Raw genomic sequence first — 138,345 nt, forward strand, 5'->3', positions numbered from 1 at the left:
TTAATTGTTTCTTCCTGATTCTGCCAGCTTCCTTCTAGGTTAGCTCTTTGGAGTCCTACTATGTTTCTCTGAATTATTCATATTGATAATTTTTTCAAGTACAATATTATTCTGTTAGTTCCTATATCACAGTTTATTCAGCCATTTCCCAAACACTTCCCAAACTGTGAGGGTACCCACTTTCCTTCCTGCTTTGCCACTAAAAAGTGTTTTATAAATATTTTAGCAACCTTTTTCTCTCTCTTCCTTGGGTTCATGTCTCATAATTGATGTTGTTTGTCTTTTCTTCTCTAAGAAGACATCATCAGGATGATATCTTGACTTGCATGTGAATTGGATTTAAGTGAGGAAGGGCTGTGCAAAGTCACCAGCCTCACTCTTCCAGAATCATAGGAGTTCAATAGCAAGTCATAGGTCAGTTGTCCTGATGATGGCCCCCAGCATCAATGGGAGACCTTGATCTTATTATTATTATTATTATTATTTGGTTTTGGCAAGGCAATGGGGTTAAGTGACTTGCCCAAGGTCACACAGCTAGGTAAGTATTATGTGTCTGAGGCCAAGTTTGAACTCAGGTCCTCCTGACTCTGGGGCTGGTGCTCTATCCACTGCACCACCTAGCTGCCCTGATCTTGGTCTTTTTCAGGCTAAGTTCTTTCCCAGGTCTTAGCTTGTTTGAGGCAACACCCAATCAGTGATTAATGCCTAGGTAAGATTTGAGGCAAAAGATGATCTAGTTTGATTTCACAAAAGGGTACAATCAATCTAGTGACTTTTGCCAGGAGACTATGATGCCCTTCCAGGATTTGACATTATATTCCCTTAATGTTACTTTTGCTTTCTTAATTTTGAGTTATGTTCTGTGTTCCTTAAGTAGAAGTTTTTCCCAAACTCTCTGGAAATTCATAACCAAAGGCCCCCAAAAGAACCTTCAGTTTGTCCTGAGATCTGCATGTGAACACCTTTCCACAACAACTATTCAATTCAATAGACATTTATTAAGCACCTACTACAGGGCTAAGGACTGAAGATACAAAAAAGAGGCAAAAAGACTTCTGCCCTGCCCAGTTTATAAGCTAATTGAGGTAATATCTTGCAAACAAATATCTGTAAAGCATGATACATACAGAATAATTGTGAATTAATTAAAAGTGAGAAGGCATTGTATTTAAGAAGGGTTAGGTAAAGCTTCTTGTAGGAGGTGGCATTAGTTGGAATTTAGAGGAAACCATAGAGGTCAGTAGTTGGAGGGGAGGAGCCAGAACATTTACTGAGTGGGGGCCTCCGCTGTTGTATGAAAGGGGAGGAACAGTCACTTCCCTATTCATTCATACTGTACCTTTCTCACTGTAATTTAAATTCACACTAAACATCTTTGGCTGTCCTATCTTCCTATTGACTCCAAAGGAAAGAACATTCAAAGGTTCATCCACATTCCCACATCTTTTTCAGAAGAGCTGTTCTGTGGCAAAACTTCTTCATCTTATACTTCTTTTTTTTTTTAAATAAAACACAAACCTAAGTGCAAGATTTTTACTTGTCATATCAGTTTTAGTATTTTTTACACCACCAGAATTTCTCCCAGTATCTCTACCCTTTCCTAGAGAGCCAAGCCATATAGCGACCCCCCAAAAAAATTAAAGGAAAAGAAAAAAAGAGGCAAAAAAATCAGTGAAATCAATCAATGCATCAAAAAAATCTGAAAACATATGTAACTTATTATACCAAGTCATCTTCCACCTCTGGAAAGGAGTGAGGATAGTGGTATCATTATTTCTTTTTTAAATCTGAATAGTATTTTATTTTCTTCCAATTGCATGTTAATATAGTTTTTGCATTCGTTTTTGTAAAATTTTGCGTTACAGGTTTTTTTTTTGCTTCCTTCCTCCCTAAGTCAGCAAGTAATCTGATAAAGGTTGTACATGTACAGTCATGATAAACACATTTCCATATTAGTCATGTTGTGAAAGAAGAATCAGAACAAAAGGGAAAAATCATAATAAAGAAAAAATGGAAAAAAGGATACTTTGATCTGTATTCAGATTCCATTGTTCTTTCACTGAATATGGATGACATTTATCACAAGTCTTTTAGAATTGCCTTTGTTCATCATATTACTAAGAAGATCATGGTTGACCATCATACATAGCTCTTCTTTAGGCCTATACTTGCAACTTTGCACCATTAGCTTTTTTTTGTGGTTGTTCTTTCCATTTATATTATTGAAGTCTTTGTATATATCGTTATCAAATTTAATCTTCTAGATTCATTCCAGCATTGTCGAATGTCAAAATTTTTTTCTGGATCTTAGCTGACTTCCATTATAGTAACTTTCATAATAACTCACCACTCTTACAGTTTCCATTCCATCCCCCCTTCTCTTCTCCCATAACTCTCCCTACCCTCATTAGTAACCTTCTCTAATAGCCGAGGGGAAGAAACTGGAGTGGGTATCATGGTGCAGTTTCAGAACTGCAGTGGCTGAAGCCCTCTACCCTCTGACGTCCCTTGAAATCTTTTCAGTGTGATGGGCTTCAGATTTTATCCTAAAAGCAGTTTGATGGAATGGTGGAGAAGAGAGAGGAAAGAAAAGGACAGTAATGGGGAGCAAGGAAGATCAGAGAGGTCTGAAGACAAATGATGCAGTCTTTATAATTTGCTGAGGACCAACCCTGCATTTGTAATAGGTCATCAAGAAAGACTAGGGTAAGACCTTTTGAAGTTAATATTCGGAAGTGATGGTCATGGGCTCCCAGAAGACTTTCCTGAGTCTTCTCTCCTAACCAACCCCCATTAGATATTGGATGCTAGGCTCAGTAGAACATGCTATAAGCCAAAGTGGACTCACTTAGGATCCAAGCTCAAAGATTGCTTTTTGGTGAGTGATTTGGTCTGGGTGGCTCACTTATGGTCCTCCTTCAGGGACAAAATCAAAGTTGGAGCTGGCTCACTTATTTGGTCCTGAGGCCTATCAGACTTCTTTCTTATCCTTTGCTTTGATCTATTCTACCTTTCCTTCCTTCCTCCTTTAGTGCTTCCTTTGGAGAAACAGTTCCATGAAGCAGCCAGACGGAACAATGTTGGGAGGATGAAAGAACTGATTGAAATGGGCATCAATATCAGAGCCAAAAACAATGTAAGTCATTTTTTCCCTCTAGGACCCTTTAATTTATATCTGATTTCTACTGGAGGCAAGCTCCTTAAATCGATTTCAAGGGATCTATGAACCAAGATGGGGGGGGGATTACATCTTTATTTTCACTACTTTCTAACTAAAATTTAACATTTTCTTCAATGATGAATGTTGGTAGCCAAACCTTCTTCTGATAAAAGTCTAAGGGCTTCAGCAAATTGCCAAAGGAGTTGATGATTGTTTGCATGATTAAGAACTTTTGTTTTAGGTCAAAGTAACTTTATACATTTAATTTATTATGTACTTTTTGTAAAAAGTAATTTGTGTGTAATATTTTGCAATTTTTTGCATGTTATATTTTTCAGTTCCATTTTGTATATGAATAAGTTCTTTTTTGATCATTAAATTCAGAGTAAAAAATTAAATGACTTTATATTGACATTTTAAGAGCAGATATCTATGGTTAGAAACATAGCAAGTTATAAATTGTTAACTCTTTGAGGTCAGGGAATATTTTTGCCTTTCCTTATTTTCCCAGTCTTTAGCACAGTACCTGGAACCTGATATCTACCATGTAACAAATGTTCATCACCTTGATTTATATCATCTCCTAAGTTTCCTCTTTTGGCTAGTTCTGGCCATTGGATGTATCTGTGAGTGATGTTAGCTCTGCATCCCTAGGGTAGCATCATAGGATTGTAGCTTTAGAGTAGAGGTGACCTTAAAGTCCATCAAACCAATATTCTACTTATATAGGCGAAGAATCTGAGGTTTAAGGAAGTAAAGTGACTTTCCTAGGGTCACATAGCTAGTAGGCAGCTGAGGCAGTATTTAAACATTTTCATTCCAAATCCAACCCTAACTTCTGTGTCCTAAAGTAGCAGTGGGTTTAATTAACATAGAGGCAGTCTGACAGACTGGAATGGAATAGAGGTATAAGAATGGACTGGATCTTGGCCAGCTCTTGGAACCCAGCCTACTGGATCATTTGAATTATCAATTGGTCAAATCAAGGTCATGAGACCAAATCAGGTAGGCAAGCTCAAGTCAGATCATAGACTATAAGGAAAGTCTGGGGAAACTGGTGAGAGATAGATTTGGAAGATAGCCAATGCATCGGGTGCCATAAACACCATTGACCAGGGTAAGAAAGATGATAAAGAATTTAGGCAAATAGTCAAAAATACAGGAGAACACAGATTCTAGAAGTAAGAGCAATCAGAGTTAAAAGGGGGATGTGGAATGAGGAGGTGGTAGAAGGGACCTTGAATTAATAGCGCAGACCAATGGTCAGTGACTGAGAAATACTTAATACACACTTAGGGCAGAAGTAGAAAGCCCAGGGCAAAATGTTATCTTCCTTGCCTCTTTGCAAAAGATGGAGCTCTATGAGTGTGGAATATTACATATGTTGTTAGACAGAAAAGAGATTTGATTTTGTTGAACTGTCCATTTTCTACTTTAAAAAAATTTTTTTTTGTTAAAATGTTTGGTTCAGTAGAGAGTAGAGTGAGGGAAATATTGAAATAAAATATTTCAATAAAAGATTTTTAAAAGAGCAAAAACAAGATTTAAAAAACCCAAAGGAATAGAGGCAACCATCTGCCTTGGGCATCTGCTTAGGTTAAGAACCTACCTGGTATACCTGGTATACCTGGTCTGGAATGGGAAGGTTTCAGAAGCATGTAAATGGAAGAATCTGTTGAAATGGGGATGTGGGGAAGAGAAGAGGGCAGTTGCTGAAAGGTAGCTCCCAACATAGCCATATTCCAGATTGCCCTGGAATGTGTGCCTGGCTAAGCATCTTACAAATATCCTCTCATTTGATCCTAAAGACAATTTGGGAGGTATGTGCTATTATTCTCCCCAGTTTATAGTTAAGGAAACCGAAACAGGCAAAGATTAAATGACTTGGCCTGGGATCACTTACATGTTTGAAAATGGATTTGGACTCAGGTTTCCTGACTCTATCCATTGCACCATCTATGGGCCTCAGGGGGAGGTGAGCATAATTATACTGTACCCTACCTCAACTTTAGGAGCTATGCCACCTAGGTCACAGTTCTGTGGTGATGGGCTAAAAGACTAATTGTACATTGTTCTATCTCTCCTACCTTTTCAGTTCCTGGGTCAGTAGGAGCTGGCCAAAAGAGACTGAGGACACACAACCATACCAGTGCTTCTCATTTATTATTTCCTCCTCACCTTTCTGATCTTAGGGTCATTGTTTTTCTCTTGCCCACTCCTTTCTGCCTCTTTTGCATTTTATATTTTTGAAATACTTTTATATCCATTTAAATTTGAAATTCAATTTGAAAAGATTAGCCTTCTCCCCCCCGCTCCCCCAGCCAAGTGAATAATCAGAAGCAAGAAGGGAAGCAGGGAATTAGGAAACCAGAATATGTCAAGAGTCTACTGGGAAGAGGAAATAAAAGAGAGAAAATGAGATGTGATTTTCTTTTTTGTGGTTTCTGGATAACAGCTAGGAAAGGGTAGCTCGGGTTTGGGGTTAATGGTTTCTCTGTGTTCTTGGAACAGGTGGGCAGGATGGCACTGCATTGGGCTTCTGGGGCTGGACACGAGCAAGCTGTGAAACTACTCCTGGAGTACAAGGTGTCTGTGGATGACAAGGACATGGTAGGCAGGGGATGAGGGCTCATGGTCTCAACTCTGCTTTTCTGAGCAGAAAAAAAAAAGATCTCTTTGTGTCTTAATATGTAAACTTGGGGTTTTCATTCTAAATTTGATCCATCAACCTGCAGCATTTAATTTACACTTTCCAAATGAAAAGAACACCATCAAACTTTAAAAAGTGATACAGGCACATAGAAACAATCTCATGAGTATTTCTAGACACAAACAAAGAGAGACCCAGGCAGGTATGTGGACAAAAGCAGCATTAGAGGGTCTGGGATGTTTCACCTAGAAAAGAAATTTTAGTAGGCATATGATGATTGTCTTGAAGTATTTGAAGGCCTGCCATGGAGGTAGATTTCTCTTCATTGGAGGTCTTTGAGCAAAAACTAGATGACCATTTGTGAGATTATTTTCTAGAGATTTGTTATTCAGTTATTGGTTGGACTAGATAGCTTAAGATCTCTCCTAGGATTCTGTAACAGACAAGTACATGAAAGGGTCAGTTATAAAGGATCCATGAATGTTAGAGCTACAATGTAGCATCTCAGAACCTAGCATCTATGAAATGGGTCTTTTTTAAAAAAAATAACATTTTGATAACTTATTTCAATATTATCAGTTCCCTTTGCAAATTGCTGTATTTAAAAACATTAATCTGAAAAGGTATTCATAGATTTTACCAGATTCTTTAAGGGGGATACCAGAAGAGTAAAGAGTCCCTAAATTAATCTTACAAATGAGAAAATGGAAACTCATGTTTAAAAATAGTTAAGCAACATATTCAAAGTCACACAAAAGAGCAGGGATTAGAACTCTGATCTGATGACACTTTAATGGTTCTTTCCATTACATTATGATATGATTTAGTGGAAAGACCAATGAGAGAATTTGCATTTGAATTCTGTCTTTTCTTTTTACTACTGGAGTGATACAGGAAAAATTACTTCCTGGCTCTGGACCTCAGTTTGCTCATCTATAAAATGAGGGGATTGAACTAAATAATATCTAATGTCCCTTCCAGCTCTAAATCCTATGACTATAAGAATATTTGCACATTTTGTTCAGTTGTATCCTGTGGTAGGGGAAGTTAACATATTATTTTTTTGATATTGAGAGGGAAAGAACTAGGACCAGCAGGTTATAAAGAGAAAGATTTTGACTCAAAATATATATGGAACTTTAAATGAGTAATCTCAAAATTCAATGGGTTTCCCATCAATGGAAGTGTTCATAGAACATAGAAGGCACATGTATGATATCTGTAGGTTATACAAAGCTGCAAGGGCAAGGATAGAACCAAAGATAGATCCTCTTCAATAGTTTGTAAGACACAGGATTTTGGTTTTTACAAAAATTTCTAGATCTCATAAAACTGGAAGGAATTCCTAATATGATAGATGATAGAATATTTTGTAAACTTTAAGCAGAATATTCATTCAAGTTGTGATTAATTCATAGTTAATTTTCATAATCTTCTTAACAGGTTGACATAACAAACTAGAACTATTTAGATGAAATGTAAAAGACATGTAAAGTTTAGGTTAAAAATGATTATGTAAGTATGAGATGGAGGCATGGATTGCTTGACAATTATGTGATTTTTGAGATTTTAAGATGAGCATGGTATGAGAGGACTATTTAAAAAATTTTTTTAAGCTGTTGCAATCTTGGATCTCCATAGTTACCTGGAGTATTATCTTCAACTCTGGAATCACACTATTGACCAACTAGTAGTGTTCATTCACAGGAGAGGTGTGTCTGGAAAATTTGTCCAACAAGAAGTGTTTAGTCTGGAGGTAGGGGTGTGTGTGTGTGTGTGTGTGTGTGTGTGTGTGTGTGTGTGTGTGTGTTGTGGTCTCTAAAGTGGAGGCTAGTAGCATGATCCCAGGTGTTCATGACCCATCTCTCCCCACAGGCAAAATGTGTGATCAGAAAACTGGAATATAGGTTACATCCAGAAGTGTGCTGGAGCTAGTTCTGATTGTTAAATTTTCAGTGGGAACATTGACAACCTCAGAAATGAGCAAATGCTTCAAAGTAGGGCTTGGTTTAGTCAGTCTAGATAAATTGTATTCTATTTGTTAATTTATTTTTGGAAAACTGGTTGTTAAACATTTACCAGTTCAACCCTGGGTGCATCCAATTTTTTCTAACATAGCTAGCTCAGCCACCACCCAAGTTCCCGCCTTCATCACTTCTTTCTTGGACTTGTATTAGCCTCCTAATTGTTCTTCTTGTCTCAAACCTGTCTCTGCTGAAATTTGTTCTCCACTAAGTTGCCAAAGTGATTTTCTTGAAGCTTAAGGTCTAAACTTGATATTTCCTGGTCAATCTCCTCACAACTTAATCAATAAGCCCTAAGAATTTCTTGTTGATTGCCTGGTCAAACATCATTTATTTATTTATTTATTTATTTTTAATTTAAGTGACTTGCCCAAGGACACACAGCTAAGCAATTATTAAGTGTCTGAGGCCGGATTTGGACTCAGGTACTTCTGACTCCAGGGCTGGTTCTCTATTCATTGTGCCACCTAGCCACCCCTCAAATATTATTTCATATTTATTTCATCCTTTTTTGTATAAGTTTTATAGTGTGTATATTTAGTACAGTAATATATGCACATAATTTCCAAATATGTATATAAATTTATACATACTCAAATTTCATGCTAATAGGGTACACCATCCAAAAAACTTGGAGAACCCTGATCTAGAGATTAAGCAATAGGAATAGCGTATTTAGTTACATGGAGTCAAATTTTGCATTAATATAAAGGGTTTTCATTGGAATAGGCTTTCCTGAGAAAGTGTTGAAACTGAGGATTGGATAACCATTTATGAGATAGGCTGTACTAAGGCAGTAAGTTAATAAAAATTTATTTAGACCTATATTAAGCATCATTCCTGGAAGAGAGGATGCCTACATTAGATAGGAGATTGAACCATATCATTTCAAGATTCCCTCCTGGTCCTAAAAGACTTAGACTCTACATGTCACAACTACAAATTTCTGTGATACTTTGGCTCATGGACATGCATAGGTTTATGCAGACAAGGAGGCATGAATGCATACTGATACTGAAGCACATGTACATGCAGAGATGTTTGGGTACGTGATGTGAGGACATAAATAAATAAACATGCCTCTATGGAGCAGGAAGAAACACAGTTACAGGAAGAATGAAATAAAAACCACGATCTCATCCTTCTCTCCCTCTAGTTTGGGATGAATGCACTGCTTCTCTCTGCCTGGTTCGGACACTTAAGGATCCTACAGCTGCTAGTCAATTCAGGGGCCAAGATCAACTGTGAGGACAAGGTGAGGCCACTGCCTAAATCTGGGGGCAGATGAGACTGGACTCCAGAGCCACCCCCCCCCCCCCCCCCGCCCAGGTAGGAGCATGTGCTAGGAGGGAACTCTAGGTTAGACTTAGGAATGCAGTTAAGCAAGGTGATAAAGCAGGATCTCCACCTCTCACCTCCAAAGCTGGTTCCCTAACTAGCTTCTAGATTTCAGGCTCCAAGACTTAGGCAGGGCTATACTGGGATCCTGGGATCCAACGGGAAAAAGTGTTGGTGAGTTCATTCTTTATGTATATATGGGGCAGGGGAGGAGATGAGAGGAGATTCAAACCTAAGGGACTTCTCTTCCTCCTCCCCTCTTTCTTCTTTCCTTTCTCTTTATTCTCCCCTTCTACTTTTCTCCTTTTTCTTTCTATTCTTTTCCTCTCCTCCCCCTCTTCTGTCCCCCTTTGATAGTTGGGAACTTGCACACCCAAACCACTGATACTTCTGTTTCCTCTTTGATACCAATAGGCATGGCCAGGATATTAATCCCTTCTTTTCCCTTCGGACCTCCTTTCCTAAGACCCATCATATTCATCTGCTAATCATTCGTCTTTGCCCTTTCTTCTCTGTTGCTGCCTGACCTGCTGTGATAAGCTACTAAGAAAAGCAAGGGGACAGGGATGTTTTTAAACAAGAGTTTGAGTCTATTCAGCATTACCCGTACCATAGCTGTATATATCCAGTAAATCTCTTGTGGGTTAGCCTTGAATCTATAGAAGCAGACTAAGGTCCCCTCAACTCTGTCTTTCAGGAAAAATTTTAAAAGTATTTAAAAAGATTACTAAGAGAGTTAATTTTAAAGTGTGAAGGAAGGTAACCAAGATCTCAATCTGTATTATAAAGTGATAGTAAGTAAAACTAAGAAATAAAATGATGGCTAAGTAGAATAGATTAAGTACATGATACACAGTAATAAATGACCATGGCAACCTAGTGTTTGATAAACCTAAAGTCCCCAGCTTCAGAACACATTATCTGACACAAAAACTGCTGAGAAAACTAGAAAACTATATGGTAGAAACTATATATAGACCAACATCTTATACCACATAATATAGACAGAAAGGGTGATAAGTAAATTAGTAGATTAAGGAATAGTTTACCTGTCAGATCTTTGGAGAAGGCAAGAATTTTATTTTCAAACTTGGAGTAGAAAGCATTATGAGATATAAAATAAATAATTTTGATTATATTAAATTAAAATTTTTTGCATAAAGCAGAAATATGGCCTCTGATACTTGATACTTTCTAACTGTGTGACCTTGGGCAAGTCACTTAGCCACATTGCCCCACAAAAAAAAGAAGCAAAGCACAAAGCTGGGAAACAATTTTAACAGCCAGAATTTCTAATAAAGGTCTCGTTTCTCAAATATGTAGAGAAATGAGTCAAATTTATAAGAATACAAGTCTTTTCCAAGTGTTAAATGGTCAAATGATATGAACAGGGAGTTTTTAGATGAAGAAATTAAAGCTATCCATAGACATATAAAAATGCTCCAAATCACTATTGATTAGAGAAATGCAAATTAAAAGGACTCTGAGATACTACTGTATACTTATCAGACTGGCTAATATGAAAGAAAAAAGACAGTAATAACTATCGGAAGGGATGTGACAAAATAGGGACACTAATAAGAATAGAGTTGTGAACTTATCCAACCATTCTGGAGAGCAATTTGTAACTATGCCCAAAGGGCAATCAAACTATGCATAAACTTTGATTCAGCAATTCTACTATTAAATCTGTATTCCAAAGAGATTTTAAGAAAAAGGAAAAGAATCTACATGAACAAAAATAGTTCCAGCAACTTTTTGTGTGGTGGCAAAGAACTGGAAATTGAGGGGATGCCCACAGTTAGGGAATGGCTGAACAGGTTATGGTATATAAATGTAATGGGATACTTATTGTATTGCATTGCATTGCATCATCAGAAATGATGAGCAGGTGGGTTTCATAAAAACCTGGAAAGGAATGACCTACACAAACAGATGCAAAGTGAAGTAGCAGAATCAGGATCAAAGCAGAATCAATCAATGAAAACCCTTTATATTAATGCAAAATTTGACTCCATATATTAAATACATTGATCCTATTGCTTAATCTCTAGAGCAGGGTTCTCCAAGCTTTTTGGATGGTGTGCCCTATTACATTGTACATTGTACAATGATCAGCTATGAATGACAGCTATTTTCAGCAATATAATGATCCAAGACAATTTCAAAGTACTATTGATGTAAAATGCTATCCACATCCAGAGAAAGAATTGAAGGAGTCTGAATGCAGATGGAACAATACAATTTTTACTTTTTTTTTTTTTTTTATTGAGGTAACTGGGGTTAAGTTGACTTGCCTAGGGTCACACAGTATCAAGTGTCTAAGGCTGGATTTGAACTCAGGTCCTCCTAACTTCAGGGCTGTGCTCTATCCACTGTACCTTGCTGCCCCTATTTTCATTTTCTTGTTTTTATTCTTTTGGCTTTCTTCTTTCACAGTATGACATATGGAAATATGTTTTACATGATTGCATATGTAAATAACCTATATCAAATTGCTTGTTTAGGGAGGGAAGAAAAAATTTGGAACTCAAAGATTTAAAAGAATGAATGTTTAAAATTGCCTTTATATGTAATTAAAAAATAAAATACTATTAAAAATAAAGTATTTAAAAATTATCTTTATCTGAAACCTTTGGGTTGATCTGAAAAATAAATTTTATCAGTCTTTCTTTAGCTATGACTTTCAAAGCAATAACTTGTACTGGAATCTTTGTACATTCTAGAGGAAGGACTCCAAAAGTTATTAGATTAAGTATCAAACTAAGAGAAAGAAGAATTCTGGTTACTTCATTCAATAGAAATACCTCTTGAAATTTTTGACCAATTGGAAAGGAGCACTTTTTTTTTAGTTTTTGCAAGGCAATGGGGTTAAGTGACTTGCCCAAGGGCACACACCTAGGTAATTATTAAGTGTCTGAGGCCGGATTTGAACTCAGGTACTCCTGACTTCAGGGCCAGTGTTCTATCCACTGTGCCACCTAGCCACCCCAGGAAAGGAGAACTCTTAAAGAGAGAGATTGAATGGTTTTAGAAAAATGATTGTTCAAGAGTATACCTGATTAAGTTGTTCTGTTTGATAAAGCAAAATGGTACCTGAATTTTTCCCTTGGCTCTCTCTAAGTACTAAGTACTCAGTGAGGAATTTTGTCTATTGTTTGTAACTCCAGACCAACTTGAGTTAGAGAGAAGTTTTCATAGCAATGGGGTAGCTCTACCCATCTCTGTTCCTAAGAAAAACATTTAGAAAATTTAGGAAAATCTATATGAATAAAATTGCTTCTAGCAGACTCATGCTACAGAGTACAAAATTTTCTAGCCATCTTTTATAACATCACTTTTGTGGGAAAATGTGTTTTGGGCTTCCAACAGCCTCATTACTTCTGGGATCCAACCCAGCTATAAACCAAGGACTGAGTTACCAAGTTCAGAGACATTAGGAAGTGAGGGGCATAGTTAGAGAAGAAATCATCAATCTATTTACCTTAGAAGAGCATGTGAGAAATCAAGGCAATGAATGGTGACATGGACATGGGAATGAAAGGATTGAATAGGGATTGAAAAAAACATTTTATTTCTTTTGCAGAATGGTCTGAACATACTTCACTGTGCAGCTCAAAGGGGCCATGTCCATATCTTAGAGTTTATAATGGAAGATTTAGAAGATGTGGCCCTTGATCAACTTGATAAGGTAAAAGTTATTATGAGTTTATGGATAACACCTTTCACTTTAGGAAAATGGCTTGGGCCAGGGGCACCATCTTCTTGGAATGGAGGTCTCCAACTCCTTTTCATCCATTGAGTAAACATTTGTTGAAAAGAAGGGAGAAAGGTATTTATTAAATGTTTACTATGATTTGATGAGAGCACAGAGTACATGAAGGGGACCAAAGATTTATCTAGTCACAGTAGAAGGATATTTGGCAATGATATGTGATGAGAATTTCCAGACTTGATGTCTGAAAATATCTATATCATCTATATCTAATCTCTATCTCTATCTCTATATCTATATCAGGTACTGTATGCTAAGCAATTTACAAATATTATCTCATTTGAGCCTCACAGCAATCTTGGGAGGTAGTTATAGTTATTCGTATCTATTATTGTAGTAAGTGTCTTAGATGTTAATGTTATTATTATGATGCAATAGCTGGGTAGTGCAATGGATAGGACACCTGTCCTATCACCTGTCCTGGTCAGGAAGACTTGAATTTAATTGTGACCTCAGATACTTGCTATATGACCCTGGGTAAGTCATTAACCTCTGCTTCAGTTTCTGCATCTGTAAAATGAGATGGAGAAGGAAAGGGAAAACCATTCCAATATTCTTGCCAAGAAAACTCCAAATGGGGTTATAATGAATCAGACATGATTTAATAATTAAAAACAACAATTGAATGATTTGACTGGAGCACAGAGTACGTGAAGGGGACCAATGTAAGGCAGGAGAGATGTTTTGGACTGGGATCACAGGAACGACAATCACAGGTCATTCAACAATTAACCAAAGATTTACCTAGTCACAGTAGAAGGATATTTGGCAATGATATGTGATGAGTATTTCCAGTGTTGATTCTAGTAAGCAAAGCTCCCTTGTCTGATTTGCCTTTTGTGGCCTATTAGCTAAGTGTATGATTGCCCAGGGAGCTCCTCATTGCTGTTTTGTACCAAGGAAATCTGAGTCAATCAAGTCTCAGGATGATTTCTTTTTTTTATTATAATAAATGTTTTATTTGTCTTCCAATTACATACAATGATAGTTTCTACCAATCACTTTTTTGCAAGGTTTTTGAATTTTATAATTTTTCTCCCTTTCTCCTCCTCCCAATAGAAGGCAATCTGATATATGCTTTATATTTGCATGATAAACATAGATTGAAATTGAACTTGTTATGAGAGAAGAATTAGATTAAAAAGGAAGAAAGAAAACATTAAAGATAGCAAAATTATATATTACATAAGACAACTTTAAAAAATTGAAGATAATAAACTTTGGTCATAGTTTAAACTCCATGGTTTCTTTTCTGGATACAGATGTTGTTCTCCATCACAGATCCCCTAAAATTGTCCCTGATTGTTGCACTGAGGAATGAGCAAGTCCATCAAGGTTGATCATCACCCAATGTTGTTGTTAGGGCATACAATGTTCTTCTGGTTCTGCTCATCTCACTCAGCATCAATTCAAGGATTATTTCAATACAATTTAAGTAGAAATTAGCCTAACTCAAATAAGGTGATGAATTGGGATGAAATCAGCTCAAACATTGTCAATCAATAAGCATTTATTAAGTGCCTACTATGGACCAGGCATTTTGTTAAGACTAAAGATAAAGGAAAAAGACAGGAGCTCAAAGAAAAATAAAAACAAAAATATAAAAAACTCCATTAAAAAATCTGAAAAGGGGGTCTGAGGCAATCCAGAGAAGTGTGACATGGTGAGAAATAAGATGACTATCCTTGATGCCCTCCATAAATGGAGAATTAAGGAGAACTCTCAACAGTCCAATCTCTACTGCACCCAATCAGCGGGAAGGAGGGGCAGGGATATGGTATACTGATGAGGAGGGCTGATGTGATCTTGCTGGATGATGACCTACTTTATGGAGATCACATTGAAATCCAGGTAAGCTGGGTGGGATCATGGAGAGTCTTGAAAGTCAGTCTGGGAATTTTTAGTTTAGTTTAGTTTTTTCTTTTTGGAAAATAAGGAAGCCATCAGTTCTTTCTTCTGCAGAATGAAGGGACCAGACTATCTGAGCTCTGAGGGCCTTTCCAACTCTGACATTCCATGATTCCAAGGCATCATATCAAATTGATGCCCTGAAAAGATTAACTCAGAAAGTGGTCCTTGGAAAGATGAAAAACAGAAACTAGTCAAATAAGTTGTTGTAATAGCCCTCTTTTGTGAGAAGGGGGCTCATTTTCTCCAAAGTCATGAGGAAAGGATGGTGATGGTGATAATGGTCCCGATTTAGATAGGTTTGCAAAGTACGTTCCATATGTTATTGTATTTGGATCACTGGGAAGGAGGAGGAGGAGAGAGTGCAGATGGTAGATTTCCCCTTTTGTGTGAGGCCTGGGGAGGGGCTGTATCTACCAGCTGCTGCTTTCTTTTCATTGGAGAACCATAGAGAGGAGGCTGTGGCATAAACAGGGCATTGGCAACCAGCTTGGAGAGCTAGCAACTTCAAAAATCTCCCAACACTGCCAACATCTATCTTCTCATTGGGAATCTATGGGTAAGGCCAGGGAATTAGTCAACACATACTTAATCAAAGAAACAATCTCTTCCAGAACAACTGCTGCTGCTGACCACAAGATCCCTTTGTGGGGCTGAATCAGTATCTGCCTATTCTTCCTCCATTTCTTTATAACATTGGGATGTGTGTTTGCTTGAGAAACTGTGGGCTAGCTGACTCTAGAATTCTAGGAAGGGTGTCCTTGCCATGACTCAGGCTAAGTGGGGCTTTGGCTCACTTCTCTCCCCTTGCACCTCCTGTCTCTCCCTTTAATTTTCTTTTTGGACATTTCTTGTGTCATGCTAAACCATAGAGATTAAGTTTCCCATTCTCTAGGCCATGTGACTCCAAATTGCCTAATTCTTTCCAAAGCAGTCCAGTTGGCTTTATTTCTTACCAGGGTTGGGAATAGGACTTACTGTATAATAAGAGACAGCCTAAACTATCTGGAACATAGCTGAGAAGTCAGCCAAAGACCTCTAGGAAAGTGACATGGAGGCCATGGAGTGGTAGCATCAAAGTTCATACATCTCATGCTCAAGGAAGCTCCTTTAGAGACTATTTACTCCAATTTTGGACACAGTTTTGAACAAGTTTAATGACCTGGCTGCTCAGTTCCTGGTAGATCAGAAAGAAGAAAAAAGCTATGGGAGTAGATGCCTCAGAAGACATGAGAAAGAGCCCTGAATATGGAGCCCAAGAATCTGGAGCTGATAAGGTCATAGAATCTAGAACTGGGCAGTGAAGTGTACAGTGGATATGATACTGGGTTTGGAGTTAGGAAGACTCATCTTCCTGAGTTCAAATTGGGACTCAGACACTTACTTAGCTGTGTGCCCCTGGGCAAGTCATTTAACCCTGTTTGCCTCAGTTTCTTCCTCTGGAAAATAAACCAGAGATGGAAATGGCAAACCACACCAGTATCTTTACTGAAAAAATCCTAAATAGGGTCATGAAGAGTCAGACAAGACTGAAATGATTGAACAATGAGATTTAGATCTGGAAGGAACATTGTCTAATCTAACCACTTCATTTTACAAATAAAGAAACTAAGGCTGGGGTAGATAGGTAGTTCAGTGGATAAAGCACCAGCCCTGGAGTCAGGAGTACCTGAGTTCAAATCTGGTCTGAGACACTTAATAATTACCTAGCTGTGTGGCTTTGGGCAAGCCACTTAACCTCATTTGCCTTACAAAAACCTAAAAAAAAAAAAGAAACTAAGGCCCACAAAGGAACAGCATAAGTTACTTGACCAAGGTCACACAGGTAAAAATCTCCAGGGATAAGATTTGAAACAAATCTTTTAATTTTAGAACTATTTTTTTCCTTCACTGACAGTATACTGCCTCATATTTGGGCTCAATATTTAGTGTTTGTGTAACCCTAGACAAATCACTTAACTTCTCTGTCCTTCAGTTTCCTCAACTATAAAAATGAAGGGGTTGAAATTTGATAATGTTTATGTTCCCTTTTCCCTTGTAAAGCTAGAATCCTATGAGAAGTGACAGTTTACTATGTGACAACAAAGGGCTACCAGAGGGATTGGATCTTTAAGCAGGCTGGAAGATAGTCTCATACACCTCAGCATACCACTGAGACTCACCAAGTTCCAGCACCCAATACCCCTCTGGGTATTGTGACCTTTCCCTAGGAACTCAAATAGCATTTTTAAAAATTAGATTTTACTTTTTTCAACAAGCAAAAATCTATTTTCTCTCCTTCCCTCTACATTGAGGGAAAAAAACCAAACCACTATATTATGCACAATTTCTTACTTCATTCATGTTCAAATAATATGCATGGCATTTTATTTTTCCACTCTAATATACTTATCTAGTAATATTGTTATATTATAGTTATATGTCATATCTTAATTATATTATAGCATATATCTCAAAGAAGTTTTTTAGAAAGGGAAAATAATGTATTTGTACAAAAATATTTGTAGCAGCTCTTTTTGTGGTGACTAAGAATTAGAATTGAGAGGATATCCATCAGTTGAGGAAAAGCTGAATAAATTGTGGTATATGGTTATGAGAGAATGGTGCTTATCCCCTTTTTGATCTAAAATTTGTGGAGACAGACACATGGCTTTTCCAAATTTTCTGTATCCCAAAGCCTAGTCCTTAATAAATGTTAATTGGGTTAAACTTAATTATGATAACTGGAGAAGGAAATGGCAACCCACTTCAGCATTTTTGCCAAGAAAACCCCATGGACATGCTATATATGTTCCATAGGGTCAGAGAGATTTATATACTGAGCAACAAATTGTGATAACCAATATTTGTAATAATGAACCTGAGTCATCAAGAGGAAGTTTAAATCATGTTTAAAATTCTGTTTAAGAAGGTAGGGAAGTCTATACAATATGTTTTAGAGAGAATTTTGTCCCCAAATTTCTCTTTTAGAAAGTTTCATTATTAATCCTCCATTATACCTTACTCAAATACTTTATTGCGTAGCAGGGATGCTCCTGGATTCTTGAAACCTATCTCAACAAAGAGTAAACTCTAGCAGGTTCTACCAAGTTGGATAGGGTTTAAATGTTGTTTGTTCAGTCATTTTCAGTTGTGTCTGATTCTTTGTGACCCATTTGGGGATTTCCTTGGCAAAAAATACTGGAGTGGTTTGCCATTCTCCAATTCATTTTACAGATGAGAAAATTGAGGCAAATAGGATGAAGTGACTTGTCTGGGGTCACACAGCTAGTAAGTGTCTGAGGCTGAATTTGAACTCAGATTTTCCTGCTGTCAGACCTGGCATTTTATCCACTGTGCTATCTAGCTACCTTTGGGTTTAACTATGGATTGGCAAATGTACACATATGTGTCTGTTATCTGAGGATCAGTCTAGCTAAGTTTGAGGAAGTTTGTCATTAGGAAGGTAATAATGATTTGTTTTTGTTTTTGGCCACAGAAACAGAATACAGATCTACTTAGATATAACCGTATATGAGGTGTTACAATAAGTTTGTTACTGGGTATTGGGGTGATGGTGCCTACATTGATTAAAATCATGAATTCCTGATGCAATGAAACTGATATTTATAGAAGTGAATCTAAAAATTCGTTAGTGTGCAGCAGCTGAATGCTGAATGAATGAGGTACTTTGGTACTAAGAAGTTGTTAATGCCAGTCCTTTAGTGCATCAGAGGAGTTGGTGGTCCTGCTTCATGAGACTCAAGACCTTTGAGATTGCTGCTGGGGCCTCTTTGCAGGATTTACCCCAAGGAAATATGAGGTGGGATAGGCAGAGTGATGGAGGCTGGGAGGAAGGTACCAACTGCTTTGTTGGATTGCACTGAAAATAATTCTATTTTTCTTCCTGAATCAAAGCTTGATCGGACAGCTTTCCATTTGGCGGCTGAGCATGGGCAGCTTGATGCTCTGGACTTTTTGATTGGCTCCGGCTGTAACCATGGCATCAAAGATAAGGTATGGAGGGGTCTAGGATGGCAGAGGAAGGAGTTGACAAGACCCTTTCACAGAATCCTCAAGGTCAAAGCTATTTTCATCATAAAAAATTTTAATTTTTAATATATTAAATATTGACCAATATAACTTATACAGACAAAAGCTCTTTGAGGGGGTCCTCAATGATTCTGAGAGTGTAAGCAGTGGATGCTCTCGAATTAATCAGTCAATAAGCATTTATCATACTGGGCATGTGCTGGTACTAGAATGACAACACTGCTTTCAAGGAGCTTGCATTCTCTTGGAGATGTTTATATGTACATCATCATCATTATCTTCATAGGTGTGCATACATATATTGCAGATACAATATAGATACAAGATGAGTTTTGCAGAGAAAGCATTAGCAGTTGGAGGGGGTACATCAGAAAAATTTTCATTAGGAAACAGACAAGCAGGACAGCTTTGAAAGTTTCATGTTGAATTTATTATATATTTTAAGGAAAAGGAAACTATACATGACAAACATTAATAACTTCATGTACAATTTCCCCCCATACACATTGTACTTTGTTTATAGAGATGCTTATTGCATTTGATATTTAAATTCAGAAAAAATTTTTTAAGAAAACTCCCATATAAATGATTGCCTTTGGGTTAGAATCTGGGGATTCTAAGGGACAGAGTTGAGAAAGGTGAATATTCCAGGCATAAGGAACAGTTAGTCCCTGCTGTAAGATGGGGTATCATATATATGTAACAGTACCAAGGCCAGTTTGATAGATGATGATATAGAAACCCATGGACTATATCCTTACCTAGGTAACTTACTGTCTCTGCTTTGAAAGATTTGAGGTGGAGGTGAGATCAGGAACTCCTCAGGTAGGGAAAGTTATGGGAACTCATTCTACAGTCTATGGCTGGCAAGTCCTAGTCAAAGTAAAAGTGTGTTTGTTTGATATCGGATCCCTCAAGATTCTTCAGAATCTAGAGAGCATGACTATGGAAAAACTGATCATGAAGCAAATTATTTCTATAAACACTCTATATAATTAGTTTATTTAAACCATTTGGCAAAAATGACATATTGCTTGAAATTTTTGAATAATATTGCTGTAAGTATTAATTAGTTTTTGAAGGGCTTGCTAGGTGACCCTGTGGATAAAAGGACTGAGTTTAGAATCAAGACTCATCTTCATGAGTTCAAAACTGACTTCAGACACTCACTAGCTGTGTGACCCTGGGCAAGTCACTTAATCCTGTTTACCTCAGTTTCCTCATCTGTAAAATAAACTGGAGAATAAAATGACAAACCACTCCAGTATCTTTGTAGCATTCATTTTTTGGTGAAAATTTCTCCCTCCCTCCTTTCCCTCCTTTCTCCCCTCCCAAAGACAGAGAACAATCTGATATAGGTTATACATGCATAATCACATTACACATATTTCCCTATTAGTCATGTTGTAAAAGAAGAACAAAGTTGAAAAAACACAAGAAAGAAAAAATAAAAAACAAATTTTTAAAAAGTTAAAATAATATGCTTGGATCTAATGTTCAGACTCCTTCGTTTTTCTCTGGATGTGGATGGCATAATCTAACATAAATGTTTTAAAATTATCTTTGCCCACTGTATTGCTGAGAAGAGCTAAGTTCATTCTAGTTGATTATTGCACAATGTTGGGGTTACTCAGTAATATTGCAGGATGATCAGCTGTGAATGAATGACTTGCCTTTTCTTAGCAATATTATGACCCAGGAGAACTCTGAAGGATTTATGATAATGAGAATCTGAAGGACTAATGATAAAGAATGTTCATCCCAAAGACAGAGCTGATGGTAGCTGAATATGAAGCATAATTTTTTAACCTTTTTTTGGGGGGGTGTTTACTTTTACATTATGGCTATTGTGATAATGTTTTTCAAGACTATACATCTTTTATATATTAAATAACTTAATTTCTCAATGAGGGGGAGAGGGCTAGGAGGAAGGGAGAGAATTTGGAACTCAAGGTTTTTTTTTTTTTGCAAGGCAAATGGGGTTAAGTGGCTTGCCCAAGGCCACACAGCTAGGTTAAGTGTCTGAGACTGGATTTGAACCCAGGGCTGGTGCTTTATCCACTGCCACATAGCCGCCCCAGAACTCAAGCTTTTAAAACTGAGTGTTGAAAGTTGTTTTTGCATTGTAACTGGGGAAAAATAAAATAAAATACAACCCCCCCCCAAACAAACCAACAACCCAATCTTTCTGCTGCTGTGTACAATTCTCACTTCTCTCAGCATCAGTTCAGAAAAACATTCAGGCTTTTCTGAAATCCTCCTGTTCATCATTTTTTTTTTTAGAAAGATTTTATTTATTTTGAATTTTACAATTTTTCTCCTAATCTTGCTTCCCCTCCCCCACAGAAGGCAGTCTGTTAGTCTTTACATTGTTTCCATGGTATTCATTGATCTAAGTTGAATGTGATGAGAGAAATCATATCCTTAAGGGAGGAATATAAAGTATGAGAGATAGCAAAATTACATAATAAGACAACTTTTTTTTTTAAATTAAAGGTAATAGTCTTTGGTTTTTGTTCAAACTCCATAATTCTTTCTCTGGATACAGATGACATTCTCTGTTGCACATACCTCAAAATTGTGTTATCTGAAGATCAGTTGACATTTGTCATTTGGGGAATGGCTTTTTTTTTTGGAAAATTTGACTCAGTTCTCTGTATGTTTTAGAAATGAGTCTTTTGTCAGAAATACTAGTTGTAAAAATTGTTTCCCAATTTACGACATTTCTTTTGATCTTGGTTACAGTGGTATTGCTGTGCAAAGCTTTTTAATTTAATGTAATCAAAATTATCTAGTTCATTTTTAATGATGGTCTCCATCTTTTCCTTGGTCATAAACTGTTTCCCTTTCCATAGATCTGACAAGTAAACTAGTCCTTAATCTTTTAATTTGGTTATAGTATTGTTTTTTATGTCTAAATCCTGTAACCATTTGGATCTTATCTTGGTATAGGGTGTGAGGTATTGGTCTAATCTAAGTTTCTTCCATACTGACTTCCAATTTTCCCAACAGTTTTTATTGAAGAGCTGGACTCTTTGGGTTTATCAAACAGCAGATTACAATAATCATTTCCTGCTATTGCACTTAGTCTATTCCGCTGATCCACCACTCTATTTCATAGCCAACAGCAGACAGTTTTGATGACTGATGCTTTATAATATTAGATCTGGTAAGGCTAAGCCACCTTCTTTTGCACTTTCATTGAATCTCTGGAAATTCTTGACTTTTTATTTCTCCATATGAATTTACTTACAATTTTTTTTCTAACTCATTAAAATAATTTTCTGGAATTTTGATTGGTAGGACACTAAACAAGTAGTTTAATTTTGGTAGAATTGTCATTTTAATTATATTTGCTTGGCCTATCCATGCTGCTCATCATTTCTTATAGAGTAATAGCATTCCACACTCAGTATCTTTGCCAGGTCACAAAGAGTCAGATGTGATTGAAAACAATTGAACAACAACAGTAATAATGTTTGAGGTGCTTATTCAACATTGGGATACAATAGAGTAGAATGTAATGGAGAAGGTGCTGGGCTTGGGTTCAAATACTGTCTCTGACACTTGCTGCATGAACTTTTCTAACTGAGGCATAGAAAAGTTCATGCAGCAAGTGTCAGAGACAGTATTTGAACCCAAGCCCAGCGCAGCAGTAACATGAATTAATGAATAGGAAATAAAGATCTAATGGTAAGTTCATTCAGATCACCTGATATGATTATAGAAATAATGGAGATGATCACATTTTCATCATTTGAGTAGAAATGTTCAGTCACCAATTTTAGAGCTGGCAAGAACATATAGTTTCATTAAGTCTAATCAGCTTATTTTTCGGATGAGGAAACTGAGTCCCAGAAAAGTGAAATCCCATTCAAGCACATACAGCTCATGGATGAAATAGGACTAAAATCCCATCTACTGGAGCTGTTATTCAGTCATTCTCAGTCATGTCCAACTGTTCATGATCCCATTTAGTATTTTCTTGGTAGATATACTAGTGGTTTATCATTTCCTTCTCTAGCTCATTTTACAGTTGAAGAAATCAAGGGTTAAAGTAACTTAGCCAGAGTCACACAGCTAGGAAGTGTCTGAAGTCAGATTTGAACTCAGGAAGATGAATTTTCCTAACTCCATATTTTATCCACTGTACCACTTAGCTGACCTATCTCCCACAGTACTTCTTCTTAAATTCTTTTAATGAAATCTTTTGCCTTTGCATCATCTTTTCCCATCTATTTCTCCTTCTCCAACCCAGAGAGCCATCCCTTATTTCAAAGAATAAAATAAGGTGGTTCAGCAAAACTGATGAGCTCATCAACCAAAGCTGAACTTATATGTAGTCTTTCAATTCATGATTCCCCATTTCTGAAAAGATAGGAAAAGTATATCCTTCTATCTCTTCTCTGGGGACACACCTGGACCATTATATTACACAGTATTTCATTCATTTTGCTTTTGTTTTGATTGTTCTTTCCATGTACCTTGTTGGAGTCATTGTGTATATTGCTTTCTGCCAATGCTTTTCATATCTGGGGGAACCTTTTTGATGCATAGGAGTCCTGCCTAAAGGTAAGGGTGCTGAAGTTATGGGCCTTCAGATAAGAGAGGGGCCACACCCCTTCAGTCCATCAGTGAACATCTATTTTCATTTGTTTTAGCTTTATTTAAAAGAAAAGTTATTTTCATGTCCAAATTCTCTCCCCAATCAATAAGAAGGCAAACTATATCAATTTTACAAGTAAATTCATGGAAAACATATTTCCAGAGTAGTTATATTGCAACAAAAAAGTAATAAAAATGAAGTGAAAAATATATGCTCCAATTTTCACTGAGAGTTTATTAGTTCTTTCTTTGGAGGTGGACAGCATTTTTCATCATGATTCTTTTGGAATTGTCATGGATAATTGTTTCGACAAGAATAGCTTAGCCTTTCACAGTTGATCATTGTTCTATACTGCTATTATTGGGTATAATTCTCCTGCTTCTGCTCACTTCACTTTGAATCAGTTCATAAAGTCTTCTAAAAGTCTTTTATGAAACCATCTTGCTCATCATTGCTTAGAACACATTTGTGTTCTATCACAATCAAATTCAACTGGTTCAGCCATTCCTCAATGGATGGGCATCTCCTTAATTCTCAATTCCTTACCACCACAAAAAGAAATACTGTAAATAATTTTTTACATATAGGTCCTTTTCATTTTTCTTAGATCTCTTTAGGATATAGATCAAGTACCAAAGACCAAGAACCAAAACTCTGCATACCCATTATCATTGGGTCAAAGGGTATGCACAATTTTATTGTCCTTTGAGTTCAGTTCCAAATTGTTCACCAGGATAGTTGGACCAGTTCAGAACTCTACCCACAGCGCATTAGTTTCCTTACTTTTCCCCTCCAACATTTGTTATTTTCCTTTTTTTCTTTTCTTTTCTGTTTTTTTTTTTTGCAAGGCAGTAGTGACTTGCCCCAAGGTCACACAATTAAGTAAGTATTAAGTGTCTGAGGCTGGATTTGAATTCAGGTCCTCCTGACTCCAGGGTGGGTTGCTCTATTCACTACACCACTTAGCTGCCCCATTTTCCTTTTCTATCAAGTTTTGAGGTAGTACCTCAGAGTTGTTTTAATTTGAATTTTTCTTTGCTTTAGAGTATTTTTATATGACTATTGATAGCTTTGATTGCTTTTTCAAACTGCTTGTTTATATCCTTTATTCATTTATCAATTCAGGAATGGCTCTTATTAAATTTGGCTCAGTTTCTTATATATTTGAGAAATGAAACCTTTATCAGAGAAACTTGCTTTGCATTTTCCCTCCCCCATTTCCTGCTTTCCATCTAATTTTGACTGCATTGTTTTAGTTTGTGCAAAACTCTTTTCATTTAATGTAATTGAAATTATCCCCTGCCGCCCCCCCATCAGTGAGCTTATGAGGTATCTGTTGTACAGTCATTGTGCTAAGAATATGATGACAGAAATGAAACCCTCCCTGACCTTATAGGTAGCTGGGTGGTATGATAGCTAGAGGACTGGCCTGAAGTCAGGGGAGACCTGAGTTCAAATGTGACCAATCTGTTTTCCTCTGTTCCTCAATTGTAAAATGGGAATAGTAATAGTATCTATTTCCCAGAGCTGTTGTGAGACCCAGATGAGTTAATATTTGTAAGGCATTTTTGGAATCTTGTAAATGCTGGTTGTTATTTATTGTCCATCAGACCAAAGGTAACTGAGTAATCTGTGCTTGGAATACCATATTCTGATGGAGAGGATGACGTGGACTTATATTAGGAAATTCACATAGCTTCAGCCTTCAAAGCACAGTACATTGGTATTTATATACCAGAAGCAAAGGAACAAACAAAGATTGTCTCTCAACCTGGGACGTGTGACATCCCACAATCTTTGTCTTTTTTGTGTCTCTTTGAACATGAAGAATCCATTTTGGAGACACTTCCCACAGCCCTGGGACCAGCCACCCCCTGGGGCATGTGGTGTGTGTGTGTGTGTGTGTGTGTGTGTGTGTGTGTGTGTGTGTGTTCCATATAGAAGGTGAGCTCTGGAGCCAAGTGGTAAATGAAGCTGTCTGCTATGTTTGTAAGTATTTTTAGCCCCTGGATTATTCTCATGCACATTTTCAGACAGGATTATTTACATCAGCTTGTCTAAATACGGGTGACTTGGGCCACTTCCGTCTCAGAGGGAGGGATGGCGTCCTTCGGTTTGATTGGAGCTTAATTTAGAAGTAGTTGACTGAAGCCCACATGAGACAGCCCAGGTTATACCTTTCCCAGGGAGAAGAACCCTTCAGAACCAAGGGTTATTTATGGGATGGGAACTTCAGGCTGTGTGTGCCAGAGCTGGCTGTTCCCAATGTCCTGTCTCATCAGCAACACCTACTGGCGAGAGGCTCTAACTGACCAATCAATTGAGAAGCATTTATTAAAGCTACCCATCAGATGCTGAGTTAGGCAGTGGAAATACAGAGGTGAAAAACTATCATCCTGAGCTTCAAGGGGCTTAAGTCTATGGGGGAAATAACATGTACCCATTTCTAGGCACTTTAGGACCCTTCTCTTTCAACATAGAAGATCTCCTGGTCCCATCTCTTTGAGCTAGCATCTTAAACATGACTGAAAATAAATCAACAACATTTATGCTTTAAATGTTTTTTGTGGGTATCATGGACCCCCTTCAGCAGTTGAGCAAAGCTGTTGTCCCAGAATTTTTTTTTTAGCATAAATATTGTTGTTGATTCATTTTCAGTTGTGTTTGACTCTTCATGACCTCATTTGAGGTTTTCTTGGGCAGAGATACTGGAGTGAGTCGTCATTTCCTTCTGTGGCTTATTTTACAGATGAGGAAACTGAGGCAAATAAGATTAAATGATTTGCCCAGGATCATGCAGATACTAAGAGTCTGAGGCCAGATTTGAAATCAAGATAAGATTAGAAGTCAACCAATTTCATTGAAATGCCGTTATCAATTTAAATAACTGGGCAAAATATCAACTGCTCATGGATAGGTTGAGCTAATGTAATAAAAATGACAATTCTACCAAAATTAAACTACTTGTTTAGTGCCCTACCAATAAAAATTCCAAAAAAATTACTTTAATGAGTTAGAAAAAATGTAAGTAAATTCATATGGAGAAATAAAAAGTCAAGAATTTCCAGAGATTCAATGAAAGTGCAAAAGAAGGTGGCTTAGCCTTACCTGATCTAAAATTATATTATAAAGCATCAGTCATCAAAACTGTCTGGTACTGGCTAAGAAATAGAGTGGTGGATCAGTGGAATAGACTAGGTACAATAGCAGGAAATGATTATAGTAATCTGCTGTTTGATAAACCCAAAGAGTCCACCTATTGTGATAAAAACTCTCTCTTCAATAAAAAACTATTGGGAAAATTGGAAGTTAGTATGGAAGAAACTTGGATTAGACCAACACCTCACACCCTATTCAAAGATAAGATTAGACATAAAAAGCAATAGTATAAGCAAACTAGAAGATCAAGGAGTAGTTTATCTGTCAGATCTATGGAAAGGGAAGCAGTTTATGACCAAGGAAGAGGTGGAGAACATCATTAAAAACAAACTAGATAATTGTGATTACATTAAATTAAAAAGCTTTTGCACAGACAAAACCACTGTAACTAAGATCAAAAGAAATGTAGTAAATTGGGAAACAATTTTTACAGCTAGTATTTCTGACAAAAGACTCATTTCTAAAATATACAGAGAACTGAATCAGATTTTCAAAAAAAACCCCAAGCCATTCCCCAATTGACAAATGGTCAAAAGATATGCAAAGGCAATTTACAGATGAGGAAATAAAAGTCATCCATAGTCATATGAAAAATTGCTCTAAATCACTAATTATTAGAGAAATGCAAATTAAAGCATCTTTGAGGTACTACCTCACACCTTTCAGACTGGTCAATATGACCAGAAAGGACAATGATCAAAGTTGGAAGGGATGTGGGAAATCTGGGACACTAATACATTGTTGGTGGAATTGTGAACTCATCTAACCTTTCTGGAGAGCAATTTGGAATTATGCCCAAAGGGCAACAAAAATGTGCATGCCCTTTGATTCAGCAATACCACTATTGGGTCTATAAAAAAATATTCATAGCAGCCTTGTTTGTGGTGGAAAAGAACTGGAAATTAAGTGAATGTCCTATAATTGGGGAATGGCTTAACAAACTGCGGCATATGTATGTCATGGAACACTATTGTTCTATTAGAAACCAGGAGGGATGGGATTTCAGGGAAGCCTGGAGGGATTTGCATGAACTGATGCTGAGTGAGACGAGCAGAACCAGAAGAACATTGTATACCCTAACAGCAACATGGGAGTGATGATCAACCTTGATGGACTTGCTCATTCCATCAGTGCAACAATCAGGGACAATTTTGGGCTACCTGAAATGGAGAATACCATCTGTATCCAGAGAAAGAACTGTGGAGTTTGAACAAAGACCAAATTCAATAAAAAAAAACCCATTATATTATTATGTAATTTTACTCTCTCTTATACACTATTTTTCTTCCTTAAGGATATGATTTCTCTCTTATCACATTCAACTTAGATCAGTGTATATCATGGACACAATGTGAAGACTGCCTTCTATAGGGGGAAATTAGGGGTAAAAATGTCAAAATAAATAGATAAAATCTTTCTTTTATTTAAAAAAAAAGAAATGAAGTTATCAAAATATTTTTTTTTAAAATAAGTTCACAGACCCTTGGTTAAAAGCCTCTGTTGTAGAAGATATTCCTACATTGGGTCTGACTGATCCAATAGTTGGCCTAACTGATATCTAAAGTTCCTTCCATGTTTAAGATTCTAGGATTCCATGGAATCTTCTAATTAATTTTTCTCCCATTACTGATGTTTTTACATCATATTGTTTTGTGTCATAGTTATCTATGTTGTTCTGTTATTGTCCTGATAGATTGTAAGTTGCCTGTGGCAAGGGTCTAAACTTTATATCTCTCCTAGAACCTATAAGTCCTATGAAGTTGCTTCCTCTAAGGGAAAAAAAATAGATTGAAAAATTCTTTGAGTTTTTTTTTAATCTTTATTGAATGTTATGGAAAGATAAGAGTGTGGCTTCATAGAGGGCTGATCTGAGAGCCAGGTTCAAATCCTCTGATACATGATTGCTCCATGTTCCTGGGCTAGTCATGTAGTCTTAGTCCCCCAAGTGATTTTCTAAGAGCATGACCATGCTGCATAGGTGGAGTAAGTTATCAGATACAAAGTGTGTATGTATGCATGCACACTCACACACATGTATGTGTCACATACTTTACACACAAATACACACTATGGTTCATATATCTGTACCAACACAAACACACAGATATAATACAAACTACATAATCACATACATACCTATGCCCATATATAAACATGCATGTTGGTCTACACACAACTTCTCACCAGGTCCACATCTCTGTGTGTGATCCTACAGGTACACACACAAGACAAGTATATTATGTATATGCCTTCATATGTTTACACATAAACACACATGCAGGCTAACACACATATTTTATCATTTCATCCCTGAATGGACCTGGGTCTCTCTCTGCCCTGGACCCTCTCTGGGTCTCTCTGTTCTGGGCTCTCCTGGCTCTCTCTGCCCTAAGCCCTCCTGGGTCTCTCTGGGTTTCTTTCCTCATCAGAGCCTACAGAGACATGGAGAGCTAGCGCAATTAAAATATTCTGGGAATCCTGAGACTTGGGTTCTAGTCTTGCTGCTGGGAGGGTCATTTAGGTTTTCTGGGCCTCAGCTTCCTCCTCTGCAACAAGAGGAAGAGTCCTTAGGAGCCCATGGGAGGTGGTCCTGATGCCAAGTCTTTGAAGTCATTGAACTATTAATAAAAGGAGGCTTACTTTGCAAGGAAAGGCAACAAGGATTAGACCTCTGTGAACGTGGCAACCCTCATCATATGGAAATAGATCAGGTTATCAGTGGTGACTTGTGTGGTCATCAGAGGTCCACCTCTGTGTGGGTAGGGCTTTATATGTCTTTAAGATATGAGGAAATGGACTCAGGCAAATGTGAGTCAATCAGGTCCTATATCTCCAATTGTTGCTTATTTGTTTTCAGTTGTGTTTGATTCTCTGTGACCCTTTTGGATTTTTCTTGGCAAGGATACTGGAGTGGTTTGCCATTTCCTTCTCCAGTTCATTTCACACATGAAGAAATTGAGACCAACAGGAGTGACTTGCCCAGGGTCATACAACTAGTAAGTATCTGAGGTCAGATTTGAACTCAGGAAGAGGAGTCTGTCCTGGATGCTCTATCCACTGTGCCAACTAGCTGCCCTCATGTTTCCAGGTAGAGAAAACTAATCCCTACTGGAGGGGTGTGCTGAACCCATGATGTGGGGAGGTGTTGGTAGATATTAGACTTGTCACAGGGCCCCTAATGATCCCAACTATTTACAACAACACTTTGTGTACTAGAAAAGAATTGAAAATGAAATGGAGACTCATCCACTGAGGTCTGGCTACACAATATGATAGAATCTTACTGTGCTGAAAAAAAAATGAGCATGACAACACAAAGAAGAGGGAAGATTTCTAGGAATGGATGTCAAGTGAAGCAAGCTGAACCAGTAAAGGAGTATACAGAACTTCAACCATAAATAGAAAAAACAAAATAATGGAAACCTACATCATTACAATGAGCAAAGTTGTCTCAAAGAAGAGGTAGAAGGTTCCTCCCTGCCCATTTCTTGCTGAGCTGGGGAGGACTTGCTTCATAAGGCATCTGATAATGGTGACTGGTTTTGCTGAATCTTTTTTTTTTCCTTCTTCGTAACATGGAAGTGGCTCCCTGGGAGCTAAGTGGGATGGGGGTAGGTTGGGAAATGTAGGTGACATGCAAAATACTATTACAATCAAATTTATTTATAAAAATATCAGCCCAAACTTGTATAACTTTATAATTTACAAAGCACAGCAGCTCTCTTGAGAAGGTGGTGGTTCATTTGTCCTTAGGTGATAGTACAAATTTTGAGCACTGTGAATAGAACTCCAGGCTTGAGTTCAAATGTGGCCTGAGTCGCTTACTAGCTATGTGACCCTGGGCAAGTCATCTACCTTGTTTGCCTCAATTTCCTCATTTGAAAATGAGCTGGAGAAAGAAATGGAAAGCTATTCTGGTATCTTTGCCAAGAAAAACCCCAAATGGTGTAGTAGTCATCACAACTGAAAACAAAACATAAACAACAAAAGTATGGATATTAGCCTTGTTTTACTGAGAGCCCTTAGGCATAAGGAGATAAAGGACATGCAGTTAGTAAATGATGGATCCAACAACTGAACTCAGATCCCTGGATCCTGAGTCCAAGGGTCTTATTACTGCTCTGTGTTACCTCCTTCCAAAATGAGTAGGTGGAACCACAGGTGGATTTTAAGTCCCCAGGATTTAGGATTTTTGATTCTTTGGTTAGGGTACAGGACTACTTACCTCCCCATTCCCGAGCTGAACCAGTATCTCTTTGCAGGAGGGAAACACAGCCCTTCATTTGGCAGCAAAGAATGGTCACTCTTCGGTGCTCCAGAGGATCATAGAGATTGGACCGGACTTAGAGGAGAAGAATGTGGTAAGTCAGGACACTTGCCGTGACTTATTTATTCATATACATTTATTTATTTATTTAAGGTTAAGAGTGCTGCGAGTCTTGCAGGCTCCCCCTTGCCCTGTGGTCTGAGGTCTTGGTTTCCTAAGAAGGTTCTGGGCTTCCCCTCTCGGTTTTCATTAGATAGCCAAAGCATTCCCTTCCGTCTTAGTCTTGCTCTCTGTGGTCACTGACTTATTTAGGTTTATTTATCCCTTACAAACCTCCTAGTGTTATATGTGAATACTAATGTTTCTTTTAAGACAGGCAGTTTTGCTGCAGTAATTATAATGATTATGATAATAATAATAATAATAATAATAATAATAAAAAACCAAAAACATTTATGTAGTGCCTATTATGTGCTAAGAACTTAGTAATTATCTCCTTTGATCCTTACAACACTGGGACTAGATGCTGTGATTATCTCCACTTTACAGAGAAGGAAACTGAGGCAAACAGAGATTACATGACTTGTTCAGGGTCACATGGTTACTAAGTATCTGTGACCTGATTTGAACTTGTCTTTCATCTTGACTCCAGGCTTGGCACTCAACCCACTGAACCAATTTACCTGCCTCCTGAGGTAGGAGTCCATATCCCTGACCTTCCTTCTCTTCTCTCTACTTCAACACTTAATTGTGGTATTTGTAGTGCCTAGCACTACCTGGCACATTGTAAACATCTAAAAAATGTTTGATTAATTTGTTGTTCAGTTATTTTTGGTCATGTCTGACTGTGATCCCTTTTGAGTTTTTTTGGGGCAGAATGGTTTGCCTTTTCCTTCTCCAGCTCATTTGACAGGTGAGGAAACTGAGGCACAGAGGGCTAAAGTGACTTGCCCAGGGTCATATAGCTAATAGGTATCTGAGGTCAGATTTGAACCAGGAAAATGAGTCGCCCTCCCTCCAGGCTTGTCACTCTATCCATTGGTACCCTCTTTCTGTATTTGTTTAGTGTTTGAGTAACACTTTTGTTTTAAAGACAACCCTTGAGATATGGGGAATATTCTCCATGGAGAGAAAGAAACATATTTTCTAGATCTATCTTGCCCCACTCCAAGTGGATGGAGTCTTGAAATTGTTTATATATGCATCAATGCAATAAAAAATTGTTGAGTACCTACTGAGGTATAACAATGTGGGTTATGTATGTAATACATAGCATATATGTATGTATATATGCAATAAGGCTCACAGATTTAGAGCTGGAAGGGTCTTATTGGTCAAACTGGCTTCAAAAAATGAAGCACAAAGTAGTTAGACTACCTTAGAATCATGGAATCATCTAAAGTGGGATGTGGGGAGGACACTGAAGTCAGGTAAAACAATTTTTGCTCTTAAGGACATTATAGTCTAGTTAGGCAAATTATTCATGTGCTTATGAAAAGTTAAATAGCAGTACCAATGCAAGGGATGTTAGAAGACATGACTGGTTCAATCAATTAACAAACATTAATTGAGCACTTACTTGTGTCACTGGGGAAATATCAAAATTAGTCTTTGCCTTGGAGAGCTTACATTCTTTTTTTTTAAATTTTTAAAATTATTTCAATTTCTAATTAATTTTTTTTAAGGCAATGGGGTTGAGTTTACTTGCCCAAAATCACACAGCTAGGCAATTATTAAGTATCTAAGAACCAATTTGAAGTCAGGTCCTCTTGACCCCAGGGTTGGTATTCTATCCAGTGTGCCACCTAGCTGCCTCAATCTTGCATTCTAATAGGAAAATAAGTGTCAGAGGACCTTGAGATCTTTGTGTCTGGAATGCCTTCTGGATGAAGTGGGACTTGAGCTGGCCCATAAAGGCCAAGTAGGTTTTGGATAAGCAAAGAGCAGAGAAGGCATCCAGGATTGGGAAAGGTCATGAACAAAAGTACAGAGATAAAACTGACTATAGCATGGGCACAGGACAGTGAACAGATTAACCGAATCAGAGTGAAGCATGGTAAGTGATGAGTATTCTAATTAGGGATAAGGACTAAGACCTGTGATTTCATTACTATTGGAAACTCCTGTCAATGAAGACTGTCACCTCTGCAACTTAGTCTTAGAAAGTTTTTCAGAGCCCCAAAGGGCTAAATGACTGGTCTAGGGTCATACAGCCAGGGTATATCAGAGTCTGGAATTGAACTTGGGTCTTTTTGGCTTCATGGCTGGATTTCTCTTCTTGGTGACATGCTGCTACTGTCTCTCTCCTGTGTTTCAGGAAGGCTTGACTGCCCTGCATATGGCGACGGAGGGTGGCCACTTGGACTGTGTTCGGCTCCTGATTCAGGCTGGCAGTGAGATCAATGCCCAGACTCAGGTGACCCAACCTGCCCTGTTTTCAGCCTTTTTGGCTGTTGAACTCTATGCATTGTTGACTTTGCCTGATCCTCCTTCATTCTTTGTTCCATGACCATATAACAAATAGTTAAGGTTATCAAAATGAATGAATAAAGAGATGGATGCTTGATGTGAAAAACTGGATAATACAAGATTGCAGATTTTTTACTTGGAATGGACCTACTTGATCATCTGGTCCAACCCCCCCCCCATCTTTCATAAGAGGAAACTGAGGCCCAAAGGGTTAATGATTTGGAGGAGAGTGGGGAGGAAGAGAAGTTCAAGCCTAAGCACCTGAACTGTTTTTAGAGCTTTTGGCTTTGGGGGTGAGTGGGTTTATAACCTAAGTTGGGGCTGCCAAAATATCTCCAGAAGTCTAGCCAGAGGGGCTAATTCTCTCTTGGTCAGGGACATAACTATCTCTCAAGGGAGGAAGAAGATGACTTTGGGAGCAATAGATCCTAGTGCTAAAATGACTAGATTTATTTCTGCTGAGTATAGTGGTTCTGAAGATTAGTGTTCAATTTTGCTCCTTAAATAGCTGTGTGACACTGAACCCTTCTCTTAACCTGTCTCAGTTTCCTAATCTAGCTGAGCTAGATAGCCATGGTATAATGGAAAGAAGATGGGTTCGCAAGTTCAGAGGATCTTGTTTCCAACCGTAAGACCTAGTAGGGTTGGATGACTTAAGAGTTCAGTCCTCTTTATTTTACAGATAAGGAAGCTGAGAAAGAAATTCAGTGACTTGCCCAGGTCATACAGCTAATAAGTATCTGAGACTGAATTTGAATAATAGGTCTTTGTAACCCAAGGTCCCCATTCTGTCCTCCTCTGATGTTACTACTGGACAAGTTCCTTAAAACACCTTTGAAGTTTAGTTTCATCATTTGTAAAATAAGAATTATATCCATGATTTGATAACCCTGGGATCTTTAGGGGTACTTTTAGCCATAAAACCTGTGTATTTCAGGATGCAGGACAGTATCACATCCCCTGGTGGTCCATACCTGGGTCTCAGTGCTTGATGTGACAATTATAAGACACAAGGTAGGAAGGGAAATGAGGACTTGGAGACTGGGACCAGAGGGTATGATTCTGCCTGAGTCCTATGGGGCAGGAGACTTAAGGGTAAATTGGCCAGTTCACAAGCATCCCAGTGTTTCTTTGGCAGGAAGAGAGTTCAAGTGAAAGATGAAGCCAAGACTCTGGAAATTAGTCACTTAAAGACTTTCCAAACATAAACACTAATCTATTTTCTCAATGAAGGCAAAGCAGGAGATGATCTAAGGCAATGATTTAGAGATAGTTCAACATTCAATGCTGCTGAGACAGAGACAGACCAAAAGGATACAGTGAACTTGAAACTGTAAATAATATTAATTTCATACTTTTTTATAATGCCTACTATAGCCAGGCACTGTGCTAAGTAAGCTCTTTAAAAATATTATTTCACCTAAAAAAAATATTACTTCAGGGGTGGCTAGGTGGCGTGGTGGATAAAGCACCAGCTCTGGAGTCAGGAGTACCTGGGTTCAAATCTGGTCTTGGACATTTAACAATTACCTAGCTGTGTGGCCTTGGGCAAGCCACTTAACCCCATTTGCCTTGCAAAAAAAAATAACCTAAAAAAAAAATATATATATATATATATATTGTTGATCCTCTCAACAACCCTGGGAAATAGGTCCTATTATCCCCAGGAAACTGAAGCAAACAGGTTAAGTGCCTTGCCCACAGTCACACAGCTAGTAAGTATCTGAGGCTAGATCTGAACTTGTCTTCCTGATTCCAGCCCTTTAATCATTAAATCACCTAAAGAACCTCAGTGAATCTTATCTCAGCGATCTGTAGTCAATGAAGGCAAAGTATTGCTATTCCTGTTTTATAGTCAAGAAAACTGATATTAACTCAGTTGCTTAGGGCCCACAACTAGTTAGTGGCAAAGTAGAGAATATTTATATATATATTTTTAGGCATAGGATTGACTTTTTCTTTTGTTTGACTCTCCTATATCCCATCTTTCCAAAGCACATAACATACACATACATACATACATACATACACACACACATACACAGACATGCACACTTCTTGTGACCAGTGTACATGAATCTTTGAGAATGCTGGGAGGCAGGCTGTGGCCATGAAATAGAATGGAATAGGGGCGGCTAGGTGGTGCAGTGGATAGAGCACCGATCCTGGAGTCAGAAGTACCTGGGTTCAAATCTGACCTCAGACACTTAATAACTACCTAGCTGTGTAGCCTTGGGTAAGCCACTTAACCCCATTTTGCCTTGAAAAAACCTAAAAAAAATAAGAAATAGAATGGAATGGAATCCAGTTTGTCTCATCAGTATTATAATACAAATGGAAAATGCAAAAATATAATGGAATTAATACTTGATTTGGGGTAAGAGGAGCTGGGTTCAAATTCATACATTCAACATTATTAAATACTTACTGGGAAAAGAGTCACAGATTAGAGAAGATGTAGTCTTCACTCTTCTGTAGCTTTCAGTCGGCCAATGGGCATCTTCAAAGTGCTTACTGTATAATAAGCACTGTGCTAAAAGCTGGGGAGTCATAGAAGAGTTAATAAAAACAGCCCTAGTTGTGAAGATTTTTTTGTTGTTGTTGTTTTTGTAAGGCAGTGGGGTTAAGTGACTTGTCTAAGGTCACACAGCTAGGCAATTAGTGTCTGAGCCTGGATTTGAACTCAGGTCCTCCTCATTCCAGGGCCAGTGCTCTATCCACTGTGCCAGCTAGCTGCCCCAGAAGTATATTCTAATGGATAACATGCAAATAACTATAGGTAAACAAGACATATCAGTCCACATGGGATGTGGTCAGAGAGGGAAGGCGCTAATAGCTGAAGAGAGGGAGGGGAAGGCTTCCTGCAGGAAAAGATATAACTTTCCCATGTAGCTACAAATGCTACTTTTTAAATATGAATTCAGGAATCATGCCACATTTCTGTTACTTCCATTAGAAACAAATGAATTGCCTTCACTATGCTGCCCTTCATGGCTTTGAGGACATTGCTCAAGCACTCATTGATGCCAGGATCAACATAGATGCTGCAAATCATGTAAGTGGTTGGTTTTTTAAAAATTAAAAAAATCTTGTATGCATTGAATTGGCATTGGAAATGTTGAGTGGAAAACTGGCTTTCATTGCATGCATGAAATCTCATGGTGAAACTTGGATGCCATTTTCCATAGGGTTTTTGTGCCTTAGAGACTCCATTTTGTAAGAGGAAAAAAATTATTTATTAAAGTGTCTTAAAATTAGCAAAGCTTTAGATATATTCTAGTAACAGAACTAAAGGGATGATGCTCATTTTATAGTGGAAGAAATAGGTTAAGTGGATTGCCTAAGGTACACATAGCCAATAAGCATCAGAGTTGAGATTTGAACCGAGGTCTTCATGTACATGTGTCTGTGTGAATAATATATATACATGGGTGTATATGCATAAATGCACTCGTGTGTATATATTAAAAAGTATGTGTGTGTATATATAAATGTATAAACTATATATGTGTGATTGCAGGTATATGTATTTATAATTGCATATATGTATATATGTATATAAATGTGTGTGATTTTATTGTGTGGGGAGCTTCTGTTGAGAAACACCTCTACCAATGCAGAGTTAAAATATATACTCTTGGAGAGCCATAGTGGGACACTGAGTCAGTTGTGTTAGAGGCCGGCTTGAACCTAGGACTTCCTGACGCCAAGACCAGCTCCACATACAGGCTGCTGAGCTGCTTCTCATAATATATTCACACATATATGTATATATACATATACATATATACATATATATATAATAGTGTTAACTCAAGAACCATGTCCTATTTCATCTTTGTATCTTCAGCTAGGATAGCAAACCAGTCCAGTATCTTTGCCAAGAAAACCTGGATGGAGTCACAAGACTTTGGACACATATTGAACAACAATCTTCAACACCCTGCACTTAGTAAACACTTGATGAATTATATTGACTTGAGGGAAAACTAAATGTAGTGAAAAGGGGGCTGCATCAGGAGTCTGATGACCTGGATTCCATTTTTTTGGATAAGCCCGCCAATAGTGCTTCATCAATAAACAAGAGGGTTGACCAAGACTTCATAGGGTCCCTTTGGCTTTGAAGTTCTGATTGGTTGACAGCATCACTAATTGAAAGATTGTAAAGAGTTTTTTAAGGGGAAAAGGAAATCTTGTCTGTGGAGTTATACTAATGGAAAATGAGCTAGAACAGGGGAGATAAGTTAAACCAACAAAAGAATCAGAATAAGCATTTATTTATTAATATTATAATTTATATTTATGAAGTATCAGAGTAAGAATTTATTGAATAAGTACCTTCTTTGTGGTAGGCCCTGCAATACAAAGACAGAAATGAAGCAATCCCTGCCTGCAAGGAGCTTACATTCTATTGGGGGAATCAACATGTGTAAGAATATACAAAAATAGTTTTCATAAATCCAATATCATTGGAGAAAGGTAAGGCACTAGTACCTAGGGATGAGGAAAGGACACAGAGGAGGTGTCTGAGGGACTTTAAGGATGCTCAAATACTTCTTGATTACCTGAAAGATAAAATACAGCAAAGGAAAATGGAATCCTTTCCAGAGATCTTCCAAAAGAGACCTTGATGCAGATAGTTTAGGTATCATGGCAGGGTAACAAAATGAGACTAGGTGAGAGCTCTTCTAGCTTGACTATTTTATGAACTTTGGGAGATCAGAAAAAGATGAATTGTGGTAGTAGCATTAGTAGTAGTAGTAGTAGTGGTGGTGGTTGTTGTATAAGGGTCTATTTGGTCTTAAAGGACATACTATAAAAATTAAGTATATGTTACCTTATATTGTTATGAGGCTTTGTGGGACAGGTAGGATTTGAATGAAGTCTTGACTACCTTGAATTGGGGAGGGGAGGAGATGGTATTGTAGGCAGGGAATAATGTCTAGGGTGAAATATATATGGTATATTCTAGGTATAAGGGAACTAGCCTTTCTAAAGTAGAATGTAAACTGGGAGAACAGTAGATGAGAGCAGAAGGCTTTGGGATATGGGATTAATTCTGGAAGTGTGGGGCTACAACCTCTCCAAGTCATAGTCCTTTCATTTGTATAATGAAGTGATTGAACTAGGTGCTTTTACAATTTTTTTTTTCAATTTTAGAGGCTATAAATCTATGATTTTAATTCCCTAATTCCCAGCTGTTCATTATGGAAGTAGGAAGATATTAATTGTGGGGCACACCTGTAAACCCTACTAGGGTGGGTTGAAGCCAGTGGATGGTATGAAGGTAGGGAGTTCTTAGCTTCAATAGTGCTAATGCAATTAATGAGATGTCCATTAAGTCCCTGAGAGGAGTGGGCCATCAGACTCTTTTAGAAGGAGCTAAACATGCTATGCTGTGAGATTGGGCCCTTGAATCTGTACCATACCTCAATAAACAAACAACTCAAACTCAAAACCTTAAGTAGGGAAGTGAGAGAGGAGACACATTTATGAAGGCATACTATGCACTAATCATTCTACTAAGTACTTTGTGTCTCACAACCTTAGGAGACAAGTGCTGCTATTATTTCCATTTCACAGGTGAGGAAACTGAGGCAGGCACAGGGCACTTGCCGAGGTCTATACAGCTATGAAATGTCTAAGTTGGATTTGAACTTGGAATTTCCTGGTTCCAAGTGCCCTATTTACTGGGCTGCCTAGTGGCTTATTTCATAGTACTTTGCCTTTGCTCTGAAATCAGTGTTTCTTCAACTGTATTCACATTGGTTTTTTTCCCCAGTAGAATATAAGCTGTTTCATTTTTGCCTTTCATCTGTAGCATCTAACATAGGGCTTGGCCATAGTAGGAGCTTTAACAAATGCAAACTTAAGTTGAATTTTGTCTACATTTGTGATAGATTTTCTTAGGATTGTTAGCCTGAAGTGAGGAAGGCAGCCTCAGACTTAGGCTTAGGGCTTCATATTTCAGCGTTGCTACTGTCTTTGGCCACTTGGGCCACAAGCCCAATGCAAAAGCTGGTTCTGACTTGTGAGCTTCTTGGGCTCACCGATGTGATTTCTTCACAGCAAAATGCATCTCCCATCCACATTGCAGTGCTGAACAACTTCCCTTCCATAGTCAGACTCCTCATTGAGGCAGGAATCGACCTTGATGTCACCGACAATGTAAGTTTTTCTCTCCTTTGCAGATGATAAGCGACCAATGATCATTTTGCTATTTGGAATTTGGCAATTACCTGACGGCATAGCTTTGCATTTGGAGTAATTTTCTTTTCCTTATTTTGTTTCCATTAATAAAAATCTATTTTCTCTCCCTTTGACATCCCTCTTCCCCCACCCCCATATGAGAAATCTCAGTCAAAATGAAATTTCAAGTAATTGTTGGAGAAAAAAGGTCCAACTTACTATTAAAATGTTTGCTCAGCTATAAATATGGTTGTTTTCTGACTCTTATTGCTATCTACATGACCTACATTATACATGCAATGTCTGAAAGTGGGACAGTTTGTTCCATTTGGGCTGATTGTTTGCTTTATCTTATGGCAGATGCCTGAAGTCCTTGTTCTGTCAGTGGAAAGCCAAAAACCACATTTTGATTCCAGGGACTTAAATATTGCAATGAGAGAATGTGTTAAAGCCAAAAATGCTGGTTATATAGGGGCTCCTAATAAGACCATTCACAACTTTGTCTAGTTATCTTTTTTTTTTTTTGCTCAATTCGAAAAAAGCTAGCCTACAGATACAGTATTTAACAAAAACTTCAATGCCTAATCAGAGTACCAATGGTCATTGCAAAGCTTGGCTTCCTTAGTTCAGGGTCATCTCACTGCTCCACTCTTTACTCCCAAGTTTTAATAGCTTTTGTTCTGAAATTCATGTATCTTTTATCATGTTATTTTCTCAAACAGAGGCAACAGACTCCCCTCCACATTGCTGCTGAGAATGCGAGACAAGATATAGCAGAAATGATCCTCCTCGCAGGAGTGAACTTAAATTTGACAGATAAGGTGGACTCTCCAATCACAATCTTGTTATTAATGCACTGATCCTTTACCTGCTGCCAGAAGCCAGGTCTCATGGTAGATACACCATAAGCTACATTCCCCTGGCAAGGGATCATTTAGGCTATCTGAGGCTGGATTTTAACTCCCATCCTCCTGACTTCAGGGTTGGCACTTTACCCACTGCACTATCTAGCTAGCTGCAAGTCATTTTAGATCCCTGATTCTATTTTCCCACTACAAAAAAAGTGATTAAAAACTTGTACTGTGATAATTATCAAAAAAATGCTCTTTTTTAAGGAAAAGGCTTTAAGTGGTATAACAATTCTCATGAATATTCTTATTAAAAACATCTAATTTTGTACCTAAAGAAATCTTTCATTTCCTATTCTCTAGTACAGAAAGTAAATGTTGTCCTTTCAATGAAAGGGGTTTATAAGGGAAACTAAAAATTTTCTCACATTTTCATTTTATATATAAAAATAAATGTAGTAATGCAATTTGTTCTTCAATTCTAGCAAGGAAAAACATCATTGGATGTCGCTGCTCGTGGCAACCATATCAGTTTGGTAGATATGATCATAAAAGCAGATCGATTTTACAAATGGGAACAGGTAGGAAAGTTCCCCACTGTTGGTGTGTAGAAAACAGGAATCATGTTTTGAGATGGAACCTGGTCAGTCAGCCAATACTGCCTCTGAAGAGATGTATGTATAGGTCAGGGATGGGAAAAAGAAACAGAAAATTGGAATGATCACCTACTACCCACTCCTCCCATTTTAACAAACTTCCTTAAATAAATGAAATGTGCTTATGGAACAGATGGCATTGAGGCTGGACAGGGACATGAGTGTCTTATTTCCTATCCTGTCTTCAAGGCAAATTAGATCCATCAAAGTGCTTCTAATACTAGGTACTAGGTTTGAAAATCAGGGCAACTGAGGCAGAAGAGTAGGAATTGGCATTTTAGACAATCAGTTGACAAGATCCAGATAGAATTTAGAATGCAGGGTCAGAAATAAGGACTAAAGATATTATCCTTATTTACAGATGATAAAGAACTTTAAAGGATAAAAAAAAGATTTGCCTAAATTGTCTGATATCAGAGAATGGTAAAAACACAACCTGTGATGACCATCTTGAAAATGAGCCAATTTCTATCTCATGAAGCATCTTTTGGGGTATGAGTCAGTCCCGGGGTTTGGCTAACTAACCCAGGACTTTCATGAAGGAGTAAATGAGACCAAGTTAGAGAAATGGTAAAGGATATGTGTGAGGGGATAGTAATACTTCTGATATTACAGTTGTGTGGTCTTTAGTGAGTGCCTTATCCACGGAGGATAACCCTGTAGATCTTTATTTCACAAAGGGTTTTGCAAATATCAAAATCTCATGCAATGGAAAGTTTAAAGTAATTTGCCTTTCAGCAGTATGTTTGTGAGACAAGATTTGAACCTGTCTTCCTTACTCCAAGCTCTGCTTTCTTTCTTCTACATCATTATGCCTTCCACATTATATAGTCTAGATATTCAATAAATAATTGTCAAATTGAAAAAAAATCTTATGCAAATTATCAGTTGTAATTAGGATGATATTCATTTTGGTTAAAAAAATTAAAGTCATGAGACTAAATTTACAGCTAATTTCTTTCATTGTTGTATTGAAACATTTTAACATGGCTTTCATTTCTCAATGCCTTCCCTTTTCCCAAGGAACTTTTCATTTGTTTTCCTTAAAGCCTCTTCTATTTAAAATGTCAGAGAACATATTTGATCAGATTAGATGTAAGGAATTCTAGATTACTGAGAGTATTCAAACACAAACTAGATGACCACTTGCAGAGATAGCACAGAAGCAACTCACCACAAGTCCTACCCAACAGTGACTATGGTCTCATGACTGGCATCAGCCTCCCCAAAGTTGGGGCACTCAGCGGTTTTTTTTTTAAACAGTTCTTTTCTGGCCAAGTAGATCTAGTCCCATGATTTCCTTTTGATAGGCTATTTGCACTTTTCACATCATCAGCTTCTATTCTGCCACTGCAGGACAACCTCAGAACTGACTCTGATTCTTGGGCTGTGAAACCCTTAACCTTTAAGCAGGACCATGGACTGGAAACTCAGCACATCCGTTCAGTAATGTGGCGCTTAGCCATCAAATACCTCAAGCACAATGACTGGAAGAAGCTGGCGCATTATTGGAAGTTTACTGATGCACACATTCATGCTGTTGAACAGCAATGGACAGGTACTTATTACACACTAACTCACATTTCTGGGGGGGAACCTTTTATTTCTGTGATGCACTGAAAGAATGGCAGGTCAAGAGTCATTGGGCTTAGTTTTTTTTGTACCTGTTTTGGTGTTCTGGCTATCTGACCTTCAGCATGAAAATAATTTCTTTCTCCTGGGCTTTCTCATGGCACCATGTATACAACATGGGTTTGCCACAGGTTACATCTCTATTAGAGTGATGTGTGGGTGTCTTATTTTTTCTTGGTGTCCCCATCTTGAGGGAATATACTTGTGACATGACTTGAGAGTCTAACAAAACATTCACTGAATGATTTGGGTCTGCCTTAGAACCAGGATAGACCATACCATGACTACTCTATTTCTAAAATCCATTATGAGGAAGGAACATATGGTTATGAAGAAATTTAATTTATTTTGGTAAAAGTGTTCCCCTCCCCCGGTACCATTTAAAAATAAAATGCTCAGTTTTTTTAAGCCTGTGCTAAATTTAACCAAAGACTCAGATTTCTCTGCTTCCTGTAGTTTAGTAATGGTAATATATAATAACTGCTTTATACATAAATGAATTGTTACAAAATCTATATTGATCCTGTGGTTAAAATGAAGGCTAAACAGATGCATTGAAAAAAACTCAAGAGTGGAGATTGAGTAGGGGCGGCTAGGTGGTGTAGTGGATAAAGCACTGGCCTTGGAGTCAGGAGTACCTGGGTTCAAATCCGGTCTCAGACACTTAATAATTACCTAGCTGTGTGGCCTTGGGCAAGCCACTTAGCCCCATTTGCCTTGCAAAAAAAAAGTGGAGATTGGGACAATAAACACATGTATATATAAAATTTATATTTTTTTATATAAAAATAACATTTCCTTTCTTAATGAGCATTAATATATCTTTGATATTGGCATGTCAGCAAGCTACAACTCTTTGTTATATAACCCAGTTCTAAGTGGTGCTAGTGAGGATATAATTTCATGCCACGAGCCTCATCTCCCATTCTCCAGCAATAACTACTGATGACCAAAAGAGTTCTATCCCATATTATAAATGAAGAAACCAAGGCCCAGGAAGGTAGACTTGTCTCTCTGGTTGGGAAGCTAGGGAACAGCCTACCAGGGCTCAATCCCTGGGCTCCATGTTCCAGATGAGGACTGTCTCTCCCCTTTCCCCTACTATTTCCCCCTTACAGACTGAACACAGCACTAACTGGCCTTTGAAATAAAATGTACAATATCTGCCAACAAAAGTAGTCTTGAGCCAGGACACACACGGATAAACAACTCCTTCTTAGTGACAATATTCCCTAATTTACCCCATTGAAACTTTCTTATTTCACTAGGATAACCTTCCTCTTCTAGTTATATAGCTGCAGAAACCTGCAGCCATCTCTGCCTTAATGCCCCACCTACAAAACAATACTTAAATCTAATTTTTTCATTGAACAAAATTCTATTTTCTATCCCTCATCTTCAATTAAAAAAAATAACTCAATAACCTTTGCAAGAAATATGCAAATTGTTTGCTTGACACCTTCGCCTATCAGAAGTTAGGTAGCATCAATAATCATCAGTCTGATTCTATCTCTACTACACTTCTTAGATCTGCTATCACTCATCTTTCAACCTTTTACTACTCCTTGATTGAATTATTGCTTTTTTTTCTTTTTTTATTCTCATTTTGTACAATTTTTTTTTACATTAATAAAATATTCTTGTTTAAGAGTAAACAAAATACCCCCCACCATGAATATAGACTTGCTTGGGCGATAAAGGGGAGAGGAAAAAAAATTAAAATAAAAAAAATAATAGTAATAATTGTAGTTATGGCCAGGTAGCGCAATGGACGAAGCACTAGCCCTGGAGCCACGAGCACCTGAACCCACATCCAGCCATCCGATCCCCACTGCCCTGCAAAAACCAAAAAGAAGGGGAAAAAAAGACCCAAAATAAAATAAAATAGTAATCATAGTAAGGGTGGCTGGGTGGCAGACAGAGCATTGGCCCCTGAGCCAGGAGCACCCGGGTCCAAATCCAGCCTTAGACACCCAAAGATCACCCTGCTATGTGGCCCCAGGCAGGCCACGCAGCCCCATTTGCCCTATACCCTCCCCCAAATAATAATAGTAAAAAATGTGCTTCAGTCTTTGTTTCAACACCAACAACTCTGTCATGGGTGGATCACATTCTTTAAAGTTGCTTCCATATTTTTCCAATGTTGCCATTGCTGATCACAACTCCCTCCTTTCTTATTTCTCCACTACCACGTACTATATTTTCTCTCTCCTTTCACTCTGACTCTGCTGTAGGGTAGCTGAGTGGTGCAGCAGACAGATCCCTGGTCCTGGGGCCAAGAAGCCCTGAGCCCCCATACCACCCCTTAGGCCCAGAATCCACCTGGCCCTATGGTCCTGGACAGGACTTCCAATCCCAGTCCCTTGTAAGAAATAAAAAAGAAAATGTGTTATATCTGACCACTCTCCCCCCATGGTCCATCCTCTCCTCCTTTATTTACATCCCCACCCCTTCCCCCTGCTCCCCCACCTCCTTCTTACTCCAGATGTCTATACCCCATTGAGTATATTTGCTGTTTCCTCTCCTAGCCACCTCTGATGAGAGCGAAGATTCCCTCATTCCCCCTTGCCTTCCCCCTTCCCTATCATTGCAATAGCTCATTGTAATAAAGAAAAATCTTATTATATGAAATATCTTGGCCTATTTCCCCTCTCCTTTTTCTTTCTCCCATTACATTTCCCTTTTTTTCTATTGACTCCATTTTTACACCATATTTTATCTTCAAATTCAGCTTTCTCCTGTGCTTCAAGTATAAAAGCTCCCTCTACCTGCTCTATTAACTGAGAAGGTTCATATGAGTATTATCAGTGTCATTTTTCTATGCAGGAATACATGCAGTTCATCAACATTAAGTCCCTCATATTTTCCCCCTCTCCTCCAATCTCCATGCTTCACCTGAGTCCTGTATCTGAAGATCAAACCTTCTGTTCAGCTCTGGCCATTCCAAAAGGAACCTTTGAAATTCCCCTGGTTCATTGAAAGTCCATCATTTTCCCTGGAAGAGGACATTCAGCCTTGCTGGGTAGTTCATTCTTGGCTGCATTCTAAGCTCTTTTGCCTTCCGGTATATTATATTCCAAGCCCTACGAGCTTCCAATGTAGTTGCTGCTAAGTCCTGTGTGATCCTGACTGCAGCTCCACGATATTTGAACTGTGTCCTTCTGGCTGATTGTAATATTTTCTCTTTGACTTGGGAGTTCTGGAACTTGGCTATAATATTCCTAGGGGTTGGTTTTTTGGGATCTCTTTCTCGGGGGGGGGGGGAGCGGTGGATTCTCTCCATTTCTATTTTGCCCTCTGCTTCTAGAATATCAGGGCAATTTTCCTGTAGTAATTCTCTGAAAATGATGTCAAGGCTCTTTTTCTGATCATGACTTTCAGGTATTCCAATAATTTTTAAATTATCTTTCCTAAGTCTGTTTTCCATATCAGTTGTTTTTTCAATGAGATATTTCACATTTTCTTCTAATTTTTCATTTTTTTTAGTTTTGAAGTATTGATTCCTGATTTCTGGTAAATTCATCAATCTCCCTGAATTCTATTCTTTGTCTGAAGGATTTGTTCTCCTCAGAGTTTTCTTATCTCTTTTTCCATCTGTCCAGTTTTGCTTTTTAAGGCATTCTTCTCAATAACTTTTTGAACTTGTTTTATCCATTTGACCTAAGCTGGCTTTTAACATGTTATTTTCTTCAGCATTTTTTTTTTGGATTTTATTGACTAAGCTGCTGACTTCATTTTCATGTTTTTCCTGCATCTCTCTCCTTTCTTTTCCCAGTTTTTCTTCCAACTCCCTCATTTGATTTTCAGTCTTTTTTTGAGCTCTGTCATAGCCTGAGCCCAATTTCTGTTTTTTCTTGGAGTCTTTAGATGCAGGAGCTTGTGCTTCCTCATCTTCAGACTGAGTATTTTGATCCTTCTTGGGCTCATTTGCAAAATATTTCTCAATGGTCTTCCTCTTGTTTCTTTGCTTGCTCATTTCCCAGCCTGGGCCTGGTTTTGGGGTGCTTCCTGAGCTTTTGGGACACTCCCACAAGGGTCTCAGAGTGTGAGGCTCTGCCCTCCCTCCTGGTCTGTGAATGACCATAAGCACCCCCCTCTGCCATGGGGCTGAGGTGGGGGTGGCCCTGTTGTTCTGTGGGGGGCCTAGACTGTGATCAGGATCTGAATGTGGTCAGAACCCCAGAGTCCTGTTCCAGAGGCAGAGGACAGAGCTCATAAATCTCTCTCTCTTCACTCCCCTCCCTCAGCTCAATGGGCTCATGCCCTGGGGGCTCCAGCTTATGGGCTCTGGGCTGCCGAAAGACCAAGCTGCTGGCTGTGTGCCCTGAGGGCTGGGCTCCACGTGCTTGCTCTGGCAGAGGACCCCTGCTGTTCCCCCACTTTGTGCCGGTGCTCGCCAGGGTGCAGCTCAGGAGACTCCCCCGCTGCTGTGAGCTGCAGCTCCCAGCGCCCTGGGGCTGCCTCCGGGAGGCTGAAGTTCTTTCACTCAGGCGGGCCACCCCTCCAACCCCGGGGAGCAGAGCGTTTCTGCTCTTTTCCAGGTTACCTTGAATGGGAGAACTGCCTCAGTGGGTCCCTTTGTGGGTTCTGTCTCTCGAAAGTTTAGTTAGAGTCCTTAGTTTCAAGTTTTATCACAGAGCGCCTAAGACTGGATCACTTCTTGTCCACCCCTTAGGATGAATTACTGCTTTTTTCAATGAAAGAGTTTATTTATTTTGAGTTTTACAAATTTACCCCTGTTCTTGTTTCCCTCCCCCCCACTCCCCCCCACAGAAGGCAGTCTGTTAGTCTTTATATTGTTTCCATGGTGTGCATTGAGGTAAGTGGAATGTGATGAGAGAGAAATCATATCCTTAAGGAAGAAAAATAAAGTATAAGAGATAGCAAAATTACATAATAAGATGTTTTTTTACCCCCCTAAATTAAAGGTAACAGTCTTTGGTGTTTGTTCAAACTCCACAATTCTTTCTCTGGATACAGATGGTATTTTCCATCGTAGACAGCCCCAAATTGTCCCTGATTGTTGTTGCACTGATAGAGTGAGTAAGTCCATCAAAGATGATGATCATCCCCCCCCCCCCCCCCCCGTTGCTATTAGGGTATACGATGTTTTTCTGGTTCTGCTCATCTTGCTCAGCATTTGACTGAATTATCGTAAAAACCTCCTAAATGATTTCCTCTATCTAGTTTGTTCCCCAAACTTTAGAACTACCAAAATGATCTTCCTAAAGCACAAATTTTGACCAGTTACTCCCTTACTCAAAAAATATCCCTGGATTGATTCCAACTGCCTCTAGGATAAAAAAGATTCCTTAAATGGGCACTGAAGGTTCCATTCTACCTTTCCAGCTCTCACATTATCTTTCCCTAATGTAAGGTATCACAAGAAAAGCTATCTCCCACCTCTGGATAGTCACAAAAGACATCCTCATGACTGGAGAACACTCCCTCCTCACCTCTACCTTTTAGCTTTCATCTCCAAGATTAGTTCCTTAATCTCCACGAGTTTTTACTGCTTTCTCTCTCAAATAAGTCCCCAAACCCTTTCATCTCTCCTTTGCCCTTTTTTTACTACCTCATATATTATCTATATCTTCTGTATCTGAACTATATCTTTTCAGTAGAAAGCAAGCTTGGAAGCACACATTATTTCATTTTTAAATTCTCAGTATTGACTATAGTCCAGTGAACATATGTAGGCCTTCAAATCAGGCTGAACTTTGTTTATGGGGTCTCTGGATGTAATCTCAAGGACAAATAAAACAATAAACTGAAAAGCATATCAAATGAAGAGAAGCTCTGGAAGCCAGACTGTCATGATGGGTCTATGGGCTTAGCCAACAATTCTGTTACTGGTGTGGTTTGTCTAAAATGGCTGTAAAAGGAATCCTTCTATTAGGGAAAACATGGCCCCCAGAGAACCAGAGCCCCCACTTTAATATGTACTCTGTTGACAACAAATTTTGCTTTTTTTAAGTACCTACAAGGCTGGGACTTATGGGGGATACCAAGTCTAAGTTAGGATTCTTGTCCTTGAGGCACTTAACAGTATATCTCGGGAGACAAGAGCCCTGGAAAAGTTGAATTAGAATTAAATAATTATAAGGTTCTGTGTACTAAGTACCAAATAAATGGAACCAATTACAAAGGCTTGGAGGAAACAAATGGTGAAAGGAGATGAACAACAAACTATAAAATAATCTTTTTTTTTGAAAATTTTTTTATTTATTTAAGGCAATGGGGTTAAGTGACCTGCCCCAACAAACTATAAACACATGAAAAAAACTCCAACCTCACCTGTAACCAACTAGAATAAAAACAGCTGAGGCATATCCAGAACTTCAAGAACTGGCAACAATAATAAAGAGGATAGGGGTAGCTAGGTGGCGCAGAGAATAGAGCACTGGCCCTGGAGTCAAGAGGACCCGAGTTCAAATCCATCCTCAGACACTTCTTAATCCTCTGGCTGTGTGACCTTGGGCAAGTCACTTAACCCCACTGCCTTGCAAAAAAAAATGAAGGACAAATAAAGAGGACAAAACTCTGAGGGAAACAGATTAGCTATAGTTGGTACACAAATAGTCTGTAGAGGACCTAACAAAAATGGAAAAACTGACAAAATTATCTCCATTATCCCACTGTTGGAAAAACCCAAGAAGTCACTGAAAAGGGAAAAAAAAAGAAGCAATCTATAAATGATCCTGGTAGCTGTATTCTAAGCCACAGCAGAAAAAAATCATGTCAACAAATGAAATGCCTAGTAGCTGAAGAAAGATCGAGTAACCTGTAACGTAGCAATGGATCTGACTATTAAGAATGACAAAGGATTATAGAGAAATATGATAAACTGTACACAACATAATACAAAGCAGGATAGCATACACAAAGATTAAAAGTAAATCCTAACACTTGGCTCTTTTGGTCCAACACTTCCCAGTCTGGCCCAAATCAGATTAAAACATGATTGGGATATATCACAAAATAAATAAAAACACAACACAACAAAATGTTAATGTATGGTTTTCCAAGTCCATATATGGCTTATGGGGACCCTAACATACAGTTCAGTGGCCCCCATTTCTATTTAAGAGCAGCTAGATGATGCAGTGGATAGAGTTCCAGGCTCTGAGTAGAGAAGACTCACCTTTCTGAATTTAAATGTGGACTTGGATACTATCTGTGATCCTGGGGCAAGTCAATGAACTCTGCCTCTGCTACTTCATTTTGTAAAATGAACTTGAGAAGCAAATGGTAAATCAAACCAGTATCTTTGCTAAGAAATCCCCAAATAGGGTCACAGAGAATCAGACATAACTGAAATGACCAAACAATAAAATTTCTATTTGAGTTGGACACCCCTATTCCAAGACAGATATGAATTCACAATCAGATGAGAAAGGGATTTAGCTACTGAGAAGTTGATATTGTTTAAGTACATTTTTGTTATGGTTTGGGATCTAGTGCATAATGAGTTAATAGAAAGCGAAGTAAACTCATAGTAAAAATTATTTCAGGGGAAGAGATTACTGTGGACTGAAGTGATCTGAGAGTCTTGGGATTAAGGTCCACGGAGGACCTTGACCTTCATGGGAAGACTTGCCTTTTTTCGCCCTCATCTCTCTATGAGCCATATCTTATTTCTCCTTAAAGAGTTGTTGGGTATTAGCTGAAAACAGATTCTGAAATTGCTGTTCGTACTGAATTATTGCTGAGTTGTTTTTTCTTCCTGTTCTCCACTGTCACCAGGTACTAAGAGTTACCGGGAACATGGCCACAGAATGCTTCTTATTTGGCTCCATGGTGTAATCATGGCAGCTGAAAACCCAAACAAAGGACTCTATGAAGGGCTCGTGGGAATTGGCAGACGAGATCTAGCTGGTAAAATTTACCCTCAGCAAATTCATCTAAAGCACTGGTATCCCTTGGCAAATCTGATAATTCAATTACTTTTCTATATAGCTCCATAGGTAGTGTGCTTGGCAGGGGCAGCTTGAATCTGGAACATCACCAGGTGTCCTTAAGATGCCTTTACAAAGGAAACTTGATACAAGACATTAGAGCACCAGAGGAGAGGGCTAGACATAGGTTTAAGTCCTGGCTATGCTGATTTGCTCTGAAGTGATTTTGAGGAAGTCACTTTATATGAGCTATTTGCTTCCAACAATGAGGTCATTTTTCTTTTCTTTTTTTTTTCCCGGGGGGGGGGGATGAAGGGGGCATACATTTTTTACAAGGTTTTATAGAGGGTAATGATATACCATTGGCACAATGAACTATTTATTACCTTTCTATTGCTTTTCTAGTGTGCTTTTCCTCCTGCTCTCCACTTCTTATATTCCTATAAGGATAATATTTTCTTCTCATTCAGAAATGCAATTATAATATTCCTTCTCAGAACAAGTCAGATTATACACACATGAGTTTAATCTGTCCTTTGGGCGAAGAAAGCACAATAAAGAAATAATAAGTTTCAGATTATGAACAGTTCATTAAACAGTTCTGCAAAGTGGATCAGAGCCTTCCAGAAACATAAAGGAATAAAATTCCTTGTCTTCTTTTACAGAAAACATCAGAAAGAAAGCAAATGCAGACTCCAGTTCCTCCAAGAAGTGCACAATGATGTAAATTGAGTCATAAGGAACTTGGGGATAGAAAAACCCTACAGAAAAGTGTCACTGAACCCAGAACATCAAGATTGCTGCAGGGAAGTTGCAGTTCAGTGGCCCCTTCAAGGGTCTGTGCAGGACTTTGTTCTAGAAACCAGTCACTGTAAATGGCTGCATGAACAGGTTATGGCACACCCTGGGCTTTGGAACCCTACAAAACTGATCACTTTGATCTTATTACTGCTGCCTGCTTACCCCACAACTGTTAGTATTTATATGCTAGTATGTCTATTTTATCAGGTTTGGAAGGGAGGACACTCCTTGTTAACTGCTACTCAAGAATACTCCTTTCCAGAGTTTTGCTGAAAGAGGACTGGCCAGGACAGGTTGTTATGAAGTGACACAGATAATAAGGCTAGAAAAAAATTATAAAGGTCATTTTGAATCTATCAGCTCCAACATTTATGAACATCAGAGCTGCAGAGTTGTGTAAGAATTCAGAAATATGCTTGAAATTTACAGGTCCAATTTTTGCTTTACTGCATAATTATTCCACAGAGGGAGATTAAGGGGATTATTTCTTAGGAAAGTAAATACACTGACAACTAATTAAACCTTTCTCTGCTGGCAAAAGTTGCTCATTAGGGCAAAGATCCAAAAATGGGAAAGAATTTTCAAGGAATCATTGAGCTCAGACCTTTCCTCACTTTTTTTTATAAACACAAAGAAACTGATCCCATGGCTAGTTAGCAGAGTTGGGATGAGGATTAGATCTGCTGAACCCACCAAGTCACATGTAGTTGTGAGGAAAGTCTATTCCCTCAAGTGGTTTTTTCCTTTCTCCCTTGCAATGCAAAAAAGACCCCTGGGCAAAAGGGGGAAGGCAAAAGGCAAACATGTGGTTTTGCCTTGACTGCTGGCCATGTAACCCATGCAGACACTGAGTTCTCCAAGTTTTATGTATCACCACAAAACCTAGATCATAAGGGATTCAGATCTCCTAGTAAGATGAATTTTAAAATAGTCCTCTAATTTTTTAAACAGGAAAAAGCTATTCAATAAAGTCATTTCCTTTAAATTCAAGACTAACATCTCGATTAGGGATTCTATAGTAAAACTTTTGAGTTGGACAAGTAGGTATGAATTAATCTAAACACAACAGCTACTCTAAATTTCCTCTCAGCTCCCACTGACAAGTATTTTATTCACTCACTCACTCATTCATCCATTTATTTATTTATTTATTGTTGCAAGGAAATGGGGTCAAGTGACTTGCTCACACAACTTGGTAATTATTGTCTGACATTACATTTGAACTCAGGTCCTCCTGATTCCAGGGCCAGTGATCTATCCACTGTGCCACCTAGGTGACTCTCCCATAAACAGTGCAGAGTACTGCCCCATGCCATCATGCCTGATGTTCACAGCAGCTTCCATCAGCATTGTCACAGTTTCCAGAAATGTACAGAAGAGGAGAACTTTCTAAGTCTGAGGCTGGTCCTCTGTCCACTACAACAGTCTAACTTGCTCAAAGGCAACTGTTTCATTGTATCCTTGGACTTTCCAGGTTCCGAGACGAAAATGATACCTGAATATAAATGAGGACTTGTATATTTTTCTGCACTGTCATATTAATTATTCCTGAGAGAAATTCACCACAGGTCACATTTCCCAATAGCTGGGAGTTAGTTCTCATCACCTAAATGAGAAGTTACTGCCTGGGAATAGCAGAAACACAATAAAAAACTATGCATTATTTTAGTAGTTATCTACAAAAAGAACCCTTTTTAGTTTGTGCAAAAAGACAACGTAAGCAGGCTATCAAAGCAGACACCACAGAAGTCATCAGGTGTTATTTAACCCTTGCTTTACAGCCACCAAGAGAAAAGTAAGAGCCAATGTGTTGATACCTATGTTTGAAAAGGCACCATCAAGAGATTCTGTCTCAATACCATTGTGGCTATTTAGCACCATCTTTAATCATGTGCTTTATGTGTCCTCAACACAGATTCAGTCCCCTCCACAATGATTCTGAAGCACAATGTTCTAATAAGGGAGCAAAATTCAACTCAAAACTTTCCTTTAATTATGAGGAGGGCTGGTTCCTAAAGTATACCATTATAAGTAGAAGTGAGTAAGAAGTTGAAAGTCAAGAGTATTCAGCTGACTATAATCAACTTTTTCTCGAGATTAGATGCCTGCAGATACTGAAGCCAGACCTGACTCAACCTGGTCGCCTCTCATTGTTTGGAAACTGGCAGGCAGGACCTCTTTCCCTCTTCACAAAGAAAATAAGTGACAGAAGAAGCAAATTTTCCTTTTGAATGAGTTTTTCAACAACACTGACACCATACATTTCCCCTTAAAGATATAACCCACCAATATAAATGATCATGCTGGGATTCCTATTCAGACACAATTACAAAGATCATTTGATAATCAGACAGTAACAGATCAACTTTAAGGAAAGCCCTCTGTCTACATGGCAGCCGCAGCAATTATGATAAAGAAGGCCACTTCTTGAAATTGATGTTTTATTCAAAATGACTATAGTAGCTGGAAAGATGACAGCTAAAAAAGCCCAAACATTTTGTTTTGATTAGAAATAAAGCAGAGGTGGATGGTAGCCTTGGCACCTTAACAAGTTTTAACAAAAAATAGATAAAAAATAATCAATAAGCTTCTAGTACACAATCTGAATTTGCAATATTTACAGCTAAAGCATTTAAAAAACACTCCAAAACTCCTCAAATTAATTTTCCCTTAAATGCAGAGGTGAAGACTTTTGGTAGCAAAAATTTTCACGATTCTTAAAATAGGAGGCTTCAAACATATTCCTTTAAATTCAAAAGCTAAAAGTAAAACCAAAAAAGATGCAGTTACACTGGCTTGGAAAGTTCACTGGCATCAGTAATGCATTTTACAGAATAATCAGTCCTATTTCAGAAGCCCAGTGATGATGGGCTAACAACAAACCCCTGTCCCCTCAAAAATCCACATTCCAAAAACAAAGAGGCAGATTGGAAAGCCCTGATTGTACCGAAAGCCAGGACGATGGATTCATTGTCAATCTACAAACAGCCCCAATCTATGAGTCTTCTTGACCACTGATATTAAGGCTTCCCTTTTGTACTTCAAGTTCTTCGGCACTGACCATAGAGGGATCAATGGCTGCATATTTTGTTCCATGAAACTGCAGTAAATGGATCTGTAGAAATGTAAAGAGGAGCTATATTTAAATGGCTGTATTATAGGGAATATTTTTTTTGTGGGTTTTTTAAAAAGATACCATTTAATCATCATCATATCTGATTCTACAAAAAGTTTTCCCAGACTCCCTAATTTACACCTTACAATTAAAATGTTCAATGAACAACAACCTTAAGGTTGCTCTTCAAATATCAGAAAAATCTAATTTTCCTCAAAACAACCCAATGTTTCCAATTGCTGGCCTCCACTTCCACATTAGTGGAATGTTTCGGAAGTCCCCTTGTTGGGACTTACCTGTACATAAAGGTTCACTTCAGCACTTCTACAAAGGTAAGGAAAATTGCCTCCAGTTTTAAGATGTGCTCTCCTAGCACTGGGGTATAATTTGTACATTTCTTCTTTAGCTTCAGTTGAAAGGGCACTCTGGTCAAATACCTTTGAAAAAAAGGAGAAAAGCTAAAACTACAGATGTATGTAATCAAGTCTCTTCAAATGATGGGAACTATCACAAAATAGGACACTAGTTTTTCCCTCTGAAGCATTCCTGTCAAAGTGACCTACAAACTACATGTGCCATTTCCCATACAAGACATTCCATTTCCTATCTTTGTACAGGCTCTCTTCAACATCTGGAATTTTCTTTCCTATACCTCATTAGGAATCACTAATGCCCTTCAATGTTCACCTCAAGTGCTATCTGCTTTAAGAGCTCTTTTCTGATATCCTCAGTTTTTAGTTTTTAATAGTTATTATTTCTACCCATCTGTTGCAATTACTCTGATTTTACTTTGCAAAAATTTTGCTGTTATTCTTCTATATACATGCTTCCATCAGTAGAATGAAAGCTCCTTGAGTAGGCAGGGACTGCTTTTGACCTTATACCTCCAGCATAAGTTTTTTTTAAAGTTTTAATATTTATTCTCATTTTGTACAAATGTTTTTTACACATTAATAAAATATTCTTGTTTAAGAGTAAACAAAATACCCCCCAAAAAAATATAGACTTGCTTGAGTGATAAAGGGGAGAAAAAAATGAAAATTAAAAAAAATAATAGTAATAATTGTAGGTATGGCCAGGTGGCACAGTGGACAGAGCACCAGCCCTGGAGTCAGGAGTACCCGAGTCCATATCCGGCCCCGTACACCCAACAATCACCCAGCTGTGTGACGTGGAAGTCACCCCAACCCCACTGCCCTGCAAAAACCAAAAAAAAAAAGACCCAAAATAAAATAGTAATAATAGGGGGTGGCTGGGTGGCGGACAGAGCACTGGCCCTTGAGCCAGGAGCATCCAGGTCCAAATCTGGCCTCAGACACCCAAAGATCACCCTGCTATATGGCCCCAGGCAGGCCACCCAGCCCCATTTGCCCTGCACCCTCCAAAATAATAATAATAATAAAAAATGTGCTTCAGTCTGTGTTCCAACACCACCAACTCTGTCATGGGTAGATCACATTCTTTATGATAAGTCCATCACAAAAGTTGCTTCCATATTTTTCCACCATTGCCATTGCGATCACAATTCCCTCCTTTTGTATTTCTCCATTACCATGTACTATATTTTCTCTCTCCTTTCACTCTGACTCTGCTGTAGGGTAGCTGAGTAGTGCAGCAGACAGATCCCTGGTCCTGGGGCCAAGAGGCCCTGAGCCCCCCTACCACCCCTTAGGCCCAGCATCCACTTGACCCTATGGTCCCGGACAGGCCATCCAATCCCAGCCCCTTTCAAGAAGTAAAAAAGAAAATGTGTTATATCTGACCACTCCCCCCCCCATGGTCTATCCTCTCCTCCTTCATTCACTTTCCCCTGTCCCCCGCTTCTTTACTCCAGATGTCTATACCCCATTGAGTATATATGCTGTTTCCTCTCCTAACCACTCTGATGAGAGCGAAGATTCCCTCATTCCCCCTTGCCTTCCCCCTTCCCTATCATTGCAATAGCTCATTGTAATAAAGAAAAATCTTATTATATGAAATATCTTGGCCTATTCCCCCTGTCCTTTTTCTTTCTCCCATTACATTTCCCTTTTTTCTGTTGACTCCATTTTCACACCATATTTTATCTTCAAATTCAGCTTTCTCCTGTGCTTCATCTATAAAAGCTCCTTCTACCTGCTCTGTTAATTGAGAAGGTTCATGAGTATTATCAGTATCATTTTTTCTATACAGGAATACATGCAGTTTGTCATCATTCAGTCCCTTATATTTTCCCCTTCTCCTCCAATCTCTATGCTTCACCTGAGTCCTGTACCTGAAGATCAAACCTTCTGTTCAGCTCTGGCCATTCCAACAGGAACATTTGAAATTCCCCTGGTTCATTGAAAGTCCATCTTTTTCCCTGGAAGAGGATATTCATTTTTCTCTGGGTAGTTGATTCTCAGTTGCATTCTAAGCTCTTTTGCCTTCCGGAATATTATATTCCAAGCCCTATGAGCTTTTAATGTAGTTGCTGCTAAGTCCTGTGAGATCCTGATTGCAGCTCCACGGTATTTGAGTTGTGTCCTGGCTGCTTGTAATAGTTTCTCTTTGACTTGGGAGTTCTGGAACTTGGCTAGAATATTTCTGGGGGTTGGTTTCTTGGGATCTCTTTCTCAGGGGGAATTGGTGGATTCTCTCCATTTCTATTTTGCCCTCTGCTTCTAGGATATCAGGGCAATTTTCCTGCAGCAATTCTTTGAAAATGATGTCAAGGCTCTTTTCCTGATCATGACTTTTAGGTATTCCAATAATTTTTAAATTATCTTTCCTAAATCTGTTTTCCATATCAGTTGTTTTTTCAATGAGATGTTTCACATTTTCTAATTTTTCATTCTTTTGGTTTTGAAGTATTGAGTACTGATTTCTTGTAAATTCATCAATCTCCCTGAGTTCTATTCCTTGTCTGAAGGATTTGTTTTCCTCAGAGAGCTTTATTATCTCTTTTTCCATCTGGCCAATTCTACTTTTTAAAGCATTCTTCTTCTCAATAACTTTTTGAACTGTTTTATCCATTTGACCTAAGCTGGTTTTTAGCATGCTATTTTCTTCAGCATTTTTTTTGGATTTCCTTGACTAAGCTGCTGACTTCATTTTCATGCTTTCCTGCATCTCTCTCATTTCTTTTCCCAGTTTTTCTTCTAACTCCCTCATTTGATTTTCAAAGTCTTTTTTGAGCTCCGTCATAGCCTGAGCCCAATTTCTGTTTTTCTTGGGAGTCTTTAGATGCAGGAGCTTGTGCTTCTTCATCTTCAGACTGAGTGTTTTGCTCACAGGCAAAATATTTCTCAATGGTGTTCCTGTTTTTTCCTCTGCTTGCTCATTTTTCCAGCCTAAGCCTGAGCTTTTGGGACACTCCCACAAGGATCTCAGTGTGTGAGGCTCTGTCTTCCCTCCTGGTCTGTGAATGACCATAAGCACCCCCCTCTGTCACGGGGCTGAGGTGGGAGGAGGCCCTGCTGTTCTATGGGGGGGCCTAGGCTGCAATCAGGATCTGAATGTGGTCAGAACCCCAGCATCCTGTTCCAGGGGCAGAGGACAGAACTCGGCAGTCTCTCTCTCTTCACTCCCCTCCCTAGGTTCAATGGGCTCATACCCTGGGGGCTCCTGCTTACCAGCTCTGCCTGCTTCTGTTTCCTGGATCTGGACTGCCTTGGCCAAGCTGCTTGATGGGGGTTCACATGCTGGCTCTGGTAGAGGTCCCCTGCTGTTCCCCCAATTTGTGCCCAGTGCTCTCTGGGGCATACATCAGGAAACTTCCCCCGCTGCTGTGAGCCACGGCTCCCAGTGCCCTGAGGCTGCCTCCAAGAGGCTGAAGTTCTTTTGCTCTGGTGGGCCGTCCCTCTAACCCTGGGGAGCAGAGCCTTTCTGCTCTTTTCCAGGTACACTACCTCACTGGGTCCCTCTGTGGGTTCTGTCTCTTGAAATTTTAGTTAGAGTTCTTAGTTTAGAAATTTTATGAGAGAGTGCCTAAGACACAATCCTCTCTTGTCACCATCTTGGCTCCACCCCCAAGTTTTTTTTTAACAGATTCTTTCTGAATGGTTTATTGAACCTTAAAGAGATCAGCCTGAGTCACTTCTTTATCAACCTTAAATGTGCTCAAAATTTAAGCCATGGACTACAAATTTGGTAGTTATAATGTGGGCAGTAAGGCCAGAAGAATCACAGGCTCTGCTATGAGAAGTCATCAACTTTAATTTCTGGTTGATGATGAATCTTCTTTTACACCATCCTTGAAAAGACTTCTCTGTTCCTTTAACACTTCTAGTAACAGGAAACTCATCATTGCCTGAGTAAGTCTCTTATTTTCAGACAATTCTACTTTGCGCCAAGTTTCTCATATACAAAACCTGTCTCCCTGTAATTTCTATCTACTAGTCTGATTTCTGTCTAGAAGAGTTACAGAGAAGTCAATTCATCTCAAATATTTATTAAGTTAAGTAAACCTCTGACTCAGAAATTTCACTGCTAGTCATACTCCAAGGAGGTCAGTGATAAAAAGAAAATTCCATATGCACCCCATGGATAATGATACCTTTTTAAGGTAGTAAGAAAGTGAAGACAAAGTACACCATAGTGATCAAATTGATACACGAATGTAATAAAATACTATTATGCTATAAGAAATAATGAATATGATGAATAGCAAGAATAGATTCATATGAAATGATGCCAAGTAAAGAAAGCAAAACCAGGAATATATACTACTACAATAATGCTTCAAAATTATAATGACTAAGCTTGGCCCCCAGCCCCAAGAAAAGATATGAGAAGATACTACCTCCTAGTTTTCTAGCAAAGGTCAGGGACCAAGGGTGTGGAAAAGAGCATAAATCATTTGACTTTTTTTGACAATTAGTTTTCCTGATTTTTTTCTTTTTAAAATTCTTTTTATTATATGGACTGGATCTCTAGGTTAGAGTTTAGGAAGCAATACAGTGGGAAAAGCAGGTTATATAAAAACATGATATCAACAAGGTATTTTTTAAAAAATAAGGTATGTACAAGGTACTTACTATGAGGCAGTGAAAATAAAAAATCAAATTATCTATTTTATCTTCTGTGATTCTCTATATTAAGTCATTGATACTCTAACTTCTGATTCCATTAATTTTCACACGCTGCAAAGAGGACACTGCCCCTTCTATCTCTGGCTCTCAAAATCCTTAATTCAAGGTTCAAGTCCAGTGCACTTCCTCCTCTGATCTCCCTTGATGTTAAAAGAGTTTTCTCCCTATTTAAGTTTCCTTGATCTGTTCTGGTTGCAATTCTCCCTTCCTTTCCTCTCTCTCTCATTCCCCTCCCCCCCAATAACTAAATGATCAGAGACAGTTTTGTTTTTGACTCTGGGTCCCCAATGTCGAGCAAAGAATCTTGCATATAGACAGATCTTAATGCCTGTTGAACTGAATTAGAGGGAACACTGAGCAGACCTGGCAACTGCCTGAATATGGAGAGAGTCCAAGATAATTTTGAGTTTTTGAGCCTCATCAACTTACAGCATAACAGTGTCCTCAACATACATGTGCAATTGTGGAAGTAGGGCTGGAAGGTTTGGGGAAGAAGATAATGATAATGTTTTGGATGTGCAGCATGTGAGCTACCAATGGGCAGGGATATTTCACAGATACTGGCAATGTGGGCCTGAGTTCAGGACAGAAATCAGATTGTAATAAAGATTTAGGATCTACAGAGAAATAATCATTACATACCCATAGGCGCTAATGCAAGCACCAGAAAGAAAGAGAAGTCTCAGAACAGCACAACTTGGGAGAACAGCCACGGAAACCAAAGTAACAGAGTCTCCCCCCCTGCTTTTTCCATCAGGAAGGGATAACCAGCCATGTAAGTCTCAAGAGAGGGGGCAAACAAGATGAGGACTGGGAAAAGGCCACTGGAGTAAGTACTTCAGAGGCTGCTGGTCAGCTCAGAAAAAGTAATTTCAATCATATGGTAAAAGTCTAGAAATCAGATTAGAAAGGAGATGAAGAACTGGGATCAAGTGAGAATAGATAACTTTTTCCTAAGAATTTGACTGTTGGGGGAGGGCGGAAAGGATTTGTTGTTGTTTGTCAGTTCTGGAAAAGGACCACAACATCAGGAAGATGATGTCATGACTTGCAAGAATTTTTTTTTTTTTTTAGGTTTTTGCAAGGCAAATGGGGTTAAGTGGCTTGCCCAAAGCCACATAGCTAAGGAATTATTAAGTGTCTGAGACTGGATTTGAACCCAGATACTCCTGACTCCAGGGCTGGTGCTTTATCCACTGCAACACCTAACTGCCCAATCTGACTTGAAAGAAAATTGGATTTAAATAAGAGAGGGCTGTGCTAAGTCACCAGCCTCATTCTCTTCACTAGAGCCATCTAGGTCCAATGGCCAGATAAAGATCAGGAAGACTGGAGATGGCTCTGGAAGGAATTGTGTGACTTGAAAGTAGAGAGGGAATCAAAAGATAAGGAGAGACAAGATAAGAGTTGGAGGAATGAGGGGACCCACTAGATCAAGCATAAGTAAAGGAGCTGATTTTGGTGAAAAGACGACCCACCTCTTCCTGGAAGCCTAAAATAAACTATGAGAGAACTTGTAGTTTTGAGGTAAAGATTGTTGAAGATAGGCTGAAGAAATAAATAGGCTGAACGATTTCTAATGTAACAGTTCATATATTTGAAGACAGTTATCATATTCTCAAGTTTTAAAAAGTACAAGTAGCCCTTCAATTGATTAGAAACATGTTTTCTAATAAATCCTCATTTTTGTCCTTCTTTTCTATGAGAAACCATATTGTTAACCATCTCCTGTATCTTTAATCAATCCCCAAAGCTATGGTTTTCTGTCACCAGGGGTGACACCTCCACACTTGTCATAAATGAAATGTGGTACTCTAGAACTAACAACGTGCTCTATATGTGATCTGATCAGGACAGAGCCTAGGGAGACTGTAAACACCTGCATTTTAGACATCAGACCACTCTATACTACTCTACCAATTAATCCCATTGCAATTGTATAGTTCAAAAAGAATGAACCAAAAACTCTGTTCTTATATCAAAAAGAGTGGAGAAATCAAAAAGAGTGGAGAAATCAAACTGACAATGGGGCTGCTTCCAGGACAAATCTAAGATATGTAACCAGCAATCAAACTACTTCTGATTTTAAATGTTCATAAAAAGCAAAGTTAGGATTCTGAAAGTCAAGAAAAATTCTGAATAAACAAGATACAAAGTTTCTTTATGTAAATGAAGGAAAATAACTATTTTAATATACAAAAAGAAAACTTACATCCATAATAGTAACAGGAATGTCCCGAATTTTATGAGGTTCCACATAAGAATTCTGGCAGTTCAAGGTAAGCCTAGAAGCCAATTCACTTTGACTCAAACTTTCTAGCTGTAGGAAAAATCAGAGATAAAAATTTATTTTTTAGATGAAATTTAAATCAACAGAGAAAGTCAACTGTTTCCATTGGTATGTCACCCAAAGGGTATTCCAAAAAATATCCCTGATGATGAAACAAGCTAAAAATGAGAGAAAATAGACCTGGACTCAATCACCTGCACCAAGCCAACCTGTTTTAATTTTTCTCTCTCCAATAACTATTAAAGTCTCATTCTTCATTCTGGTGATTAAAAAACATAAATTGCAATATGGTATTTGACAATTTTCCACTTCAATTAATCACTCAAATGCATGGTTACAAATGATGAAACAATTTAATTATATTACCTATCCAGATAGATAGATAGATATGTACGAATGCATATATTTACGTCAGCAGATAATTCTTCAAGGTGATAGTTTCCAAAAAAACTATGTACTTGGTGAGAATTTAATAAAGCAGATAACACAAAATGAGAGGACTAGGAACCCTTATCCTTTCATAACTATACAAAAAAAATAACTGACCAAAATGCTACATGCTGTTATAAAAAGAACCTGCTTTGTACCTACAAAGGTTTGAGTGCAAACCAGAGGTTATTCATGTTCAAGATGCAGAAATGTGATGAAATCTACTGAAATGAGAGACAATAGGAAATCCTGCATAGAGACTCTTCTGAATGTCTGACTCATAGTCGCCTCCTTCAAACCATTCTAAAACTACTGGCACTCCCTTCACCAGTAGGAGAATAAGTCTTCCAGGCACTGAAGACTATAACTGTCAATGAAAACTAAATATGTTCAATGGATTTAGTGCAGACAAAGGAAGCAACACACAAAGAATATTGATGAACCTTTAGAGTTAATACTCTCCTAAGCTTCTTTACTTTAAATGCAATATAATGATATTTCTTGAAATTTACCACTGGTCAGGTCTATGCAGATGAGTTAGTAATGACAAAAGAGGTGATAGTCAATCTCCTAAAGTAATAGGAAACAACGAAGTATGGAATGAAAGACAAATTTCATAAATAAGGAGTCTTGGGCAATTTTGTAATACCTGTTTCAAATGCATGAAAAAGTTACAAAGTTTAATAAACATCTTTTATATGCATTAAAAAAGTCCCAGCTTTAGAAATGCTGTGCCACAGGCAGAGAGCATTCTATAGCAAAGAACAAGAACAGTAAGAATCCCTTACCCTATCAACCATGAAATCAATGGCATCTGCCATGACAGGATCCACAGGACCAGATGAAAAGTTTCCAAGCACTATTTTCTTGAGCATAAATGCTGGCATTAACCAAAAACTGCAATGCACAAACACAAACTAAGTAAGCTCAATATCAAAGTATGTACACCAATAGCACATATTTAATCAATCAATAAGCAGGTATTACCAGTATACCATGTGCTGGGCATTTTACTAGATTTTTGGGTTGAAAAGACAAAAATGGAACAGTACTGCCTTCCAGGAGTTTACATCCTATTACGAAGACAACACTCACACCAATAACTTCAGGCAGAAAAATACAAAAGTGATTTTTTGAAGGGGGACTCAGGCATTGAGGAGAATCAAGAAAGACATCATGGAGAAGTGGGATTTGCCTTAAGTATTCTGCAGATCACCCCTATGAAGCCTCTACAATCTATACTAGTATTTTACTGTAAACAAGTCAGGAGGGGTTCTCAGTTGCTTTCTATGTTTTCTTTTTTTTTTCTGTTTGAAAAATTTTTCTAAGTTCTGGTTCTCAACAGCAGTTTTGGGAAATTACTGATTCTTTAGGGTCCTTTTTCCTTTGTTGATATAATTAAGCTCAATTTTGCAAAATAAATTCACTTTTTTCTTTTGCCTTTTGGTAAACATCATATGAGCTTTCTTATGGATCCTGAAGTAAAACAGTCTGTTCTTTGTTGACAAACCATAATGTGAATATTTCAAAGAATTATGAGCAATAATTAAAAACACTTTAAATAGGTAGATAAGTTGCTGATTTCACTTGGATACAACTTTATAAAGATCATTTCAAGTTCAGCTTAATCATATCAGTAAATAAGTTACTCCCTTTGAAAATACTGATTGCTCTGGGAATATAACCCTTTCAAGTTGTCAGAGCACCATTTGTCAAAGTGCTGCTCCAAAGAAAAGGAGCCTCCTGGAGATCTGAAAAAATGTATTTCCCAAAGTAATCTGTGGATGTGAACATTTATAATTACCAAACATCCATCTTATAGTTTTAAACTAATTCTTTCTCACTTATGCTGAGAATTGTTTTACAATGAGTAGAAAATGGTTCATGCTGAAATTGAGAAAGCCTTGGGAGAAGAGGAATAATCACTTACGTTGAAATAATGCTTTCAAATTGACCAAATAGTTTCCTCTCTACAATTCTATGGGAATTTTTACAAATGTGATCACCCCCATTTTAGATTTGAGCAGTGAAGCCCAGGGAAGTGAATTGACTTGCCTGGGAGTCATGCATCTAAGTAAGTGGCAGTGCCAGTCCTAGAGCCAGGCCCTCTGACTCTAAGACTTTTTCCACGGGATCATTCTATACCAGGGCCAACATTATCCCCTCCAACAACAACCTGTTCTTTCCTGTTTGCTCTTTGATATTTTTAAGGATGATCCTGGTCAAGTACTGAAAATAAAACAATGATTATGCTGGGATAACTTAAAGAAATATTTCAAAACTAACAGTACAATGCTATCTGGATTGTGAAAAATATGCCAACAGTGTTTTCCTTATGAGGAAACTTGAAAACTAGACCAATCACAAAGTTATACTTAAGTCCTTGGGTATTTAAAAAAATGTGCAGCCTCACCTCAACAGCAACAACAAAGCTATTGATCTGATTCTTCCAGTATGAGGAATATCATCAACAAAAAGCAAAACCTGCATATGGATTTTCAGAGGCATAATTTACAATGTGAAAATCTGGCAATAGCCCTTGGGACCCATAATAAGGGAATGGCTAAGGAAATAAGGATCCATCCACACAATGGATACTAACTGCCTATCAGTAATAACAAGGTGACTTATGCAGATACATAGAAAGATGGAAATGTATACATAAAGTGGTGTGATATGAAGGGAAAAGTAGAATCAAGGAGAGTTTACTAATGTTTGTTACAAGTACGTAATAATGTGTTTGTATCATCAAAATTTGGAAGAGAATCTAATGTTCATTAGGTTCTTCCCCACCCCACCCCCCAATAAAACCAAGTTTTTGTCTTTCTTTTAAAGGGGGGCAACAACATGACCACAGGCAGCTAGGCGGCCCAGTGGATAAAGTGTCAGGAAGATTCATCTTTTTGAATTCAAATCTGGCCTCAGACACTTAGTAGCTGTGTGACTTTGCGCAAGTCACTTAATCTTTTTTTTATTTGCAAGGCAAACAGGGTTAAGTGGCTTGCCCAAGGCCACACAGCTAGGTAATTATTAAGTGTCTGAGACCGGATTTGAACCCAGGTACTCCTGACTTCAGGGCCGGTGCTTTATCCACTACGCCACCTAGTCACCCCCAGTCACTTAATCTTGTTTGCCTCAGTTTCCTCATCTGGAAAATAAGCTAGAGAAGGAAATGGCAAACCACTCCCGTATCTTAGCCAAGAAAACCCCAAATGGGGTCATGAAGAGTTGGACACAACTGAAATGACTGAACAACAACAAAAGAGCAACATGACTGTAAGATACAATTATCTTTTCTTCTCCCTCACTCCCCCAAAACTGTAGCATTTTAGTATAAAGTAAAATAACAATTTTAGTTTAATTCTCTTACCTGTTTGCAGTCCAGGTCTGGTTAAAGATGGAGGTGTCACTGAAGGAATTACAGAGGATAAGGGAATGAACTCTGGGAGATTTGTGAGTGTACTCAGCAAACTTCTGCGCCAAAAAGCCTCCCAAAGAAGCCCCAAAAAGATGAACCTTAATTTGAATCAAATATAAATTATCAAAAAATAGCAGTAAAATTCAGGAAATCCCTCCCCAAATTTAATTTTAAAATCAAAAATTAAGTTTATCAGTTGTGGCTACTCTGTGCCACTTGAGTTACCTAATCAGATAAGAAATGCAAGCTGTTTTTTGTTTAGATTTAAATATAGTTTAAAAAAACAAATATCTCAGGAAGAAATGTAACATAACCTACCTATAAAACCAGGTTTGAAAAGACTACATGAAATGAATACACATGTCTGAACTTGTGATTTCACTGGTATGGGAAGCTGCATATCAGAAAACATTCTCAACCAATATATATCTTCAAATGTTAGGCAACCTATATAATTACCTGAGGTACTAGGTGGTTACGTGGTTTGCCTATACTTTCTTGATATAAGATAAACTAAAATTATGTTAATTTAAGAATTTGGATGTACTAACTTTATCAAGTTGTAGATGATCTAATAGTTTTCTGAATCCGTCACAGAACTCAAGATGGTCCCAATAAACTGGATACTGCAGCTGTAATAAAGAATTTAAAAAATAGACTATTAATGTATTAGAACAATGAAACCTAATTCATGTACAACTGGAAAACATCTCAATATACAATAGCATTTACATTTGATGATTTTTTTCTGACTGAAAATCTGTAACAATGAGATTTTAATTTTTAGCTTAATGTCATAATTCATCTAAGACTGATTCTGTTATATAATAAAAATTAAAGTCAACACTACATTTCTTTGTAGAGATTCCACTGGGTGTGAAATAAAATTGGCTAAAGCTCTGAGGCAGAAGGGGGAAGGAAAACATTTAGAAATAAAGCTATAAAAATAAAAGACAATAATTTCTTTTAATTAAAAGAAATAATGTAGTTGGGACAAAACAAGATTAAGTTGCTATTAAAGAACAGATAAACATGAGTTTCCTAATACTATATGAATGGCAATTTTAATGCAGATTAATTTTAATCCCACATGCTCAAAAGATTGGGAGGGCAATGAAAGAATAGAATCTTTCTTTCAAAGAAATCTGGATTCTGTTCAAGTCAAATTTCCTTCTAAGACAAGAATCAATAGAATTGAAAATAAAACCTTTATTAGGTAAAGGGTTGAAAATAAATAAGGGTTGTATAGCTACTTTCATATAGCTTCCATTGTGTTTTCTTGACCCAACATATATTTATGGAGTTTTTAAACAAAATATGTCCTATCTTTTTTAGTATTGAGTCATCATACTGTGTAATTCTGTCCTAGTCTTTTTATCTGTGAAACTAACTACAGCATCATGGACCAAGAACGCTGTCAATTACTATTTGCTGATGATGAAGAAAAGAGAGGAAATGTAGGTTATTAACTACAGATTCCTGAGAGTGAGCAGTTTATCTCCAAATCCCTGCTGCAATGGTTGGCTGTTCTAAATTAATTATGCTCATCTTGTCTTTAAAATGACATCAGACTGAGCTGAATCAATCACAATTTATGGCTTTTATAAAATAAATTCTACTTTTATTAAATTCCTCAAAGAATTAGAAATTTCACCATTTTGTGAAGAGGAGAAAAAAGTTTTGAAAAGCTGAACAATGAAAGAACCTGGGTTCTGACCTAGAAATATTGTTTTGAAATTTAAAAAAAGTAATTTCCTTTCTGGGCAATGAAAGAAAAGATTTGAGCACAGACAGAGTAAGAGAATTCTGACCAATATATACTGAAAGTCCATCTAGCTATTATATCAAAGCAGTCAAGTCAATAAGCTAAAACCCAGAGAAACTAGCTAATATATATCTACATAGTTAATATATAGCTTAATGTCGCTATAACTAATAAGATTTAGGTTTTTCATTTAGGCATAATTCCAAAGAAAAGGGAAAAAAAAATCACAAATTGACAGCAGATAAAGAAAAGTCTAAGTAATTTATACTCTTCTAAGATTATAGAGACATAATAGAAATATAGTAAACTTTCAGTTATCAGAAGAGGGCATTGGCTTTGATTTCAATTCCCTACTTTACACTGAAACTTTCTATACTTAATCACACTGGCAGGAATATAGTCAGTTATACAGCAGGAATTGAAAGGAAAAAGCGGTCTCAAATTCACATCTGGGCTATAGCTCCACAAAAGGTCATTTAAAATCCAAGTCACTCACTGTCTCTCCATTATCCAGAAAAGGTTTGAACAAGAGTCACTAAATTGAGAGAGGGCGACAAACATGCTGATGCCATTGGACCCTAACTATATAATCATGACTTTGGGGCTATGATAATATGACCTTCAGTCATATGTGTATTATACATCTGAGCAGACCAGCTACTTCTCTTCAAATACGTTGACAGCTTTTTTAAGTTTCTCAAAACAACTTCTCTCTTACTGAGAAATCAACTATGGAGCCTTGCTTTTATAACTGGTCTGAAATGAGAGCAGAAAAAGAAAAACCCAATTCCTTAATGTAAAGGCCAACAATACTCACTGCTATAACTCTGTAACCCCATCCAGTCAATGCCAAAATCTGTCGGAAAAACACATCTGCAGTTCCACTTACAGGGGGAAGAAATATGAGGGGACATCTGATACTTCTGGGGCCAGCATCATAGAGTGACCATACTTTACTATCATCATCATCTACTATAATCTGAAAAAAAAAGTTAAAGAAAAATATGAGGACTGTTACAATGAATTTAATTTTCAAATAGCTCTTATTTTACAGAAGTAGAATGTCACTGACAATATTAATATCATTGTCCTGCTAAAAGATAAAACTAGGAGATCCAGACCATAAAAGCAAAATTCTCATTTGTAATAGCTAAGCTGGTATCTTTTGTTTTCTTCACAGTTAATATAGATTAACTATAAAACTGTAAAAGATGGCTTTGTATTTCTCCAAAGAATTTACTTTTCAGTAGTGTTAATGTTAACCAAATTCCCAACTGCAATAAAGGCAAAGTGAAGAAATCTATTTTGTAAAGATGAATTACATCTGTTTTGTAGCAAACCAAGGCTGGGTGACCCTTTGTGTATATGCGTTCATGAGGGATGGGGAGGTAGTAGAGCAGGGAGGAAGGAAGGCAGGAATTGCAGACTCCTTCACTATTTTCAGCCTGGGAGTTGGTTAAAGTCAGTAGCTAAAACAAGGGCCTCTGCTACCACTGGGCCTCTATTGTAAAAACAGGCAGTTAATAGCATAAGAAGAAATTTGATAGCTTATGGGGATGAGGCTCAGAAGTTGTTTGAGATTTGCTCTGGGACAAGAGTTCTGCTAATAGAAATGAATCACAAGGGAGGGAAGAAGGATTAACTTTTGTGACCTTGGGGCTTTCTCATAGAGGACCAAGATGAAACATTTAGCCTAGAATTACAAATGGTCATTTATAAATTTATAATCAGTTGGGGATGGGTTGTTTGAAGGAAATATTGGTGCCTGTACTAGTCATAGATTAAGGGGGGAAAAGAGTCAAATTCTGCTTGTTTGATTCACTTTTTGTGTGTATTCTATATTTTAGCCTTGGAAAAGGTACTGGAATGGCTTTTACAAACCTCAGGGTGGGTTTGGTCAAGAATTCCCTCTACAACATCTGAGAAATATTCCTTCAGTTTCTGCTTGAAGAATTCCCTTGTTGTTGAAAATAAAATTTTATCTTGTTTTTATAAGAAAAAAATAACAGAACTTAGAACAACATTGCTTAACTAAAAGGGTCAGTTCAGCTTGTGCCAGCAAAACAAAGAAAAAGTCTGTGGCAAGAGGCCACACAAGCTTTCCTGGCCACTGTACTGAGCAGAGCTACAGTTATCATACTTGTGCTTCTACTCATGTGGTTATATACTACCCCAGCCTTCAGCACATTTTTTTTTTTTTAGAATAAAGTCCTGCTCTCTTCCACTGAAAATGAAGACTGTCCCAAGGTATCTTATAGGACATAGCACTGCAGTCTAAAAGTTTACACTCTAGAAATATATGATCCAGGAGATTTTTTCCAAGGACACAAATTTAGGGGGATCAATAAAATGGTATGGAACCAACATAAAAACCACATCCAAAAAAACATGGTCTTTCATATAGCTCATACCATTTCATAATATTCACTTTCACTTCACCTTTTTTAGGAGATTCATTAAAATGCTTAGAGAAAAAGAGAACTGGTGGTTCATATTATCTACTGACATTAAATGTCTATCATAAATTCTTAAGCAAACTAGTCATGAACTCTATCCTAAGTGTTCTGGTAATTGGAGATAATTATACCATTAAATCTAGTGGATGTTTAACAAATGTTTATCAAATTGAATAATTTTATGGAACTCCCAAAAAATTTAATTTAATTCAATTCAACAGACATTTATTAAAGCCCTGAGCTAGGATCTGGGAAAATAAAAATGAAAAGTCTTTTCAGAGGGAAAGATGACTTTGAATTGAGAAGCCTGGAAGAAAGAAAAGCACCTCAAAAGGTGGATAAATATGAGGGGATGGGTTCCAAGCAAGGGAAATGGTCTGCATGAATATACTGAGACAGGAGAATACAGAATGAGAACAGGAAACAGTTAATGGTCCAGAATGACTGGCAAAATACTGCCTAAGAAGAGTTATACAGACCAAGAAAAGATATCCTGGAGTCAGATTATGAAAGGCCTTAAATGTTAGGCTAAAGAGGTTGTACTTTATGAGCAACAGGAAGTCACTAAAGGAAGCACTAGTTGTTTCAAATTATATCCTTTATGTCTACATATACTAAGAAAAAAAGACTACTGAAAAGTTGCATCACACAATTCTGACTTTTTTTCTTCTAGTGAGCTTGAGTGGAGTCTGGTGGACAAGAAATGAGAACATACACGTTGACCTCCAAAGGGTCCAGGGAAAAGAGGAGGGTTGGGGAGTAGTTAGAAATAAGAAGTTTGAACACAATAAGGAAGAGAGAGAGAGAGAGAGAATGCCTTCTAAAGCTATTTGCCCTGAGACAATAAAACCTATAGGTTGATGAATTAGAGAAATGTACCTCTGATTTTCAGTATGGAAAATTATTTTGTAATTACCATAAGCCTATGTCATCTTCATTTGACAATAAACCATAACTATGACTATAATATAATTTGTTATAATAAAGGCAAAATATAATACATATGCACAGTATAACATTTTTTTTCTAAGGTTTTTGCAAGGCAAATGGGGTTAAGTGGCTTGCCCAAGGCCACACAGCTAGGTAATTATTAAGTGTCTGAGACTGGATTTGAACCCAGGTACTCCTGACTCCAAGGCCGGTGCTTTATCCACTACACCACCTAGCCGGCCCACAGTATAACATCTTAAGTATATTACATGTTGGCACTTCTGTGAAAGTTTCAACTTGGCATATACTTTGTAACTTAAGAGGCTCTTTTTCCCCAATATTATTAGTGAATCATTTTCAAAGATTATTTTTGGGACCGAAAATCAATAACTAAACAATTTTTAAAAGAGTTTAAGACTTTTAAATCATCATAGTTAAAAATTCTTCCAAAAGCTGCATACATTGGTCTTGGGATCAAATATGACATCCCATTTTGCTGTAGTGAGAAAATGTACCATTTAATAAAATGTGAAAAAACAGGAGACAGTTTTGACCCAGAATATTACCAAAGAATCTGGGGAAGAGGTAAGTGCTTCATGATAAGATTTTTTCATCATACTTATGGAATTCTGATATGATCCATGTTTTCTATATTAAAAGATATATCAGTTTACAAGAAACTATTTAAAATAACCAAATGTTATGTGCATGAACATGTAATTAGATAAGCATAAGAACAGCAGGGGCTTACTACTAAAAAAATGTGTTTAGAAAATAAAGAGGTCAGTTATCTGCACCTTCAATCAACCTCAAAATATAACTGTAATTCAGATCATGTAACCTTTTTGCTGAACAATAAAGCCACAGTACTTAGCAAGAGTGGCAATGAGGCAGGCTACACTGGCATGGCTTCTAAATGACAAAAAATTCCAAACCAGGACTTGGTAAACAATTCAAAAGATAATTATTAAATGCTTACTATATGCAAAGCATCATTCTAAGAATTTGGGAGGGGGAAAGATTTAAAAGAGATAGAGCAAAATCACACATACCTTTTTAAGGGGAACTGTACTCCTGAACCAGTTATAATCAGGAGAGACTTTAATCTCTCCCATGATCTGCTGAAACAGCTGTGAACCCTGAAATAAAAACACGTGATGCTTTATATCAAGAATTCATGTTTATACAAAAACTAAACACAATAGCTATTACTATTCTCATAAATAATATTTTAGGCAAGAGGATTAGAGCTATGCTACACCTTGTTAATTCACTTTTTTTTTTGCTTTAAAGAACACACTGTTGTCTAATTACAAACATAACATTGTTAGAGGTAGAAAGTGCCTTAGAAAACGTCTGGTCACAGGATTTCAATTGGAAAGGATCTTAAGAGAGCATCTTGTCCAATTTCCTCATTTTTCCAGATAAGGAAACTGAAGTTCCAAGAGACTCAGTGGTTTTGGCTCAAGGTCATACAACTAATTACCGGCAATATGAGGGCTAGAAGCCAGTCTCCTGACTTTGTCAGGATGTTGCCTTTCTAATTTTAATGATTCAGTCTAAGATAAACATGTGATAAAAGCATTTTAAAACTAATTTTACTAAGTATGTAATGATGGGATTATTTTTTAAGAAAGATTTTTATTTTGAGTTTACAATTTTTCCCCTAATCTTGCTTCCTTCTCCCCAGCCCCCACAGAAGGTAGTCTGTTAGCCTTTACATTATTTCCATGGTCTAGACTGATGTAAATTGAATGTGATGAGAGAGAAATCATATCCTTAAGGAAGAAAAATAAAGTGTAAGAGATAGCAAAATTACATAATAAGATAATGGGGTTTTTTTCCCCCCTAAATTAAAGGTAACAGTCTTTGGTGTTTGTTCAAACAATTTTTTGTTCCACAATTCTTCCTCTGGATACAGATGGCATTCTCCATCGCAGATAGCCCCAAATTGTCCCAGATTGTTGCACTGATGGAATGAGCAAGTCCATTAAAGTTGATCATCACCTGATGGGATAATTTTTATCAGATACCATAAACTTTTTAAATAAAGTACCCAGGAACAGAGGTGTTCAAATGGTCACCAAATGGCATATATAGTCCTACATGACCCTCCAGGGTTTCATATTACTTGAAAGAAACACATTGTAGGGTCATAGATTCAGAGACAGAAAAGGACACCACAGTGGTGACCCAGCTGAACCCCTCCATTTTTAAACATGAGGGAACTGAGACCTAGAGAAAGTAAGTGATTTGCATAAAGTCACCCAGTAATAATGTCAAAGACAGGATTTAAACCCAGAACCTGACTTTGTATCCACTGTCTTTTCTTTTGTTTAATGTTGCCTCCTACATACTACTGTCCCATCTTCTCCATGAAGGTTTTCTCAGTTCTTAATCTCTGTGCTGTACCTCATCACTAATTCATCTTGTATGTTGCCTGTTTGTACACAGTTCTTTCATGTTGTCTCCTTCACTAGATGGTCAGTTCTTGGAGGGCAGGACCCATCTTCTGCTTTTCTTTGTATCCCAGAACTTAACAAAACACCTGGCACATGGCAAGCAATACATGATAGTTAACTAAATGTCTAATGTGATGATTAAAAGTCTTGCCACTAACACTGAGAACAACTATGGCATCATAACAGACCCACAAAACGGTCACAATTAGCAAAAGAGAAACATTATGTAAAACTTTGCATTCTTTTTTCACCAAAGAAATCCTACTTTGATGCCTCATGATGGGGTGAAATCTCCACACTCACATGTTGGGGAGTGTAATCTCTGGCAGGTACTAGTGATTTGGAAAGACTGAGCAGAGGTCTACAGGTCAAGTCAGCCCTATTCAGAGAAGATCAGCTCCAACCATTTAGTGATTAATCTGTTAGTAGAGGGAATATTCACACTAAAAACCTGCAGACTCTATGAAATACTGAAATAAATCTACCAATGAGAGTCCTGGCTTTACAACTGTCACCTGGGTAAGTAATTCCATCTCTCTGATGGTTAGTTTTCTCATTTGTAATATAAGGTCAGACCACATTTCTAAGATTCTTTCTACACTATTCTTCTTTAATATTTAGTCAGGTTAGCCAGCCTTATGAGAATCTTATTCTTCATAGGCCCACAATGAAAACTGAAATAGTTATTGGTTTTATGTTCTAATTAATTAGTTAGCACCTTCACCAGGTTCATCATCTGGAGGAAGTTTCAGATACAATCAAAGGAAGTGTTCTATTTCAGTTCAGTATCAACATCTGTACAACTATGTAACCCATGCTCAAGAGAGTTTGCAAATAAATATTTTCTTCTATGTTGTTCTCCAACTGCATAAGTCAATTAAGAACCTGGGAAGATGGGTCTTATAACCTGTGGGATCTTTGGACTGTGGGGAACCTAGATCTGGGGAACTTGCTACACATCAAACTGAGTAGAAATTCTTTTCAACCCAAAGTCTATAACCACAGAGTGATCTGGAACTGAACTGCCTGCAGAAAAACCAGGCATTTGAGTAGTGTGCTTTCATAAATTATATGCTATGTTTTAAGTATTACTTTAGGGGTTCTATTAACAAAATATTAATTTAAAACTGGATATTCCTACATTAATATTTCATTTTCAGTCTATGTACTAGATTGCCATCTCAATTTGATCTCAAGGGATATTTTTAAAGTAAATCACTTAGGACAGGACAAGAACAATTTTGCAAAAACAAAAAACCCAAAGAGGTTATCTCATGCATAAATGTGGCCATTAGAAATTTGTATTAAGAAAAAATCTTTTTGGATTCATTCATTTCTAATTCTTAAAAATGCATATTTAATGGGTGAAAAATATCCATCCACTGAATTAACTACAATCTTTTATCCTTTTGGTAGTGATTTTTATCAACATTAAGGCATCTGGCACACTAATTAGGAATATTTTTATCTATATGGATTCAAACTACTGTTGTTTTAAAAAAAAAATCTGAGTTTACAATGAATTTAAAATTCCATGGCTAAATTCAAATAAATTGTCTTTTCCGAGAAGGCGACATTCTAATCTTGTTTAGGAAAGTTTTCCTAATCAGCAAACTGACAGCAAAATGAACTCTTAAGTTTAGAACTACAAAGTATAAATAGAAGAATACAAAATGCAGAAATACATTGTATATATATATATTCACACAACTTATATCTATCCTTAACTTTTTCCCACAGCAAATCATTTTAATTATATAAATACATATATTATAAAAGAGGTTTCTTACCAATCTTTCTCAGTAATGTAGAAAAAAAATTTCCTTTTGTAACTGTGGATGCCGAAGACTTACTGATTTCACTTGCCGGGGGACTGAATTACTGCCCAAGACAAGTGATGTTTATTTAGCACTTGCGCTGGTCTGGCAACACATGAAAGGTAGAAGGGGATACCAAGTGTTGACTGACTGCTAAGTGAAAAAGCCTCACAGCTGAGAGAGAAAACAGCTGGGTACTAAAGGAAAGTTTGTTCTCCTAGATTCCTTTTTGTCCCTTTAGAGGGGGTTTAAATTTCCCAGTTCACAGGAGGGATAAACTATTTGGCAAAGGAAGGTGAACAATCTGCCCAAGCTGGTTAGGTCTAATCCTCTGAGTACAAATCCCAGAGCGGTTACGTTTAAGCCAAGGGGGCGGGCCGGGGGAATTCTTTCACAGCTCCGCACTGACTGGCACTGGCACTGGCACTGGCCCCGGCCCGGCCCCGGCCCCGGCCCCGGCCCCGGCCCCGGCCCCGGCCCCGGCCCCACCTAGGGCTTTCTGTGTCGGGGACCGGCCGAACTGTGCCTTTAGTCCCGGATTTCTCGGTCCCGGCCGCTCCGTAACGAATGGCATTCGCGGGGGCTTCGGGCTCACGGGCAGGCTGGGGTAGGACCACGCGGGGCGCGGGCGTGACAGAAGCCACGGGCCTGGTGCCCGCCCCGCCGCCGTGGCCTCGGGCTCCGCGCGCCACGGACCTCCCGGGGGCGGCGGGGCGCCGGGCGGCCTTCTAGGAGCTCGAGGAAGGGAAACGTTCTGGGGGGAAAATCACGACAAACGAGAGGCCGGCACCGAGGGCCTGTGCGGCCCCCAGGCTGCGCCCCCGGCTCCTCCCGAGGCTCCCCCGCCGCCGCCCGCCACTTACGCTCCTCCGAGTCGCGCGGCCCGCGGGGCTCCGCGGCCCGGGCTGTCGGAAGCGGGACTCGAACCCGGGCCCTCCGGACTCCGGCGCCGGCTGCCTCGCACTAAGGACGCGGCCCGAGGCCCCTCCCCGCCGCGGGCCCGCCTGCCTGCCCCCGGGGCGTCCCCAGCCCGGCTCCTCCGGGGCCCAGGCCGCGGCGAACGTTCCCGAGGCCGAGCCGACGGGCGGGGCGGGACGGGCCGCTCCGCACCCAACAGTCCGGCCGCCGGCCGCGCCGCTTCCGGAGGCGGGGCCGGGGGCGGGGCCGCGCCGGAAGTGAGGCGGCAGGCCGCGCGGGGCGGCCTCGGTCTCCGTGGCGACGGGGGCGGGGCCTCGCTGTGGGCGGGGCCTCCGCCGGGCGCCCCGCGCTCCTGCCCCCGAGGGCCGCGGCCCACGGGCGCCGGGGACCCCGCGCAGCTGCAGGCGCTGTGCAAAAGCGGAGGACGGGGTCGCCCCCGTTACCCAAGATCCGAATCGCTAAAGGGAATGGTTTTTTCTTCAGTCCCTGCCTGACCCCGCGGCCTCCTGCCGGCTCCATCTCAGTCTTTTTTTTTTTTTTAACAAGGCAATGGGGTTAAGCAGTCGCACGGCTAGGTCATTATTAAGTGTCTGAGGCCGGACTTGAACCCAGGTCCTCCTGACTCCAGGGCCGGTGCTCTACCCGCTGCACCACCTAGCCGCCCCCCGCCGGTCTCTATTGCTGCCTCATTTCAGGTGAGGTCCACTAACCACGAGTGACCGCTAAGACTGTCCTGGGCCCTCTCCTCTCCTCCCTCTATACTACTGGACGCGGCCATCTCCTCAGCTCCCAGGCTTTCCTTGTCCCTACGAAGACGCTTCTCGGATCCATTTGTCCAGCTCTGACCCCTCCCCAGCCTCGCGTCTCCTATCTCCACTTCCCGATCGGCCATCTCTAACTAGAGATCTCACAGACAACCCAGCATGTCTACAACTTTCTCACCAGCTCTCATTCTTCCCAGCTTCCCCAGTACCACCCTTCTCCCAGTCACCCAGACTTAGCGCATAGGCGTTATCCTTACTTGAATCTCATATTCTTGGTTGCCAAGTCTGATCGTTTCCACATTGGTAACATCTCTCATATACCACCCCGGTACAGGCCCTCATTTCATGCCTGGACTGACCCTTCTTCCTTTTCAGTTTTCTTATACCATAATCTCTCCCGCTCTAGTCCATCTTCCACTCAGCTCTCTGAAACTGATCTGCCTAAAGCATATACTGACTATTTCACCTTCCTCTTCAATAAATCCCCAGTAATTTCTTAATATTTGGTCCTTCATAACCTGACCCTTCTTCCTTTTCAGTTTTCTTATACCATCATCTCTACCATGTACACTTTCACCAAGGGCCACTTGTCCTCCTTGCTGTTTCTTGTACAGATATTCCATCTCCTGATTATACATTTACACTGACTATTCCCAACTCCACCCAATATGTAGAACTCTCTCCCTCCTCATCTCTACCTTTCCCTGGTTTCTTTCAAGTCTCAGCTTAAGTCCCATGTTCCCCAAGAAACCTTTCCTAGTCCTCCATATTTTTAGTTCCTTCCCTCTGTGATTATTCCCAATATATCTTTTATATATCTTTTTTTTTTTGTATGTAATTATTTGCACTTTGTCTTCGCCATTAGACTCGGAACTACTAGAGAGCAATAACTATTTGCTTTCCTTTGAATCTTAGCACAGTGCCTGGCCCATGGTAGGTGCTTAATACATGCTTGTAACAGAATGTAATAGAACATTACTGTGCTGTAAGAAATGAATATTGATTATGGAGGAGCATGGGAAAACATGAAATGATGCAAAGTGATATACTTTACTATAAGAAAACGGAAGTACAAAAAAAAATACTATGAGATTATAGTGGTCAAATTTGGACCCAAAGCACCTTCTGACACCCAAACCCAGATGGGACACTGCTTATAATGTCAAAGGTTTTTTTTTTTTAAATAGTGGTTTTGTTGAAAATTTTCCTCTTAAAAATTTTTGGTTATAGGGGATGGGCCTCTGGAATGGACATATAGGTATATAAAAAAGCTTAAATATTAATAAAACAATGGAACAGGACAACAAGGTCAGGGAGTTCATTGTTAAGACAACAGTTCATTTACAGAAGACCTAGGATTTGGAAACTAGATACAAATTAACAATACTTGGCAGTCCCCAGAAGCTGTCTGTTTCAGTCATGATGTCCAGAATAAAGACTTTGAGTCAGACAAACCTAGGTTTAGGTCCCAACTCCAATACATCTGATCTTAGGCATATCATTTAATCAATCTGGGCCTCAGTTTCCATATCCATAATGGGTACTACCTCTCTCATAGGGCTATTTGAAAAAAATGGATTTGTAAACTATAAATGTGAAGTATTATTAGTCTACTGTTTTTGAGGTTATCTTTTTTTTTTTTTTTTTTTTTTTTTAGGTTTTTGCAAGGCAATGGGGTTAACTGGCTTGCCCAAGGCCACACGGCTAGGCAATTATTAAGTGTCTGAGACCGGATTTGAACCCAGGTACTCCTGACTCCAGGGCCAGTGCTTTAACGTTTTTGAGGTTATCTTAAATTTTTCAACTATAAAGTTCTATATTTTAAAATATCTTTTGGCTTTACTTTAATATATCCCACAGGTACTTATGTCAAAGAAAAATAAAGGGGAGGAAAAAGTTCAGGAAAACCAGGTACCCTAGTACCTGCCCCTGCCAGTATTGGCAATATTTCCCACCTCTGCAAAAAAAAAAAAAAGACAACTCTTCACCAGAGCCAATCTTGCATCTTAATTACAAATCATTCTGGAATTATACCATAATGATGCTAGATAAGACTGCCCTATGGACTGTAGATCCAAATCTCTGGTGCTACCCACTCCTTCTGTCAGCAATGACTATGTCCTCAAGACACAAAGTACTGATGCATTCATATTTGCCAGTCCTTATCTACACATACTGTGAAAACTTTTCTTGTTTTTTAACATTGCAATATTAAAGATAACAGATCAAACATATAATGAATAATTTGTATTTTCTGAAATTCAGACCACTGATATGCTGACATTTGTATTTTTGATTATGCAATAACAGATGGAAGACATATTTTCTACTTCACAAGAATAATATACATTTATTATCTGTATGTTCCAGCTGCCCCTAATTCACAACTGTTGTAGCATACATTTCAAGATAGAAGCCCACTTAAGTGCAAGGAGACAGCATGGCTGGGCTACAAAACAATTGCTCACTGCTGATTTAATAGTTAGTGAGAGGGGCTAGCAGCTGTTGGGGGTAGGGTCCACCAGATGGCTCTCACAATACTGTCATCTGTTAGAAACAGTTGAAAATCAGAATGGCCATGAAGTATGCTTTTCATAAATAACCCTATGGATTCTTAGAATTTCCAAAGCAATGTCTTAGTGCCAGTCTCCTACAACTTCATGCTGAATTGGCATGTGAAAGACAAAAGGGATCAGAAAATCTTTTTTTTTAAAGTGTAATCTCGATTTAAAACTGTCATTATTTGAAAGATTCCCAGGAAGACAATTGCAGTGTTATGAAACTACATTATATTGAGAGATTCAATACTAATATCAAATCTGCCCCACACAGTGTATTGAGTTTTTGCTTTTTATTTTTTTGGGAAAAAAGTTATTGCTGTCTTGTTTTTACAGGAGTAATTTCTGGATATTGCTCCTCACAATTCCTCTCCTCCCCCTGCCATCCCCCCTCCCTCCATACCATTCTCTGGTAACAGAGTTAAGCAAATTACTGATGACTGCATCTGACCACATATGTAATGTTTGCTTTCTTACTCTCTTGCCTCTCTATCATTATCTGTAACCTTTTCAGTTACCCAGCTTTACTCTGTATTGGTGAACAAAATCTTCCCATATTTCTTTGAAATTTTCATATTACTGCACATTAACATTCCATTACTTTCACATACCTGTTTGCCCGACCCTTCCTCAGTTGATGGGTGCCCATTTTGTTTCCCATTCCTTGCTACCAGAATGGTTACTGTGAGTGTTTTGATATAGGGTTCTTCTTTCTGGGTTCATACCTCTTTGGAAATATATGCCCATTAGTAGGTTTGCTGAGTCAAAGAAATAGGAGCTGTTTAGTCACTTTTCTATCATAATTCAAAAATGTCTTCCAGAACAATTCACAGCTCCAAATAGTGCCTTTATTAGTAGGCCTATCTCTTCATAATCCCTCCATAGCTTGTGACTTTCCCCTTTTATTCTTTGCCATTTTATTCTTTGCCAATTTTCATCACATGAGGTAAAAGTGCAGAGCTGTTTTTCTTTGCATAGTTTTTTGCAACCAAGTTGCATTGTGCTAGCCATCATGGCCAAAGTTCAGAAGTTGCAAGCTAAAAAAAGAAACTGTTGGCCATAGGTGTTACTTAACAAGGTTTCATACAAAACATACTAGTTATTACAATGAATAGAGAGGTGGTATACCATAGCAAAGATATTCCCAAATTGAGATAAATTAAACAGCGGAGCCCAGGGAATATTTGATTAAAGAATGGTATTGTCCTATCAACATAAATCTTTTGTTTCTTATGTGCATGGTGAACTCGAGAATTTTTATTTTCATACTGAATAGAGGATACCGAGAATATACTGAAAGCTAACTAGCATAGGGATGGACAAAGGTTGGGCCTGGGATAATCTGTATAGAGAACTAGCTGGATTTAAATAGAATGTCTAACAAACTGGCTGTGTGATCCTGGCTAAATGCTCTAGAGGGCAGCTGGGTGGCACAGTGGATAGAGCACTGACCTTGGGAGCTTGAATCTGGCCTCAGACACTTGCCACTTACTGCATGACCCTGAGCAAGTTACTTTACCCCGATTGTCTCACATCCAGGGCCATCTCCAGTTGTACCGATTCCTATCTGGCCACTGGACCCAGATGGCTCTGGAGGAGAAAGTGAAACAGGTGACTTAGCACAGTACTCCCTCACTCAAATCCAATTCATGTGCTTGTCAGGGCATCATCCTCCCTGATGTTGTGGTCTTCGAAGATGAAGGACAAATATTACTATTAAGTGCTCTAGGCAACTTTCTAATACTTGAAGTTAGGGAAAAGGTGCTGAGCTGCACAAGTAGAGAAAGCTCCTTTCCAAGAAAACTATGAATTTGAAATCCCAGGTCCCATCTTTGCACCTAATTAAATATATACACACATATGTATGCACAAACAGGCATATATTACACACACACACATACATACAGAAACATACACATATAATGGGAGCCAGGAGACCTGAATTCTAGTTAACTTTTTATATTCTATGTAACTTCAAATGATAAGGCTGAACCACATTGGATATCCCAGCAATTCAGATTACTTGGCTAAAGGATAAATAGTATAATAAATTTTTTAAAACTTTTGAGGAAGAGAAATAGGAAAAAATTAAAATGCCTAAAATATAAATGATATAAAGTTACAAAATGCCCTTAAAATGTTTCAAGAAAAAATATTCTTAAACTTCTTTTATGTTTATCTAAATTTATTATCTAAAAGTTAGTGTTGATGTCCAGAGGAAAAGACAATTTTTGTGCTATAAAAATAATAATTGTTTAATTTGTATAAAATACAAACTTAATAAGAGCATAATTTTTTGTTTTAAAAATTGTTTTTTAACGAAGTTCAGAAACTACTTCCATAACCTATTACTATGACAACCAAAACAGGTGTAGTTCCATAAGTTAAACTTAGAGGTAATAAGTTTAAAACTTAAGAGGCAGCTGGTGGCGCAGTGATAGAGCACCAATCAGGAAGACTTGCATTCAAATCCTGCCTCAGACACTTCCTGGCTGGGTGACCTGGGGACCCTAGGTAAAAATCACTTAACCTCTGATTGCTTAACAAAAGGATCCACATGAAAAGGAAAGGGTTAAACACTCCAGTTATCTATACAAGAAAGCCCTATGGACAGCTATGATCCAAGGGAACAGAGTCAGACAAATGCTTGATCTAGTAGGATTTAACATCACTGCTTTGAGGCATAAATGGTTTATCTGTTTTTCAGAAGATTTGAACCTAATAATGATGATAGCAAATATACCATGCTGCTATGTGTCAGAAACTAGGCCGAGTGCTTTACAAATATCACATTTGATACAACAACCTTGAGAGGGAGACACTGTCATTATTCCCATTTTACAGATGAGGAAACTGAGACAAAGAGATCATGTGATTTGCTCCCTGCTAGTATCTGAGGCTGGATTTGAATTAGAACACAGCTAACAAAGCATCTGAGGTCATGTATGAACTTAGGTCTTCCTGACTCCAGGCCCACACACTATCCATTGAGCCACCCTTAAGTTCTCTCAAATGGGGGAAGGGATAACTAACACATTGGAAAAAATGAAAAAATTCAGAAAGACCTTGGCAGGTTAGAACAATGGGCCAAATATAGCAAGATAAAATTTAACAGTGATAAATGTCAGCTCTTAGCCTTGAGTTAAAAAATCCATCTGAAAAATACTAGATGAGGGACGGATAAAGCACCAGCCCTGGAGTCAGGAGTACCTGGGTTCAAATCTGGTCTCAAATACTTAATAATTACCTAGCTATGTGGCCTTGGGCAAGCCACTTAACCCCATCTACCTTGCAAAAACAAAAAGTATTAGATGAAAAATATAAGAAAGCAATTTTTGTGAAAAAGGACTACAGGTTTAAGTGAACTTCAAGCTGATATGGCCATGATATATGATATGGCAACCAAGAGAACCAGGAGAATCTTAAAGTCTGCATTGAAAGGTGTCCTGGTCATATCACATCTAGAATATCACTACATTTGGGACAAGGGAAGCATTTTAGCCAAGTCATATAAAAGTTGGAGAACACAATGAGGGGGCAAACATGATTGTGAAACATGAAATGATGCCATATATAGATGTAAACTATGGATGTTTAACCTAGTGAAGTGTGAAACTGAAAACTGATTTCAATTCTATTTTGTTAAGACTTAAGTTAATAGATTTAATTTTCTCCTTGCAAATTCACTCAGGTGAACTTTATCAATCACCCACTTTCTAAAAACTCTTAATCCAAAGGTCAATCTCAATTTAAAACTTGTAGCAACTCTTATTACCTACAGATAATCCTATCACCTAGAAACTAATCTCATTTCTCATGATGAAATGGGGAACTGAAATAATATTCATCTCACCTCCTCATTAAATGATTAGTCCAAGCTGCATTGCTTGGAATTTTGCTCAGTCTTCTTGTTAATCACTATGAAAAATTGTATCATCCCTAATTTGTGGTTTTTGGTCATTGAGAAGCCAGTGACCCTATTTTTTGGTAAATGCTAGCCTTGCTAATAAATGGATAGTGCTTAGTATTATATCTCTCAGAAAAGTTAGAGGCTATTAAGTATATAAAGTCCTTCAAGTATTTAAAGAGATATTGAACTTATTCTATTCAGTGCCAGAAGGAATAACTAGGAGCAATAGATGGAAGCTACAGAGATAAATGTAGGCTTAGTAATAAGGAAATATTTCCAAAGAATGACAACTCTTCAAAAATGAAATGGGCAAAAACTAGAGGATCATTTGTTGGGCCTGCCAGGTGACTCTAGTTCAGTTGTAGGTAGCAGATAGCCTCGGGGCCTGTTCAATTCAGAGATTCTAAAATTTCCTTACAATCTAGATAGTGAATTTTCTTCAGATCTAAGGCAGAATGTGAATCTTTGGTAAATGTGACATGTTTTATTTGTCCTCCCTTCCTATGGGGCTAAAGGGCTGCCCTATTACAGAGCTTCTGCATGAGCATCATTTTAAGTGAGCACGTGTTTGAGGGACTGCTCTCTAATGATAAGGGAGCATGCTAAGTCACTTAGGAGGGTACACTGACCTCTCCCATAACATTTCAGTTTTGCTTGAAACTATTGATCTCATCAAGTGTGATGCTTCACTGTATATAGTCAATGTTTGGAGTGAAACTCCTTCACTCTTCACTTTTAGAACTCTGCTCAGACTTGAGTCTGTTGAAAGTAACCTAATCATTTACCCCTTTTTTGCTCTTCCTTTTCTCCTAACCAAATACATGTCAGTACATGCCATAACCTAATACTTTTTAAAGGGCACTTTTATAACCCTAGATAGCATTTTTTTTTTAGATTTAAGGTCATTTTAGGGTAGATAATTAACTTAGGATAGCATTTGTTTCATTTCTCTTTATAGATTTAAGGTCACTTGAGGGCAGAGAATTTAATTAGTAGTTTTTTTTAATGGGATGCCTCATTTCAGAAAAATAGTTGTGATATTTACCATTACAATTTGTTTTACATTATTGGATAAATCAATTGTGCTGGAAGAAAAAGCACTGAGTTGGAGTCAGAAAATCTACATTCTAATCCCAACTCAGCCATCTGCAGTGTGGCCTTGGATAAGGGACTTCATCATTTTGCACTTTTCAGGAATCACCAATCTAGCAACAATTTAACCCTCAAAGCCATCTAATCTCTACTGGTCCCTCTTTATTTGAGGATATAAGTAAATAGATATAAAGTGTATCCTAATTTGTATTGGGAAATAGGATTTATCTTTTGGGAACTCAGCAGGGGAAATCTGGAAAGCTAAAACTAAACAGAAATCCAAAAAGTGACCAAAGCTCCTTCCACTCCATTTTTGGAGGCAAAAAAAAAAGATCAGGAATAGATACTTAAAAATTTTAATTTATCAAACAAATTATCAATAATTATATTACAGAAAGGTTTTTTTGTTTATAAGGGGATTCATAAACAGAATCTCTTAGTGAATGAGCTTTCCTCATGTATGTAATTGTTTACTTAACTATTAATTACCTAAAAGGAAGATGGATTTGAGAGAGGGGAGAGAAACTTAAAAGTTCACTACTAACTAAAAATCATTGAGAAATGAATTAAAGTACTACCTCTGAAAGAATATAAAAAACAAAACTAAAGGAAAAAATTAAGTTTACAAAAATTTTTAAAATAACACATGATGTGAGTGAAGTGTGGTACACTTATATCCATAAAGATATAAGTGGTCTGTATATGCTCTTAGAAAGATAATTTTATACATTTTGCAATAGTATACAACTTTATTTACTCCCTAATAGAACAAAAATGCATTTATTAATAAATTACCTTAGCCATTAAAGTAGACAGTTATTTTGTAAAGTGGAAACTATTGACTTTTTAAAAATCTGTAGCAAATAATCTTCTCGGAATGATGCTGCTTTCAGAAAATTAAGTGGTAATTTCTTAAAAATGAAATTTATTAAATCACAGATAGTAAATTTTTGTCCATCTTTTTCCTAAATACTCAATGCACTGTTGCATAGCAACAATTTAGTTTCTTTCCCACTTTTCTTTTTTGTAAGGTTGAGAGTTCTAAATCTGCAGTCCTTCAGCTGGGCTTGGGAATTCTGCTGGAACCAAAGGTGCAAATAACCATTGTAGAAATCATCAGCTGTAAGTTTTTTTTTGAGTATAATTGACCGTATACCAATCCAGCCACCCTGCAGATAGGATAAAATACATAGCAATAAGACAGGTAGTTACAGAACTGCAAAGTTTAGTTTTCTAGATACTCTTAAAAACAATGATTTCCTTAGTGCATAACCACATAAGGCACAGCTCTAAATCCTGCAGGCCAGTTACAAACAGACAACTTTATCTTATGTGAGCTTATTATTTAAGGCAGGAAAGACAGATACAAAACCAGAATGTCTACACATAAAATAAAAAAAAAAATTGAACCAAGATGTGGACTAATGGAAATGAATATACAGTCAATACAATCAAGAGAAAAGTCTATTTTAGCTGAGGGGAGGTCAGAAATAATAATTAAGTGGAAAAGAATTCCAAGCAAACAATCCCTCAAGGTAAGTACATCAGATTCAAAACTGATTCTAACCTATATGTGTTTTAAAATGTCTAGAAATCATGTCTCCACCTAAATAGCAAGTCAAGCAGGAATACAGTAGGCAGATTTCAAAATAAACATATTTTGTGCTATGAAACTAAAGTTGTATTGCTTTTGCTTTGCGAAAGAAAAACACTTTTCCTCCTTAAGAAAGTACTAAAATCTCTCCTCCTTTAGGTATCACAAAGAACTACTTTGTATACTCTTTCACCTATCATACTCTAGTTATTTGTCACCCTTTAACACAAATTTAAACTCCTTCAAGGCAAGGACTGTGTTTCATTCATTCAACAAACTTTTATTACAACCCTATTATATGCCAGGCATCATGAGAGATGCTGAGACAGACAAAACTGAAACAAAAGGGAAGAGCCTAGAAAGAGGTAAAGAAATCGGGAAGCCAACAGTCCAGGCAAAAGATATGCTGACCCTGAAGTAGATAGCCATCTCTTTCCTTGAACCTAGAACATTATGTTACATAAAAGGAATTTTAATAAATGTTTATTAAATTTGTCATTATATGTCCTTTCAGATTTTCAGTTAGTAATGAGTGCTCAATTAAATATCACTGGTTAATATCACTTAACAAATTATACTTTAGATTAAATGGCTTTGAAGAAAATTGTAGAGAATTTCTTTACTGTTTAAAACTATTTAATATAACCAAAGGGAATAAACAATTATACATGTATATATATGTCTGAGATGGTAAAGATAACCAAATGAAATAACAAAGAAAGCTATACCTTGCAACAAACCAACAGTGTTTGTGATTGTTTGTTGTATATTATTGTTCCTGGAAGAACAGACTGTTTCTGATCTGAAAAAAGGAAAGAGGAGGGGTAAAAAGAGCAAACATTCTTGCAGCTTTATGGTTGCTTAATGAAAATGAGGGGAAAAGTTTTTTTTAAATGAGCTTAATGATGGACCTGAAATCGGATAGAACTGCTAGATGAAAAGCTCTCAATGTTGCTCCAATGTTCCCATTTTACCCACTAATATCTGAAAGTCTGGACCCAGTGTAATTCATTAAAATAATCAGAAATTTTCTAACATGGAGGACAGAATGAGTCTCTCATTAAAAATATAGTGATCACACTAAGAAGTCAATCTCAAAGTGTTAACTGAACATTTTTTTTTGATATAACTACTTACTGATGGTAAAGGAGTTTAGGAAGGGTTTAGAACCCAAATTTCAAATGAGACCTCTACTAGACTTAGTACTGATTGGTCTAGAACTGGCCTGAACTGGAGGAGAGTAGGATTGTACAGTCTGTGGCTGAAGAGCCCTCCCCCAATAAAAGTATTCAACAAATTGCTTATGGATTTTCATTGATGTCAATCACCAGGATGAAATTTATTAGATCACTTGTACACTCCAAGGAAAATGTTGCTTAATGAGTCTAACCTACTTAATGAAATTAAACCTAACCTTATTTGAATTTCCTAAAAGAATTTCATTTTAGGCATGTCTGACCTGACATAAAACATAATTTTTTTAAATTATTTAAAAGTTAGTACCAGAAAGGCCTGGACTATTAACTTCCACGAAATCCAGAAGTTTAATGGTGCTATCCATCCAGAGTGTCTGCAATGGAATCTGAAAATGAATGCAAAATAGGGATAAAGAAAAAATACACAGCTCCAAAACTTTCTCATCAATCATTAGATGTTATACAATAATTGTAGTTATCTTCTTTTAATGAAGGAAATGGAGGACAAATTAAGTTTTGTCTAAACTTTTTGTAAATCAAAGATATCTGAAAAGCCAAATATTGGTTTCCTTCCCTCTAATTTCTTTTCTTAATCTCCATCACATAACACTAATTTCTATAACATACTTTCATGCTACAAGAATTGGTCATCTCTGGCCTTTAATAGCTGAGCCAATACCATTGCTGTAGTGCAGAGAGTGACAGATGAAAAGAAAAACCCAAGTTCCTATAGTCTCACATCTTACTAAATGTAGCCAGTCCTTTAACACAAGGAATTGGGTTATAGGATAAATTTCCCATTTGGGAAAAATCATTTAACAAGCATTTCTTGAACACCTACTATGGATGAGACACAGTGAAAGTGTTATGGGCACTATACTGTGTACATAATAAACTGGTTCATTTCTAGAATTTAAAAGAACATATGAGAAAGACTCTATCTCTCAAATATACTGAATCAGAACAGGTGGCTGAAGGATCTAAATCTGTTTCATGCCATGGAGCAGGTGGTAATAAGTGCATGTGGAGAAACACATGCCATGAAACAGCTTTAGGTCCTTCAGCCACCTGTTCTGATTTAATGTATTTGAAAGACAATTTCCTTGTTATGTTAAAAAAAATTCTTTAAAAAATACAGATTTTCTTTAAGGCAGTAAACACTTTTTTAAAGAATACACTTTTCATAAACTATGGGGCTAAGAGTATTTTAAGATTTAAAAAATAGCCTTTTTGGTTCCTTGTGCATCATATAAAAATGTTCATTAAAATGGTTTTAGAAAACTGAAGTTTCTGAAAAGTTAGAAATTTAAGTAAATCAAAGATATCTGAAAAGCCAAATATTGGTTTCCTTCCCTCTAATTTCTTTTCTTAATCTCCATCACATAACACTAATTTCTATAACATACTTTCATGCTACAAGAATTGGTCATCTCTGGCATTTAATAGCTGAGCCAATACCATTGCTGTAGTGCAGAGAGTGACAGATGAAAAGAAAAACCCAAGTTCCTATAGTCTCACATCTTACTAAATGACCTCTCAACCTGAGTTTCTTCATTTGTAAAATGGAGATTAAAAATATCATTAATCTCACAGAGATGTTGTGATAGTCAAATGATGATGTATGTAAACATTCTGAAAACGTTAATGTGTTGTTTAAATATTACTACTTTTTCTCTACCCAGTCACTGAAAAAAGTAAGGTGTCCCAGAAGTTTTACTTAAAACTGCACTGAGACTTATGAGACACTCTGGATAAATTGTTCTCCGTTTCATATTTTTATCTAGAAAACTCACCTTTTGGAGCCCCCAAAATGTTTCTAAAATATTATTAATGATTAAGATTTAAGTTTACTAAGAACTCTAAATGCCTTAGAAGAGGACAATAAGAATATGCAGAGACTAATTTTTAGAAATTCAAATTTTAGGCTATGCCTTCAGGAGCTCTTTAAAACATTTTTGATGGGAAACTGGCACAGAGCCAGCAAAAAATGAAAAATCGAATGCAAGTGTTTGAAGAAACTAACATATGTACAACTTCAGTATATTTATGATATGTGAAATTTAAGAATCTGACTGCTCATGAAAACAAGTCAATCTTTTATTTATATTTAATATATTCTTGAATTTAGTGATACAGTCTAGTCTAAATTCAAATATACAAAAAAGTGATTTCCATAAAAAATTTATTAGAGTGACAAAGATGTCTTACCATGCTGCCAATGGCCCGCTGAAGCCGTAATATTTCCTCAGGAGTTTGCTCCTCCCATTTTACACAACTCATGGCCACAGAGATTTTGGGAGCTAAAAAATAGTCAATAATGAAAATAAACATTTTACTAAACTAGAAAGTCTATAAAGGCATAAATGATGTCTAATCTACACTTTGGATCTTTTCCTGGTCTAGCATAATGCCCTGCTACTATTGATACTTTAAGACCTTTTGTTGAACTGTTGGAATTTCATCCTTAAAGTGAAATGAATAAAATTGTATCAATTAATATATATTCCAGTTCTCTCAAAATACCTTAGATCTCAAGGGTAACAATCAGTATGACGTCTAGTAATAAATGATTCTGTTTAAATAAAATTAGAAAGTAAGTAGGGATATAATTCTTCTGTGTAATTATAAGATTATGTGCTACTTTGATTCAGTTCTTGATAGTACAGTCTGGGAAATGGGATTCTTGCTTAAATTTTAGTTGTAATGACACTGGAGATAACATTTAAAATTCAACTTTTCTATTTGCAAAACAAAAACATACCCCCCCCCAAACTTCAGAGAAGAGTGAATTAAAAAAGAACAATTAAACAAGAAAAAAAATTTGAGATAGTTCATCCCACAATATCACATTCTGTCTCTTCTGTGAGTGAAAATATTAAGTAAAGAGATTGCAAATAAAGAAATGACTTTGGGGTGGCTAGATGGCACAGTGGATAAAGTACCGGCCCTGGAGTCAGGAGTACCTGAGTTCAAATACGGCCTCAGACACTTGATAATTACCTAGCTGTGTGGCCTTGGGCAAGCCACTTAACCCCATTTGCCTTGCAAAAACCTAAAAAAAAATAAAATAAAATAAAAATAAATGACTTAGTTCTTTTGTGGTATATAGTCATTGGGGCAGGGTTGACATGGGGCTTCAGTTTGTTAGCAGCCCAGGTCAAAATTTACTGCAGGTAAACAACTTTCCCCTTTTGATACAAATAAAGGGGGCAAGCAAGAGAACCAATGGATTTGTTCAGCACAAGGTGGAATTTTCTGCAACAACTTACCATATGTTACTCCTTCAGTTGGTTGTTGCCTTTTACTTTTTAAACTTTCAGGTAAATTTCTCAAAACTGAAATAAGCTACAAAAAGGGAGATTAAGAAAATTAATATTACTTTAAGCACACCAAATTTTGATACTGTATAACTTCTTTTTATTTCAAATGAAGTGGGAGTGAGGAAGCAGAATCAGTTACTGTACTATACTGTTACTGAAATGTTATCAAAATAATTTTTAATAAGGCACCAGACTTTACAATAATCTCTTTTTCTAGTGGTGCTGTACTGTGTCACTCATCCCAGGGCCCTGGGGTTATGTTTATTTGCTACTTATTATATAATGCAAATTTCAAAAAGGCCTTTGGTAATGTATATTAATATAGATATTAAAATTATGAATATTAACAAATGTTAATCTATTCAGATGATTCCCAAAGCCATTCTTTTCCCATGACATTAGAGCCTAAGTTCCATAACCACATTTCCATGAGGCACATCTGTTCTTCATCACCGATATATTATCTAGCATTTACACAGCACTTTAAGGACTGTTTTACAGAAGAGGAAACTGAGGCAAATAGAGGTTAAGTGACTTTCCCAGGATTACATAGCTAAGACAAGTCTGAAGTTGAACTTGAATTTAGGTTTTCCTAACTCCAAGCCCAGTACTTTAATCCAGTGTGACACAGAATTATCTCTGTTTAGGGATGTTAGGAGCCTAAGAAATGATCTAGTCTAATCTAGTTCCACACTCTCTAGTCCCTCCATTTTATATATATGGGAACTGAAGCCCAGAGAAGTTAAGTCACTAGAAAGTGTCAAAGTTGGAATATGAACCCTGGTCCATCGACCCCAAATCCACCTTCATTATATTAAGATACTTCCTCAAACTCAACATATCCACAACAGTCTGCTCTTTTGATGACTTCGTTATTTCTATGTGTGGTACCTCCACATCAAGAAGTCTCCTCCTGCTCACAACTTTAGAGATGTAATTTATTTTTTCTTTGGCTGCTCCCCACAGTCAGTTACCAAGCTGTGTTGCTACAACTGTTAAGCTTCTCAATTTAACACATCTTTTCCTCTCCCATTTCATGAGGCAATACCATCTTAGTATACTCCTTGATTGCCATTCACTTGAACTACTACAAAAGTCTAATGGACTTCTGTTTCCATTTTCTGCACCTTCAAAATCAATTCATCATAATGCTGCTGGAGTGATTCCTAAAATACTGCAGAACTTCCTAAATGAAATCTATAATCATTCCAAAGCATTTGGCATAATTATCTACACAAGAAAAAAACTTAAGAGGATAAAGAATACCCATTGTCTAGCATATGAAAAACCCATAGAGCTGAGTATGTAACCTGGATATATGTGGTAGATGTACAGTAATCTAGGCCAAAAATATCAGGAGAATAAGTTGAACTGACTTTGGGAAATTGCATAGGGTTTTTAATCATCCCAAGCTTATCCCAGAAACAAAAGATCATGTTTTAAAAGAATAATATTCTTCTGATGCTATCAGATTCTAAATCATGGAATACCATTTTTCAATGGTATTCAAAAACTAAAACTGAGGATCACTCAAGGGCAATGAGATGTATGGTAGATCTCGACAGTATCATTGAAGAACTATGCAAGAGAAATATCATGAACAATGTCAAAAAGAAGATACATGACCAAGAAAGAAGATGGAATGGTCATGTGTGAGGAAAGAGCAATAAGTAAAGGATAGCCCCTCATATTGATCAAGAGATTTGGGGAAAAGTCTCAGTACAATGGGTAGACCTGCTGAGAAAGCTGAATGGGAAGAGAGATATGAATCACACAATATAAGAAGGTGAAGATGTCTCTGTGAACTGCATCCCTTAAAGGGAGTATTCACATATCACAGATTTATCAAATTATCTTTTTTAGAATCTAACACAGAGCTCTGTATAAAGTAGGAATTTATTTTTTCAAGTTAAATGTTCAAATAAAGTTATATCCTTGATGATTCATTTGTTTAAAGAATTTAATCAGGCATTTTTCATTGCCAACTACAATAATACTAAGGAAAAAATAGTTCTCAATTCTGATGATGGACACCCCAGTAATTAATTGTATTAATGAATGAATACATTTCACATGGCATACAGAATAACACAAACTTGTTCGTAACTAAGTAAAATTCAAATCAAGATGCTTTAGTATGTATTATGACAGAAAAACTATGCTTTAAATTTATACAGCACTAACAAAATGCTAATTGCTTGTTTTATAGAATTGCTATTTAGTTCAGTCTCAAATATTTTTTTGTAAAAAAATCTCATTTGGATTTGTTTAAACTTTACTGACATTTGTGTAATGTTCTCTTCCTGACTAGTGTACAATAAGTACTTGTCTGTTATAATCCTGGCTCCTACCACTTCAACTCTTTCCTTTGTAAAAAAACTGAGACTATGCCTTCAGAATATTTCCACTCATTTTCTTTTTCAATAAAAAGTGTATTTCATTCCACTAAAAGCAAAATCAGATGGTATTCAAGTCAATAGATATTTAGTGCCTATTATATGAATAACACTAAGGTAGGCAGGAGAAAACTGTTATGATGCATATGCAACCAACTAGAAGAGGTGATAAGTAAATACATGGCTGAAGGTCAAAACAAAGAACTCTATAAAGATTGAGGGGGGAGAAGGTGGTTACAGTCAGAATCAAAAGAGACAAGAGTTGGTCTTTTTCATGGACTGTAATAGATGGGTAGTGTTTCAAAGCACAATGAAAGGGAGGAAAGGTAATTCAAGTATAGAAAATAATATAATCAGACACATCAATGTCGGAAAACAGAAGGCATGTTCTAGGGTAAAAGCAATCAAGTTTGGCTAAAGTACAGAGCACAGGACAAAGAGACAGGAAAGGAAGAATTAATGCTAGACTAGAAAACGTCTTGAGTAAACAATAAAGGGCCATCTGGGATGATGACTGTGAAGAACACATACCAATTGTGATGATGAAAAGGAAAACAAGTTAGCAAGAAATCTATGGTTAGTACAGGAAGCAACTCTGATATGTAGCTGTTTAAGGTAATACCCAGGATATCATTTTTTTTCTATTATGGATAAAAGGTACAGTGTCTGGTACAATCATTAACAACCACTTCTTTTTTCCTTCTGCTGAATTGTTTCTGCCGCTTTGAAGTATCTCCCTCCTTAATCCCCTCCCCCCCAACTCCATTCTACATATTCTATGATTAGTTTGCTTTGAAAATTTAGGGGGGTTTTGTTTATTGTTCTGTGTTTCTGGTTCTGATTCATCTATTTGAACATCTATTTATACATGTTAATGTACAGGGGTGGGGAGAGGGGGAAAGATAGAAGGTACAATGAATAGAGTGCCAAATCTGGAATAAGGCGGGGTTCATAGCTAGCCCTCAGATACTTATTGTTTGTCTCAATTTCTGATCTATAAAATGAGTTACAGAAGCAAATGACAAACCACTGCAATATCTTTGCCAAGAAAACCCCAAATGGGGTTATGAAGCATTGGACACAAACTGAAAACAATGAACAATATGTTAATGTGGCTAAAACAAAATTTATCAATTAAAAAAAGTTTTTGGGCAGATGATCAGATTCACGCATAAGGAAGATTAATATGACAACAGTGTAAAGGCTGTATTGGAGAAGGGAGAGAGAGAGAGGCAACATAAAATTCTACAACAGTGGTGGCAATGGGAATAGGAAGGGGTAAGATATGAGAAATATTGTATGGATAAAATCGGTAGGACAACATAAGCTATTATATAAAAGGGCTGAGGGTGAGGAAAGAGTTAAAGATAAAGATACTTTGCTAAGTATCCAATACTATTCTAAGTTGTAAGAATATAAAAACAAAAAGAAGGCATTCTCTGCCTTCAAGAAACTTAACATTCTATAAGGGTAAATATGTTCACAAATAAAATGTAAAATATACATCAAAAAACTATACAGTGATATACAGAGCACTAACAAGTGAGGGAATAAGCAAACTTCTAGAATAGGGGTTTTTAACCTGGGGTCTATGAGATTGTTTTTTAGAAATATTTTGATAATGGTATAATTAGTTTCCTTTGATAATGATATAATTAGTTTCCTTTGTAGTCTTATGTAGTTTATTTTATGCATTTAAAATATTATTCTGAGAAAGTCCTTCCTAACCTGCTAAAGGGGTCCATGCATGAAAGAGATAGAGATGCACTTTGGCTGAGTATGGAAGGGAGCTACAGTTTCCAAGAGGAAGATAGGAGAACATCACACACTTCAGAGACAAATTAAACAAAGAAATAGATTGCCATGGAAGGAAACAGCAGGGAAATCAATCTGGTCAGAACAAAGAGTATGTGGGGGGGAGTCTTATATCATCATCCTATAAAGAGAGGTTGCAGTTAAACTGTAAAGGGCTTTAAAAGCTAAACGGGGAAATTTTCATCTAAAGGTAGTAGAAAAATTGGAACTCCTTGAGGAGTGGCATAGTCACAAAAGTTTTGAACACAGTAAATGAGCTGCAGAAAATGTAGCATAGCTTTATCAAGAATAGGTCAAGACAAGGGGTGGCTAGGTGGCATAGTGGATAAAGCACCGGCCCTGGAGTCAGGAGTACCTAGGTTCAAATCCGGTCTCAGACACTAAAATAATTACCTAGCTGTGTGGCCTTGGGCAAGCCACTTAACCCCCGTTAGCCTTGCAAAAAAAGCCTAAAAAAAAAAAAAAAAAAGAATAGGTCAAGACAGACTAAACTCATCTCCATTTATGACAGGATTTCTAAAATAACAGCTCAGGGTAAAATATATAGTATTTTCTAGGCTATAATAAGTCTAGATTTTAGCAATTCATTTCACAAAGTAACCCATGCTAATCCTATGGACAAGATATAGTTATGTAAGCAAGACAAATAAGACAGTTAAGTGAGATTTTGAAGTTGTTGAATTGCTAGACACTAAGAGTAGTTATCAATGGTTCCATATCAACTTTAGTTCTTTAAGTGAACTAACCCAGAGATCATTACTTGACCAAATTTTGTTGAACATTTTTATCAGTAACAATCATCATCATCATCAGTTTATATTTACATAGTTTATATTTATGTAGGTCTGTAAAGTTCTTTACATATATTATCTTTTTTTGAGCCTCATAACAAACTTCAGTGGCTCCCTATTTATTTCAGGTATTGCAAGCTCTTCAGTCTGATCCCTTTCCTATTTTTCCAGTATTTCTGGCATATCACTCTCCTCCAAGCACTCTACAATCTTGTCACATTTGTTGTTCTTCACACAGAACCATCTTTATGCCTTTGTCCTGGATGCCTTCCATACTGAGAATACTCACTCTTTAAATATCTAACTCTTAGAATCCTGGATCATTTCAAGATAGCTCAATTATACAATACTATAAAGATGAAAGACTTAGAAACTCTGATCCACACAGTGGAGCCAACCACAGTTTCAGAAAAATCATAGTGAAACCTGCTATCCAGCTACAGGTGAAAAAGGTGATGGATTCAGAGTGCAGATTTTTTTTATGTGGTTAATATGGGAGTTTGTTTTGTTCAACATGTACATTATTTATGAGTGCTTTATCTTGCTTTCTTGATGGGCGAGGAAGAAATAGGAGGGAAAGAATTTGGAACAGAAAATAAAACTGAATTAAAAAAAAAGATTTATAGGGGTGGCTAGGTGGCTCAGTGAATAGAGCACCAGCCCTAGAGTCAGGAGGACCTGAGTTCAATTCTGGCCTCAGACACTTAATAATTATCTAGCTGTGTGGCCTTGGGCAAGCCCGTTAACCCCATTGCCTTGCAAAAACCTAAAAAAACCCCAAAAATTCATATAAAATGCTACCTGTCTCCATCCTACAACCACTGATACCTTCCCCTAAGATTATCTTCCACTTATTCTAGATATAGCTTGACTATACCTATTTAATTTATAATCTCCTTGGTGAGGGACTATTTTTTTTCTGTCTCTAGGATACTGCTTGACATATATGAAGAACTTAATAATTGTTAACTGATACACTGTTTGAGGTTGATGTTACTACTATTCCCATTATGAGGAAGTAAACTAAGGCTAAGAAATAGTAAGTGACTTGCCAAGATAAATTGTCTTAGATAGGAACAGAATATAGGCCTTCTTGACTTCAAAGTCAATACTATCCATTATAATATGATGCCTCTCTGTCATAATAACTTAAATCAGGGCTCAGAAAAATCCAACTAGTCATTGCCAGTTTGTTTTTGTGAGCTTCTAGGAGTGAGGAATGGCTCAGTTTTTAAATTTTAAAATAAGGGGTTTTTTTTTGGTATCTAAAAAAGCAAAAAAATCAGAGCATGATTAAAGCTGCAATCAGAATCAGCCTTCTGGTCAGGTTTGGCACTTGGGTTTTAGTTTCCCGACTCCTGATTAAAGGCAAAAAATGGTAACTTAATTTTACAGACTTCACAAAATTGAGTTTAGTTAAACACACTTGACAAAAGAGTCATAATCTAAAAATACTTTGGCAAGCATGGTGGAACAGGTTGGGAGATAGGTGAAGCAAGCATATGGTACTGAAAAGCATAGTGACTATCAAAACAAAGCAAAGGATTAGAAAAAGTAGTATGACTCTAAGGAAATAAGACTAAAAGAGTGGGATTGGTAACCAGAAGGATGGGAGTAGAATATTGGGAGTACATGAAAGGTATTATTCAATTGGCAGAAGAACAGAAGACCTGAAAAGTTAACATACCCTAAGTGTAACATGTAATGTCAATATGCACTTATTGCTGTGCATAGTTTTTACTATGTTTTTACTGTGATTTAAGTTCCTACCCTTTAATTATTTTGTAATTATCATGAACAAATATTTATTGATGAGCTACAGGGTAACAGAGTAGGCAGTTGGGATACAGAGATATCATGGTTAAGGAGGGCAGCATTGTTTGAATAAACATACAGAATGCAATGCAATGCACAAACAAAAATATAATATCTTAAAATTTCAGAGTTTGAAAAGATCTTAGAGGTGAGACAGACCTACATGTCAACCGAGAAGGAATCCCCTCTAAAACACCCAATAAAGCATTCACCCACATCTTGAAAACCTTTGGTAATAGGGAATTCATTATCTCCTGCCATCCATTCCACATTTGAACAGCTCTGTTTTCTTATATTAAGCTCAAAGTTGAAATTTTCATTCAATGTTCTTAAAAAAATCTAATCCCTTTTCTTTTATTTCATATTTCATATTTATTTATTCTCATTTTGTACAAATGTTTTTTATACATTAATAAAATATTCTTATGAGTAAACAAAATACCCCCTCCCCCCAAAATATAGACTCACTTTAGCAATAAAGAAAAGGGGAGAGAAAAAAATTAAAATTAAAAAAAATAATAGTAATAATCGTAGGTATGGCCAGGTGGTGCAATGGACAGAGCACCAGCCCAGGAGCCATGAGCACTGGAGCCCACATCCAGCTCCGTACACCCAACAATCACCCAGCCGTGTGACATGCAAGCCACCCGAACCCCACTGCCCTGCAAAAACCAAAAAAAGAAAAAAGACCCAAAATAAAATAGTAATAATAGTAGGGGTGGCTGGGTGGTGGACAGAGCATTGGCCCTTGAGCCAGGAGCACCTGGGTCCAAATCCAGTCTCAGACACCCAAGGATCACCCTGCTATGCAGCCCCAGGCAGGCCACCCAGCCCCGTTTGCCCTATACCCCCCCCAAAATAATAATAATAATAAAAAATGTACTTCAGTCTTTGTTCCAACACCACCAACTCTGTTGCGGGTAGATCACATTCTTTATAAGTCCATCACAAAAGTTACTTCCATATTTTTCCACCATTGCCACTGCTGATCACAACTCCCTACTTTTGTATTTCTCTACTACCATGTACTATATTTTCTCTCTCCTTTCACTCTGACTCTGCTGTAGGGTAGCTGAGTGGTACAGCAGACAGGTCCCTGGCCCTGGGGCCAAGAGGCCCTGAGCCCCCCATACCACCCCTTAGGCCCAGCATCCACCTGGCCCTATGGTCCTGGACAGGCCTTCCAATCCCAGCCCCTTGCAAGAAGTAAAAAAGAAAATGTGTTATATCTGACCACTCTCCCCCCATGGCCCATCCTCTCCTCTATCACTCACATCCCCACCCCTTGCCCCTTGTCCCCCCCTTACTCCAGATGCCTATACCCCACTGAGTATATATGCTGTTTACTCTCCTAGCCACCTCTGATGAGAGTGAAGATTCCCTCATTCTCCCTTGCCTTCCCCCTTCCCTATCATTGTAATAAAGAAAAATCTTATTATATGAAATATCTTGGCCTATTACCCCCTCTCCTTTTTCTTTCTCCCTTTACATTTCCCTTTTTTCTATTGATTCCATTTTTACATATTTTATCTTCAAATTCAGCTTTCTCCTGTGCTTCAACTATAAAAGCTCCTTCTTCTACCTGTTCTATTAACTGAGAAGGTTCATACGAGTATTATCAGTGTCATTTTTCTATGCAGTAATACATGCAGTTCATCATCATTAAGTCCCTCATATTTTCCCCTTCTCCTCCAATCTCTATGCTTCACCTGAGTCCTGTATCTGAAGATCAAACCTTCTGTTCAGCTCTGGCCATTCTAACAGGAACATTTGAAATTCCCCTGGTTCATTGAAAGTCCATCTTTTTCCCTGGAAGAGGACATTCAGTATGGCTGAGTAGTTGATTCTCAGTTGCATTCTAAGCTCTTTTGCCTTCCGGTATATTATATTCCAAACCCTATGGGCTTTTAATGTAGTTGCTGCTAAGTCCTGTGTGATCCTGACTGCAGCTCCAAGATATTTGAACTGTGTCCTTTTGGCTGCTTGTAATATTTTCTCTTTGACTTGGGAGTTCTAGAACTTGGCTATAATATTCCTAGGGGTTGGGTTTTAGGATCTCTTTCTCAGGGGGATTGGTGGATTCTCTCCATTTCTATTTTGCCCTCTGCTTCTAGGATATCAGGGCAATTTTCCTGTAATAATTCTTTGAAAATGATGTCAAGGCTCTTTTCCTGATCATGACTTTCAGTTATTCCAATAATTTTAAAATTATCTTTCCTAAATCTGTTTTCTATATCAGTTGTTTTTTCAATGAGATGTTTCACATTTTCTTCTAATTTTTCATTTTTTTGGTTTTTGAAGTATTGAATCCTAATTTCTTGTAAATTCATCAATCTCCCTGAGTTCTATTCTTTGAAGGATTTATTTTCCTCAGAGAGTTTTCTTATCTCTTTTTTCTATCTGGCCAATTTTGCTTTTTAAAGCATTCTCCTCAATAACCTTTTGAACTGTTTTATCCATTTGACCTACGCTGGTTTTTAGCATGCTATTTTCTTCAGCATTTTTTTAGATTTCCTTGACTAAGCTGCTGACTTCATTTTCATGTTTTTCCTGCATCTCTCTCTTTTCTTTTCCCAGTTTTTCTTCTAACTCCCTCATTTGATTTTCAAAGTCTTTTTTGAGTTCTGTCATAGACTGAGCCCAATTTCTGTTTTTCTTGGAGTCTTTAGATGCAGGAGCTTGTGCTTCTTCATCTTCAGACTGAGTGTTTTGATCCTTCTTGGGCTCGTATGCAAAATATTTCTCAATGGTGTTCCTCTTTTTTCTCTGCTTGCTCATTTCCCCAGCCTAAGCCTGTTTTGGGGGTGCTTCCTGAGCTTTTGGGACACTCCCACAAGGATCTCAGTGTGTGAAGCTCTGTCCTCCTTCCTGGTCTGTGAATGACCATATGCGCCCTACTCTGCTATGGGGCTGAGGTGGGGGGGGGGGAAGGCCCTGCTATTCTATGGGGGGGCCTAGACTGCAATCAGGATCTGAATGTGGTCAGAGCCCCAGAGTCCTGTTCCAGGGGCAGAGCTCTGCAGTCTCTCTCTCTCCACTCCCCTCCCTAGGTTCAATGGGCTCATGCCCTGGGGGCTCCTGCTTACTGACTCCACCTGCTTCTCTGTTTCCTGGATCTGGGCTTGCTGTGTGCCCTGAGGGCTTGGCTCTGACAGAGGTCCCCCCCCCTTCCCCAAATTTATGCCTGGTGCTCCCTGGGGGAGGGGGGGTAGGTCAGGAAACTCCCCTACTGCTGGGAGCCTCGGCTCCCAGCTCTCTGGGGCTGCCTCCGGGAGGCTGAAGTACTTTCGTTCTGGCAGGCTGCCCTTCCAACACTGGGGAGCAGAGCCTTTCTGATCTTTTCCAGGTTACCTTGAGTACCTTGAGTACCCTCACTGGGTTCCTCTGTGGGTTTTGTCTCTAGAAAATTTAGTTAGAGTCCTTAATTTGAAAGATTCATGAGAGAGCGCCATCTTGGCTCCGCCCCCAATCCCTTTTCTTAAAAAAACAAACAAAACCCCCAACTTTTTTGATGCTCAATTTATATCATTGTTACTTTCCAGTAACTCCCCTTGATCTCAGCAATAAAAATGCCCTTCTAACAAAAAAATAAATTTAAGCACAACACATCAACACACTGTACATTTGACAAGCTAAGCCTCATTTTGCACCTATAATTCACTATTTCCCTGCTGAGGAGACATGCTTTATTCTCATTCCTCTGAAGTCATGAATAGTCACTGAAAAAAATCAGCAGATCAGTGCATAATCAGTTTCTTCCATTTTGAATTCCCTCACATATCCTGTTCTCTTCCCTTCAGGTTATCAATTTTTAATGTAGTTGAACTAAACACAGTAATCTAGATGTGGTTTGAGAGCATACAATGGAACTACAACTTCCTCTGTAAAAAAAAAAAAGCATTATCTTTTCTGATTGCTCTGGCATAGTATTGATTCACAATGAGTTCTGAGTCAACAAAACCCCCAAGTCTTTTTCAAGTGAACTGTAGTCTATCCATATCTCCCCTATTCTGTACATGAATAGCTGACTTTTTTAAACCTAACCATAAGATTTTATATTTATATTAATTTTATGCTAGATATATCCCAATGAGATTTTTGTATCCTAATTCTGTCATCTTAGCATACTAACTATCCTTTATAGATTTATTTCATTTGAGAAGCATTCCACCTTGCCCACATAACTGATAAAAATCATTACATGGACAGAAACAAAAATAATCTTGTAGCTCTCCACTAGAGATGGTCTTTCAATTAAAAAAAATCTAATAATTACAATTCTTTTTTTAACCAGTTCTAAAACCACTTAACTGTTTTATCATCCAGACCACATCACTCCACCTTATCCATATAGTGGGATACCTGACAAGTGCCACTCCAAAACCTGGACAAATGTCTAGGAAATCCCCTGGGTTAAAATGGGGGCAGCTAGGTGGCCCAGTGGATAAAGTACTAGCCCTGGAATTAGGAGGACCTGAGTTCAAATCTGGTCTCAGGCACTGATACTTACTAGAGTGTGACCTTGGCAATACATCATTACCACCTGCCTCCCCCAAAAAGCCCCATAAATCCTCTGGATCTACAACTCTAGTATGTGAGAGATCAATAATTTCATTTGCATGGGAGATTCCTGTCACAAAAATTCTCTCCACCCAGACTGTAACCTTTCTATAATTTAAAATAGAAGTACTAGGGAGTTCAAGGAGGTACACAAAGAAAATGAGTTTAGTCTGAATTAACTTGCTCTTGCATGCTTTTAGTCAGTTTTCTGTTCTTAGAAAGTACAAGTTATTCTTTTAATGACATGTATATAAGTAACTCTCATTTACAAAGTACGAGTTGCAAGTGTTACTTTCTCCTTTTTACAGATGAAGTGAGTCTTGAAGAGGTTAAATGGTTTGCTTTTATAGCTAGTACAGTTGGGATCTGAACCCAAGTCTCCAAAATCCAAGTACAATAATCTTTCCATTTCAATCTATAAACCCTCCAATAAATGAATACAACTTAGAAAGTACAAGGTACTTAATAAGGATAATGCTGCATGAATTTTCTATCTTAATAAACTAAGCAATAAATGAGTGGTGCTAAAGAGGTGTGGAAGAAGGAGACATTAAAGAAGATTGGATGGTCAGTGAATACTTCACAGTAAGTGGGGCTGTAGCTGTACAGGCAGTGTAAAACTTGACAAAAAGGAGAAAGGAAGAAGAGATTTCAGGGAATGAGAACAGCAGATGTGAAAGAAAAAAAAACTGAATGTTTAAAAGGATTCAGACAGCTAAAAAGGTAGACAGAAAAATTACAGAGGACTATGAATGTCAGTTTAACTGTCATTTAACCTACAAAAAATTGAAATCACTGTTCCCCTGGAAAAGAGCTTAAAATACCTCATCATTCAATTCAAAGTCTTTACTAAATGCCTACAATAAGGGTGCAAAGGCAAAAATGAAAATAGTCCCTGCTTTCAAGGAGCTAACATTCTGCATAAAAAAATGTTCCTTGTTTGAGACTTCAGAGAAAACCCCTATTTGACTGATTGAAAGAAATTACTGTGTGATGTGGGAGAACTTACCATGTTGGCACCCAACCTTGATAAAACTGTTTCTAATTCCTTTGATGTGCACTGAGGTGGTACAGGAATTGCTTCTTGTTTAATAATTGGACCTACATCAAACCTAACAGAAGAATGAAAGGAAAAACCACTCTTACTGACCACACTTGTAAAGAACAACACACCACGCTCACATTTCTGACCTCCTGGACTTTACTAAAGACACAGTAACATGCTGGCACAGAAGGCCTATCTGACTAGTTCCTGACAGCTACCTCTAACATCAAAATAAGGGGAGAATTAGGATGGTATGATAGGTGATCTGCTCTTTGTTTCTTTCCCTTCCTCCCTCCCTCCCTTCCTTCCTTCCTTCCTTCCTTAAGTTTTGCAAGGCAAATGGGGTTAAGTGGCTTGCCCAAGGCCACATAGCTAGGTAATATTATTAAATGTCTGAGGCCAGATTTGAACTCAGGTACTACTGACTCCAAGGCCGGTGCTCTATCCACTGTGCCACCTAGTCGCCCCAGTAATCTGCTTTTGACAATGAAAATAAATACAGAATCAAGAGGCAGAATGGATAAGCAAAAACTAGTCTGTAAATTTTATTCAAAATTTACATTTTTTTCTCAAAAAGAAAAAAAGCATGATATGTTTATTAAAAGTAGAACAAAAGAGAACTTACCTTTAGCCAGATGGGCAAGGGGAAAGTACTCTTTCTACAAACATATTTATCTTTACTAAAAATGCAAAGAGTTTATCATCCATGAAAATAAGATTAGAAAAGGCATTGTTTGTTTTAATCTTTATTTCCCCAAAATAGGTATATTTTGCTTATCTAAGAGTTCTAACTTTATTAACTCATCAGAACATCAGTAAATATGTAAACTTTCATAAGTGTTTATATATATGTGCATGTATACATATACATGTATATGCAAGTATATGTGTGTGTATATATATAATATGCATATACATATATACATACACACACATACACACATATGCTTTCATATACCTCAATGTATAATGCTATCAGACACAGGTATTAAGATCTGGTTTCAAGAACAAAAGTTTAAATGAAATGACAATTTGTAAATTTTTTAATTGTTCCTGCTATAGAAATTAAATGATAGTAACATTTATAAAATTGTTATATTTGTCTTAAACTCTTGTAGTAGTATAGGGAATCTGTAACTAACATGCAAAAGAAAAGTTATTAAAATATACAACTATATTATACAATTAGAATTACCAAAAAAAGAAGCACTTGATTGGAATTTAATTTCTGAAGGTCTAAATTCAAAAGTATAAAAATTGTACAAGCACTTCATGAAGGGTTTGTATGCTCTAAAAAATAGTTTATAATTTAAGGTTTGTGTTTAGATTTTAAAAAATCGGTATATATATTCACTTATATTTTTATGGAGTTAAAAAATTAAATTTTAACACTGAAATTGAAGAGACTGGTTACTATGCATCACCATTAGAAAAGCATATATAGGATACTGAAAAAAAATGAAATTTGCTGTACCTTTTAGGTTTGATTTGCATAATTGTTACCCCAGTAACTGTGTCTCCATGAAGCACTGTATGGATTACAGGGGCAGGACCTCGCCATCTCGGGAGATAACTGGGATGGACATTCAATATGCCACTGGATTAGAAAATTTGGGAATTAATATATATATATCTATATATCTATATATGGGTTCATAAATTAGTCTTAGGTACACTGTTAAATCACTTTAAATTATGTTTACTTTTTCTGATTTATGGGAAATGACTTTTCATGTGGAATCATATCAGTTTATTCATTGTTCCTAAAGTGTCCCATAATAATTCACTGGGAACTTAATAAATATTTTTTAAAAAAAGATTTATCACAATATGAGGGAAAAGATCTGAAGACCCAGTATGTATTTTATTCCCACCAAAATCATGGACAATGTGAATTATATTAATAATCTATTCAGGGGAGGCTAGGTGGTGCAGTAGATAGAACACTGGCCCTGGAGTCAGCAGTTCCTGAATTCAAATCAGGCCTCAGACACTTAATAATTACCTAGCTGTGTGGCCTTGGGCAGGCCACTTAACCCCATTTGCCTTGCAAAAACAAATAATAATAATAACAACAATAACAATAATAATCTATTCAGACACTAGCTGCCCTCAATTTATCCAAACAACCCAAAACAACCTTTTAATATCTCTATGTTAACTATTCAATTCTATATTCTAATTCTTGAAATAATTATTTTGTTACTGTTTATACTGTACATGTCTATGACAATCTGTGTATCAGTTTTTGTAGTCTTAAAGATTTTGTAGTATTATTTATTTTAGTAATAGTACCTTGTACAGTTCTACTCAAAATTAAACACTTAGTGTTTTTTTGGTGATGACTCATACTAAACAAGTTCTTTGTTTCTTGTTATTTGTTTTGCAAGGCAAGGGAGTTAAGTGGCTCACCCAAGGTCACACAGTTAGGAAATTACTAAGTGTCTGAGGCGGAATTTGAACTCGGGTCCTCCTGACTACAGGGCCAGTGCTCTGTCCATTGTGCCCCCTAGCTGCCCCTGTTTCTTGTTATTTTGCGTGATAACCCAGATTCTGTTTGATGAAAAGAAGCAGAATTGAAGTTCAAATACTAGCAACTACATCTTAAAAAACACCAAGTTCATCTAAAATGAGTATTGAATTCTAAATTTCTTTAAAAGAGGACTTACTATGGAAATTTAAGAATGAGTTCTTCACTCAAAAGACGACCGAAGGAAGCCACTACTCCGACATCGAACTCCCCAGATCCCACGCTGGGCCATTCGTGGACTGGAAGCTGAGCCTGAAGGGCGTAACTTTTCACGGGCAGTCCTTTTGGGGAAGGGGAGGGAACTGTGACCACTTCTAAATTTTCTACTAGCTGGTCCCCTTGATTTTCCCTGAAGACAGTAAGATAGAATGGGAAATGCCAAGGTTAGAGGCTGCTTTCCTTAAGGTGTGTAACCAAGTTGACAGAAAACATTCAAGTTTCTGACACATGTGAAGCATCTCTTTGTGACCGAACTGAAAAGAATCAAGGTGGGGAGTGATCCACCTGACTTGTCAGGATGCTCAGTTTTGTATCTCACACACACACCACATACACAACACACACACACACACACACACACACAGACATCCGGGCCCACCCCTGGGGCGGGCAGACTCCACATACACACACACATACACACACACACACACACACACACACACACACCACATACACCACACACACACACCACATACACACCACACACACACCACACACACACCACATACACACCACACACACCACATACACACACACACACCACATACACCACACACACACACCACATACACACACACACATACACCACATACACAACACACACCACATACACCACACACACACACACACACACACACACACCACATACACCACATACACACAGACACACACCACATACACCACACACACACACCACATCACACACCACACACACACACATACACACACAACACACACACACCACACACACACACACACACACACACATACATACACACACACGCGTCGGGGGCGGGCCTCCAGGGACGCCCGGCGCCTCCACCCGGCGGGTCGCCGCGGCCCTCCCCACGGCCCGGGCCGGCGGCCACCCCCGCGGGGCCCGGGCCTCCGGTACCTGGCCTGGCTCAGCGCCCGCAGCGCCTCTCGGGCAAAGTCGTCGGTGCCGAAGAAGAGCACGCGCCAGGGGGGCCGCTCCCGGGCCCGCGCCGCCGGGCCGTCCCCGAGGCCCCGCCACTGGCGCGGCCTCCCCCGGGAGGCGCCGCACGGACGACGGGCCGGCGCCGGGGCCCGAGCGGGAAGCGCCAAGCGCCGGCTCGGCAGCAGCAGCCGCATCGCGCAGACGTCGGCCCGCGGCCCGCACTGCGCACGCGCGCGGCGGGAGAGGGGCGGGGCCTCCCAGGGAAGGGGCGGGGCTGCAGGGAGAGCGGGGCGGGGCTGCGGAGAGCGGGGCGGGGCTGCGGGACTCCCGGGCCAGCCCCGCCCGCCGAGCGCCCTCTAGTGTCCTCCCAAGACGCCCCAAGGCCTCCGGGAAGGGGCGGGGAGGCCCGGCCTCCGGGGCCGGGGCACGGGGAGGCTCGGCCGCCATCCTGGCCATTCCCCCTTCATTTCTCAGAATGCCGGCGCAAAGGGAGCCGGGCGCGGCGCCCGGGAAGGAAAGCCGCTGCGCGGCGGCCGCGCCATGCCCTGGGGGCGCCGTCCTCCGAGGGGGGCCCGAGCCGAGCCGCGGACCGGAAGCAGGGGACCCGGCACGTGGGCAGCGCCAGCGCGAGGCCGGAAGCTTCAAGAAGCCAGGAGAGATGCCCAAGGCACGAGTTTGATCCTGGCGGCAGCAGCCATCGGCTCCTATGCCAGGGATTGGTTTAAGGAGCAAACGAATGAATGCAAAAAAATGTAAATACTTAGTATGTGCCCTGAACATTGAATCTATTTTTTTCTTTCAAACTTTAACAAACATCAAATAAAATCATCATTTCCATACACAAAAAATAGAAAAAAAGGATTATATAAATACTTCAAATCTCTGCTGTTCATCACTTTTTCATTTCGGTATATAATAAATTCAACGTGTAACTTTTGGAGCTGTTCTTTTGTTTTCTTCTGTACAATTTAAAAATGCTTTAATGACCCTCCTTCCACCCCATCTCTATCACTCTTCTCTATTCCTTTTCCCCCTCTTCCCACCAATGGAAAAACAGAAAAACAAATATACATAATAAGCAAAACAACTTCCAAAATGTATGTCTCCTTCTGCACTTAAGCCTACCAAGACTTTGCCAGGAGATAGGTCACATACTTCGTCATCAGTCCACTAGAATTGTGGCCGATCATCACATTGATCAGAATTCTTAAGACTTTCACATTTGTTTTTCCTTGCAATGTTATCCTTATATACTTGCTTTCCTGGGTCTGTTCATTTAAGGGCCTCACATACCTTTGTTTAAACCCCACAATTCTTTCTTTGGATACAGATGGTATTCTCCATCACAGATACCCTAAAATTGTGCCTGATTGTTGCACTGATGGAAAGAGCAAGTCCATTAAGATTGATCATTTCCCAGGTCTTTCTGAAGCTATATTTCCTCATTACTTATGGTTAAATGATATTCACATACTATCACTTATTGAGTCATTCCCCAGTTGATAGCCATCTCCTTAGTTTGCATGTTTTTATTGTAACAAAATGGTCTGCTTTATTTTTGCAGAAACTTTTTGGTGTCCCTTTCTTCCTTCTTTGCACTCTTTGAATCTAGTAGGTCTAGCAGTAGTATCATAAAGTCAGAGGGCATGAAGTTTAGTGATTTTCTGGTGTCTGGCACAATTAGTCTTCTGTGTCTAAAATTTTAATCTAATGATTATAGGTGTTGTCCAGCATGGTAGGAGCAAATCTGGGGTGTAGGGTATGTTCAAGGATATCTAGTACCTTGGTATGGCTGCTTTCTGCCTTTGATTTCCACCTAAGCCACATAATTCTCACCTGTGACTCCAAGAATTGTAGCCTGCACAGAGGCCACAACTGGTAAACTTTTTCAGCAGGTAGGCTGAACCAGGTTGAGGGGTAACTTGGAAGTCTCAAACACATCGGAGAGTAGTGGGTGTCTACCCTAAGCATGTAAAGTCTTCGACTGGTGGAATGGGTGGAAGAGAACAATTCGTTCATCTGCTCATCTGGACCGGAACACTCACATACATCAAGACTGATGAAAATGATGGGGAAATATAGAAATTGCTAAGTGAAAAATGAGAACTCCACAGGGTTTATCAGCAGGATAGTTCATCCATTTGTTTTTTTTTTTTTTTTGCAAGGCAATGAGGTTAAGTGACTTGCCCAAGGTTACACAGCTAGGTAATTAAGTGTCTGAGACTAGATTTGAACTCAGGTCCTCCCGATCCCTTAGTTCATCTATTTCTAAGAAGGCAGCATTTAGTCAAAGGATATGCAAGGGCAATTTACAGATGAGGAAATCAAAGAAATCCATAGTCATATGAAAAATTGTTCTAAATCATTACTGATTAGAGAAATGCAAATTAAAGCATCTCTGAGATACCACCTCACACCTCTCAGACTGGCCAATATGACCAGAAAGGACAATGATCAATGTTGGAAGGGATGTAGGAAATCTGGGACCCTAATGCATTGTTGATGGAGCTGTGAATTCATCTAGCCTTTCTGGGGAGAAATTTGGAATTATGTTCAAAGGACAACAAAATTGTACATACCCTTTGATCCAGCAAATATCACTACTGAGTCTATACCCTGAAGAGATCATGAAAAAGGGTGAAAACATCATTTGTACAAAAAAATCTTAACAGCTTTGTTTGTGGTGGCAAAGAATTGGAAATTGAGTGAATGTTCATCAAATGGGGAATGACTGAACAGATTGTGGTATATGTATGTTATAGAACACTATTGTTCTATTAGAAACCAGGAGGGAAGGGAATTCAGTGAAGCCTGGAGGGATTTGTATGAACTGATGGTGAGCAGGATGAGCAGAACCAAAACATTGTACACTCTAACAGCAACATGGGGTTGATGATCAACCTTAATGGACTTGCTAATTTCATCAGTGCAACAACCAGGGACAATTTTAGGGTATCTGGATCTATATCCAGAGAAAGAATTGTGGAGTTTAAACAGAGACCAAAGACTCTTACCTTTAATTTTAAAAAAGTTATCTTATTATGTAATTGAGTTATCTCTTATATTTTATTTTTTTCTTTAAGGATATGATTTCTCTCTCAGCACATTCAACTTAGATCAATTATGGCATGAAAACAATGTAAAGACTACTAGACTGCCTTCTGTGGCAGGTGGGGTGAGGGGAGGGAAGTGAGACTGGGGGAAAAATTGTAAAATTCAAAAAACAATTTAAAAAAGAAGGTAGCATTTAATGCCATCAAAAGTAAAATACAAGCGAAGCTTAAAGAGATGCAGGACTCTTGACTCAGTAAGAAGGTAGATGGAATTCAATTTTATGCAGACAATAACAAAGCAAAATACTTTAATGATGTCCAGAAGGTCATTTGTGGGCCAAAGACATATGGTGCATTTCAACTACTCAGTGCTGATGGATCCACATTGATTAACGATAGGGACATGATCCTAGAGAGATGGGCTGAAACTTCCATAGTATTCTTTTTCTATATATATAAATATTTTATTTGTTTTCTAATTATATACAATAGTAGTTTCTACCTATCATTTTTGGTAAGGTTTTGAATTTTGCACATTTCCCTCCAGCCCTCCCTTTCATCCCCCTGTTCCTCCCATAGAAGGCAGTCTGATAATCTTTACATTGCTTCCATGCTATATGTTGATCAAAATTTAATGTGTTGAGGGGTGGCTAGGTGGCGTAGTGGATAAAGCACCAACCCTGGAGTCAGGAGTACCTGGGTTCAAATCCAGGCTCAGACACTTAATAAATACCTAGCTGGGTGGCCTTGGGTAAGCCACTTAACCCCATTTGCCTTGCAAAGAGAGAAAAAAAGTGGAGAAAAAAATCATATCCTTGAGGAAAAAATATAATATTAGAGATAGCAAAATTATATAATACATAAGACAACTTTTTTATTGAAGGTAGTCTTTGGTCAATGTTTAAACTCCACAGTTCTTTCTCTGGATACAGATGGTATTCTCCATTGCAGATACCCTAAAATTGTCCTTGATTATTGCACTGATGGAATGAACAAATCTGTTAAAGTTTATCATCACACCCATGTTGCTGTTTTAATGTTCTTCTGGTTCTGCTCATCCTGCTCAGTATCAGTTCATACAAGTCTTTCCAGGCTTCTCTGAAATCCCATCCCATTGGTTTCTAATAGAACAATAGTGTTCCATAACATATACATATACATATATGTGTGTGTGTGTGTGTGTGTGTGTATATATATATAGGTATATATATATATATATATATATATATATATATATATATACCACAATTTGTTCAGCCAATCCCCAATTGATGGACATTCACTTGATTTCCAACTCTTTATCACCACAAACAGGGCTGCTGTGAATATTTTTGTACAAGTGTTATTTTTACCCTTTTTCACGATCTCTTCAAGGTATAGACCCAGTAGTGGTATTGCTGGATCAAAGGGTATGCACATTTTTATTGCCCTTTGAGTCTAATTCCCAATTGCCCAATTGCTCTCCAGAAAGATTTCCATAGTGTTTTTAAGGGACCATCATCAATCAGTGCAGAAGCCTTGACCCCTTTACCTCAAGTTGAATTCAATCAGTCCCTGACTGAAGTTCCAACTGAAGAAGAGGTTTTGAATGCCACTAGGCTCCTTTCAAATGGGTAGCATCTGGTACTGATTCTATTCAAGCTGAGATCTACAAGGTGGGGGGTCCATTGCTAATCCAAAAACTGACTGAAATTTTCCAGGATATATGGCATGAAGAGTTTATCCCTCAAGAATTCAAAGATGTCTCCATTGTCCATTTCTATAAAGGTAAAGGGAATAGGTTGTTTGTTTCTCTTTTAGTCATTGCTGGTAAGATTCTTGCTAGAGTCCTTCTCAATAGGCTGATCCTTCACCTGGAAGATGGTCACCTCCCTGAGAGCCAGTGTGACTTCAGAAAGGGCCTAGGAACAGTCAATATGGTGTTTGCTTCCTGATTATTCCAGGAAAAATGCCAGGAACAGAACAGAGGTCTATATACATTTGTAGGTCTAACAAAGACCTTTGATTAGTTGTGAGGACTTATGGAAAATTATGTCAAAATGTGTTCCACAGTATTGTACATCAGTTCCATGATAGCATGCATGCTTGAGTTCTGGATAGTAGATGATTCTCTCAAGATTCCCCAGTCACCAATGGAGTAAAACAAAGATGTGTCCTTGCTCCCATACTTTTTTAGTATGATATTTTCAGCCATGTTTTCAATGCCTTCACTGAGGATGAACATGGCCTCAAAGTCAGCTACCCTACTGATGGCAAATTCTTCAACTTGAAAAAGCTACAAGCCAAAACCAAAATGGAGGGAATATTGGTGCATGATGATTGTGTACTCAGTGTAGCCTCTGAAGCTGAGATGCAGCAAACTATGGACTGATTCTCTGCTGCTTGTGCTAATTTTAGTCTAACAGCAGCCATAAAACATAGATGCTCCATCAGCTAGCACTACATAATCCATATGTGGAACCATCTATTATAGCAAGTAGAGAAATTTTGAGTACTGTGGACAAGTTGGTTGACACACACATTGCCAGCACTAGTTCAGTGTTTGGGAGGCTCCAAAAGTGTGGAAGAGAAGAGGTATTTGACTACTAAACTGAAGAGCTATAGAGCTGTTGTGCTGACCTCATTAATATAGGCCTGTGAAATCTAGACAGTTTACCAGTGCCATGTCAGGAAATTGAATCGCTTCCATTTAAATTGTCTTAGCAAGATTTTGAAGATCACCTGGCAAGAGAAGATACCAGACACTGAGGTCCTTTCTTGGGCTAAACTACCTAGCATTCCAACATTATTATAGAGAGTGCAACGACAATGGGCTGGACATATTAGAATGCCAGATGTACACTTGCCCAAAAAACTATTTATGTAGAACTCACACAGGGCAAGTACTCACAAGTGGGTCAGAAGAAATGATACCATGACACCCCGAAGTCCTCATTGAAGAACTTTAGAATTGATTGTTCAGCATGGGAAGACACAGGCACAGGACCATCCAGCATGGTGTGCCTTCATCAGTGAGAGTGCTGCATTCTATGAGCAAGGCAGAATTGAAGGAACTCAAAGGAAATGTGACATGTGGAAGTTTAGAACACCCACCCCAGGTGTTCACATGGACTATTTTTGCCTGACCCTGTGGCAGAGCATTCCCAGCTTGTATTGGTCCGATCAGTCATAGTCAGACACATTGTTATTTGTCTGAAATACAGTGATGTCATTTTTGGTCTTTGATAACAAAGGACAAGAACCCTTCCTTAAGGTTTTTTTTTTTTTGGTTGGTTTTTGTTGGGTTTTGTTTTTTTTTTGGCAAAGATACTGGAATGGTTTGCCATTTTCTGATTTAGCTCATTTTACAGATAAGATAACTCAGGCAAATGGTTAAGTCACTTGCCCAGGCTGTAAATATATCAGCTAGTAAACATCTGAGGTTGGATTTGTATCCCTAATCCATTGCTTCTAGAATGTAAGCAGGTATGTCCAACCTGTGGTCTGAGCCCATTCAAGGGACTGGGTCACATCTGTTGTGCTCATTGGTGTGTGTGTGTGTGTGTGTGTGTGTGTGTGTGTGTGTGTGTGTGTATGACATGATCTATTCCTTCTCTTTTAGGGACCCCCCCAACAAGTACTTAATTCCCCCCCCTTCCCCCTCCTCCTACCTCTTTTCACTTTTTTGAACGATTGGTCTGCATGTTTAGTTATTCATTTTTTTGTCACCAGTTCCATCTTTAATTTTCAGTCTGTTATTTTTTGTTTTGTTTTTCACTCTAATAAAACTACATTGTAGAAAGTAACTACTTTTATCAACCCTATATCACTACTGATCATTTGTTATATGACTTGCTTGCTTGGGAGAGGAAAAGGGATACTGGGGAAAACCTGATGATGCAAAAACAGACTAACAAACAGAAGACATCAATAAAAATTTATTCTAAAAAATAAAATCTGGGTAAGCCTGACATTTATGAGTCATTCAGTGAGTTGTCAATCCTGGCAGAAATGATCAGCTTCTGGATGGACCTCAAATATGTTTTAAAGGTCCCAAATCAGGACAAAGGGGACTCAAATGACTATGTCATAGACTAACACATATTTTCTCTTTACCTTTTTTTAAAAAAATCAATAAAATTTTCTCTGATTATGAGCTGAGATTCTTTTCCATAAAATGGCTCAGTATATCCTCCTTTACTTGCTTCAACTATCAGCCTTTATCCTAATTTATAACTCTAGGCCTGATCTCTAAAATGACCTCCAGTTTTTTATCTGCTGCCCCCTCAAAAACTGAATATATATCATCTCTTCCTCAAAGCCATTCATTTTTCCTCTTTGAAAAAACTGAATGGGGTAGCAGAATGGGATAGTAACTTGGACAAGTTACTCTCTCTAGGCTTCACTTTCCTCATTAATGTGTGTTGTAATTTTTCAGTCATGTCTGATTTTTTTTTCCTTCTCCAGTTGCCATTTCCTTCTCAAGCTCATTTTATAGTTGAGGAAACTGAGGCAAACAGAATTAAGGAACTTGCCCAGGAACACTCTGGAGGCTAAAATTGAACTCAGGAAGCTGAGTCTTCCTGACTCCAGGCCAGGCATTTTATACACTGTATCTATCACCTAGCTACCCCTTCCTCATTTATAAAATAGAGAAAAAAGATCAGATTATATTAAAATCTTCCTTTCATCTCTGGGTTTAGTGGTCAGATATGAATCTAGACACTGCAGATGACCTTGGATGTGAGGTAATCAGGATTTGACTTGCCCAAGGTCACACAGCTAGAAAGTATCAAGTGTCTGAGACTGAATTCGAACTCAGTTCCTCCTGACTCCAGGGCTAATGCTCTATCCACTGCAACACTTAATTAAGTTCGAACCTCTGGCCCTGTTTCCTCACTTTCCACTCCAGAATACTATAACATTGGACAGTGTTTGAAAGAAGAAATATAAATGTGAAAATATGTTTAAATTCCCCAGTAATTGGTGAAATTCAAACCAAGTCAGTGTGAAGATAAAACCCAACTAGAATAGCGAAAGTAGCAAAAAATAACTGTCTATTGGCCTTGGCCGCTAGATGGCGCAGTGGCTATAGCTTTGGAATAGAATCAGGAAGACTCAAGTTCAATATTAGCCTCAGACATTTACTAATTGAGCTTCCCTGGGCAAGTCACTTAATCTCTGTTTGCCTCAGTTTTTTCCAAGTATAAACTGAAAATAATAATAGCACCTTTCTCTCGGGAACAGGTGTGAGAATTACATGAAACAATATTTATAAAACCTTTAGCACAGTGCCTGGAACGTAATATGTGCTTACTAAACCCTTCCTTCCTTCCTTCCTTCCTTCCTTCCTTCCTTCCTTCCTTCCTTCCTTCCTTCCTTCCTTCCTTCCTTCCTTCCTTCCTTCCCTCTCTCCCTTCTCTCCCTCCCTCCCTTCTTCCTCCCATTTTTCTTCCCTCTTTCTTTTCCTTCATTACTTTAACACATCCTTGATGGATCTGCAGACTGGTTTAAAAATTTGGAGAACATTATAAAAATATACAGTGAGTCACAAAACTGATCATACCCTTTGACCCAACAATTTCACTGTTAGGACTTTATCCTAAAAAGGTCATAAAAAGGGGAAAAAAGTCCTATTTGAACAAAGAATATTCAAAGTTGCTTTACTTGTAATAGCCACAAATGGGAGAAGAGCAGAATAAATGGTACTCTATCCATGTAATAAAATGTTATGGTACCATAAAAATGATAAATATGAAGCATACAAGTATTTATGGAACAATCCATACAGGGTCATGAAAAGCAAGATCAGCAGAAACAGAACTGAAGGTCAATTAACATTTGACTATAACTATTAAAAAAAAAAGAAAACCAAAGTTACTCAAAAATCATCTTAGAAAAAGAAATGAAGCAAATGTTTTTGTTGCTGTTCATTTAGTTCTACTTTGCTAAATGTTAAGAGATTTATGTGAGATCTTATTCCTTCTTGACATATTTATTTAATCAGTCTTCTGTTGATAGTTATTAAACTTATAACTTAAAAATAAAATAAATCATACATACTTATTTCTTTTGCATATGATTTCTCTTCCCTGGAACTGCCTTTCCATATATTCATTCAGCTTATATACTACTTATTCCAAGAAATCTTCCCTGTTGAATTTTTAGATGATTTTCTTTTTTTCCAAATTCCTGTACCATTGATTTTCTCTGATACTGAATTATATGTAGTTTTTCACTCTTACTTAAAAATTTTGTGTATGTCTGACTTCAACTAACTCTTGAAAAGCAGATAATATTTTTAAATTTTATTCATTTTTTTCCAATTACAAACAAAGGTAGTTTTGTACATTTCTGAGTTCCATATTTTGCTACCTCCCTCCTTTCCATCCCCCATTCCCTTGGCATTGAATAATTTGATAGGTTGTATATGTATAATCATGTTTAACAATTTTTCCAATTCAACCCCCAGTATTTTCAAATTAGTCATATTGTGAAAGAAGAATTAGAACTAGGGGGGGGAGAATAATGAGAAAGTAAGAAAAATATACAAGAAATTGAAAAATGTGAACATGGTATGCTTTGCTCTGCATTCAGACTCCATAGTTTGTTTCTGTGGATGTAGATGGCATTTTCCACAACAGGTCTTTCAGGATTGTCCTTGATTACTGAACTTCTTAGAGGAGATTTCCTGCATCATGGTTGATCATCTCACAATGTTACTGTTAAGTTGTATAATGTTCTCCTGGTTCTGCTCACTTCACTCAGTGTTAATAGCAGAAACAATATTTAAAGTCATTTTTGTATTTATCTCAGCTACTGAAATAAATTACTGAAAAAATTAGTGAACTCTTCTTGCCTGAAGAGCAAAGATTGAGTTTTCTGATTTTTAAATTTTTGTTTGAATTGAATTGATTTTAACCTGCCTGCTTATTTAAAAGAAGGGATTTCATGAGAGGTTATTTGTTTTTGGAACTGTTTATGAATTAATATTGGGTGAAGTGAGCAAAATCAGGAAAACAATAAATACAAAAGTAATAATGTAAATAAAAGACAACAAAGCTTCCAAAAATTTTGAAAGACCTAAAAATTCTGATCAATTTAATAAATAAATATGCTTCTAGAGAGCTTATGATGAAGTATGTGATCCACCTCTTGATAGAGATGTGATAAAACTAAAATATAGAAAGATACAAACATTTTTGGATATGGTCATTTTGTAGATTAATTTTGTTTGTGCTTATTTATTACAAGGATTTAGTTGTTATTGTTTTATTTTAATTATTTATTTTTGTTTTTCTTAATTTTTAGTTGAGAGGAATAGGGAAGATTGGCTATACTCATTCCAAAAAAATGATGGTCAGGGAAACATTTTATAAATGCACAGAAGGGAAAAGAAGCAAGTACAAACAGGGCAGTTTTGAAAATAATGTGTGAAAGTCTTTTGTACATAAAAAAATAGAATATGAAATGTATTTTCATGTTTTTACATCCAATCTTCTTTTTGTATTCTGTTGTGTATATGCAAATCCCCTTTTTTGGTGCTTTGTGACTTTATGATGTATAATATCCATCCCACTGATTATGGTATTTTAAAAATAATTCAAAAAATTGATTTTAAAAATGAAATAATACATTTTATTTCATTTTTTTATCATTTCGGGTGAACAAAACACTGTTTTACAGGTTCTTTTACAACAAGGTGTCTCCTATTCATATATCAAGGTCATTCAGCATTTCTTGGAATGAGTCAACAACAGATATAATAAGCTTTTTCAATGACCCTTGGAGATATAAGCATCTGGTGAGGCATAAAACAGAAGATGAATGCTTGCCAAAAATAGTCGCCATTGTGATAGAAATCTAGTATAGAATTGGGGTTATAAAGTGATCTCCAGTAGATGGCAAGTAAGACCAGTGCTGATCGCATCATGATCTGGGATACAGATGAATCTCCTGGAAGTGATCTGTAAATCATTCAAATAAGTTTTGTCTGTCCATCCATACAGGGAAGACAAAAATGAATGAAGAATGTCTATGTCTTAGATTTTAACGTCTCTGAATGGATGCCCTATAGAACTTATCCAATAATGTATATTTGAGACAGGATACAGTTGGTCAATGAGCTTTACCCAGAGTTGAACAAAAGGAAGAGATCAGGTTTGATTGCTTTTGGGAAAGTTCAAAATTCTTTTATTGATTAATCCAAGCTTCCTATGAAAACTGTCAAGATCCTATTAGGAGACCCTGAGCTTGATATAACAACAATCCTTTGCACTCACCTTCTGGCCCTGAAAGTTTCTGAGCTAAGGCAAGCATCATCAGACCCCCTTCTACAAATGGACTTTTCCTCACTAGAGACAACCTTGCCTCACTGTTGTTGATGTGCTTCACCACTGTGCTATATGATACTGTTTGACTCTTTGGCAAACCACAATTGGGTAAATCACTAGGGATGGGGTGCTGGCATGTGTCTAATCTGCTTTCTTGCTTACATGTCATTTCTCTCCCTTAGAAATTAAAGTTCTATTTAATTCCTGACTCTTCTGTCTCTCACTTGCCTTGTTTAGCTCCAGTCATGTACAGGTTGGAGGCTAGTTAGATCGGTTTGACAAAGTAAAGGCCTATTTTTTCAATGCAAACATTTTACAGATGATGTTGGATGCTGATCATTTGTTATGGAACAAGGTGGATAAATTTTTTTGTTCAGGTCTTAATTGGACTAGATGGTCTCTTGGGTCCTTTCATCTTGGATTTTATGACCTGCTAGGTCTAGACTTCATAGGTTTAGTTTTGCAGACTCCAGAGTCATATCAGGATGAGGCATTAGAACAGCTCTTTAACACAAGGGAGGCATAAATGGAAACAACAACAACTGGAAGAAATTTCCTTGTAATACAAATTTTTTAATCAGTATTAATGGTTAGCATTTAGATAGTGTTTTAAAATTTACAACTTGCTCTATATATGTGTAGCAATGGCTTTCCAAATGTGTAACAATGTGTAACTGAAGCTCAGGTGTGTTACATTTTATCCTTTCTCCTATAGCCTTACTTAGATTAGGTCTCTTTTTCTTCCCATTGACTTAAACCTCTTACCAAGTCTATTTTAGAGACCTAAGAATTTTAATTCCATTTAACCACCTAATGATCATGTTAGCTTTTTACAAGGAATATTAACTTCAGGTGTTTAACAAGAACAAGCAAGCAAATATTTCCCTTCAACTCATAAGAAATATAATTCCTGTCAAATTCTGGGGATGTCCAGAGTCGAGGTCAGTTCCTAGATAGCACTAGTCTAATCAGATTCCAAGCCCAAAGCTCCCCAGAGACCCTTAATTCTCAATATTTCCCTGCTGGGCTGGTGGCAACATCTGGCCCGGAACCCTGTGCTCTAAGGCTCAAACCAGAGGCTTGAGTTCCTAGGTTTTAGGACTCCTCCACTGACTGTGTGTAGAACAAAAAAGGAGAGATGGAACAAGACAAAAATCTGTTTTTTTTAGGGGTACAAGACCTAAGGGAAAGAAAAAAGTAACCCTCCCCCACTTAGCTTACTGCATAGTGCTCCTAGCATGAGTGAATGAGTCCTTTACCTCTGCAAAGAAAGAGCAACTTGCCTCAGAGAATCAGATATAAAAATAGAGGTAGTTGCAGCTATGTAGCTAATAGAAAGAGGCAGCACCTAAGTATGTGATAGGCCAATAAAAAATGTCTTTTCCCAGAGCAAATTCTTGGTATTTCCCATATGAGTACCTCCATTTTAGGTGATCTGGGCATTATCTCTAGTTTTCAGATGAGTCAACTGAGGTTGAGATGAGGTTAAGTGACTTGCCCAAAGTCATACAGCTAATGAGCATTTGAGGCTGGATTTTAATTCAGGTATTCTTGACTCAAATCCAGCATTCTATCTTCTGAGTCACATAGCTGCCTGATAGACTAAGATTGACGAGAGAAAATTTCTTATATGAGCTCATTTTGAAAGTTCCTTGTAGGTGTAGATAGGTGGTGCAGTGGATGGAACATCAGCCCTGGAGTCAGGAGAACCAGAGTTCAAAATCATTTACTAGCTATTGTTGTTGTTTGTCCTTCATTCTCATTGATCTTGGACAATTCACTTAATTCTAATTGTCTTCCCCAATTCCCCCAAAGGTCTCATGTGCTCATCAAATATAGAAGGGTTAATTAACAGAAAAGTTAACATATCCTTTTTGTTTGCAACATCTTTCCCCTAAATGTCTCCATTGCTAAATTGTTACTGACAGCACATGATGTATATTTATTTTCAAAAATCCTTTGAAGAAACCACTTATGAGAATTGATGATTTTATTTTATTTTTAGTGCCCCATTTTATTATGATCAATTGAAAGCTTTGTAGACTTTGGATTTATACTGCTCTTGGACTCTGATTTACTCAAGACTGAAGATGTTTTATTATTGAGTAACCAGGAATGGGGGAGGTCAAAGACAAGGAAGGAATTAAGAAACATAGGTAGGGGCCAATGACCTCAATTTGATGTGATAGATAAGATAAAATAGACCAAGATGGCAGGCTCAGATTATCCATTCTTTATAGAAACAATTAAAAATCTGTGTGTGAGGGGTGGTGGTGGATAAAATTGGTCTGGAATAAACATAATAGATTCATCCAGTGCTTTATTTGAAAGACAAACTTGGAATTAATTTAGCTGAGAAAGTATTGAGCTATTTCCAAGAAATAGTTTATATTGAAGCACCTACAACTACTTAATTTTAAGCTGGCCCCCCAAATAAATGGGAGATATAAAGACTAGAGAGAGTTGTTAAAACTGAACCTGAATTTACCTGTAGACAGAACATAAGCCTAACACTGAGTTCAGTATTGAGAATGGTATGCAAGAGAAGGAGTCCCCAAGTTCTTCTTTCCCCTGGAAACTGACTTTTGAAATGAGCCATTAAAGCTTCACATCATATAGAGGTTCATTATACAAAAAGATATTGTTGTTCATTGGTTTCAGTCAAGTCTGACTCTTCATGACCCCATTTGGGGTTTTCTTGGCAAAGAAACTGGAGTAGTTTGCCATTTCTTTCTCCAACTCAATTTCCAGATGAGGAAACTGAGGCAAATAGAGTTGGGTCACTTGACCAGGGTCACACAGCTAATAAGTGTCTGAGGTTGGATTTGAACTCAGGTCTTCCTGACTCAAAGTCTGGTGTTCTATCCAATGAGCCACCAGCTGTCCAAACTAGTGTCAAATCTCCCCATTGTATCAACAGTCACTGGATGGCACCAACATCCTGGAAGGGGATGATTCCCATACTATGTAGAAGTTTTAGCATAACTGATAAGATACAAAGGTTCTGAGTTGGGAGGGGGCACTCCTAATCTTATAGATATTAAGCTCTACTCCCATCCCCTCCAAAAGCAGATGTGACATACAGCATATCTTGATGGACAAGGCAGAAACAACTTTTTTCAGATCCTGCCTTTAGATAGTGCAATTGTGTAAACATTATCCCCAGTACTCCATTTTGGACTTGGTTTTCTAACTGGGGCCCATCCAGTCTAATCCATAAGTTTAGAGAAATTTAATAAACACATATGTTGACCTAATTCTGTTTGTTCTTTCTTGAGGCCAAACTTTGTAGGCTAAAGTTTGTCCTTTATTAGGACAAACTTTAGAGGTTAACCCCGTGTTTAGTTTAATATTTTTTAAAAATTCATGGAGGTCATACTTGTCAATCCTTTATCTATTTGTTGTCTTTTACAGGGATATTTCTTCTAAAAAAAAAACTTAGGTTGTGTTATCTTCATACTAGGATTGGACTTGAACAATGGGTTTATAAGATATATTCTTGACCAATTCATTTTTTGGTTGGATGTAGCATGTTGACTGTTTTATATTTATATTTCTCTCAATGTGCTATCATAATATTCAAATAATATTGGAAACTTAAATAGATCTATGGTCCCACCATTGTGGGAATTCCTTCCAAGATACAAATTATAACCCATCTTTCCATCTCCCAATACTTAGGCTCCATAGGTACTTGACATTTGCAGTATTACCTCTTGGTTTGGAGGTAACACACTGAATTTTGGGAAGTTGTTCCAGCTTAGGAGTATTTCTGTAGATAGAGATGTAGCAAAAGAAAGATTCCAGACATGAAGAATGGCCTTTGTAAATTCAGAGAGGTGGGAGAAAGCAGAACAAAATCAGGAAATAAGATCTTTGCATTCACCAAATCTTTTTCTAATTTGAATACAAACTATTAAATAGGTTTCCTTGTTAGGAAAAGAATTTGCTGACCCACCTTAATAGCAATGGTTCTCAGCACAAATTATAAAAATCATAAATTGACGTTTTAATACAAATCAGTTTTCAGAGTGAGCAGCCTCAGCTAGTTTTCCAAAGGCTTGGTTCATCTTTATTTAATGGTATCAACATTGGATTTGATTCATTTGCAAATGAAGTTGAGGTAGTAGTAGAGACAATGACCTTGCTTCTGTATCTTTTCTTTTCTCCAGTCATTCATTTGTATGGTCAAAATAATACTGCAACCTCCAACTATTATATAATAATTAGGCAAATAACCATTCCCTGTTTTATAAACCAGATTGAAGAGATGAAAATTTGGAAAGTATATGTTGAACAGTTGCCATAAATTAGGGTAAGTCTCTGACCCAGGAGACCAAGCCCCAAATTAGGATGAATTATGAAAGAAAAGATCAAGCCTAAGGGCATCATCTAGTTTGGATAACTCTGCTCTTTGTTCTAAAGATCTTGGCATCTGGGACAGAAAATCTCTTGTTCCCAGACTCTGAAAGCAAAACAATAAACAGGGGAAGACATCTGCTTTCTCTAAATAAGAATAGTTGAAAGAATACGATACCTTAGTTGAGGATTTCAGTTGAACCAGAAGTTGGACATGGCAGAGAATCCAGAGGAACAATACCAGGCAGCAACCAATAAAGTAGCATCTTACTTACTTTGAGATCAGTGGGGTGCAGGTTATTTAACAGAGTCTATGAAATTCCAACACCAGAGGAACATCTTGGTACCTTGGCCACTTGTGTTCTCTCTATATATGCCCCTACCCATGTGCGCCCCGTCATATATGTTCCTGATGTATCTTTCTCTCCATGTGTCATATGCATTTGTCAGAGAGTACACCCCAGTTTTATGGATGAAATGTTTTATTGCTACTTTTTAAAAAACCATACCATGAGTTAATTATATCCTCTGACTGACTATTACAGGTAAACACATTGGTAGGGGTTCATGAACTTTAGTTCAGGAGTATGGATGTTGAACTACAGAGTATGACCCTAGGGCATCCATCCACTAAGATACATACCTTCTGATTTGGGGGATACCCTTGCTTTTTTATTTGTTTAAATTAAATGTTGAGTATCTAAAGAGGCATAGAATTCAGATTTCCAAAAAAACTAAACTGAAGAGATCATTAGACTAATGTTCAACTAATTATTATTGCATAATTAACAAGAATTTCTATCCTAGGAATGTCCTATCATCTATTATACTTCACTGATAATACTTATCCCAATGCCTAAATAATCTGTAACACTTGTCCCTAATTATGTTTTCTGAACTAATGCACATAAATTGCATGGGGCAAGAAGTATAAACTATGGATCCCATCCTAAGGGGCTTATATTCTGAGGAGACAAGACAAAGTCACATATAACAGACAAAATATGTGAAATAGCATATGATGGGGCAGCTAGGTGATGCAGTGGATAGAGCACTGGCCCTGGAATCAGGAGGACCTAAGTTCAAACATGGCCTCAGACACTTAATAATTACCTAGCTATGTGCCCTTGCCTTGCCAAAAAAAAAAAACCCAAACCAAAAATAGCATATGATCAGGTGATAAATTGTGTGGTTCATAATATAATTCTTTGGGATGTTAGAGATGAAAGAACTCCATGAGGACTAGAATAATGGAAAAGAAATTGATTCTGCTGAAAGTAAAGAAATTGTTTGAATCTGACTTTATGTTTTGATTAACTGAATTTTGTCAAGAAACACTGAAAAAAAAAACCTGGTGATCACTTCTCATTTTTAATCAACTCTTCATCTTTGTCTTCTGGCTTCTTTCAGGTCCATGCTACAATCTTACTTTATATAAGAAGCCTTTCCTGAATCTCCTTTATGTTCATGACTTCTTTCTGCTAATTATCTACAATTTATCCTGTTTATGTCTCATTGTAGTTAGTTGTTTGAATGTTGTCTCCCCCATTAGGTTATGAATTCCTGGAGAGTGGGGACCATTTTTTCTTCTTTGTGATGATGATGCTTATCGGTTCATTTTTCAAATGAGATTAGGGGAGGTATTGCCATGACAAACACATGATTTGGATTTGAATAAGGGGGTGCTGGGCTAAGTCACCAGCCTCACTTTCTCCTCCAGAGTTACCTGGGTCCAGTGACCAGAAAAAATCTAGGGAGATGACTTTGGATCTGAGGCAATCAGGATTAAGTGACTTGCACAAAGTTGCCCAGCTACCAAGTGTCAAGTATCTGAGGCAGGATTCGAATTCCTGTCCTCTTGACTCCAAGACCAGTGCTCTATTCACTGCACCACCTAGCTCCAGATCCTTTGCACAGTGACTGATACATGGTATATTCTTACTAAATGCTTATTAACATAGAATTTTTGTGTCCTTGTTATATTCAAGGCCTTTGCTAGATTCTGGGAGTACAAAAACACAGGGGAAACATTTCTTGTCCTTGAATAACTTATTCTAAGGAGGTGGATACAATATTTACATGGATAAATATAGGTGCATGATAGTATGGGAGGAGGTAGAAGGGAGAGAATTCAGGAAGAAGCAATGTGAAATAGTAGACAGAACACTAGTCTTGAAGTCCAAAAAACCTGGGTTCAAATTCTGCCTCTGACTCTCATGATTCTTAACCTTGGGCAAATCAATCATCAACAAACATTTATTATACACCTACTAAGTCCTAAGTACTGTGCTCACTAAGGAAAAAAGAAAGGAAAAAGACAATCCCTGAGCTTGAGTGGAGACAATATACAAACAACTCTGTGCAAACAAAGTCTATATGGATAAATAGGAAATATTGATAGAGGGTCAAACCTATAATTAAAGAGAAATTGGGAAAGGCTTCCTGTAAAGATGAGATTTAAACTGGGACTTGAAGGGAGTCAAAGAAGTCATGAGGAGGAGGAGATAAGTAGGAAAAGAATTCCAGGTATGGAGAGAGAGATGGAATGCCTTGTTTAAGGAATAGAAAGGAACCCAATATCCTTTGATCAAAGAGTACATGGGAGAGTGTAAGGTATAAGAAGACAGGAGAGATGGAAAGGGTGTGTGTGTGTGTGTGTGTGTGTGTGTGTGTGTGTGTGTGTGTGTGTGTGTTACAATGTGTTTTAAAAAGCCAAATAGAGAATTTTACATTTGATTCTGAAGCTAACAGGGAGCCACTGAAGTTTATTGAGTGGGGAGCAGGGTCAGATGAGACATGGTCAGAATTTCACTTTAAAAAAATTATTTTGAGTGGAGGCTGGACTACTTGCAGGCAGACCAACCAGGAGGTTATTGCAGTAGTCCAAAGAAAGAGATAAAGGCCTGCAAGTAAATGAATCTCCATGGGCTTCAGTTTCCTTGAGTATAAAATGAGGGGACTGGATTGCATGGCTTACAATTCTAAATCTGTAATTCTATTACAAATAGGTAGTAATTCCTGAAGTGACCTTGGAAGATACCTAAGGGTTCCAAGAGGAGGAGATGAGGAGGGACTCTATGAGTACAACATGAGATGGGGTATATAGAATACTCATTTCAGTAAATAGCAAAAAGGTCAATCTGCCTGAGTTGTAGTTTATAAAGGTGAGCAATGTAAAATAATTTTGGAAAAGTAGGCCTTATCCAGATCAGGAAAGACTTTAAAATACCAAATTGAGGAGTTTGTACTGTCTTTCTTCCATACTTCATATATTTGGCATTCCCTCTTTTGTACATAAAGTAGACCACTCTCTATAATTTATTCCCCTAGTTAGGGGCAGTTGAATGGTACAGTGAATAGAGTGCCAGGCATGGAGATGGAGAACTGAGTTCAAATCCAGCCTCAGACACTTATACTTTGTGATCCTGGGAAAGTCACTTAAGCCTGTTTATCTCTAACCCCATTTGCCTTAGTTTCCTCACCTGTAAAAAAACCTGGAGAAGGAAATGTCGAAGCACTCTAGTCTCTGCCAAGAAAACCCCAAATGGGTCATGAAAAGTTGGGTACAACTGAAAGAACTGACTGAACAATAACAAGATCCTTCTAGTAGAAGGCAAGCTCCTTGAGGGTGGAGAGTTAGGTTTCTATCTTTGTATCCCCAGGACCTAGTCTGTTGCCTAGAACACAGTAGACCCTTAGTAAATGCTTGTTGAATTAAATTATATTACTCTCCAGGAGATTTCAGTCATTTTCCTGCTTTGAGGGTGAAACATGCAAGAGTGAGGGAAGTCTTTGGGGTCTTAACCCTAATGAAAAATCAGAGGTTTTTAATAAATCAACCCTCCTTGGTTAAATATTGATAGTACTTGGAAAGAGTGGCTCATAGGTTGCAGAACCTCACACCTCTCTCTGTCTCTGTCTCTGTGTCTCTGTCTCTGTCTCTGTGTCTCTGTCTCTGTCTCTGCCTGTCTCTAACTCTGTCTCTCTGTCTCTCTGTCTCTCTCTCTCTGTCTCTCTGTCTCTCTCTCTCTCTCTCTCTTTCTCTGTTATGTCTCTTTCCCTATCTCTGTCTCTGTGTTCCTCTGTGTCTCTGGATCTGTCTCTCTGTAAAAAAGCTTACTGTGTTATGGAATCAAAAATTTTTATTTACTCTTAGTTTGAAATAATTGAAACAGATGCACTTTGTGATTGTGTAAATATATCTGGTGACAGGAATTCACCTTAAAGAGATTTCAGAGGTCAGTTTGTTACAGAGTTCAATCACCTCTAAGTTGTACAAGGGAAACTCCAGAAGTGGGTGTGTTACTGTTAAGAGAGCTACTTTCTGGGTTGGGGTTTTATAAGACTCTGTAATCATTACTCCCAGTCAAAAGGTGCACCTGCTTCCCTCAGAGACTTCTCAGTATAGTGACTGGAGAGTGGTCAGGAGAAGAGAAAGAAAGAGAATCATACTGCTTTTAAGAATCAGTACTTTGAACTAGAATCAGGGCATTCAAGGTGAGTTCTTTTTTAATTTTTTACTTCTTGGGAGTTCAGGGATGTCAAGAAAGGCAGTGGGAATAGTGAATAGAAGTCTGGACCTGGAGTCAAAAGCCCTTGATTCAAATCTTAGTTTTTGTCACTTATTTGAGTGATCTTGGACAAATTACTTAAATTCTCTGGCCTTGATTTTCCTCATTTGTTAAATAACCTCTGAATGGACTTGAAGTATTCTCCTCTTATAGCTCTTTATCTATGATCCTGTGAGGACATGGCATCTTTCTGAAGGTATTATGGTCAGCCAAATTAAATAATTCTTATATATAAATGTATTCTCAAAATACTTTTAAAATCCAGGGATAATATTATCTTCTGCTCATAAGAAAAGCAGTTAGGTGACACAGTAAGGAGAGTGCTGGGCCTAGGGTCAGGAAAACTTATTTTTCTGAGTTCAAAAGTTGTGTGACACTGGATAAGTCCCTTAACCTGGTTTGCCTCAGTTTCCTTGGCTTTAAATGAGCTGGAGAAGGAAATAGAAAATAGCTCCAGGATCTTTGTCAAAAAAAACCCAATTGGGGTCATGAAGAGTTGGACACAACTGAACAACTATCACTCAGAAGGAGCATATAAATGGATTGAAACAATTTACTTTTCAAGGACATCCAAACCATACATTAAGGATCCCTGCCAACCGTATATTGATTGAGAAGTTAATATTACTTAGGTTTAATTGTATTTTTATTAAATTTAAATTAAATTTAAAATTATATTTTAATTTGACTTGGCTAGCTCCTGTAACTTGAAGGAGGCTTCCTGCCTTCTGTTTGACACGTTAGGTGGAGTAGATAAAATTTAAAATCTCGACTGATACTAACCAGTTGTGTGACTGAACAAAGTCACATAACTCCTCGGAGCCTCAGACCTGTCTACTATCCAAAAATCCACAAATCCTTAAGGTACTGCTCAGTTTGAAGTGAGGAGAAATTTTCCACATTGGTCTGGTCCTCTAGGAAAGCAATGGCAGCAGTAAAGAAGGAAGCAGAATGGCTGGTTTGGGATGTAGGTAGTTGTATAAATTGCACTGACTCCTTTCTCCAATTTCTTTGTGCACACCGTAAATAATCTCTTATATTTAGTCACTTAATTTCCTGTAGGGGTAAGTTGAAAAGGGGACATTGTTCTTGGGACCAACGATGCCCTTTTCCTGAACCTGTACCCTAATAATTGATTCTCCATCTAAAATTTCAGATATACTTAGTTATACAGTCTAAATGTGAGAGTAGTTTTTTTAAACCATTTTCTTGTAGTTCAGATGTCCAGTCATACTCAACTCTTTGTGACTCTATGACCTCTTCTATCCATCACTATCTCCCAAAATCTGCTCAAGTTTGTCTTCATTACTTTCATTACACAATCTATCCAATTCATCCTCCACTGCCCCCTTCTCCTTTTGCCTTCAATCTTTCCAATATCACAATCTTTTCCAGTATGTCTGTCTTCTATTATGTGGTCAAAATATTTAAGCTTCGGCTTCAGTATTTGATTTCCAGTGATTTCTCTAAGTATGAACTGATTTATTCTCTGTGCTGTCCAAGGATCTCTCAAAAATCCCCAGCACCATAATTTAAAAGCATAAATTCTTTGGTGCTCAGTTTTCCTAATAGTCCTCTCACAAGTCATACATTGCTACTGGAAAAACCTTGACTTTGGTTGACAGGGTGATGTCTCTGCTTTTCAGTACGTTTTCCAGATTTGCCATTTCTAAGCATGGATTATGACAAATACCATACAGACTGAGATACTGATATTCTATGATATTTGTGAGATAAATCTTAAAAAGTGTCTTATTGTTTCATGTTCTAGCTTATCTTTAATGCACTAAGTTTTCCAGCATGAGGTGAAAGGCTTTCACTTTTCTTGCTTATGCTAAAGCAGGGGACTATATTTTGATTTAGGATCAGACCATTGATAACAGTTTTGTTTTGTGTTTTTTCTTCCTTGGGTTTCTATAATTTTACAAATAAAATGATTTTTTTTTTTGCTTTTTGAGGCAGAGGTGAAACTTATTTTAAAAAAAAACTATGTTTCTATATCTAAACTTTGAGATTGAATAGTTGAATAGTCATAGGTACAGTGTTCATAGTTAAGAGATTCTAATTAGAATGGAGCAATATTAATAAAGATATGGAGCAGGGTGGACACTCCCAAGGATCTAGCTCCTTGATTAAATTAACTATTCAATTTATTTCAGTGTCATTGCTAGGGTAAGTAATGGGTGCTTTGCCACAGATAACAGACATTTAGATGATATAAAACATTTTTAAAATTATACTAAAATGTTAGACAATTTAAAAATCTGTCACATTTATATATTGATAGCACATGCACACCTTCAGCAACGTAATAAAAATTGACCATAGCATCTACTTAGATCAAGAATAATTAAACTACATAGCCCCCAGATGGTATTCATTATTGTCCCCCATCTGTGAGTCACTATAGTAAATGATTTTTCCTTCCCACTCAATTGTATTTATCTTAATTATCTCTTTTACTATTTTCATATAATGTATTACAAAGTAGATTTCTTTTTGCCTTCTTTCCCCAGATACCAAAGTTGTTAGCTATAGCTCTTGTTGCTAGATTGTTTAAGAAAAAAGATCTGATTATTAGTTAAGTCAAACAGTACATTTGACTTCTTTATCCTCTCACCAGTGTGTTTTGGTGTCAAATATATAGATTTGCCTTTGTGAGGGAGCACAAGTGAGGCATAATTAGATCCAGAGTATACTGTGGACCTCAGAGCTCAGAGTGACTTCCTCAATCTAGCCTAATTAGATGGATTGTTTGCCTGCTATGACCAAAGAAGAAGCTGCCTTCCCCCACTTCTTTTTTTTTTAATTTTACAATTGTTACTTCAATCTCTTCCCCCCCCCCGCCCCCCAGAAGACACTCTTTACATTGATAAACTGCCCTTCTTGACAGAAAGAAAGGAGTCTTTCTTCAGATCTCTGGTCCCTACTTTTTCCCTTTTACCTAAGGGGGGGGAAGCAGAAATTCTGATATTTCCCCCTTACCGTCCTTTCGTTGAGTCCCATTTCTGTGGGCTCTGATATGTTAGGTACCTTCTTTGATCTCACAATAAACAAATGAGTCATTAGTTTCATATGGGTCATTCCCCCTTACAGCCGAATTGTTGCGGTTTGGGTTTTGGTAACAGATCGATATTGCTAAATGTGGTCATCTCTTCAGCTGTGGAAATGTGTAAAAACTAAGGTGAAAGACTATCAGGCTTTAAAATAGATTGTTTAGGTCACTGTTCTTTGACTGGGTCAAGTCCAAGCCCTGGTTAAAGATTTGGGGAAATGTCTCAAAAAAGCTGATCCAATGTCTCAAATGTAGTTCAATGTCTCGAAAAGAAAACATAGTCTTTCCAGTCTGGAATCTCCTTTCAGTTTGAACTGGACTGACTGGGGTTCTGCTGGCTGTAGAAGCTGGTGTATCTGTGACAGTTGGGAGAATGGTTGTGGCAGCTGAGTAGAGTAACTCGAAGGATACTTTGAATGAGAATTGTGGTAAGCATTGAGTGATTGGATGCTTTGGCTTAACATTTCAGTAAGTGAATGGGTACCCCACTGGGAATGATGGGGCTGATCTGCCCCTTAAAAACCCAAACAGCTGGTAAACTATCTCCTTTTTCTTCTTCTCCTCTTTCTCTAAGAAAGGAAGGAGGTTTTGAATCCTAACTCTGTTTCCTTTCTGTTTCTCCTTGATTCATTTGCACGTTTTACTTTTAAATTGCAGTAATACTTAATTGTCTTTATTTAGATACAGAGAGAGGACACTAAGAGATTCAGTGGATAGTGTGCCAGGTGTGGAGACAGGAAGACATCATCCTGAGTCCAAATCTGGTTTCAGGCACTTGTTAGCTATGTGACCCTAACCCTGTTTGCCTCAGTTTCCTCATCTGTAAAATGAGCTGGAGAAGGAAAGGCAAGCCACTCCAGTATCTGTGCCAAGAAATCTCAAACGTGATCATGAAGAGTTGGACACAATTGAAAAAATGATTGTATAAAAACAATACAGAGAAAATGTGTAAATGGGGCAGAGGAAAATGACAATGGTTATTTGAATCAGAAGTTAATTAGAACAAAGAAAAAATCCATAGTTTAATCAACTGAAGATTTCATCTGATTTAGGGGCTCATATAATTTGGTATATTTAGAAATTGTATAAACTTCTCTAAAAAACAGAGTACTTGGGATTAGGTGACAAAGTATGTCTAAGATTGTGGATCTCTAAGACAAGAATTCCCACTCAACATGACTGGAGGGAAGAAAGGGAGAAAGAGAAGTTGTTAGAAGAGTTGACTGCTTGAGTGGAGAGAAAAGATTAGATAGGGGAAAAAAGGAAAGTCCTCTTTGGCTTCACAAAGACACCTGCTGGATACAGTTAGATTCTGCAGGTGCGTTTTCAAATAGTCCTTATCTGCCTCTGAACTCCATCAGAAGCGGCAGCTTGGAAAAGACCCAGAATGATAAGTAAGCTAAGCATAAATTCCAATTTGTGAATGGAATCATAGAATCCTATCTTTTTAAAGTTGGGAAGGACTTTAAAGGTTTAGTCCAATCTTTCGATGTTATAGATGAGAATACTGAAGCTCAGAAAGATAAAGAATTTAGAATCAGATATCCTGATTCCCAGACTGTTTCATTTAAAGGGTACAAAAATTTTACTTTAAATGTTTTTTTAAGATTATGAAATTTTAAAATGTGTCAATTTATATGTTGACAGCATGAGCACTTTCAGGTCTTGTTTTCATTCATGTCCAACACCAACCTTTTGGTGTTTCTCTAGCAAAAATACTGGAATAGTTTGCCATTTCCCTCTCCAGCCCATTTTACAGGTGAGGAAATGGAGATGAAAAACCAGGGTTAAGTGACTTGCCCAGGTTCACATAGCTAGTAAGTCTCCAAGGCCAGATTTTAACACAATTCTTTCTGACTATAGGTTTAGCTATGGAGAAAGAATTTAGCCTACTGCACTCAGCAAAAATAAGTTGTTAAAAAAGTGAACCTATTAGATGGTACATCTGAATAATTTCCATCTCTGAACTGCTATGGTAATTAAATTCCTTCCCTCTCAACTAAATGTGCCTTAGTTTTCTTTTTGAATTATTTTTTGCCTCAAGAGGACCCAGTCTGACCTCAGGTTCCACATCTGATACTTACTGGGATTGTGACCCTAGGGCAAGTTATTTACTCTTTCAGTGCCCCAAGGCAGCTCCAGAATTGGAAATTACAAGGAACAGTGGGGATATATCTATCTCTATCTCTATCTCTATCTCTGTCTCTGTCTCTGTCTATATCTCTCTCTCTCTATCTCTATCATCTCTCTCTAATCTCTCTCTCTCTCTCTCTCTCTCTCTCTCTCTCTCTCTCTCTCTCTCTATCTATCTATCTACTTCTACCTCTACCTATACTTCTACCTATACCTATACCTATACCTATACCTATACCTATACCTATACCTATACCTATACCTATACCTATACCTATACCTATACCTATACCTATACCTATCTATGTAAAGAAAATTTCCTCCTTGGAAGTGCCAGTAAAAGTGCAGGTCCTGTCATAGTCATTATTTTCACATCATAAATTTTTCTGCTTTCAGATCAGATCATTTTCATGAAATTCTCTCATACCCCTTATCTCTCTGGCTGTTAGAACATTTTCATTTTTTTGGTTTGTTTTGGGGTTTTTTTGCAAGGCAATGGGGTTAAGTGACTTTCCCAAGGTCATACAGCTAAGTAAGCATTAAGTGTCTAAGTTCAGATTTGAACTTAGGTCCTCCTGACTCCAGGGCTGGTGCTCTATTTACTGCATGACCTAGTTGCCCCACCTTTTAATTTCTTAATGTAACCTATTTTTTACTTATATATTTATATGTGTGTGTGTGTATATGTATGTATGTATATATATATATATATATATATATATATATGAGTTTAGCACTACTAGTGCCTTAATGACTAGCATTTCTATAGCCCTTTAAGGTTTGCAAAGCATTTTATGATTATTATTTCATTTGTCCCTTACATCAACTCTGTAAAGCATCAATATCCCTATTTTATAGGTGAAGAAACTGAGGCTGATGGGTAAGGTGACTTGCCCATGGTCATACAGCTACTACGTATCTGAGGGAGGATTTGAACTCAGGTCTTCCTGACTCCAAGTCCAGCCCTTTATCCACTATTCCACCTAGCTAACTGAATTGAATAGCTTCCTTCATATAGGGAACAGAAATCAGTCAGACTGACCAGCTACCCCAAAACTGGTATTTAGATTTAGCTCTAGAATCCTGGAAAGCCAAATATACAATCCATTCCAGGTCCAGGTTGGCTTTAGAATCCTTCTGCTAAAATTGATTTTAGAGCAATTTAAATATTAAACCTGGTTCCTCCAGAGCCCTGCAAGGATGCAGGAACTAGAAAAGGAATCAGACTTAAAGCAAATAAGTGTTTTAATAGTCAAATTCTCAATAAGACCTACTTCTTTGTGGTTCTTGTTTCCTCTGCAGGTTCCTGCTTTTGGAAATCAGATGTCTCACTCCTACCATATTTAGTTGGAAGAGTGAGAAGACTTTGGAATCCAACTTGCAAAGCTATTCTCTCTCTCTCTCTGGCAGTCTTGGCCTCTTCTAGGCAAACCTTTAGGGCTTTAGTCTCTGTTCCAAGAGGCCATTAGGCAACAGGGAGGCCAGAGGGATCGGTGAAGGAGCCCATACCAGGAATATACCAACATGGATAGTAGTGATGGACAGGTTGGGGCCCTCCCTGGGCCAGGTTGGTCGAAAGAAGAACTGGAGGAAATGCTGTGGCTTTACCGGACAGATGACTGTAAGTTTTCTTTAGATTCAGAAGGGAAGATTTCAAGTCAAATTTCCACAGTAATCCAGAGGCAGGGGAAAACTATAGCATTGTTTTTTTGTTGGTCTAGTTGGTGCTTAATGAATGAACATTTATTACTATGTGCAGTCAATTTACCATTGTTCTCCCTTTAAAAATTTCCATTTTATGAATCATATTTGGCTCAAATTTAGAACCAAGATGGTTATCTCTGGTGCCAGCAAGTCAAAACAGCTCTGAGAAAAACTGTGAAGTAGGTAAAACAACATCCTCACCTACCTCCTAATCAATCAGTCAATAAACATTTATTAATACAATAGATAGAGCAAGACTGGAGTCAGGAAGATCTGAGTTAAAATCCAGCCTCTAGCAATGAAACTTTAGGCAAGTCACTTAATTTCTAGTTGCCTCAGTTCTTCATCTGTAAAATGGGGACATACTGGAGAAGGAAATAGCAAACCACTCTATTCTTTGCCAAGAAAACCCTAATTAGGGTCACAATGAGTAGGACACGACTGAATGACTGGACAATAAAAAATGTGCCAGGCTAGAGATAAAAAAACCAAAAACAGGGGCAGCTAGGTGGTGCAATGGATAGAGTATCAGCCCTGGAGTCAGGAGGACCTGAGTTCAAATTTGACCCTAGACACTTAATAATTATCTATGTGACCTTGGGCAAGTCACTTAACTCCATTACCTAGCAAAAACCAAAAACCAAAGCAAACAAACAAACAAAAAATACAATTCCTGCCCTCAAGGAATTTAAAATCTAATGGGGAGATAAGATGCAAGCAAATATATATAAATCAAGCTATACATAGAATAAATAGGAAATAATTAACAGAAAGAAGGTAATAAAATTATGAGTGGTAGAGAGTGGCTTCCTGTAGAAGGATTTTAGCTGATACTGAAAGGAAGCCAGAAAGGTCTATAATCAGACCCCAGGAAGGAGAACATTCCAGTCACGGAGGATTGTCCAGAGCAATGCCTGACCTCTTTGTCCCTTAGAGTTCCCCCTAACTTCTACATAGTGATATCCACTCCTCACTCAATGTCCTCATGTTCTCTCCCCTATCCTTCTTAACAAAGTCTACTCTCAGGAAAGGATCTAAGGTTCACTCTTATTAATGAAATAATCATTTATATTAGTTACAGAATCATCCCTCCTATGGTAATAGGCAATTTATCAGGGAGGTAACCAGGTGCAATCATGTAAAGCATATTTTCATATTAGTCATGTTGTGAAAGAAGAGACTAAAAGGGAAAAAAACATGAAAAAATCAAGTGAAAAATAGTATTCTTCAATCTGCATTCAGATTCTAAATGTTCTTTCTTTGAAGGTGTCTAGCATTTTTTTATCATGAGTCTTTTAGAATTATCTGTATTGTATCTGTAATGCTAAGTCATTTATAGGTGATTGTTGTACAATATTGTCTCTCACATATATATATATATATATACATACATACATATATTTTATTTATACACACACACACACACACACACACACACACACACACACACACACATATATATATATGTACATACCTCTAGGGGTTTACCTGAGAACCTTAAAAAATTCATAGTATCTATGCCAATTTCTTAAATACCCTATGGTATACCTTGTAGGGACAGAGCTTCCCATACCCATTGATGAAAATTAATAGAGGTGCAGATGGCAAAGCAAAGTAAGGCAGGAAGTTGGGGGTATACATATGAAGAATTGCAACTACCTGGGCTCAAGTGGATTACAGTGCAGGAAAAGGGAGAAAAAAAGGAGAGAATGCCCATGGGGAAAGAAAAAGGTCTCAAGGAGAGGGTAATCTTAGTAGCAACCAGAGAAGGACCCACTGGGATGAACTCAGCTTTTCAAAGTTCACAGGAATGTCTTCCTGATATTCTAAAAGGTCTTGCCTCATAGTATAGTGATTGGAAATCACAAGCTATTGTGTGCTCAGAAAATTACATTGAAAAATTGTTATTTACAACATGCTGAAACATGCTGTTGATTATCAGAGAAGTTACAGATTCAGAGTGGAAACTGAGATGTAGATATACATATGCATATGTATGTGAATGCTTTTATATTATATATCAATCTACATACAGTATACACACATTCATATAGGTATACACATATGTACCTATATGTTGTATATATGTGTATGTGTGTTTGTATGTATATATCTATAGGACATGGCTAATATTGGAATTTGCTTTGCTTGAATACATTACATATTTATAATAGTTTTTGTTTTTCTTGATTTCTCATTGGATGAGGGAAGGATAAGTGGGAGTGAAAGAAAATAAAAATATTGATTTCAAAAACCTTTAGCCTCAGAATATAAATCTTCTATATGAATAACAAACAATTGCAAAGAGAAATATGTACTTTTATTTTATTTGAGCTTTATCTCTTCCCCAAATGTGAATAAATAAAAATGAAATAAAGGCAATGAAAATAGCTCTTCATTATTTTTTTCTGAGAGCAGAAGCCAAAGAGAATGAGCTTCTAATAATGATTCTGTCACCATAAGGAACAGTTCAGTTTTCCTACCTATGACTGGGAACAATACCAATTGCTTCTCTCTCTAAGGGTTGTTATAAAAATAAACCCACCCATTTCTATAAAACTCTGACATCCTTAGAAATAAGATGAGTACCTTAGGACAGGGCCAGGGCCATAGGTAGGCATTTTGGTTGGTGCACAACAGTTGGGAACAGGGCAACCTAACTTATGACTCTCCGGTGCTTAGTTGAAGTAGATGGGAAGTGAGGTGAGGAGGCTGAGGAATGTGAAGTTGGAAAGGGGGTTAAGTTGAAAGACCAGTACAGAATGATACTAAGAGCCACTGGTGAGGATTGCTGTGCATAGATTACAACAATAAGCACTTGGACAAGATAGAACAAACTCTAAAAGAGTTGCTGAGTGATGGTGTCAGACAAAGGATTTTGGAAATGACAATGGGGAGCAAGAAGTATGCTAATTTTCTCTTCCCCATCTTATATATGAGCAGATGAGAGAAAAAGCAACCAACTTGGGGAAAATAAAATGCCAAGAAATTTGTTTCTGGGGAAAACCAGTTTCAGTGAACACTTGGATATGGAAAGAATATATGAATTAAAAAACAAGAATAAGAAGGAGGAAGTATCTCTTCTTTCCCTTACCCCAACCCAATAATGTCAGTGCCTAGTCAAAACTCCATCAGCCTATGCTGGTTCAAACTCTGGACAGGGATGTGTTTCTTCCATTAGGCCCTAGCATGATGAGATTGATGAGATCAGCTTCCTGAGATTGGAGATGGTTCTTTCCTTCCTTAGCATTCCTGCCCAATGTCCAGGAGTGAGGTTAGGGGTGAGGCTGATTGAGCAAGAAACATGAAATACTGTTGTGTTGGGTCACAAAAACCAGATCCTACTAAAAGATTGAGTAGCAAATGTTTGTATCTTTTCTTTTCTACAGCAACTCCATGGAATATTGCTATCCTCGTCCTTTCATTTGTGGTATTATTCCTAAATGTCTTCCTTCTAAGGAGAAGTAACATGGCAAACAGGTTAGAAAAGTATTTATTTAAACTCTCTGACTATCTTTGAATAATGTGATTTTAATTTTGTTTAAAGAGGCCTCTCCTGGAATCTGCCTATAATTTGGAACTAGGAATATGCCACCCTCAAGGGCCTCTCAGGGTTCAGCCTATGAAAAATAAAATGCTGACATCCAAATTGCCCTTAATTACAACTCCTACAGTCATGTGAGATAAGGGAGAGAGGAAAAGATTAAAGGGGAAAATTCAAACTTTCCCAAAAGTATATTCAAATGGAATTTAACTGGAGATTCCTAGAAAATTTTAAAAATCATAACACTCTTTATAGCTTCATTAAAAACCACTATGACAAGTGATGTCATAGTAAGGTTATATAGTAACTCATTCAAAAGGTATTTTTGAGAGTTGATTATTTGATCAATGATGGGGTAGAGGAGGCAGTGTGAAACGATGAGATGAGCCAACCAGGGTCCTTTTCTCTAAAGAGCTGATCGTCTGTTATAAGTTCATCAATAGATGCAGTTCAGAAGCAGTGTGATGTGGATATGGAAACAAACATAAGAGAACTGGGTTCAAAATTTCAACCTGGAACTTAGTAGTTATATGAATATAGATAAATCATGGATCTGTAAAATGGGACTAAGACCTGTGCTATTTACCTAATAAGGCTGTTGTGAGGATGAAATAATAATGTGTGTCAGGCACTTTGGGAAAGCCAAGGATTACTTAAATGTAAGTTATTATTAATAGCACAAATAGCTACTTAAAACAAATTTGACATACAATCATCAATCCAATAAACACTTATTAAATATTTGCTTATTAAATTCTACTATCATCAATTGCTAATCATTATTACTCTGCTACATTATTGTTACATCACTCTTGTTATTGAAGCTCCATAGAATTTTTAAAACTTCTCTTACTATTCTTTCACTTTCTAATTTGTATCATTGTTATTTGTATATGTGTCAATTTTTCATTCTATAGTAAACACTCCTCACCCTTATATTCTCCTCCTCATCTTATATGCAATAGAAACTCAATAAATATTTTTTGAATACATGTTAGGCTTTGCCTACTGGGGGGGGGGACAGGCT

The 138,345-nt window shown here is 37.8% G+C and overlaps 3 protein-coding genes across 3 annotated transcripts; 1 reads left to right on the forward strand and 2 right to left on the reverse strand.

Moving 5' to 3' along the window:
• The first annotated feature begins 3,036 nt into the window (after window positions 1-3,036).
• ANKDD1A (ankyrin repeat and death domain containing 1A) lies at window positions 3,037-54,331 on the forward strand. Its single transcript, XM_074234400.1, has 14 exons — window positions 3,037-3,136; window positions 5,672-5,770; window positions 8,991-9,089; window positions 12,759-12,863; window positions 18,753-18,851; window positions 30,915-31,013; window positions 33,237-33,335; window positions 36,345-36,443; window positions 39,458-39,556; window positions 40,300-40,398; window positions 40,911-41,006; window positions 42,438-42,639; window positions 50,460-50,591; window positions 51,277-54,331. The coding sequence occupies exons 1-14, from the start codon at window positions 3,089-3,091 to the stop codon at window positions 51,336-51,338; spliced, it is 1,437 nt and encodes a 478-aa protein (XP_074090501.1). The 5' UTR covers window positions 3,037-3,088; the 3' UTR covers window positions 51,339-54,331.
• On the reverse strand, window positions 47,787-76,298 carry SPG21 (SPG21 abhydrolase domain containing, maspardin). The gene is made up of 9 exons (XM_074234398.1): window positions 76,009-76,298; window positions 71,919-72,005; window positions 68,298-68,459; window positions 66,267-66,347; window positions 65,668-65,813; window positions 63,086-63,194; window positions 61,791-61,898; window positions 54,824-54,964; window positions 47,787-54,527 (listed from the first exon to the last, which is right to left on the reverse strand). The coding sequence occupies exons 2-9, from the start codon at window positions 71,979-71,981 to the stop codon at window positions 54,408-54,410; spliced, it is 930 nt and encodes a 309-aa protein (XP_074090499.1). The 5' UTR covers window positions 71,982-72,005; window positions 76,009-76,298; the 3' UTR covers window positions 47,787-54,407.
• Window positions 76,299-85,292: 8,994 nt separating this feature from the next.
• Window positions 85,293-106,796, reverse strand: MTFMT (mitochondrial methionyl-tRNA formyltransferase). Its single transcript, XM_074234401.1, has 9 exons — window positions 106,564-106,796; window positions 105,589-105,798; window positions 104,394-104,516; window positions 102,884-102,986; window positions 90,447-90,522; window positions 89,386-89,477; window positions 87,485-87,563; window positions 86,710-86,783; window positions 85,293-85,556 (listed from the first exon to the last, which is right to left on the reverse strand). The coding sequence occupies exons 1-9, from the start codon at window positions 106,779-106,781 to the stop codon at window positions 85,353-85,355; spliced, it is 1,179 nt and encodes a 392-aa protein (XP_074090502.1). The 5' UTR covers window positions 106,782-106,796; the 3' UTR covers window positions 85,293-85,352.
• Window positions 106,797-138,345: the final 31,549 nt, after the last annotated feature.

This window comes from Macrotis lagotis, chromosome 4, assembly GCF_037893015.1.
Source record: "Macrotis lagotis isolate mMagLag1 chromosome 4, bilby.v1.9.chrom.fasta, whole genome shotgun sequence".
In the NCBI taxonomy this organism is placed as follows: Eukaryota; Metazoa; Chordata; class Mammalia; order Peramelemorphia; family Peramelidae; genus Macrotis; species Macrotis lagotis.

Bases quoted from the DNA above. Each gene is read 5' to 3' on its own strand.
- ANKDD1A (XM_074234400.1), top strand. From the start codon at position 3,089: ATGAAAGAACTGATTGAAATGGGCATCAATATCAGAGCCAAAAACAAT. The intron at 33,336-36,344 runs GTGACCCAACCT...TACTTCCATTAG, and splicing joins AGATCAATGCCCAGACTCAG to AAACAAATGAATTGCCTTCA. The intron at 42,640-50,459 runs GTACTTATTACA...CACTGTCACCAG, and splicing joins TGTTGAACAGCAATGGACAG to GTACTAAGAGTTACCGGGAA.
- SPG21 (XM_074234398.1), bottom strand. From the start codon at position 71,981: ATGGGAGAGATTAAAGTCTCTCCTGATTATAACTGGTTCAGGAGTACA. The intron at 68,460-71,918 runs GTATGTGTGATT...TTTTTTTTTCAG, and splicing joins GTACAGTTCCCCTTAAAAAG to ATTATAGTAGATGATGATGA. The intron at 61,899-63,085 runs GTAAGGGATTCT...TTTTTCCTACAG, and splicing joins TTGATTTCATGGTTGATAGG to CTAGAAAGTTTGAGTCAAAG.
- MTFMT (XM_074234401.1), bottom strand. From the start codon at position 106,781: ATGCGGCTGCTGCTGCCGAGCCGGCGCTTGGCGCTTCCCGCTCGGGCC. The intron at 102,987-104,393 runs GTACAGCAAATT...TTCTTCTGTTAG, and splicing joins ATGCAAATCAAACCTAAAAG to GTTTGATGTAGGTCCAATTA. The intron at 90,523-102,883 runs GTAAGTTCTCCC...CCCTTTTTGTAG, and splicing joins CAAGGTTGGGTGCCAACATG to CTTATTTCAGTTTTGAGAAA.